Source organism: Dipteris shenzhenensis, chromosome 26 (genome assembly GCF_047967505.1).
Source record: "Dipteris shenzhenensis isolate YYH24624 ecotype China chromosome 26, Dip_SZ_1.0, whole genome shotgun sequence".
In the NCBI taxonomy this organism is placed as follows: Eukaryota; Viridiplantae; Streptophyta; class Polypodiopsida; order Gleicheniales; family Dipteridaceae; genus Dipteris; species Dipteris shenzhenensis.
In genome coordinates, this window is record NC_141621.1 from 32,585,358 (window position 1) to 32,729,536 (window position 144,179).

At 42.4% G+C, this 144,179-nt stretch overlaps 3 protein-coding genes and 1 non-coding gene across 5 annotated transcripts; 3 read left to right on the forward strand and 1 right to left on the reverse strand.

Annotated features, from left to right (window-relative positions):
- The first annotated feature begins 11,512 nt into the window (after positions 1 to 11,512).
- Positions 11,513 to 14,730, forward strand: LOC147884974 (pentatricopeptide repeat-containing protein At3g02330, mitochondrial-like). 2 transcript variants are annotated; one of them, XM_087397640.1, is made up of 3 exons: positions 11,513 to 11,785; positions 11,866 to 11,927; positions 12,457 to 14,730. In XM_087397640.1, exons 1-3 carry the CDS (start codon positions 11,735 to 11,737, stop codon positions 14,711 to 14,713), a joined length of 2,370 nt encoding a protein of 789 aa, XP_087253766.1. In that variant the 5' UTR covers positions 11,513 to 11,734; the 3' UTR covers positions 14,714 to 14,730. The 2 variants fall into 2 exon arrangements, with proteins under 2 accessions (XP_087253766.1, XP_087253767.1); XM_087397641.1 differs by having other exon boundaries at positions 11,770 to 11,785; positions 12,450 to 14,730.
- A 26,612-nt stretch (positions 14,731 to 41,342) lies between these two features.
- LOC147884975 (potassium transporter 26-like) lies at positions 41,343 to 45,431 on the reverse strand. Its single transcript, XM_087397645.1, has 9 exons — positions 45,391 to 45,431; positions 44,799 to 45,001; positions 44,492 to 44,714; positions 44,135 to 44,386; positions 43,829 to 43,879; positions 43,478 to 43,741; positions 43,275 to 43,327; positions 42,709 to 43,078; positions 41,343 to 42,584 (listed from the first exon to the last, which is right to left on the reverse strand). The coding sequence occupies exons 2-9, from the start codon at positions 44,994 to 44,996 to the stop codon at positions 41,659 to 41,661; spliced, it is 2,337 nt and encodes a 778-aa protein (XP_087253771.1). The 5' UTR covers positions 44,997 to 45,001; positions 45,391 to 45,431; the 3' UTR covers positions 41,343 to 41,658.
- A 7,375-nt stretch (positions 45,432 to 52,806) lies between these two features.
- Positions 52,807 to 89,115, forward strand: LOC147884976 (ER lumen protein-retaining receptor-like). The gene is made up of 6 exons (XM_087397392.1): positions 52,807 to 53,128; positions 54,039 to 54,304; positions 88,086 to 88,201; positions 88,351 to 88,424; positions 88,560 to 88,623; positions 88,733 to 89,115. The coding sequence occupies exons 1-6, from the start codon at positions 53,038 to 53,040 to the stop codon at positions 88,767 to 88,769; spliced, it is 648 nt and encodes a 215-aa protein (XP_087253518.1). The 5' UTR covers positions 52,807 to 53,037; the 3' UTR covers positions 88,770 to 89,115.
- Positions 89,116 to 102,649: 13,534 nt separating this feature from the next.
- On the forward strand, positions 102,650 to 102,721 carry TRNAW-CCA (transfer RNA tryptophan (anticodon CCA)). Its single transcript has one exon. It is a non-coding gene; the product is annotated as a tRNA-Trp (tRNA).
- The last annotated feature ends 41,458 nt before the right edge of the window (positions 102,722 to 144,179 follow it).

Sequence of the window (144,179 nt, forward strand, 5' to 3'; positions counted from 1 at the left end):
GGAAGGTGTTTGGGTACCTATAAGGCCCCCACAAGGAGTCAACATTTTCAATTATTTAGCATCGGACCAAGGTTGTTTAACTTTGGGTGGACATTGAGAGGGGTGCTAGAAAGCAATCTCTCTCTCTCTCTCTCTCTCTCTCTCTCTCTCTCTCTCTCTCTCTCTCTCTCTCTCTCTCTCTCTCTCTCTCTCTCTCTCTCTCTCTTTCTCTCTCTCCCTCTCCGTCTCTCCTATACAAAGATCTTGTTGTTTATGTTACATGAAAAAGTTGTATTTTCTTACATGCCATAACAGGTTTAAACTGACATGGAGTGGGGTTCATAGAAAATTGATACTTAGTAAAGATTCTTTTTTGTAGGAAGAGAATTTTCATAGGCATGGACCTAATAACTTATCCACAAACAAGATTATAATGACTACTACAATGAGGGAATGATATTTTAGTGAGCAAAGCCATGCAAATCTCATCACCACATTCACATTCAAGTTATTTTGAATGGAAGCATCACTAAAACCATAGATTCCATGGTGACTTCTCTTCTTTAGCTCAACGCTTTGAACTAATACTCTAAATCTAGGTTTTCTAGTATATACCTACTACCTTGTCCATGTTATTGTATGGCTCCATCCATGAGGATCCAATGAGATGTGTTACCTAGATTACCACCTTGAGGAACAATTCACAAGAATTATTTAATACAGTGTAATTTTTTCCCATGTCAATAGATCATGATTCTTGTCATGCCCTTATCTATTTCTTTAAACAAGTATACCTTTTTTACACAAAAATGTTATAGAGGTCTTACTACATGACATGGTAGACATACTCAAAGTTTCATCTAAGTCATATCAAGATAAAGAAGGAAAGTCATCCCAAACTTTGTAGTTTGAATGATGCACCTTCATAGTAAGAGTTTTGTTTGAGTCACATTGCTACGGAAGAGCCTAAAGATACTTATTCAGTCATGTGTATTTGACTAAGTGAACCTGGTCTCTTCATTACTCCTCTAGTCTATTTGAACGTCTATTTGAACAACAATGGTTGGGTGCTACATCCTCAAATAACTCGAGAGTTCTTGTCATCCAAGATTTGCTTCACCCACTTAGGTAATGACATTTTCCTTTGTGGTTCTATTGTATCATCATTTTTTTCTTCATTTTCTTTATTATTTGTTGGCCTCCCCATCTACCTTAGGGTCCTATAGGTCAATTGCTTGTGATCAAGTCTACTACACAAAGATTCCTTGGTTTTTTGAATTGGGCACATCCTCCAATTGATGAGGCTTCTCTATAAACACCACATCTTAGATCACTATAAGATTCCTTTTTGCAAGACTATATAGGTGATAATCCTTTACTTCTTCACTGTATCCTAGGAATATACTCTTCTGGCTCTTTGTATCCAACTTGGTCTTGATGCATTTGGCACATGCACATAACAATTACTTCCAAACTTTTTGAAATGTGCAACTAAAGGTTTCTTAAGGAGTGAGGTTGTTGAAGGTTTGTCCCCTTCATCACCTTGGTGTGGCTTTGGTTGGGATGTACATTGATTTGTTACATGCTTCAACCCAGAAAGTATTTGGCAAATCCTTTCCTTTCATCATACTCCTTGCCATTTTCCTGATGATATGATTTTTGCATTCTACTACTCCATTCTACTATGGTGTATGGGGAGGGGGCTTTTCCTACTTGATTCCATACCTCTTGTAGTAACTTGCAAATTGATCTCCATATTGATCCATCTCAACATCTTCAACATCTTCAACTTCTTGCTTGATTAATTCTCATCCATTGCATGTGATTCTTTAAACTTCCTAAAGGCCTCTTGTGGAAATGTTTACCAATTCTACTTGGCCATCACACAAGCTTCACATGCATTTGGCAAATCTGTTAGTAGTGGTAGGTCTAACACCATCGCAATTTTTTTGCTTCTCTATTAATGAAATAATGCTTAGATGATAAACCCTTTCATGCCATAGCTTACTTGCTCTCATATTGGCATGATCAATGTAAGCCAAAATTTCATAAATATTGCTGCACCATGTGCCCCTTCCAATGTCTATGCCATTGGCATCCAGGGTTTTTTCATCATTCTTATCAAAGAGAACTTGAGGTTGTGATCTTGTTGATTAGCGACACAAGAGACAGCAAGTATCTCTAGATTTTTGCCACAAATAAGACATTAAATTTCTTAGTAACTCCATTAGATAGGAAATAATAGTGCCTATGCCCTTGGGTAGGCATTTTGCATTGTTTCTTAATACCACTGGGATGTTATTCCCTACAGGTTGTAGGGAGGCGACCAAGCATTAGGAATAGTTATGTGTCAAGAAGCTCCATTGTTGAGATGACCCATGATTAGGCTAACCCTAGGGAATATAATTATTTTTGTAAAGATTTCTTTTATATATGTGAATAGCTCAAACTCAGCTTGAGCATCATTATCATCCTCATTGGCCAGCTCTAGCATACCATTGAACTTCTTATCTGCAGTTTTCTTTCTACTCTTATTTTGAATGTGATAGTTTTTCACAATTGAACCATTTTATCTTTCTCTTTTTGTTATTATTTCAGGAAGAAACGTTATTAGAGTCCTTAATCTTTCCTTTCAGAGAAAGTTAAATCATCTCCCTTCCTAGCCTTTACACGCATCTCCTCCTTAATAATTATGGTGTTGAACTCCTAAAAGGTGAGGTGGAGGTGTCTTAACCTACATATTCAGTACTATGATGAGGCTATCATACTTGGGGGGAAGTATAGATGAATATTGTGCAAGGTCTTCATTGGTAACCATTATACCAATTACAAACATCTAATCTCATAGGTTCTTCACCCTTGTGATGTATTTCTTTGTTAATTCAGACTCTTATAGTTTTGCTAATGCAATTGGATTCTCTAAATTTCGGATCCTTATCTGATTTTGGTCTTGTACTAGTTCTTGAGGGACATCCATTCATGTGCACTTGTAGGACCATGCTGAATCGCGGTCATGACAAAATCATTGATATCGATAACAATCGAACACAATGTATTTGCATCATTTTCCTCCATGCAAAAATCTCAATAGCCATCGGTATGATTATCCTTATTGCATCAACAGGATTTGATTTTGGAATTTACATCACATCTACTCTCATTGCCATATCCCATAGCTCATAAAAACTTAGAATATCATTTATCTTGAACTTTCAAAGCATGTAGTTTGTCCCATCCATAACCAAATGATGGGGGCTACACTCTTGTTGTAGGTAAGCCATCTCTCCAAATTTTCTTGCAAATAGAAAAGAATTGCTAATACTTCTTGTCTAGATCCAATGCTCTAATACCATGTAATAAAACACAACTTTTTTGTGTAACCAGACAAGACCTTTGTAGATGATATAGACAAAGAGGAAGAGAAAGTGTGGAGAATAAAATTGTATGACTACATATTCATACAATAGACGATAGCCACTTCCTCTCGTCATGTGCTTCAATGAAGAAGCTTCAATGGCATGCTAGAAATAATAGAGGATGGAGGTTGTACACCAAGTGAATATAAGGGCAATAGAAGTGAATTTTGATGGGCTATGCAGGCTATCACTATATAGCTCTTGAGAGGTTGGTTTATAATTAGCACCATTGGGTTAGGGATTCCCAACCCCTAACCCCCCTTTGGACCCCTCGGAGTTGTGTTAATGCTTGTATCTCTGACTATTGGGCCATACTTGGCCTCCATCTAGTGTTTAAATTGGGACCTATTGGGGAATTTGTGCTGCTCAATGCCTTCTCCTTACAAATGGAGGCTTACAAAGTAGAGCTAGTCGATATCCGGATAGCTACATGAGGGTAGCATAGAGTTCTAACATGGGCTCGCTCCCCCAATGATGAACTTTAAAATGCACTATAATTCCCCCCACCTAAGTAATGGTGGATATGTTTATCTTTACTCATATTACTAGCCAAATAGATGCATGCATTAGATTCATGTGACATCATTATTAAGAACTTTTGAAAATATGGCCCTTTATCAACTCTATTCATAAAATGGGTGGGAGTTTTACACCTCCATGACCAAATGTGCATACATGTCTCAACATGTTGAACATGTGTATTATTGAATGAAATTTCTAGCAGTGATATGAGTCTCCTTGGTCCATTTCACTCTATTAAAACTTGTTATCATGCATTGCATAAGGTAGCTAGCTTATGATGTATTCAATAACCCTTTAGGTGAAAGCTTATATAAGTATTGTGTTTTCCATAGTAGTTCTTCTACTAGAATATTTGAAATATTACACCAAACATGCGATGAAGTAAAAATACCCCAATGGCTTTATACATGGAACCATTACATGAGTAGTCTTTTCATATAGCATTCTAAAATAGTACTCCAAGAACTTTATGGAGGGCAACATAAAATTCCAAAATGAGAAAATTTTCCCCATTTTTATTTAGTACTCTCACCATAGATAAATAGATCCATTATTAAGTTTTCTGAGAACAATGGTGATTAGCCATAAATGTAAGTTTTGTGAGAACAATGTTGATGAACGATAAATTTACCACTCTCTCCCATCTCGTACTCTTATGAACATGCAATCTCACATGCTAGGCTACTCATTTGTGGGACATGAATATTGTGCATGGGGAAGGGAAACAACTTAACCCACTCTATTGTTTGTGCTTCTTGGGCAATGACTGAGCATGCAGACCAACCATCATGTGAATGTGCTAATCAGAGACTATTCATAGAACCTAGTTCATGTTAGCCTAAATTGAAAGGTACTATAGAATATGAATTTTCCATAAAAAAGGACTGTGGAAAGGATGTTAAAATTAAAAACTACACTTCTCATGATCTACCCAATGATGAATTGGAAATTGTAATTTGATCATCCCTCAACCCTTATTTTGTTGACAAAATAGTGAGAGTTGAACATCATAACTTGCAAATCATACCTTGGATTGACAAGTAAAAGTAAAAAATGCTCAAATTTTCATGCTCTATACAATGGGGAGTTGAAAATTGAAATTTGGTCATCCCTCACCCCCTATTGTTTTGGAGAAATGGGGAGGAGAATCAATACAAAAGATGTTGTAACTTGCAAATAATAGCTTAGATCGACGAGCCATAAAGATAAAAAATGTTCAATTTCTCATCCTCTATCCAATGGTTGATTGAAATTTTAAACTTTACCATTCTTTAATCCCTATTTTTTGGAAAATCTTGGGCGGGGGGGGAGTTTACAAAAGACACCATAACTATTTAGCTCAGATTAACGAGCAATAAAATACAAAATGCTCAATTTCTCATGCTCTATCCAATGACAAATTTAAAAGGGAATTTCGATGATCCTTCAACCCTATTTTTTTGGCAATATACGGGTGAATTAAACAAAAAAAAAGACAATTTTGACTCTCCCTTGCCTGTACGATATCACTTCAAGATGTGGTGGCATGACCTCCTTGAGTAAAAGATACACTACTAGTTGGAATTGGCATTTGTTTGAGAAATATATATGTGGATAGGTTCTTATAAATGGTACCCTAGAGAGCTAAGCTTGAGGATTTTAGCTTGATAAAAATGCAAATAGCCATGCTAGTTCTTTTGTGCAACATGTGTCACTTTGTGGCTCACAATGGCATACATGGACCAGCATCGTATCCTATTGGAGGCCCAAAGCCGCGGTTCCTGATTTGGGACATATGGCACTGCCAAGCTAATCAAGCTGTTTTATAAATATTTTAGAATTCTAGAGCTAGGTTTTACATTAGTGTATTGGATGACAAGCCATGTGCCATGTGCCATGCTTGTTAGCTAGGAATGCTGGAATGGAAATTAGATCTCTCTCTCTCTCTCTCTCTCTCTCTCTCTCTCTCTCTCTCTCTCTCTCTCTCTCTCTCTCTCTCTCTCTCTCTCTCTCTCTCTCCCCTCTTTTTGTATGCATGTGCATGTGTGTGTGTGTGTGTGTGTGTGCATGTGTGCATGCTTACGTGTGTGTGTGTGTGCATGCGTGCACGTGTGCATGCGTGCACATGTGCATGCGTGTGTGTGTGTGTGTGTGTGTTTCAAACATGTAGAATATAGTTCAATTGTACATAAAGATATAAATAAAATGTAGAATATAATTTGAGTGTACATAAAGATATAAATAAAATGATTCTATTATCAATTGTCTAATATATACAGAGGGAGTTAGTATACAAAGGAGTACAACTTAGGGACTCAATATGTGTGGATTTTATAAAAGTATTCAAGGGCCATTCTTTGAGGAGTATTTTGGAGGGTCAACTTGAAGGAGTGCCTCCATGTAAATCCTCTTCCACTTGATTCATTCAACAAGAGATATAACAGAGACTGGCAAATATTTGGTGCTCGTCCAATTTGTATGCATGAGACACTCCCAAGTTATATGGAGAAATGCCCATGCCATTACAAGTAGTACAGTGTAACATACACACACGTAATGGCAAATGCATGGGTAACGCCCATTCCATTTCAAGTAGTAGAGTGTAACATACACACACATGTCATGGCATATGCATGAGACACTCCAAATTTATATGGGAAACGTCCATCCCATTGTAGGTAGTATAGGATAACAAACATACACATGACATGGCAATGCAAAGCCACCACCTTTAGGTACTTGTCTATAATATAGGGATAATGTGGGACTAGCCCTAAACTTGTAATGGGATTGGATTTTAGAGTAAGATGGACACATGTGTAAGTAGTATCATTCTTGTTGCCTTGTTATGACATGTTCTTGCATAATATCACCCTTGTTTTGTAAGTGAATTCCAAAATGGAGAAAGTAATTCTACCTTATACTTCACCTAGTTTTACTGGGGTATCCTCCTTGAAACCATGAAATATTTATTAATCATGTGATGATGTGCATGTGGGAGGTACTATCATCAAAACTCTAGCATCCATCTTTTGTGTATAGATGGCATGCAAGAGAAAACATTGGCATTAATAGAGAGAGTCCAAGAAATCCATATGGGCTGAGTTTAAATCTCATATGGGCTGAGATAGACTATATCATCCCAGTCCCACCTAGGAATCCTACTTTATCAATGCTCATGGATGGTGCATGGTGAAAAACAAGGAAATATACATTCCAAGGCATGAAAATGACATTATATGGCCATGATACTTTGCACAGACCTTGAAATCTCGTAGTTTAAGTCTTGTGCAACATATCATGCTCAGCCATTATCATTTGCATGGCTAGACACACACCAATCCATGTTTTACAATGCTCATGCATGCTGCATGGTGAAAACCTTGGAAATATCCATTCCAAGCCATGCAAATGAAATCAAATGGACATGATACTTTTCACACGATTTTGCAAAGTATAATGGCCTTTGAATACCATTTTCATGGCTAGAAACACAGTGATGCATCTTATTGAAAAACTAGGAAATATCAATTCCAAGCCATGCAGATCACACCAAATAGCCATGATACTTTTCAAAGGCATTAAAATTACCTAATTTAAGGCTTGTAAAAAGTATCATGTCCGTCAAATGCCATTTGCATGGCTAGAAGCACAAACGATGCAAGGTTTCCAATGCTCATGTATGATGCATGGTGAAAAACTAGGAAATATCCATTCCAAGCCATCCAAATGACATCATATGTCCAAGATACTTTGAATAGGCATTACACTCCAATATTTTAAGGCTTATATGAAGTATTGTGCACCCATGCATGATTTTCAAAGCTCATGCATGATGCATGGTGAAAAACTAGGAAATATCCATTCCAAGCCATGAAAACGACTCGGGATGGCCATGATACTTTGCATGGGCCTTGAATTCACCTTTTTTAAGGCTTGTGAAAAGTATCATGCTCATCAATAGACAATCATCATGGATTTAAAACTTAAACAAAGTGGAATCCATAGAGTGATTTAACTTGAGAGGAAACACCATTTCACCACTCTTTATGTTGCTTCATTATTTTTTGTACTTGGGGATTATCTTTGGAAAACCAATCCTAGTGAAAGAGAAAAGCATGCTCTTCAAACAGAATGAATGTGTTTAACTAGCATTACTAATCTAATTTGCAAAATGATAGCATGCCTAGGAGAAAATGAATCTAAATAGACTTAATTTCAATAAAGCAATATTCTTGTTGCAAAGAAAGGATGATAAATATTAAACATTTGCAAAAATGTCCTCATTGCATCATTCTACAAGATGGTGGACAGAGCAATAGGTCTCATGAACAGTTTACTATAAAGTTAAAGAGTACTGAGTTGCTAGTTGTTTCTCTTTTTGATGCAACAACCCATGTGTGTAAATGATGGTATTCCATGTTTTTCTACTACTTCCCTACAAGGGAGAATAGCTCAGTGGAGGCTTGCTGTAATATCTTTTTGGTATAATAATATATGATCAATCTCTTATGCCTAAAAGAAAATCTTGCCGGACAAATAAAGTGTTATGTTCCTCATCATTTGAAATGTATAAATAAGTAAAAATACTATGTGCATTGCATCAGTTTTCACACTGGTGTCACTCATAGAATCATGCAAATGGGTTATAAGTGATATGCACTAAAATTGCTATCATCTTGTTGTACTACTCTACACTTTGTATTTCATCTTTTTCTTAAAATGAGTAACTTCAACAAAATCTATCAAAATGATAATTGTGTTTTTGGGAAATTTAGCACACCACATCCTAAATTGCTTGTTTTACTAGTAAGTTGTGAAATTGTAAAGCATGTATTTTGAGATAGATTGAACTAAGTGATCTATAAGCTTCTCTAGTCAAGTGGTGTTATATGAGAATAGCTATGTCTTCTTATCAGATCTATCATCAACCATTTAAAATCTCCTCCATTTGACAATTACAGGGTTAAATTCATTTGGGCAAACAACTTTCTTCTCCTTCACATTACGCTATGGGAATTTTCCATGAATGCATTCAATGTGGTACCACTCAAAGTCTCCCGTAGACTCATATCTCTAGCTCCCACATAGACCTTACGCTATCAAACTTGCTTGCTCTTGCAACACATGATGAGGACCCAAGTGGCCAATAAATGTGGCAATCACTTGGGAGACATGGGCATCTATCTCCATGTAGTGATGGTCCAAGATGACCACATCTCAACTCATTTAAAGCTTGCTAGGTTAGGTCAAAGTCTGCGTGCATCTTGCAACAACACACATTCCTATCTTTGAGTCTCTTGACATACTAGGGCTTGCAATGCTCAAAGCACTTCTACCTAGTCCTTACATAAGGGTTCTTGTTACGTCAACCATTATGGCGTAAAGTTGAGGCGAGAGACCAAGAGGGCTTGACAGTGCGACGGTGGACATGCAAATTAATGCCTAGGCAAAATAGATATAGCATTAAGAGAGATGCCAAGAGAGGTTTAAAGGGTAAGGTCCTTGGAAATGACACTTGGCATCATAAGGAGTCCACATGGCATGCACTGGGTTCGGGGGAGACTTCAGAGAGAGGCTCCACAAAGGAAAGAAGAAAGGGAGTTAACGAGAGTTCACAAAGGCTCCACAAAGAAAAGAAAAAAGGTAGTTAATGGGGGGAAAAATTAGACAGCTTCAAGGGAGCACTGTGTGAAGTCTGGCTGGGTGGAGAACTAGAGAAGCCCTCAGTGGTGTGACAGTTCTCAACCATAAATTTTAGGCATATCTTTTTTTTCTCTCATCTAACCTAAAATACATGCAAAATATATTCAAGAATCTAACAAGACTGTTGTATCAATGGAAGGGCTAGTTTTTCAGGTGCCAATTCCTAAACTAGTTTGGTGGTTAGAGTCAACATGATGGCTATAAATAGCCTGGTGATTGTCCTAAACCAACTCAAAGTTTGGCCTAAACTAGCATTGTGTTAGAATCCAACACAATCAAGCCCTTTGGTTGCCTAAACTAGCCTAATGATTGGACTAAACTAGCTTGATGGTTGACCTAAGTTAGCTTAATGGGAAGATGGCAACTAGCTTGCTATTTTAACCAGTGGGCTTGTTGCTTGCAAAAGAAATATTCCTCTCTCTGTGTCTCTCTCTCTCTCTCTCTCTCTCTCTCCCCAAGCTCACAATGATACAAATGAAAGGAAACTTGCGTACAATGTTTTGGGGGAAAAAAAAGATATCAACAAACATATTTGAAGGTTTGATTGTGTACAATTCTACATTGTGTCAAGCATGTGTATAATGTGCTCGCCATACTACTTGCATCCCATCCATATTCTACAAATGTTCTTCTTGTTTGGAGAAATTGCGCGTTATCATGTTTAAACGATGTCATCACACTAATGATTTTCTCTTTTAGGCATTCTCTCCTTTTCTAGCATAACGTTTATGCCATAGGCTTCTCACATTGAGCTATATGGATTCCACTCAATGGCCAATTGCTGGAGTCAGATTGGTCCTTCTGATTGATAACTTCTTCGCGTTGTGCACTAAGCCATTTTGTGTGCGTTCTAGAGGAAACAACATAGCTAATGCTGCCCTCTTTGGAGCTGGCTAATCTAAGTTGTGCAACCCTTTCACATTGCTCAAACCATATCTCAAGTTACAAGGTACAGTCCTTTGGGCATGCAACTCTCATGGTCTTGGTAGATCCTCGAGTGCATCATAAAGTTTTTGAAGACACAAGCCTAGTAGTGCTTGATGAGATTCGGCCTTTATATGGGTTTGTATTGAGCCATAATTGTATGGACCAAACTTCTCGATGGGAGAGGGCAGTGACTTAAGCCTAAGATTTTTACTTGTGTGGTGTTAACCTAGTGGTCCTCCCTATTTGAAGATGGCAATAGCCCAAGTTTGTTGCTTGCAATTCTCCCACCACTTTTGAGACCACAAAAATGTAGCTTCTATCTCTGATGCTTGAGTTGTTTTTCATGGGATTTTTCCTCGCACTGCAAATGTTGCAAATATGTTTTCCATTATCGTTTGGATATCATACCATCTATTTCCTCTTCTTTTAACCTCTTCCCTGTACCTTGATAGGTTTCTTTAGCTTTCCTGTCTCCCATCCTTTGTCTACTTGTCTTGCAAGCCATGACAAGTTGCATCATACCATATGATACCTTCTTTTAGGGAAAGAGCCAATACTATAAACTAGCTAGTTTGTGAAAAGAGCGAACATAAAGAGATGATGACTCACTTGAAGAGATGACCAAGGCACCTCTTGTGGCTATGCCAAATCTAAATGGAACTACACACCAAGGGGAGGGAAACGATGCCAAATCGAAGTGCACGTAAATGCCATGAGGCTTAAAATGTCAAAATAAACAAAAGGCCACAAAGGCAGACTAATGGGTTTAATGCTATGGATTATGAAATGTAGAGAGCTTTGACGTTTTATGGACCCCATTGCAAGCTCGATTGAAAGGAAGTGCATGGGAAAGGAAGCAAAGTAAAATATAATATTGGATTTATTCAAAGAGCGTCACACAAGTATTAATTGAATATTTTCTATTCTAGGGTGAATCAATGCTAATGTTTTGAGACCACCATGGAGTGGATGTAAATGTTTTGAGACCACCATGGAGTGGATGTAGTTCAGTAGACATACTTCGGCCACATGCCCAAGACCAAATATGTTCCTAGGTTGGCGGAGCTAAAAAAGAATTGGGTGCATTGAGGAGGAGATGGGCACAGTAGCAACACCACCAATAACACTTCATACTGTTCTTTGGGCTTCCGGAATCCGTCGGTTTCTCAGTTTCAGCCGGGATAGGGAGACATTTGCTGCTACATATGGTGGCAAGATTGCAGGACCTAGCCACTTGCACGGGCGCAAAGTGTAAGGTGAGTAGTTCTTTTTGAAGACGTATCTACATAACCACTGCAAGGATATCCAACGTTGACGTCCCACCTGTCGCTTGCAGATATTGCAGTGCACTCTTAGAGGAACTTTCTCACGAATCGGTTGCCCCATCGGTTCTAAGAGGTAGTTGCAGGTTCCATTGTTTTCTTGAAAGTTGAAATTGGTGTTTTATTAATAGCCCATGGCTATTGAAATTTGTAACTCGTTTTTAGCCTGGGGCTTTGATACCATCTTTGCAATTTGGCAGACTGTTTAGAATAGTGATCTTGGACCTGACAAGTTTGCTGTCATGTTTGCTGTCAGCTTCAGGATGATTTTTTATGTTACTTTCGCTAAGACGCAATACTTCTATATTGGTATTAAAAATTTGTATTCCCCAATAAAAATTAAATTGTAAAACATTCGCCAGGATTTGGAACTTTCATGTTAAAAATTTCAAAGTTTCACCAAGATTGGCATGATTTCTTCAAAATTTGAAAGAAAAAAATTTAAAACCATTCCACATTTTTCCAATATTGTGAAATTTACAAAATTAGCTTGGTAAACTTGCACCAGTATTTCATATTGATACCTTCTATAAAAACATCCATGCTCAACTTAATTTTTGTGAACTGTATTTGTAAAAAGCTTCAGTTTGTATTGAAGCGTGCAGGGTTGCAGGGAGTAATGCTTCTACTCTGTCCTTTGGAAGATTTAAACAGCTATGCAAGGGATGTCTCAGTGCAGCACTTCAGGCTGCACATTCCATGGAGCAACAAGGAACTCTTATCCCTCTTCACGTTTTCTACATACTTCTACAGGAGTGTGTTATCAAGAAAGACCTGGCCACAGGCAGAGAGGTGCACTCCCTTGTCAAGAAAAGTGGATTGGAGTCACATGCTCTACTGGGAAGCGGTTTAATCCGTATGTTTGCTATGTGTGGAGGTTTGTTCGAAGCACATCAAGTACTAAGCATACTTCCCCAACCAAATGTCTTTGCATGGAGTGCAATACTGACAGCGCATGCGAAACTTGGACAAGCTGAATGTGCTTTCAAACTCTACAGTCAAATGCAAGAGTCAGAGGTGAAACCAGATGGATATGTTTTTGTTGCTATCCTAAAAGCATGTGCCAGTGGAAAAGTTCTGACACAGGGTAAGCTGTTCCATGCTCACATGATTGAAAGCGGGCTTGAGCTGGATATTTTTGTTGACAACACCCTTGTTGACATGTATGCGAAATGTGGGAGTCTCAAAGATGCACGCAGGTTGTTTGATAGATTGCCAAGGAGGAGTGTGGTGACATGGACTGCAATGATTGTAGCATATACTCAGCATGAGCATGATCGGGAGGCTCTGATACTATTCCAGCAAATGCTACAGGAGGGCATAGAGCCAGACAAGGTTACATATGCCAGCATCCTGAAAACGTGTTCAAGCATGGCAGCTCTAGACCAGGGGAAAATGGTTTATAGCCACATAGTGAAATGTGGAGTTGAAGCGGATGCCTCTGTTGGGGGTACCCTTATTGACATGTATGGAAAGTGTAGGAGACTTGGCGATGCATGTTGGGTTTTTGACAATATTTCAAATCAAGACTTGGTGACATGGAGTGCGATGATTGCAGCTTATGCCCTGCATGGGCAGGGGCTGCAAGCACTACAAGTCTTTCAACAAATGCAATTTCAGGGGATATCACCAGATGATGTCACTTTTGTTAGTGTCTTAAAAGCGTGTTCTACTATTCCGGGCCTAAGTCAGGGTATGTCAATTCATGATCATGTTGTTCAAAGTGGCTTCAAAACAAATGTTTTTGTTGGCAATGCCCTCATTGATATGTATGCAAAATGCGGGGTGCTTGAGAGTGCATGCAGAGTATTCAGTGAGTTAACACAGCGAGATGTGATAACTTGGAATACAATGATTGCAGGAAATATCCAGCATGGACATTGCTATGAGGCTCTTCAACTTTACAATCAAATGCAACAGGAGGGAGTGGAGCCAACTATTGTCACCTTTGTAAGCACGTTGAAAGCTTGTTCTGACACTGCAGCTTTTGATCAGGGCCTGCTTATCCATGACAGCATCATGCTAGGTGGCTTCGACACGGAGTTGGTTGTTGGCAATGCAGTCATTGATACGTATGTTAAATGTGGCAGTCTGGAGGATGCCTGCAGAGTGTTTGAGAAGCTGGCAATACGAGATGTGGTGACGTGGAGTGCAATGATAAAAGGATATGCTCAACGTAATGACCTCAAGCAGGCCCTGCATTTCTTCAAGAACATGACACATGAAGGCTCAAAGCCTAATGATATAACGTTCACTTGTTTACTCTCTGCATGCAGCTATGTGGGATTAGTAGATGAAGGCTTCCAACTCTTTGAGTTGATGAGGGTAGAGTACAGTATAAAGCCAATGCTTGATCACTATAACTGCATGATTGACCTGCTTGGTCGTGCAGGATGCTTGCAGGAGGCATATTATTTACTTCAGTGTATCCCATTCCAATGCAATGTCCTTGGGTGGATGTGTTTGCTCAGTCATTGCAGGACACATGGCAATATTCAGCTTGGAAGACAATGTTTTGAAGTTGTCATTCCTTTGGATTGCAAAGATGCTTCTGGGTATGTCCTTATGTCAGATATCTATGCTGATGCTGGCATGTGGGCGGTTGTAGGTGAGCTAAAGGATATCAAAGAAGGCAAATTGGCTCAGAAGAAACCAGGGAAGGCTTATATTGAAGTTGGAGCGAACCTACATGATTTTATTGTGGGAGACAGAAGCCATCCAGGAAGTGATATCATATATGCAAAGCTCAAAAGATTGAGTTTGGAAATGCTGGATGGAGGATATGTGCCTTTTGAATTAACACAAGTGTGTACCTTAGATGAGTACAAGGAAAATACTTTTTTGAACAATATAAGTGGTTAGCCATTGCTTTCCAAAAATTAAAAGAGAGTAATAATATTGATCAAAACACCCCACATTACGATTTCAAGAAAGGGGCATGCTCTTGAGAGGGAGGGTTCTGGGTTCTGACAGTTGGAGGGTTATGTAATGCCTGAATTTATTGACGAAATAGATCATCCCATGGATTCACCCAGCAATAATAACACATGATAACTCCTAGCTTTCGACAGGACTAATAGTCTCGCCTCTGCTTGACAGCGGTAAGCATCGGTACTGGGGTTTGAACAGCTTGTCCACAGCCTTTTCGCTTTGCAGTTCATCCCATTGTAACAGCATTACTTTGTGGTGCAATTTTGCGTGGTCATGCAAATGGCACAATTCTAGGTCTTCAATTAACATTCCTCCCAAGTATGGCCATGATTATTGCACCTGCTTCACAACACACCATCCAGAATCCAAATTCCCCACTGTCTGGGCCACCATTTTATCCAATGCAGCCAACACCTCGGTGGCCAGCCACCAACTTCATGTCTTTTCTTTTTTTTAATTTCTTTTTTTCTTTGGACACCAATACAGTGTCCAGCAGGTCTGAGCCATCCATGTCACTTTCAAATGTATCCTTACTTTTCTTCTTTTTATCTTTGTCCAATTCGGGAGCTCTCATCCACTCCAAAAGAGCAGAGCCTATCCATGTCGATAGCCAGTTCACCATCAGGTGGTTCTTGGGGGCATCTTTATGAATTTGTTGGGTCAAAGCCTGGAATCTCCGCCACAGACTGTTGCTTTGCTTAGCAGATTGTGTACAGCTCCTGACGGAGTTGATTAGTCGTCTTGCTTTTTTGGAATCTCTCCATGAAAGCATTCTTCATGATTTCCCACTCTGTAAAACAATCAGTCCCATACTTGACATACCATTACATGGTGCTTCCTTTTACAATGCAAAGGATAAATTAATTTGGTCCACATCCTCTTTCACCCCATTCAAAGCACATACTCATTCCAACTCCATGATGTGGATGCCAGGTCTTCTTGCCTTTGGCCTGTGAAATGAGGCAACAAAGGCACCTTGATGGAGTTTCAGTGATCAGGTGGATTCATTTGAGCGAATTGAAGCAGACAAACAGCTTCTATCAGAGGAGCGGGCACCCCTGGATCTAGTACAAAACCATCTGGACCAAAGACCTGAGTGCTGGCCTGTCGACAAGCCTTGCCATGCCGAAATCTTGTTCCGAGAGAGTTTGTCAAACATTGTCCACAAGCGTCTTCCAAATCCATGGACATACCCTTTCCCTCTCAGCACCTCAACAAAGCTAATCCATTCCAAGAAAACACTTGGCGCAATTGACTCCTTCCTTGCACGGATACACCCAAATTCTGTGTCTAACTAGAAAAGATTATGCCTAAGTTTGCCAATATAGGATATGGAGTAAGTTGAGACAGTCATAACTCAACATACAGAATGCTCCTAAGACTCATTCTGTTTGTTTCAAACAAAAGACTAACGTAGCCAAATACAATGGTTTATCCCACTCATACAAAGTATTCTAAGATAGAAGCCAACACATTTGCTGCATTCAATGCTCTTTCTCTCTCTCCATCACCTTACATCCTTCAAGGGATCCCTCTATTTGCAACAGAATATTCAATGCAACTGACAAATTGCGCCGGTTCAGATTAGGCCGCACCTGTCTGGAACATGCCACTACACATCACCAGCAATTACGAGGGTCCCGGCTCCTGGCCCTCCAAGTTCTGCCTTGGCCCGGAATTTAAAAACAGAGACTACGCGGTTTGAACCCTAGGTGTTGATTGTGCAGTAAGCTCAGGCCCCCTACTCAGCTCCACTTTCCTAACTTCCACCTGTGCTACTTCCTAGTTGTTCTCCACTCATTCCACTCCTTTTCCCTCAGTGGTGACTGCATCACCGGTCAGTTCTCCTTCCTAGAGTAAACAGCCTGTTCTCTTACCTCTCCTTTGCTTCCTGAATCCTCACCCCCTGTGCCACACACAGTACTTCTTTCCCTACAGGACCTGAGCTGTTTCCTCCTCATCTACAGTCTGTTTCCTAGAGAATGCTCATTTTCAGTCTCTCCTACTGAAAAATGTACATGCGGAGGCCTCTATGGCTGACGATGGAGCGGCAATTGTAACGATTTTTCTGTCACAGATCCAGCAGTCTGAATCCCAAGGTGAACTATCATTGAAATAAGCCTCCGTCTGAAGATTTTGAAGTTAGTAAGTACTATGTAGAACCTGGAGCTGAACCTCAGAAACCAAAAGGAAGCATGCCCTGGCCGATGTGCAGTTGACCTAAGAACAGCCTCACAGTGGGAAAGTGCTCTCCATCAAAGCTCTTCACTGACAGCCATCATTGAAGGCCAGATGGCAGCTACGGGAAGATACTGGATCACATTTTTGCTTTTCTAAAAACTCGAAAATTTTGGAGCTGACTGCAGCCCTCTGTTTTGTGCCAGCTCCCTCATCTCCTCTATACCTCCCTCACCAGCTCCTGCTTTCCGGAATCCTGTCCATTCTCACTTTCTCCAGCCCTTTCTCATCGTTTGCAATTTCTTCCAGCTTCCTTCTGCAAAAGTCACGAGTCTGAATGCCCTCTCCAAAACCTCAGACTTCAAAAATCCATTACTCTATTCCTACGTTTAACATTCATTTAACATTGAAATTTCAAACTCGTTTATCCCCTATGCGACAACTGAGACCTCAGGACTTCAAAAATCCATTACTCTATTCCTACGTTTAACATTCATTTAACATTGAAATTACAAACTCGTTTATCCCCTATGCGACAATTGAGACCTCATTGTTTCTCTATGAAACTAAGGGACTAAGGCCTACTGGATCCTGGTAGCCAGCCGACCCAATCAGCCCCTTCAAATCCTTTGCTATATATCAATTCATGTCATGTTGAGCCACGAGATACTAAAGTTTTAATACTCATTGCAGAGTCTTGGACATGTAAGCCCAATCCTTGGACATGTATGCCAGATCCTTGGAGCTTAATATCCTTGGAACTCTTAGGACCACAAGAGTGACGCTATTCAAGTTTGTGCTTTTGCATACGGGCATACTAGTGACCTTGATAGCATGCTCAATTTGCTACAAAGATGCTTTGAACATTGCCTTTGTAGTGCATGTAAATCCTTTAGTAGAAACTTGTCCCTGTGCAATGAGCATAGATTGCTTTTAGGGATTTTATCTTTTATTTGTCCTTTTGACAACTTCAGTAAGAAGATTGGGGAGAGAAATTAATTGATTTACATAAGAGGAAGGGATGTTTTAAGGAGGGCACAAATAAAATGATTTACATAGGGGGGGTTTGGTGGTGTGTAAGTCTTTGGGTTTTGGGCCTGGCTCACCCATGTTTAGCCCAATTTATGTACTCACTATGTGTATGCCTCTTCGTCCCAAGGTCTTGTTTGGGTTTCCCAAAGGTGGGTTGTGTTGCAATGTGTTGCAATGTGTAAGGCGGCTTGCCCCCTCAACCAGTGTCTTTGTGTGTGCGCTTAAATTCTAAATTGTAATAATTGTAATATATCTAGATGAATCCAAGAACATGCCCAAACTCATCCTTTAAAAAAAAACAATACATAGTGCAGTTTCAATCTCACGATAGTCACTCATAAGATTGAAAACCATAAACTCCATCACACATAGTAGGGACTAGCTACTATGACATCCTTGCTGATGTCATCATCCCCGTTGTATTACATGCTAACTATAGGATTAATTCTTAATGAACCCCCACGTAGCTAGCCTCGAGCAATTTCACATGCAACTTGAGAACTAGTATCCAAGCATACTCATTAATTATGGGAAACAACAAACACTAAATGCTCCTACTATATCTACATGAATCCAGGAACATGTCCAATCTCAGCCTTTGAAAACACAACACGTAGTGCAACTTCAATCTCATGACAATTACTCACAAGGTTGAAAAGTATAAACCCAATCACACATAGCAAGGACTAGCTACTCTGACATCCCCACCAACGTCATCAGCGCCCCACGATGGGTGTAGACCATAGTATGAATATATGCTTTAGCATCTATTTATACAAAGATATCCGTATTAAGTTTCTCTCAGCACTCTAGAGATGAAGGGCTGACTCATTTGTGCCAAAGGCTAACATTAAAAGAGAATTCTTATCAAACTTCTATTCATTCAAGATACAACTTCTTGCGAATACTATACAATTTCATTTTAGTCTCTCCCAAATGAGCATTTCTAAGCAAAACATGCTTAGAGCATCTAGCTGATAGGGCAACACACCACTTAAGATGGATAGAATTTATCACAATGCTAGTAAGCCGCAACATTGACAAAAACTTCACAATTGGAATTTGCATGTCCAATATAGTATGAACATCACCAAACTCATCCTCCAAAGACACAACACTGAGGTTTCAACCTCACGACAATCGCTCATAAAGTTGAAAACATTAAACTCAATAACGCATGGACCAGCTACTATGGCATTCTCATCGATGTCATCAATGCCCAACAGTGGATATAGAACATGGTATAAACATATGCTCACACATATACTATCCACACACCCACACATACTTGAGCATCCATTTATAGATCTTTGTATTGAGTTTCTATCAACACACCAGGCGTGAATGGCATACTCAATGGTGACAAAGGCTAGCACTAAAGGAGAAGGCTAATAAAAAAGTAGGCCACATTCTCTTCATTCAAGCTATAACAACTTGTGAAGACTATACAATTTCATTGTAGTCTCTTCAAAATGAGCATTTCTAAGCAAAAAATGCGTAGACAATCTAGCTCATAGGTAATGCACCACTTCTTGCAATATCATCAAGTCACATCATGGAGGAAAACTTCACAACTGAAATTTACAATGTCCACCAATACGCTGGGAATATATTTGTATATGATTCCCAAAACATGTCCCAACTCTCATCCTCTAAAGACACAATACACAATGCAATTTCAATTCATGATAGTCACAAGGTTGAAAACCATAAACTCCATCACGCATAGCGGCGACTAGCTACTATGAATCTACATTGACCCCAACGTTGGGTGTAGGCCATAGTATAAACATATGCTCTCACACATACATATCCACACACTCACACATAGTTGAGCATCCCTTTATACAAAGATCTTCATACGGAGTTCCAGAGGTGAGGGATAGACTTAGTAGTTGTTGGCATTTGAGTTACCCGGCCAACCGAGGTAGGTCGAGCAATCAGGCATGGGTGAACCACGAGCTACTACTGAGAAGTCAAGCAGCGTGACCCCAAGTATCCAGAAGGGCCAACTCAAGCCCTACCGTGAAGCCAATCTCTGGCAGTAACTTTGCAAGTTTCCAGGTCCGATATCGAAAGGAAATTGCCAAACCCGAGTGAGTCTAGAGTCCTAGATTACTTTTCAGTCATGAGTCTAATGTAGAACGGGTTTTTACTCGCCCTCTTATTGGTCTTGTACTTGAGTCTGAGTGGGGCCTTGTTACTCATAGTGAGTGTATTGCCTCAAGCCGAGAAGAGAGTCTTTGTGAGTTGTTTATAGCTATGGTTGTATGTCCCATCCGTAGATTGGTTCCTCCTCCACCTTCGTTGCATGGGCAGGTCTTCTTCATCTTAATTTTGGCTCTAAGGCCTTTCTCTGGACTTGATTGATGCCTTTCAACTCGAAGGCCCTGCTTGGCTTGGCTGACGCCTTTCTCTCAGCCTGGGCACATGAGGAGAAATTCCTCTGATTGTGAGCCCTTCAGGTAGGTTCGAGCTGAGGTGGCAAACTGAAGGCCACCGGAAGGCCAAACCTTGCCTCACCCTTGTAATCGAAGTACACAAGCAAGTAAGGGTCAGCAAGGATCCGACAACCAATGAAATGCTTCCCTCAATCTCACAAAACACTCCCTTAGCATGTGCCCGTAGATCCAGCAAGGTTTGGCAAGGTCCAAAATACTTTAGGCAAGCATGTGCCCGTAAATCTGGCAGGCACCCTAAATTGGAAATGAAATGGAAATAGAACGGAAGGCATACCATGTGTCCTAGCTATCTGGACTTGATTCATGCCTTTCTCTAGACTTGATTCATGCCTTCCAAGTCGAGGGACTTGTTTGTGGCTTGGCTCATGGACCGACACATTTGGATGACTCAAAATCTTGGCTTTCCATGCACAAATGCGCGGATTCTTCATGCCACTCCCTCGAGGACTCTCCCATGTCAAGCTCGTCTCGAGATGGACATCTTGAGCTCAGGTATTAGCACGCTCCTCGTGTTGTTGTAGTAGTTAGTTGGCTCTTAGTCGTGCACATGGCCATGCCTTCTCCATCCTCAAGCTCTCCATTGTTGGGTAGATTCTGCTACTCCCACTCGTCTATCGACCTTTTATCCCTCGTCCAATTCCATTCCAGCTTCCATAGTCAGCTTTGGCAACTCCTTCCACCTTCATGTAGGTGTTCTTCTCTCTTGGCCATGCACCTTTGGCGTCTTTTTGAGAGTTTGTTAGACATTAGTTAAATCTTGAAGTATCCTGTAGGTTTCTCGGGTACACTCCTCTATTTGGACATCTGTAGTTAGACAATTCTTCAAACACCGCAAATCATCTGGAAGTATCTTTTATAGTAACATCATAATCAAAGCAACTACATTAGCTCATCGCCTATCAGCATAAACTATTGCTCTTCATGTATGTGCACTCAATTCTATGGATTGCTATGCTCAATCCACTCAATTTCCCACATGTTCCTTCAGCATGTCAATCCCAATAGGATCGCTAGTTTTTTTTTTTCTCACCCCTCGGTTGACCGGCGAAGCCTATTCTCAGATGTAAATAGTGCTAGTGCTTGGGTGGAAGATGCCTTCTCTTGCACTCTGGGGTTGCTTGGTACGTGCAACCCACTTGGTGCTCGGGTGCATAAGTTAGACGTCGAGAATTATCACAGGCATTTGTATTGCATGGGTGAAATCATATGAAGACTGGTAGATGAGCGCACACAAGAGGAACGTGAGTGTTGATAGTCGAGATATCAAACCCAATCCTTACATGTCAAAGAGGCCTTGGCATATTAAACCTTGCACAATATGAAGATAAGTCTCACAATGGCTAAGTTATTAAAGCTTATCTTTTACTACCAAGAGTTTTTCTTACAAACAGCTTTGAGCCGAGAAGGTGTCATGACACGATTTTTTAGTCTAGGTTGTATTAGGCTAGCATGATCAAATGTATTAATTAGAAGGTCGGCTAGGTAGGTTTAAATGGCTAAATGCCATATTGATAATGTATTGGATATATGTTAATTGATTAATACAAATGGAGCACTCACACATGTAGGTCCTAGGATAGGAATGGGTAGGAATGCATGGGTGCATTAATAAATGGTAGGCATTAAAGTGTCATAGGCTAAGGGTAGAATAGTGGGGTATGCCCAAGGGATGGAGGTTGTGACCTCTCGTATGCATGGAATGTGTGTATGAGGCATTATGCATTCATATGTGGTTTGTGGATTGCATGAGCTTTCTAGAGTGGTCAATAGAAAAAGTACACTCACGTGGGCAGTCCTTCCACCCCATTTGGAGGGCCAATGCTTCTCAATTCATGCATCATTCTTTCACACATGAGCATCCTACCAGTACGTGACAGGTGGTATCAGAGCCAAGATCCTCTGACTGTGAGAGCTTGCCATTTGGAAGTTGCAATAGTCGCTGACATCGGCGTGAAGTAATCGAGGAGAATCGAGAATCATCCATCAAGAAATTACTAGGGGGCTTTCCTTTTTCCCTCTCAAAAGTTGAATTTTTACAACTCTGTCTTTTGTTAATAGGCGGAGACCTTTATTGATTGGGGAAAACAGGGGTAAGGGACTCAAGGAGGGAAGGTGCCGCCCAACAGGCCAATATGTCCTTTATGAGTCCCCTCTTTAATTGGCCATTGACTCTTGTGGGAGCTACCCTGAATTTTTGGAAATCATTGGCATGTCATTGACTGTTGCACTACAATCCATGGCGATCATCACTATTAGAATCAAGGATCAAACTGTACTTGGTGTGATCGTGGATGGTGGCTCCAGAGTTAATATAATCTTAGAGGATGTGGCCAAGCAACTAAAGCTTAAAAATTTTAAACTTTCTCCTTTCCAAGTAGGTATGGCAGATCAATGACTAATTGAGCCCAAAGGTATGCTCCAAGATGTCTTCATCACCATAGCAAGAATACATTACTAGTACGTTTGATTGTAATTTCTTTGGAGATGAATGCCTATCCAATTCTTCTTGGGTAGACTTGGTTGAAAACTGCCAAAGTATTTGCGTGATTGGGGATAAAGTGGGGATATCGAGGTGAAAATCCCCACCTATCCCAAGCAAGGCACTTGAGTAGTTGCCGACCCAAAGACTTGGAGGTCAAAGATCTGTTTCCATAGAATGATGAGTCTCAGCTGATGAAAATTATGCAAATCTTACCTATGGGAGAGATCAACATATTCAAATAGAAAATGAAGCAGAACAATAAATTTTATATGCGAATCACTTCACTGAAGATGTGACTAGTAAACGAGAGCTAGTCGAGCCCAATATTACAATCACTTAGCTTGATACTAAGCACTTGGTTTCCAAACCAGCTCAAGAATTCAATTGGGTACAATTAAGGAGCTGCGCATAGTCTCATGAGTAAGTGCCCATTTATATGGATGAGCAACTTCAAGCAGTCAAAAAATATTCTCTTGCAATATAGAGATATGTTTGCTTAGAGCTACACTAATTTGTAATGAGTCCCCTCAAAAATCTGACAGCATTGCATTCCATTGATACGAGATGCCAAATTAGTTCATCAGAAGAGGCACAGAATGAATCCAACTATGCCAACCAAGTGAAAGCCGAGCTCATCTACACAAGAATTATCTATGCAATTAATTGGTTATTCTCAATCGTGGTGGTGCCCAAGAAAAATAGCAAGCTCTCAGTTTTTGTTGGAATACCAAGCCAAGTAAAATCAAAGCAATCATGGGTATTCAGACCAAGCCAAGTAAAATCTAAGAAATTGAGCAAATGTTTTAGCCAGAGAATTTGACACAGCTTAGATCCTTTGTTGGATTCGGTTTCTATAGAAGATTTGCGAAAGACTTTGCAAAGATTACAACATCTTTGTATCCGATAGATACTAAGTTTCAATGAATTGAGTTGTTTGCAGCATTTCATGAATTCAAAAACAAGAAACCAAGACAACAATTCTCTGACAACCAAGTTAGGATGTGATTTTCATGTCCATGTGGCTGCATCAGGTTGTGCAATTGGCATTATTTTGGCATAGCGAGATGGTACACTGGACTACTTGGTCTATTACGCTAGTCAATTGATGCCACCCAAGTGCAACAATAGCACCATCGCCCGTGAAGCTCTTGGAATGATTTATAGTGTCTAGAAATTTAGACATTGTTTTCTTGGCAACTATTCATTTTCTATGTGGATCACCAAGCTAATCAACAAAACAATGATTCAACAACGTCTCGTGAGATGAATACTATTGCTACATGAGTTCAATATCAAAATCATTCATCAACCAAGCAAGGCATACTATTTGTCATGGTTGCTTGCCTTAGATGAAAGACAAGGAGTAACAACCGAGCTCACTAATGCCCAATTGTTTGTTGTGGATCTCTCTGAAACTGAGTATGATGAATTGCTTCAGTACCTGTGACAAGACACAATTCTTGAGCAAATGCACCAAGACAAGTGCATGCAGTTGGCTTTAAAAAATTGGAAATATGCTTTGATTGGTGGCCAGCTATATCGTCGTGGTACTGCTACATGAAGGAGCAATGGTCCTCACCATGGCACATACTGAATCTGCTGGAGGTCACTTTAGTTGCACCGTTGGGTCCTGCTACATGAATGAGCAACGGTCCTCACTAGGGCACATACTAAGCCTACTAGAGGTCAATTCAATGGCGAGCTAATAGCTTGGAAAGTTCTACACATGCCTATGGTGGAGTACCCTATTCTAGGGTGCACAATTCGTCTTCAGTGGCCCTAACTTGGCATTATATAATAAAATGAGCATACCCTTCTTTGTATGCTTTCGCACAATGTGCCAATCATGCTTTCCCTTTTGTCATCTGTGGATTACTTGATACGACCATGCTACTCAAATGCACAGCTCATCAAAGTGGGCTAGTTGATGCAATCACTCATTAATTGCCTCAGGTTTCTCAAGCTGATGCTCGACAGCTTTTCAGAGACTCATAAACCAAAAGTTCTAAAGGAACCACTGCCTCTAATCCAAATGCCATTTTGAAAGGAGACAAGTCGTGTGATTACCTTATATGCTGTTTGATATGCATCGTTCTTTGGCAAACATCGCAAACTCGGTTGGAATGGGCCATACAAGCTAACCGAGGTCTTCAGCAATGGTACAGTACATCTTGCAGATTTGCAAGGCCACGTTATGCTTGAGCTCTTCAATGAAGGCCGAGTGAAGCCATACTAAGCATCTACTTGCTTAGTTGCAGTGTTCAGTCTAGAAATGCATGAGGAATCACCACATGAAGGTGAAGCCCTTAAGGGAGCCTTCATTGGTCATCATCACACGAAGCTCCCTCTAGGCGAGCTGTCACAAGAAACAATTAATATGATAGCACAGCTTTTAGAACCGCCCGTTGATGCATGGGGACTTAAAGAAAACTTTGAGAGCGAATTTCCTTACACTTTTTGGCTTGACATAGAGGGAAAGGTTTAGTGATGATTTTGTGGGAGAACTTAGAAGGTAAATTCAATTTTTTGTTGTTTTAATTTTTGGAATTTTGTTATTGGTCTAGGTGTGGAAGGCACTTGTAGGTGGTTTCCTATTGGTGCACATGTGGAGGTGATTTAGTGCACAAGGTGCATGGTGAGGCAAATTTTAGTGAAGCATCTTCGTGCGTGTAGTCTGTCAACAATGTGAGTGTTAGGGGAGAATGGGCAAAGCATGGTGGGAGGTATCTTGTTGTATTGGATATGGCTGATTCGTGCTTGTTACGGCAAGTAGCCTAGGGAGAACTTTTGATTTCTTGAGCCCTCGTTGAGCCACGTGTATAATTTTGGGCCCTCAATTTTAGATTGATCTAAAGGCCTAAAACATGCCTTCCAAATTTGACAGAAAAGCATTCAGCTCTCAAAAAAACAATTATCGTTTGCTATAAGGAGTGGCGCACTCCATCACCTGGGTTCTCTGTCGCTTTGCTTTGCTTTTCCTCCATCCTTCACTTGGCCTCAACTTCCATATCCTCTACTTGCTACGCTCCCATCTCCTCTACTTTCTATGCTTTCTACCTTCCACCTCCTACACGGCTACCTCCATAGCCAGGCTCGAATTCTCTAGTCTAACTCCTCTTCTAGTGCACTTCCTCCTACACACTCTGCTCCCTCGAGCAAACAAACAACAGTCATTGCACAAAAACCCTTTGAAAAATGGGGGATTGATTTTGTGGGTCCCACCCATCATTGTGGGTCCCATCCAGTAGCAAAAGGAACACAGGCATGCTACATCATTGTGGCCACTGATTACTTTACCAAGTGGGCTAAAGCTAAATCCATCAGAAAGGCAGATGCCAGAAGCATAGAAAGATTCTTGTACAAGAATGTGATCACCCGATTTGGATGTCCCATTGAAATTGTGTCAGATAGAGGCACACATTTTGTCAATGAGGTCATCCAAGAACTCTTGTCTGGCTTTATGGTGATCCACAGAAAGAGCACACCTTACTACCCCCAAGGGGATGGACAAGCCGAATCCACCAACAAAATTCTATGTATTATCCTCACCAAGGTAGTAGAACCAAAGCATTCTGATTGGGCAAAGAAACTAAATGCAGCCTTATGGGCATATGAAACCACACTCAAGGTCAGTTAGGAAATACACCTTTTGAATCGGTGTAGGGCCTTGAAGCTGTGGTCCCACTGGAATTTGTAATACCTAGTCTACGCATAGCAGTACAAGAACATATGGGAGATCATGCATCATTGAAAGAAAGACTCTACCAATTAGAGAAGCATATAGAGACCAAATTAGTTGCCTACCATGCCATGACAACATAAAAATGAAGAAGGAAGGCATGGTTTGATAGAAACCTCAAAGACAAAGACATCAAGGAAGGTGACCTAGTTCTGCTGTACAAAACCAAAGTCCATAAGGGCAAGCTCAAATTTCTAGGTCAAGGACCTTATAGAGTCAAAAAAATGAATCCCATCAGAGTTGTGCTGCTAGAAACACTAGATGGAGTCCAGTTTACAACAATAATAAACAGGAGCCGACTGAAGTGCTACTACATCAACATGCAAGCCATCCTCGAGCTTACCACTTCAGATGATGCATATTCCCAGGATTGGGTTTTGGATTCGGGTGCTTCATTCCATGTTACTCCCCATAGGGAATGGTTCTCCACTTATAACAGTCGAAAGACAGGTTGTGTGCATCTTGGAAATGACTATGCATGTGACATAGTGGGAGCAGGTGACATAAAGTTTTCTTTTGCAAATGGGTCTGCATTTGTTTTGAAACATGTGAGACATGTGCCTAAGTTGACCAAGAGTCTTATTTTAGTGGGTCAGCTAGATGATGCTAGTTTTCACACCACTTTTGGCTTTCAAAGTTGGAAAATAGAGAAGGGCTCTATGCTTTTGGCCAGGGGTGCCAAGTGTGGGACTTTGTATCCCTTACATGTATCAGGGGTGGTTGAAATTGAAGATTTGGGGGTCCTGAGTCTTCCATAGTTAGGACTAGATTGTTTCACGAGCACTCACTAGCATATGTACGCCTTCGTACATATAGGTAGTTTCAATCGATTTCAACCTAGGGCTCAGAGGTGATGACTAATTCCTAGCTGCCCTATGATTCCCTTAGCAAATTAAGCATATAGGAGGAATGCCCACCTCACTATCATGAATAGCGCACTCACACATTTCGAGAACCACGAATAAATTGCACAAATAAAAGCCCCAAGAGATACTTGTTTTGATCCACACACAAAGCACCCTCATCACAAAAAGAGTAAAATGCATTAACCACTCATAAAAAAAACATGCACTCTTAGCACATGGCACTATATTGGCACTGTCAAACTGGGACCTGATTCATGTGTGTGATTCATGTGTGTAATGCCAGGGTGAAGATAGTCCAATAAGATGGGAAAAAGGCCTACAGCGCCATCGGCAAAGTGATACCATGCCAAACAGCCCAAGCCTCAACTTCAACAGCCCTCCTCTAATCACCAACCTGAAGAAGGACAAGGTCTAGAATCACCAACCCAGAGGTCAGCACCAAAATGAGCATGGCTAGTGGTTCTGGACAGTGCTACTGATGAGAAAATAAATGCAACATGCCAAGAAGAAATGCCACAAAACCAAGGGATACTAGAGGCATGTGAAATTGAGCCAGAGCAATTGACTATGTAGGATGCAAGTGTAGAACACCTTGAGGACCAGACCAACAAAGAGCTAGCAAAAGATGGAATAATACAGCTTTTATGGCCACGAGTCTCAACGTTCGCCATGTCACCCAATGCTTACAACTTCTTACAGTCAAAGGACTAGGAAGTCTTTTTGAGAAGCTAAAATCCTTCTTACCAACACCTGCTATGACGGAATACATTTGTCAATTCATAACATCATATAAAAGCAGAGAGTTAGAGAAAGATAAGTATGGCATAGTAACATATAAAGAAAAGCCCTTAGAGATCTACCTCAATAGATCCACTATGTAGGAGGCTTTCTCATATCCAAAGGCACAAGAAGAATATTCAAAGAAACATTTGGATGCAAGATTCTCTAAAATTCAGGATTTATTCCCACCTAACACAAAGTCACAAAGCGGGGGAATACGCCATGATATGATTCTGGACCCCATATGCAAAGAGGCAACTAAGTTTTTGGCTGACATTTTCAAGCATTCAGGAGTGAGAAAAAACTATATGTTAGTAAAAACTCTTACACTCCTTGGTAGAGCAAAACTACAAGACTGGGCTCAACACATGTCCTTGCTGCTAACCAATTATGTATCCACTACCCATAATGGCAAAAGCTACATTGCCCATCTATTGGCCATGATAATTGGGTTTGCAATAGAGCAAGAGGATGACTCTACACCCCTCTCAACACAAGCTATAGAGGACTTTGAAACATTGATATTATCACCAAAATGGGAATTAGACCCTCCACCTACTTTCAATGTGGATAGCATGGAAGGGAAACAATCCAAATAGACTCCAAAGAATGAGAATGTGAAACTCTGCCAAAGGTTACTGCAACTCAGTTCAATCTTGCTCCCGCAACAAAAGGACTTGAGCATGGAAATCCAAGAGGATACCATTCCACATAATGACTTTGCAAGAGAGCCAAATAGCATGCCTCTCCAGGAATCACAAGTCACCAGTGTTGTGATGACTCCATGACTCTAGAGTCACAACCCCTAAATGTCTCTAGTGGCACCATACAACAGATTGCTGTTTAAGAAATAGATCAACATTCCACATGGGCACATGGGAGTCAACTGTATGTCCAATACAAGCAAGGCCATAGCACATTACAAATCATACAACATCACAGCCAACAGTTACAACAATGGTCTCAATTATTGCTACCATGGCATCAGATGAGCAGGAAAGAGAAATGGAAAGACAGATGCACCCATCATTCCAATCCAAGTTGCAAAGTGCCAAGACTAAAATTATGAAGCTCAAGGAAAGCATGGTAGAACAAATGCAGCAATAGCTCCTTGCACAAAATGCTCTAGCAGAAAGTAGAAAGGATGCCCTACAAGCCATGGTTTCTCTCATGGTTTCTCTCCAAGAAAAACACCGACAGTTATCTAATGCCTTGAACCAAAAGGAAAAGGCCGAGTTATCCCTTTCCCATATGCAAGCCACTTGTGATGATATCAAGAAGGAAATGGTGCAGTTAAATGAAAGATTACTACTTAAAGAGGATCAGCTCCATGCCACATTAGACACAAACAATGAGTTGCAGAACAGCCTCAAAGAGGGTAAACATCAAATTCAAACACTAGAGAAGGAATGCATGGCATCAAAAGAGATACTTGTGCACACCAATGCAAAACTGGATGCTCAAGAACAAGAAATACTCCAACTCCGCGTGCTTAATGATCAATTTCCAGGGCATCCAAAAGCAGCTCAACAATTCAATAGTCTAAACCTTGCATACACCTCCACATTGGGTAAGTATAAAGATAAGTGCATGGAGTGGCAAAATCAAAAAGCAATAATTTCCAAGTTGAAAATTCAACTACTGGGTCAAGCCAATGACAATGAAGAGGGGTTAGCACAAGATCTTTTGTTAGAAGGCATCACTACATTATACCAAGTGCTTGTTGCAGTCCTCCAGCAAGAGGATCACATTGAAGGAAGAATACGCATACTCTGGAAACACTTGCAAATCAAAATGTTACATGTAGTATCTGAACACTTGCAAATCAAAATGTTACATGTCTTGATTGGATCAGAACAGTAAGCACAAAGACTCTCCGAGATCTATGCCAGCATATGGATGAAGACGAGAGAAGGAGGGGGGGAAAGAGAGAGAAGAAAGGGGGGGAAGAGAGAGAGAGAGGGGAGAGGAGGGAAAGAGGAGAGAGAAAGAGAGAGAGGGGGGGTGAAGGAGGTGGGGGGGTGGAGGAGGAAAGAGAGGGGGGGGGGGAGTGGGGGGGGGGGGGGGGGAAATGGGGGTATGGAAAGAGAGGGGGGGGGTAGGAGGTGGGGGGTGGGGGGAAGTGGGGGGGGGGAGGAAAGAGAAGGGGGGGGGGATAGAGGTGGAAAGGGAGGGGGGTTGGAGGTGGAGGTGGAAGTGGAGGTGGAGGTGGAGGGGGGGGGAAGGTGGAGATAGAGATGGGGGGTGAGGGAGATGGAGGGGGGGGGAAAGGGGGGGGAAAAAGGGGGGGTGGTGGTGGAGGTGGAGGGGGGGAGGAGATGGGGGGTGGGTGGAGGGGGGGGGAAGGAAAAAGGAGGGTGGTTGTGGAGGTGGAGGGGGAAAAGGGGAGATGAGAGGTAGAGAGATAGTGGAGTGGAGGGTGATGGAGATGGGGGGTGGAGGAGATGGGGCGTAGAGAGAGGTAGAGAGATGGTGGAGTGGAGGTTGATGGAGATGGGGGGTGGAGGAGAAGGGGGGGTGGAAAAGGAGGGGGGATGGAGGGTGGAGGGGGAAAAGGGGAGATGGAGTGTAGGGAGAGGTAGAGAGATAGTGGAGTGGAGGGTGATAGAGATGGGAGGGTGGAGGAGATGGGGGTAGAGAGAGGTAGAGAGATGGTGGAGTGGAGGTTGATGGAGATGGGGGGTGGAGGAGAAGGGGGGGGTGGAAATGGAGGGGGGATGGAGGGTGGTTGGAGGAATAGGGGAGATGGGGTGTAGAGAGAGGTAGAGAGAGAGTGGAGTGGAGGGTGATGGGAGTATAGAGAGAGGTAGAGAGATGGGGGGTTGGAGGAGGTGGGGGGGAAAGGGGGGATGGGAGGTAGAGAGAGGTAGAGAGATAGTGGAGATGGGGGGTGAAGGTGGAGGGGGAAAAGGGGAGATGGGGTGTAGAGAGAGGTAGAGAGATGGTGGAGGGGAAAAGGATGGTTACCTTGAGTCAGGGAGATGGGCAATGGATGGAAAAAGTGGAGATGGTGGGGAGGAAGATGATGGGAGATGGAGATGGGGATGAAAAGGTGGGTGACTGAAAAAATGGTGGTGGAGGGGGGGTTTGACGGAAAAAGTGGTGGTGGTGGATGGGCCTAGAATATTAAAACCATACGGTATATCTGCAATGACCAATGTGTACTCATTCTTTGAAACTATCTTTGAGAATTCATTGAAATCACCATTGACTACTCAATAAAAATTTGGAGGATGATTCTCTCCCCTATCAAACTCTATTGTATCATCACTAAGAGTGATAGATCATTGTCATGTTCGATGCTCTTTTCTTTAATAGCTCGATCAATGAGTTTCTTGAAACTAGCAGGCATCACGGTACTCTCAGATCCCTTCTTGCTTCATTTTTGAAATTTATTATCCAAATAATAGTTTAATGTCTTTACGCTTCAAAATTTTCAAATTCTAGAACACGATTGTCATGAACATATGCATACCAAATTTGACATACCATGCTTTTGGAAGACATTGAAATATGAGCAAGGCTTTCCATTTCACTACGTACTCTCAGGATATTATTTCTGAACAACTTTCAAATCCGGAATGTTCAATTGCCAGATCATTGATTCTTGCATTCTCATATATATTTTATGCATGCATTAAAACACATGTATAATTTATTCTACTTTTAATTCGAAAACAATTTCTCTTGAAACATTCTTTATACAGAGATTAATGTAAAATCAAGGAAAGCATTATGGTACAAAGGAGAGATGTTTACTTACTCATCAAACTCATTGCCCATTTCTTTGAGAGAGAGATTTCCATATACAACTCTACCAAGCATGGAGTTAATAAGAGTCTCATCCTTTATTCCTTGCATTCCCTTCCATGATGTGGCTCGAATCTCCTCAGGTAAAGCCTTTATCCCTTGGGTGTCTTTCTTGCTTAGCCATGACTTTTTTTGCCCTTTTATTTCAAAATTCTCCCACTTTGTGAAAATTGCATTAATCAAATCCCATACCTCACCACTCCAAAATGCAATCTAAAACATCCCATCCCATGCTCTAAATCTATCACTCAGCCTTGATGGACCTTTAATGGTTGCAGAAATCCCAGTCTCATTCAACAAAGCCCACCAAACTCTGGACTGATCAAATTACAATTCTTTTTAAGTTTAATAATAAACTCATTATGATAAACCGTATTCGTTCAATCCATGACATGGATTTTCAATAGTAATTATCGTTATTGTGATCAAGGCTAGTAATTATCGTTATTGTGATCAAGGCTAACAAGTTTGCCTCCTCAATAGTCAAACTAGCATAGATAGTGCAATTACAAGTCTTATAAAATTGATTGCGAGGAAACTCAACATTAAGTTGCCCTTTTGCTTCTGATGGATGGGAGCCTCCAAGAAAAAAGTAGTAATAATCATTGGCTTTTTTATGATCAAAAGACTACTTGTTGGAGCCTTGTTGGGATGATTGTTTGGATCTACTAGTACAATGAAGTTGACAACTTGTGCACAGGGATTTTCCTTCATCCTATTTTTCATATTATCGATTTAATTAAAAGTACCTCTAATGGGCTAAGGCCAATGTTGCGATCAATAGGAGGGTCTGAAAATGTGATCAATGTTCAAGAAAAATGTATGACAATCCACAAGGTTATTATCTCATTGCACCTTTGTACGAGCTCTTTTTTTATATGTATTTGAAGTACCATCTCTTATTTATGCTCCAGGTAATTGTGGCTCACTACCCTTTTTATTTTTATGATATCGCGTGTCTTTTTGTTCTCTTTTCTTGCCTTTTATCCCTTTCCTAATTTACTCTAATTCCTTGTTTGTGCAAGGAGTCTCCACTACAACATCTTCATCTGACTCATCTGAAGGAATCATACTTGCATGCATCGATTGTTTTTTCTCTAACAATAGAGCACTCAAACCATGTCCCCCTGTTGCACTTAATCCATGAGTGCTTGAAAAAGAAGGGGCTCTCAATCCATGTGAACCAGAAGAAACAAGAGTTATTAATCCATGACTACTACTACCTCTTTTTATCAACTTCATGTATAAAAGGTCCTTTTTCCTTTGACTTGGAAGAGCCCATGCCTTTTATTGGAGATGTTACAGTATCTTACTCATAATCCTCCTCCACATGGTCCTTTGAAGAACTCCTTGAAGTAGATATCTCCATCTCTTCAATTGTCTTCTCCACCACAATTTGATTAGTTAAGTGGTGAATAAAATTCTGAACACACAAAGAATGAAAATGACTAATTGTGCTTCAAGAAACCTACATAAAGAGAATAAATATAAAATTATGTTTGGATAATAGATAACATTTCTTTTATCCTTGACTATTTTTAAATTGTTCTGCTATAGTATGAGGAGTCACCGCTTTGTAAGAAAACTTGTCCTCCAAGATGACACAAACAAGAGGTATCTTATTAATGTCAATCTCCGCTGTATACCTCCAATCTATGGAGGTATACAGCGGAGATTGGAGGTGGAGAGAGTGATGCTGAGGAGGAGCCTCTTATCTATGTGTATTCGTGAAGGACAGGGAGAGGTTTAGACCATAAGCGAGAAAGAGAGATTGAGAGCATGAGGTTATGACAGTGATAGAGGCAAGTCGACTAACCAAACTGTAACTTGCATGGGAGAAATGTATTTAAAGTTTTGTGGGATATAAAAAGCTAACCTTGTAAAAAGGATATGCTTTAAGTTTTAAATTTTATATAATTTTCAAAAAACATAATGCTTTGTAAATGTTTTTACTATTTAGTATATGTAGGTAACCCTTATTGATTATTACAATGTTTTCTCAAGAAAGCAAACACACTTGATTGGAAACCATATTAAAATCATCTTGGAACATGCCATAAACTCCAATTTCTCTATTGAATTGGAAATACAAAACAATGAACCATAAGAAATTGCTACATACCAGGTGACTTCTCAAACTCTTTAGCGCGTTCCGTAAAGAATGAAAATACAGTGTGGGGGCCTCATATTTATAGGAAAAATTTTACTATTTTAGGAAAATTTTCTTTGGTTGAAACCTAATCACACCCTAACTTTTGTGGCATCGCATATAAGGGTCATTGTTCACTTGGGTGTAGCCATTTTGGTGAGGTTCAGGGACTTTTATGTATATAGGTATCTTGCATGACCCATAACTTATGCATTGCTCAACGTAATTTGGAAAAAAATTTCTTCAAGTTGTACACCTTCCAAACTTGAACATGAGAGAAAAAAAATTATGGAATAAGGATTTGCCGTTAAAGCATTACAAGTGCTATGTTGCATGTGAACCTCATGCGAAGCATGCATCCTAAAGATTATAGGATATAGCAATTTATTCAAAAACATCAAAATTGTATTCCATGCATACATGCAACCAAGTAATCATTCAAAAGTACACTACATGAGCTTCTCCTCAACCCAAGGACACACCTAAATGAGAACATTAGGCATGGGTTAACGAGCCTCCAATGTTGTGCTAAAGTGATGCATACCCATTTGAGGGCACGCTCCATAACCTTGTTTTGATTTGTTGAAAATCAAAATGGATTGAAAATTTGGAATCCAAACTAGTGGGACTACTGCATTGTGGTCTTAAAACATTGATGGTTGTTGGTATTGGTATCTAGATTCACCCTAAAATGGAAGAAGTTGAAAAAGTGCAATTTGTGCATGTGCAAAGATCTTTTAATAAATCCAACACTATTTACAATTTTGAATTGTTTCTTTTTCCATGCACTTGCTTGCTATATGGCTCATAAGCATGCCAAAGGTCATTGCATTTCATAATACACAGCATCAAACTCGATAGCGTACCCTCTAGCTTATTTGTGTTTTGAAGCATTTTAGGCCATATTACACTTCTTTGGGATATTTTGGGGCTAGATTTCATAATGGGCTCTTAGTTATGTCTACACTACACTTAAATAGGGAGAACCTTTTTCATTCTTCAGTCTCATGTTAGTTATCTAATCGAAATCTTTCGTCTCGCATTGGTTGACTAATCGAAATCTTTCATATCTCATTAGTTGACTAATCAAAATCTTTCAGTCTCACAATAGTTGTCTAATCAAAACCTTTCGTCTCACATTAGTTGTCAAATCAAAACCTTTTGTCTCACATTATGGACCTTACCGTGTCAAAGGACACTATCTAGTCATATAGTTGAGAAAGCATTGCCCAAGTAAACTCTGGAGAAGATTAACAATTCAATAGATTACACACAGATTACATAGATTACATCTCAAAGACTCCTTTCCTTCATATTGCATCTCAAGGACTCCTTTCCTTCAGGGGGCTGGTTCCACATTGCTTTGAGCAGGGTGCCCTTTTGAGCTCCCTGATTGCAGGCTTGGCCTTTTCTTGCTCCTTTCCAGAATGGGGCTAGTTCCTTCCTTCATGAGCCAAGCCCCTCCCTTCATACTGCTTCCTCTTTCCTTGATTTGAGCTTCCTGGTTATAGGCTCAGCCCTTCTTGCACCTTTCCTGAAGGGGGCTGGTTTCTCCCTTAAAGCCCCTTTTCCTCGCAATCCGGCTCGGTCTTGGCTTTCTTCAATTTAAGTTCCTTGTCTTTTGCATCTTTTGCCCAAATGGCAAATTGAGCTGCAGCATCTACTTTCTCATCGTAGATAGCTGTGGCAGGCAAGCACATTTGATCTGTTCATGACTTGGGAAATGGCAAATGGCATTCTCTACATGGTAATTTTGCATGCGCAAACAACCCAAAGCAAAAAACATGTATAGGGTGGTAGCACGCAGGCCATCATATTATGTAGTCATATATGATGGTAGTATGGCACACCATGCATTTCATACCCTGCTGCATAGTAGGATAGGCATCCGATTTAGCTATTACGACTGTTAATACCACAGTCTTGCTCTGTACATGATGAAGTTTCTTCTTTCAGCTTCCTTCCTCTCTCATCCTAAGCTTACCGATGTTCTCTTTCATCTCCTCCACTCTTTGCTCACTCTGTGCAACAGCTTCATCTGAATCCCTCAACATCTGTTGAAGCTGCTTAAATTATTCAAAAACATCAAGATGGGTCGTTTCCAAGACTTCCACTCTACTTTGGAAATCCCTCAAGACAGCAGACTGCTTTTCATAACTATTGAAAGCCACGGCAAGCTCGTGCACAGCCCTATCATAATCTTGTTGCAAGGTCTTGTAGCTTACTCTTTGGACAACCAACAATGTTTCGAAAAAACAACCCTCACCATGGCTGCTGCAACTTACTCCACCATGGCTGCTCTCTGCATCCTTCCTGGCCTGGAGAGCTGCCTTATTGCCACTTCTCCACCTTGACTACTCTCTGCCCCATCCTTCACGGCCTTGAAGCTCTCTCGCAGTTCCTACATCACCTTTCTGGTTTCTGCATTCTCCCTTTTCAGCTCCTCCATCATATCTGGTCTTTTTCAATGTTCAATGTGTTCTGCATGTTGCAAAGTTGTTTATAAAGACCCTCCTTTTTTTCTCTCTGATCTTCAAGCTCCTTTCGCATCATTGCTAGCTCCTTGTTCGTGATGTCCCATCACTTCTCACTTCTTCAAGCCTATCTCGGAGCTCCTTCATGCGCTTCTTTGCTTCTTCTCTTCTATGCCTTTCCATGTCGACTTTTTTTGCAGCGGCCCCAATTTGCTCTTGTGCCTCCTCTACCTTGGCTTCTACACCTTCCTTGAGAATTTTCTCAAGTTGCACTGCCTTTGCTGCATCGGTGGCTTTCTCTTGTAGAAAATTCACCTTTCTAGACATCTGCTTATTGTATTGCTAAAAAATCCCTTTAAGGATATATGCCATCAGGTGCATTTTGCAACTACAGCGGACTGAGATGACAATTGGGATTTGCCATCCACGCAATTCTTAAGGTTGGTTAACATGCTCTTGGAGATCGCCCTTGAGAAAGATACGTCACTTCATTTCAGTTGCTCTACTGCTGCTTGAACCTGCCAGAACTTCACTCGCATCAGGAAAGAAATGAATGGTCTTCTTCAGCACATCTTGGAGGTCTGTTGGCAAGCTAGAAAGCTTGACTCCACCATCTTTACTAATCTGAGCATTGGGGTATACATTTAAAATATCCTCTCTTCCACTACTTCTCAAAGAAGTGTGCTTGCAAACTGCCTCTAGAAATTCCTCGGGGGGTTCACCCAATAAAATTTTAGTGTAGCACATGCATTCAAAAGGAGGGGTATTTTTGTTCCACTTTTAGAAAAAATTTAACAGGATTACAATTACAGGAGGGTTTTTTTAATTCAATTTTCGAAAAGAATCCATTAGTTCATAAGTAAAAAGGGGTGGTTTTATTGAGGAAGAAATTTTAGCTGAGGGGTTTTTTTAATACCCCTTGAACGCACATGATACCTAGGGTTTTTCAATAGTACACACCCTGAGAGAAATTCCTAGAGCATTTTCAATCACACTTTCAGTGATGATAATCTTCTGACTTTGATAGACTAGTTGCCCCTCCTTCATGTTCACCTCCTGTACCAGCCTGATGAAGTTTTGAGAGCATCCAAATTGGGCTTTTGAAGAGCGAGAGAGGAGCTCCCATATGTCACAATTTCAATATCAGGGGAGGAGAGGCTCTCGCACTGTGCTACAAAGGGGAGGCTCTCACACTGTGCTACAAAGGGGGAGGAAATATTGTGTGAGGATCTTTAGGGATATGTAGGGTCCATTACGAGAGGGGATAGAAGTTGCAGAAAGAGTGCAAGGGAGATAGAAATGGTCGAGAGGGATAGAAGATGAAACAGTGAAGGAAATGGAATAGTGGAGGCTTGAGTTTGCAGTCTGAGTGCAAGGGAGAAAGAAACGGTGGAGAGGGATACAAGACGAAATAGTTAATGGAATGGAATAGCAAACGCTTAAGTTTGTAGCCCAACTACACTGTCAAGGTGAGAACCATGGTCGTTGGCCCGAATTTTGTTTAATTCAAGAAGGAAATACTACCTTGCATGGTAATGAGTGATTAGAGGTGGTGGCATCTAAGATTCCCAACCATGTCTGTGGTGGCACGGCTAAGACCCACCAGGCTGGCAGTTAATTACCAGCCACTGCAGTGGACCACAATTACTCAGCTTCTAGTTACCATGACCGGCCTTGCATGCATAATTACTATGAGTGCAACAAATTACCATCAGGCTTGCATGCTCAGGAGAGTAGTAGACTGCATGGTAATGAGTGATTAGAGGTGATTAGGCTTCATGATTTACTTTTGTGGGAATTATTGCTCGGTGGTGGTGGCTCGCATGATCACTATGTACGAGTGCAGTAAAAATTACCAGTCACTGGGCTCGCATACTCAGTAGAGTACTAGAGTGTATGATAATGAGTGATTAGAGGTGATTAGGCTTCATGATTTACTTTTGTGGGAATTACTACCCGGTGGTGGTGGCTCTCATCAGCCACATCTGTCATGGCTACGATTCCACCAAGCTGGTAGTTAAAATTACCAGCCACCGCTCACCCACCACTAGGCTTAAGCATGCATGATCACTACAAGTGCAGTAAAAATTACCAGTCACCGGCTCGCATGCTCAGTAGAGTACTAGAGTGCATGGTAAGGAGTGATTAGAGGTGATTAGGCTTCATGATTTACTTTTATGGGAATCACCACCATCGTGGCTCTCATCAGCCACGTCTGTCGTGGTTACGATTCCACCAAGCTAGCACTTAAAATTACCAGCCACCGTAGTGGCTTGCTCACCCACCACCGGGCTTAAGTCATCGGGCTCGCAGGCTTAGTAGAGTACTAGAGTGCATGGTAATGAGTGATTAAAACTTCTCAATTTACCTTTGTGGGAATTACTGCTTGGTGGTGTTGGCTCTCATCAGCTACGTCTATCGTGGCTAAGATTCCACTAGGCTGGCAGTTAATTACCAGCCACCGGAGTGGCCTACTCATTTGCTTCATGATTACCAACCCGTTTGGGGTGGCGCCTAAGATGCTTGCAATTAATATGGATGGAACCCTAGGCCCCAGCCTCCACGGTGGCAATATATAAGATCCGTGGCATTTGACATTTTACTACGTTGCTCTCATCCACCCCTGCTATGCTACTTTTCTCCACACGCTCTGCTACTTCGCTCCACACCCCTCCTCCAGTTCTTTTCCGCCCCTGCTCTACTTTGCTCCGTGCTCCCTCCTCCAACTCTCATCACTCATATGCTCCCCTGCTCATCTGCTGCTCACCCACTCATCTTCATCATGACTACTACCACCCCCCCCTCGATGCTCTGTGATCCCAATGTTATCTGCCTTCTCATATAAGGTGATAGCGGATGATGGCACTAGTGGAGACCATTCATTCCCACACTCGATTCCCCCCATATCTGCATGTCACCACCTTAGATGACATGTTCACAGAGGGCCTCTTTATGGATGTGCTGTATGGGTTTTCCCTAGACGTCGACGAAGGCCTCAGTATTTTCAGAGAAGAGTACTCTCGACTTGTTGGGGGGGCTGTAATCTGAGTCCTGGCAATGTTCATGGTCTTTGGCCTCTCCATCATCTCCTCCTTTGGCTCCCTAAAAAACTTTAATGCAACAAGCTAGACTGGAGGAAATACTGAGTTGTACAAATTCCCTCTTGCTAAGACGGGGTTCATAACCACTCAGCAATGGCTAGATGTAATCTTTTGGCCTCTAAGGCTCTCAACGATCTTTTGGCTCACTGGATGTAATGTTTTGGTCTCGAAGGCTCTCAGCAATTGATGAGTTTTTATTACATTTATGTAATCTCTTTTTGTTCAATTTAAGGCTCTCAGTATGCACTGTTGTTAACTTTTATATTTGAATGGTTATGGTCGCTAGCTGTAATCTTTTGGCCTTGAAGACTCTCAACAATTGCCGAGTTTTTATAAATGTAAGATCCTCTGTTCAATTTTTGCTCGGTATAAGTTGTTATACAAATATATAACTCCAAGAACCATTGCAGTGACTGTCATAGATCTCCTTCTGTTTGCCAGCGCGGTGGTCTCTCCAAGACAACCTTGAATTTTGGGTGATGACAGGTCATCAGGCCAGAGACTTTGCGCTGAGGCGATGCTCAGAATGATAGAATTCGTCTCATTATTACTCTAAAACCAGCGCGGTGGTCACTCCAAGCCAACCTATGATTTGCATGGACAAAGCTGCAGCAAAAGGTTGCACGATGACAGGTGGTCAGGCCAGAGACTGTGCTTCGACGGTGTTCAAAATGATAGATTGCGTCTCATTATTACGCCAAGAACCAGCACAGTGGTCTCTCCAAGCCAACCTTCAATTTTAATGATCTACATGGGTGCGGTGCCCAGTGACAGGTGGCAAATCTACGGCAAAAGGTTGCATGATGATAAGTGGTCAGGTGGCTCAGGCCAAAGACTGCGCTACGCGAAGCAGTGCAGAGATGCACGATTAGTGTAGAGATGTCGTGTGTTGAGCTATGCGGTGTTCAAAATAAATAGATTGCGTCTCATTATTACGCTAGTGTGCCATCATGACGTCGGATGCGTCTCCCACTCCTTCACCTCAGAATGATGATAATGCACATACAAGCCCAAAAACTCCTGTCCATGCCTCAGACATTCCCATTGAAGAGAATGAAATAATGAATGTCATTACTTCAATCACCACCTCGGCATGCACGAGAGGTCAACAAGTGATGTCAGGTATGTGGTCCCTATATAATTATATTTAATGATTCTCTTTATATTTAATGATTTTCAAAGCTAGCATTATTTCCGACAATGGACATCTATCCAACCCAAAGGGTTCACGACTGTTTCGGTTATAATAATATGGAAAGCGGAATTCAATCTCGTCTATTGAGACCAATGAATGTGGACCTCCAAAAGTCTAGTTACGCAAGAGGGAGAGCTTGTACATTGTTGGACACTAAACATCTTAAAGAGACCTTCAATACTCTTTGTTATACCAGAATGTGCAATACTATGTACAACTGCAATAGAAGTACAAAGGTTGAGCCAAAAAGTACAAGGTGATACTATATACAATTGGAATCAGATTACCAAGGTTGAGCCAAAAAGTACAAGGTAATACTATGTACAATTTGAATCATAGTAGAAAGGTTGAGCCACAAAGAACTCTCTAAACATTTGAGGTACTTTCCATGGCCATTGTATTTCAATGTAGTACTAATAAAGTACTCTCCATGGGGGTGTTGAGTGGTACTGATTGACAATTAACAGAGCCAAAAAAGAGGACGCTCCTTAGGAAGAAAAAAGCTAGTGCCATCCGATCATGCTCATGATTCATTTGGCAAGGAAGGAAGCTGGACCCATGAACGACCCCTTAACGTAGCCACAATTTGACATCATGCGTTTTGTATTTCAAATTTTGTATGTCATGCCAACCTGTAAGAACTGTGAATGTGCAACGTTTAAAAAGGCCATGCCAGATCTGCAATTATTCGCCAGGAATCGATAAACATAATCTATCACCACTCGTTGGAACCAGCCAGTGTTTTCACCCGTCCTTAAGCCCGTCTTGCCCAGAACAAATACTGCACCTTTCCTCTTGGCAGCCTCCAATTCCCTCACCTCAATATCTGTCTCCTCATTTACTATCTGAAAGCCGTCAATTTGCATGTCTAGTGAATCTCGTGAATGTATAGAAATCGAGACCTTCTCCTCGTCTTCAGTCGGCGCAAAGTCTCCTATAATGTGCAATTTGAGGCTACGAATTACTTGCTCCAGGACGTCATCATTGTTAAAATTCATTAGATCCATGTATCCATACCTGGCAATACACCTGTACACTCCTTTGAACGGCAATCTGTCGACAAGGAAGCGCTCTTCTGGTAGAACATTTCTCACAGGAATGTGTCTAATGGTGACAAACACCAAGACTTGATGCAAGGAGCCAACACTCTTGACATAATGGCTTATGATAGGAGGCAATCCATGTACAAGATCACTGTAAAACAAGCAAACTCCTGGCACCCGTGCAATCCCATAGTCTGAAAGCAAGTGCCCAAGCTGGTTGGAAGAAATTTTGTTGCTCATTTCATACTCATACTTCTTTTGTCTGCCATAATTCCAAGACAGCATGATGACCAAAAACACGGCAGAGAGAGCAAATGGGACCCAACCACCTTGAGGAACCTTATTTAGGACTGATGTCAAATATACACATTCAATGAGGCCGAAAACACAAAAGAAAGCTAGCACCAAGGGCAATGGCCAATTCCAGACAATGAGCATGACCAATGTCACTAAGAACGTGGTGATGAGCATGACCCAAATCACAGCAACACCTGCATCCACAAACACATGAATATGATAAGAGTTCCATTACACAATCCCTTCTTGTTTCGAGCATCTGCGTCACAGTTCCTTGTTAGACCTCACCACTGATGACAAATTGCAAGAATTTCTCACCGAAGGCATTGCCGATTTGTGTTCCAGTTTGAAAACCCACAACCACTGCAACGCAAAGGATCATGAGGCAATAGTTCACTTCAGGTGAGTATATCTGACCTTCCTGGTCCTTGGAAGTGTGAATAATGTTTACCCGAGGAAAGCAACCAAGTGCCATCGACTGCTTGATAATGGAGAAAGTGGCAGATATAAGAGCCTGGCTGGCGACTATAGCTGCCAGAGTTGCTACTACGAACATCGGCCAATATACAACACGTGGTATGGATTTGAAGAAAGCATCGCTAAGATCATTAGGATGCTTGATCAAATAAGCTGCTTCCCCTGCGTAAGTGAGAATGAGGGAAGGGTATACTACAAAGGTGAAGGCAATCTGAGGGGGAACAAAACCAGAAAAAAGTTAGGCCTTTGCAATGCATCGTAAATGTAAGTCCAACATTCAAAGAGAAAATGAGCTTGTTCTGAAAATCAAAGTTCCAAGTCATGCCAAACGAACATGAAAGGTTCCTATTTCAGCGCATAAATGTGTTGCCAAAATATAAGTGTTTTGTTCTGTGGAGATTAAACACCTGGATTGAGCGCTTGTTGAAATGGCCTAGATCAGCAAACATAGCCTCCGCCCCTGGAAAACCCACATAAACGTGAGAATCCATTAAAATCGACAACACTCTTTCGAATTCGATCAACTGACCCACATAATATCAAAGCTCACAGCTCAAGAACAGAAGTCACTTATAAAGTACTTGGCGTTTAAGGTACAATCGAAGAAAACCTGTTATGCAAAGAACCACGGCTCCGAGCATAACCCATCCTCGCTCCTTATGGTGAGCAAAGAACGCAGGTATATAATGAGGAGATAATGCTTTGAAGACACCTGGATAATGAGCTACGATATTGTAAATCCCGATAAGAGCGGTGGATACAAACCACGTCACCACCATAATGGGAGAGAAGAGAAAGCTAACGCGGCTTGTGCCAAACCGCTGAAGCAAGAAAAGGAAAAATAGTATGACGACAGATACAGCAACGACCGCATCTGCAGGATTCCGAAGATCTCCTCAGTCACAAAAACTTGAGTGATTCAAAGAGAGTTAAATATGACACAACAGGTCTCACGTCTTACGTTGACTCATTTGGGGATTCTCAGACTTGATGCCCACAATGGCGGAAAGAACTGCAACAAGTCAAGGTGTGAAGCTGTCAAGCTGTCAAGGCCTCGTGCATCGTATAATAACAAGCTTAATACAGCTATACATGAAGGTGAATTAAGATGAACTAGCTGCAAATTTTGTAAAGCCACAAAGATGGACTGACAAATTAAAGACAACCAAAAGGAGGATCTCATTGATTTGCATGAAAAGAAGCAAGGAGGAATGAATCTCAGCGACATCCTTGTGCAATTAGAGAGCGATACAGTAGCGATGATTACCGGAAATAGCTGGAGTCAACACCCCGTCTCCTATCACCATGCACGTACCGACCATAACCAAGATCATCAACATTTTCTGGGCAAACTTGCTTCTCTCAAGGATTTCCAGAGTCTTCGAGTCAAAAATCCTTTGCTTTTTGGCGCCATAAAAATGCAGCTTCATGTCCGATGGCACCTGAGCAAACGGTTTGCCAGTGTTTTTGTTGATATTAGCATGGCGACTGAGCAACGAATAAACAGCAAACGTGCCACCTGAGACAAGATCGACAGAAATCAAATTAGTTACAAATTCTTAAAACGGAGATCAACAGTTGAAAAGATTGAGCGAAAACGAACGTGCAAGGCTAGGAACACTACCTTCGCCGTGATCATCTGCTTTGAGAACGATGAACACATACTTGATGAGAGCCACTAATGTGAGAGTCCAAAAGATGAGGCTTAAGACCCCCAGAAAGTCGTCAGCAGTCGTCAATGGATCCTGAATCGAGGAGAAAACATAGAGTGGAGATGTACCGAGATCGCCATAAACGACACCCAAAGTTTGATAAGCTAAAAGCAGATTTTCCCATGATCCATATGCCTGTACAATTACATCAATGAGTAGAAGATCAGCCTTCTGTCGCATGAAATCTTTGAAATCGGTATCTAACAAAGTTCTACCCACTTTTGCTTTTGGATGAGCAACCGTGTTATATGCCAGGGAAAGAGAGCGGCACGCTGGTCTTCGACCATTCGGTTCTGCTGCCTGTTCTACCTCTACGTCCATATATGTCGGTCCATTTATAGCTTCATGTTTCAGCCCTTCCTCAGCAGCTCCGTCTCCTTCCAACTCATGGCTTCCATATTGCTCCGTTAGATTCATCTTTCCTGAATCCACATTTGTACCAGCACTTATCAGAATTGGTAAGGAAAACTCGTTTGAGAAACAAACCTGCTTGAATCTAGAGTTTGTAGCTAGTAGTCAAAATTCTATGAAAAACTCGCTTGCGGTGTGATATCAATTCCGTGTCCCAGACTCGTATATGCAGGAAAGTACTAGAACATGCGGGGGGAAGTGTACATGTCGAGAATTCTTGCAATTGCAGGTAGACAGCTTGCTTCTAGAAGGGCCAGTCTGGCGGTCGATTTTTCGAGTGCAAGGAGCAAGGAAGCTACAGACAAATATGCTGGCGGACGGATTTCTGATGCGAAGGAGGAAGAGAAAGAGATGTGTTATTCAAGAGAGTGGATGAGACGAGTGAAAAGCAAGAGCGTACCCGGGAAGGCAGCTTGAGGAAGCGGATAGTCGAATGGCGGCCACCAAAAGAGCTTCGAAGGACGGAAGTGCGGAGTACAAGGAAACTGAAGGCAAACAAGAGAAGGCAAAGGTGAGGGTTGGCAAAAGCGAGGAGGGTGGAAAAGCATGGGAAGAAGAAGAAGGTCCGTGAATCAGTTCTTTTAGGTCAACCCTACTAATAAGTAGCACTGTACCACTGTCGCTCTCACGCACGTGGCACTTCGATTTTCAAACTCCTTTTTTGACTCACCTGCTGATGTGTCCTCCTCTCACCCCCCTCCCTTGCCCTTTTCATTGTTCTCTCTCCCTCCACGTCATCGTCTCCACGTCGCCCGCCTTTACCTGCATATTTAATTAATTAGCCCCCCCCCCCCCCCCCCGCCCCCCAAGACCCTTTTTTTTTTGGCAAGTTTTTTCACTAGATTATACTAACTTCGCCTGCATTACATTTTTAACCCACGTTTTATGTGAGCATTACTCGAGGGAAAATTTGGCAAAAAGAAGATTCGGAATCTTCCAATCTACTAGAGTACATTTTCATAGCTCATTCTTGTTTTCTGCAACAACCATTGACTTAATTATCCATGGCAACAATCTATGGGTTCAAGGTTACATTTACAAACCACCCTTGTGTAAATTATATGAAAACCAAGGCTATGGAGGAGGATTAGGGGGCATGGAAAAAGATTAGGGGGTATTGGGAAGGATAACAGAGTGAATCCCAAGGCTATGGAGGAGGATTAAGGGGCATGGAGAAAGATTAGGGGGTATTGGCAATGAGTCCCGACTCCTGTGGCTTTATAGAATATACACTCTTGCACTTATTGCACTTAGATTCTTTCCCTTCTAAATGCTTGCAATTATTGCTCCTTGGATTCTGTCGCATGAGCCTTGACATTACATAACTTGCAAGATTTACGTACTATTGGAATATAATACAATGATCACTTGTTATAATCTTTTCAGAGCTTCGAGTGCCATGTTCTTGGGGTATTTTTATCTACACTCACACAACTCTCCTATTTCCCCATATTCCATGTTATTCCATATATTCTAAATTTTAAACTTCTAAAATCCATAGAGTACCTAATATTATAGACCTACCACCATCCAGAGAAAACCAGTTGTTAGAACAACAAAGTTCTAAAAGGGTAGATAGGTAATGCCTGCACACCCTGGCTTGTTATCATTTTACCTAGGAGAAAGAGACCTATCAAGATTCATGGCTGGATATTAAATAGTAAAAAGGCAATGGGGGCATCATGAAATGTTTAAGGTAGAAGTACTAGCCTTCCATATAAGAGGCGTTAGTAGGGATAATAATTTAAAAAATCAATTGCCTAGCATTCCATGTAGGAGGCACATAATATCGTTAGAAAGGACAATTTATGAAAAGAGGCAAAAAAGAGGTTATCTTTCCATGCAAAAAGTAAGAGATCCGTCCATACCTACAACTACTTAATCATGTCATAGCCTAATACACATTTTTGGCGGAGGATGTGCTCGCCTTTTATGTGGGAGGAATTAGTAAGGATGATTTGTTGAAAAAACAATATTTAGCCTACCATAGAGGAGGCGTGAAACTAAATTACTTAAAACTTTGCAATTAGGATGTACTAGAAGGGACAATTGTTTTGAAGTAAAACTAGCCATCCATAGAGGAAGCATGAAAAAGTAACATTATTGGGGACATTTAGACTAGTGGAATCTCAGTTTAACATCTTCTTGGTTTTCCGAGGAAGATAGGGTCATGTTCTAGCATTTGTGTAAGCATGATGTAGTATAAATCCATCTTTTCTGGCTTCCTTCATTTTTTCATTGACGAAAGCAATAAAGGCAAGATCCATAGTAACGGACATCCGGGCTGTCTTGCAAGGGGCACAAGTATTAGATTTGTCCTAAAAAGAAGATATACACTTGTTAGTATGTAGGGTAAGTAAGCATTAGAGAATTCTCCATTATCTACAAGGTGCCATCTATACTACTTTAACAAATTTATAACTTGCCAAAACATGCACCTTTATCTATATAGGGACAACTAGCCGATGTAGTAGTGTTAATGAAAAAAAGAAAAAGTGTGTGAAAAAATTAAAGTAATTAATCAAGAGAATAAGTTTGTAAACATAACTGTAGACCTATGAGTCCTATACACGTCTATCTTTAAAAGTTGTATCTAAAAATGTAACCATAGACATCTTCAAACACAAGGAAGTCTTTACATATAAAATACATAACTTATGGGTTAAGACAACACATTAGATTTATTTGCAAACAATGGTATATTAATTGCAAGAATTATTGGGGGGACATACGCAATTAATGACCCTAAGCCAATGTTATTGCATAACCATGTGGGTTAGCAATAGTGACCTAGAGGGGTGTGCGAGGGTAGGTTAGCCGCAAGGGTGGTTCGGATCTCCAAGCGGTTGGGGTCTTCAACGGCCACTTCTCTAAGCGTCAGACGGTTCTGTACGCATGCTATTACTAGCATTCCGAGGTCATTTTGTTTCGGATCTCCAAGCGGTTGGGGTCTTCAACGGCCACTTCTCTAAGCGTCAGACGGTTTTGTACGCATGCTATTACTAGCATTCCGAGGTCATTTTGTACACAGATTTAGTCCAATCTATTGCTCCGGAATACAGTATCTTCAGTGTTCTGTCATTCTCTTGCATATCTATATCCGTTCTCGTGGATGTTATGTGTATCGTTGTCTATTGTTTACCATAGCATCTGTGCACATTTATGATGCTACACATTAGCGATCACGATGCGCATTCTTACCATCATGCAAGGAATTCGTGATCGGGCAATTGAGCCCTCATGTCATCCGCTCCTTGCCGTCATTAAGAAGGCACTTCACATGGAGGTTTGCACGCAGTTGTACTCACTCCGGAGGAGATTCGGGAGAAGATTGATGCGGTGAGGAGGCACATCCGTGGATTTCAAGATGAACTCGATCGGATGCAATTCGACCCCCAGCACCCTGCTTACGATCGAGCAAGTGCAGAAATTCCAGTGAAGAACCTCATCCGGTAGTCGTGGCAACAACGAATTCTACGGTTGTTATCTTCCCAATAGGCATGCATGCGCACACGCTCGAAAGGACCTCCTGATCCCTTGACACCGAGATGACGCGGCTGCAATGGCACAACAGTGATCCTGAGCATGGAGACGGCAGTCCGCAAAAGGCTTTGGAAGGGGTCGATTGGCATCAGAGTCCACCTGCTCAGTCAATTTCACCGCTAAGGCTACGAGTATAGGTCACACGCCAGGTGCTGAGTGCATCTTCATCTCCAACTGTGGTTTCGGCGGCTTCTCGCAATCTCTTCAGTCAAGGAAGGCCATCTAGAGGGGCACCAAACATTGGAGGCGCTATGATGGTTGCGGCAGCTCCTACGCTTGCAGTGGGTAACATCAAGTATGCCAAGTTTTCGAGAAAAAAGTTGGACGACCTCGATGCGCATGTCCAAATGTTTGAAAAGGTGTATGGGATCAACAATCCGGGAGCTGTGGTACCACTCCAACAAAAGGCGGTTTTTGAGTCAACTTTATCCAGTAAGGCAGCGCATTGGTTGGCAGAGTACACAGTGAACCATTTCGTCACATATGATGCAGCCCACGACGCATTCTTGAGGCGGTTTCATCAAGAAAAAATGATTCCACAAACTCTAGAGAGATTGCGTAGCTTGGAGCAAGGCGATCAAGATGTGGAAGGTTATTCATCCAAATTCAATTTACTCTTGCAACGTGTGCATGCGGCTCAAAGCCCTGCTCTGGAGGTACTTAATAACTACTTCATTTCAGGGTTGTCATGGGATCTACGGACGGTGTTGGCCACAGTGGATCGGACACAGACAACGCTCGTGGTAATCATGGCACAAGCAGTGCAAGCGGGGGAATCGCTGCACGAGAGAACATCCAATAACCACAAATCCACCAAGAGCAGAACCAAGAAGAAAATGTCAAAATCAAAGAAGTTGGATGACAGTGGGGAAGATTTGGATGTGACCAGTTTGGAAAGAAGGTCTGAAGGTACCAGTTCGGAGGATCCCAACTCGAAAGCAGAGATGAAGACCCAGAGAGCCTCTAAAGAGGGTAATGGCTTCTGGAGAAGCATCCGTACTTAAAGGCTTGAAGGGTATATGGTGCACTCACTATCGCAACCCTAGTCACACTCCGCAGTCAAGTCTGCTCTTAACGTGAATTGGTGTCCGATTTGCTTGACTAATACACACGACATGGTGGGATGCCACTACAATGGGCACGGCCAGAGGGCGGTTGGTCAGCAGCAAGATGTGATATCCAGAAAGAGGACAATGCAGTAATGTGCCTCATTTCAATGTGCATGCACCTATGCAACAATAATCCTTGGAAGCTTCCTTCAAAGTACAACACATCAAGAAGGCAGAACAAGATGTGTTTGAAGCTATCTATCACACAGGCTATTCGTTGAGCATGGTTGAAAGCCCACATTGGAAAAAATACATGGCCTCTGTGGTGGATAAAGCTGGCACAGGTTTTACAATGTCTAGTTATGATGACGTCCATATAACATCATGCTAGATGCCTACTACAATAGTATGAAAGAGGAGATTGAGCATGTTGTTTATGAATGGCATTGAGAAACTGGCTTGTACCATTGTCACTGATGGATGGAATAACGTTGGCAAGAAGCCCTTGATCATTATCTTGGTTGTGACATTCAAGGAGAGGCCTTCCGTTAATTGATTATACGAGCAATGAAGCTAAGGTTAGAGAATTTATTTTTGAGCATCTAAAAATATGTATTAAATGTTATATATCAATGCTCCACTCTCGTGTAACTACGCAGGAACCAGCTAACTCTACTTGCATCTTTTGTGCAAGAAGAGCTGCAGCAACAAGCATTCCAATCCCAGCAATAGACATTCCAACGAGGCGGAGGCGGTGGTGGTCGCAAACGTGGACATGGAGGCGGGGCTCGTGGTCAAAATCGATCGAAAACCTGTTTGTTTTGCTTCGGCGAAGGCCATTGGCAGAACGAATGCCTAGAGGCTCAGGAATGGGATCAGCAATGCGTGGAGCGGCAAAAGATGTCCAGGAAAATGCCCAGCACTTTGATGGTACACATTGTTGATGATGATCTGCTGGTGTGCCTGAAGATTAGCATAATCACCCATGCTGGTACCAAGCAACTCCCAAGAATGGTGATAAGCTGCTAGATTGGTCAGCTCAGGAACACGTTCGACGCCAAGTCTGCGAGTTGGTGACGAAGGAGCCACCATTGATGTCTCTGCCAGAGTCCACAACGATGCCCAATGAGGCACGTAAGGTGCAGTTTGCAGAACCAATTGTTCAATCAGAGGTGGAGACTCAAGCCAAGTTCAAGTTACACTTACCAAGAAATGGTCCGAAGGCAGTCGAAGCAACTCCATTGTTGGTCACTAACATGGTTGACATGTATGATCACGTTCGATGCGTGCCATTCGATATTAGTGCGGTATTAAACGAACTAAAAAATCTTAGGTGTATGTCCGATGGTACGTTCAATACAAAAAAAAAAGAGGGATATTTTAGAGTTTTAGAGTAAGTTGAAACACAAACATGTCCATGACTTGATTCTTGAAAGTTGAAACACAAACATTCTAGAATCTACACGTTGCATAGGTGCAATTTGCAAAACTTAAAAGGACCGAAGATATATCATGATTCGTGACATAAAGTAGTGAGTACAGAAAGGGGGACCAAGGTCTAATATAGATGGAAAAAGTTTTACAAAAAGCTTTACTACTACAGGCAAGAGCCTAGGGCCTAGGTCCTAGGTCCTAGCCTCTAGGTACTCCCATCACTGTCAAATCCAAGACTATGATCTTTCTGACTAGAGGTTGATGAGGATCCATGAGACCCCTCACCATAGTCACGCTCACTAAGAACATTGCCCTCCTCATCATACTCCGGCTCTCTAGCCATAGGGGTATCCTCGGCAATGGATGTGGTTGATATGCTCTTAGAGCTGCGCCTCACATAGGTTCGGGGAGTCGATGGCATGGATGTCCTGATATGGGCTGTGGATGCTCTGCTACCACGAGTGCGACCAACTAGAGTGGTGACCCTTCTCCCAATGCGAGTGCATGACACTCGTCGATCTATCTCCTCTAACTCCAAGTAGAGGTCCCTAAAAATCTGGTCCTGCTCTGGATCGCGCTCTCTGGTAACACTTTTAAGCTTATCTACCGATAGCTTGCACTCATCCACATTTACCTGAAAATTTGATGTGTGGACTGTAGTTAGAACTTCCTAGTATGGAAAGCAAATATGAGTTTACAATATAGGAAGTTGAAAGTACTTTTGACAACAATCTTGAAAAATGTCATTGGGAATCCCCGTGCATGGTCCGCATTGCCCACCCAACTTACACAAATGGATAAGAAGGTAGGTCACACTACTAGTTTGGGCCTTGGGGCAATACTTGGCAACTCCACTTGCAAACATTGGACTTCTCTTTCACTCTCTCAAAGTAAGCACAATGTAAGGAAAAGGCCTCATGAATAGTTGGTGGCATTGCGGGTAGTGGGAGAGAGAGAGAGAGAGAGAGAGAGAGAGAGAGAGAGAGAGAGAGAGAGAGAGTACAAAAGAGAAAATGCACCCACCATAAATAAGAGAGTACCATTACACATTGGGAAGGCTTAGTGAGTTTGCTTGTTGTAATTAAAGTGGATCAAATTAGATGAGGATTGCATATGTGTGTAAAAGGGCAAGTCCAAAAAAGCGAGAATTAGGACTTACTTTAGGGGTTAAAAACCACTTGAATGAGAGTTCTTAGACTAAGAGCAATGCTTTGACTTTCTCCAAGTTAAAAGCTGGCACAAACTGTGCTGAGAAAAGCACAAGCATGATGCATTGCAAAGGAGGGTCCCTAAGGAAGTTTAGACTCTTGGCACTTGTGCCAGCATAATTTGTGCGAGCTTTTGAGTGTAGGCTTCCTTTTTTTGTGCCCTTGGTACCCAGTCCCCTTTGTATATGCATGCTAATGTGTGATGATAAGTAACAAGTTTATATGACATCCAAATTTCAAAACGCCAAAGTACAAGGAAGTTTTTTTTAAAAAAACCGACCCACCTACTCACCCACCCTTTTTGGTCCTATCGAGGGACAACCTGCCCTGGCCTACATTGCAAGTAGTAGGTTTCAAACGTGGGTCGTACTCCTGGTAGGCAGGCCCCGTACTGAGAAGGATGTTTGATAAAAGGACTCTCTCTTTTTTGGATCTATCGAGGGGTGACTTGCCTTGGGCCTACGAAAAGCAGCACGTTTCGAATGCGAGCCGTCGCTCGGGTAGGCGTACCAGGGGCAGAGGGGAATCCCCTAATAAAGAAGGAAGTTTATACAAAGGGCATATTCTCCTAGGTAAGGCCGACATTCCCCCCCACGTTACTCTTATGTGAGCCCGACTACATCCTTGCAAGGCTTAATTTTCCAAATTGCCGGGTGCCTATATTTCTGTTACAAATTCTTCACATCTTAAAGCTTGATTCCCCCATCTTAAAGCTCAATTGCCCATCTCAGGAAATTGGGTGCATAGATTTCTGTTACAGATTCTTCACATTTTATCTTCGACATTGGACAGAACTCGCAGACCTTTAGCAAGATGAACGCCTTCAGACTTGCTGGGGACATGATGCATTTGCTCAGTGTGGTAGTTTTGCTTTTGAAAATCCACACCATCAAGTCTTGTGCTGGTATGCTTCTTACTTTGCAGTGCCATTCTGCTGTATTTTTTTTAGTGCCCGGCTCAAATCAAATCGTTTGTGTGAACTACAGTTCCTTACGGCCACTTCATTTTAGTTTTTGCATTTCCCGTGATGTGAATGATGTACGCCGAAGTACGACCGAGTTTATAAAGGTCGGCAAGACAGCTTTCTTATAACGAATCCCGAATCTTGTGAAACGATCCTGAGTTTTGAACTTGAAATTGTAAAATTGTACGACTTGGCTCGGAGATCAGTTACTCATGCTGCTGTAGTATATTACGGACCTTGGGATCGTTTTCTTTTTTTAGAAAAGGCTACGATTCGAGAAAAGTAATGTATCACAAAAACCAACGTCGGGGTAGAGAACTTCGGCTTTTGGTATGGTTAAAATCATCAAACCCATAATTCAGAAACAAGCTGAGGAGCTTCAAATGTCATTATTAAAGAGGGCATGTACTGGTTCATCGTCAGTCTTATCCTTATGTCTCTCCTGGGCCCTCTTGTGTTTTTTTCTTGTAATATAATGTTTTTGCATGTCTTTTTGAAAGTCGCCATGCCTTCCCTCTCTTCCTTTTTCTCCACCCTTTTCTCTTTATTCTGTCCTTGATTTGTAAATTGGATGAATGCTCATGACGTATGTCGAAAATGCATTGCAGTTAACTTCAAATGCAGTTTCGGTTTTTGTATTTTCGTTTGAGTTTACATCCTTTGTATCCAAGATGTTCTCCTGTTATGACGTATAACAAAAGCTCCATGCATTATTGGATGACGTGTTAACTTTAGAGTTCATCGTTATGGTCTGAACAGCACAAAATGAATGGACCACGTACAAGACAGAGAATAACCTGTCTTTTAACGTATTCTCAAATGTTTTTGATTTCTATTTTTAATGTGGCAGGCATTTCCCTCAAGACGCAGGAGCTTTATGCTCTTGTTTTTGCATGCCGATATCTTGATATCTTTACCAATTATCTCTCTCTTTACAACACAATTATGAAGATCGTCTTTCTTGCAAGCGCCGTTGCCATTGTGTGGTATATGAGGGCTCACAAAGTTGTCCGGCAAACATATGACAAGGATCAAGACACATTTCGGCATCATCTTTTAGCCTTGGGTTGCCTCGTGCTGGCAATTCTTGTGCATAACAAATTTACACTTCAAGAGGTAGTGAAAAGCATTAATGCGCAGTCATATTTTTCCTTCACAGTACGGTTCGCTGATGGTGGTGTGCTTTTATGCTAAGTCGTAAATAGTACGTTATTTTTATTTGAAATGAGATTTTCTAAACCGCAGTTTACTCACATCTATTTGTGTACCAATGGAAGGATCCTTATATGCATCGCCTCTTTCCTAGTGGTTGAACCCTATGTTATTTTTTGTTTAATAGGCAAGGCATAAAATATTGCCTTTGATCAAACTAGAAGAGAGGTGAAGTGGGTGTGGAAGGATACGGAATCATCCTAACTGAATTGTCTTAGCTTGAAATAGTATTTCTTACATGTCTTGCATGCCATCATCAATTATCTTCTTTGACATTTTAAGGCTGACAATGGGTGTTGTGCCAAGCTTATATTAGGTGCTTGCAAGACACTTACAAATATATGCTATTTTGGTGATTATATCCACCACATCCTAGATAGCACTGTGACTAGTACCTGAAATTCCTTTATATGCTTTTCATTTTCCTTAGGGAATTTCAAATGGAAGAGAACGGTCTATAAGGTGTTCCACCTTATTAAGCTGGCATTGTTGACTCTTATAAAAAACCCTTCTAAGAAGAATTTTATTTTCTGTCAATAATATGTGCCATTTGAGGGAATCGAGAATTAGATGCATGCTTGGATGTATTGCACTGGGGTGTCACTTCAGTCTACTAAAGCAGCATTGAGTGTCATTTGCTTTGGCACACAAGTATGCCATTTCTAAGCAAAAGTCTATTCCTTATGGCATATTGATGCACTATCTGCTTTTAGCTGCACTTATTAGGGTTTTCAGCTGTAATGAAGGTGGGAAAAAGAAGGATTTTAAGGGGGAAATAGATGGGAGAATAGTATGGAACTGTGGGGGACTATATAAGTCAACCCAAAAGGATTGTAAGGGACTTTTTGATGTGACATCTAATCCTATCTACTCTCCCTCCTGCTACCTGCTGCCTACGCTCACACTCTCTCTCTCTCCCTCTCTCTATTCCCTCAGCCTTCTCTCTCTTCCTTTCTCCTTCCCCTTCTCCTCTCTTCTCCTCCCTTTCTTTTGCTATTCTTTCCCCATCTCCAAATCTGCCCCTTCCCCCTTCTCTACATTGGTATCAGAGCCCAAGCTCTTGGCACCTGACCCTCGTTGAGTCTTGCTATCAATCATGGTTTGCCAGCGCTTCAGGCTGAGGAGAACTACTAGCACGTCGTCGGCCAAGCTACGTCAAGGAAATCGTCAAGGAAACAAGCGTGGGCTGCCAGCAAACAAACAGCACGGATGTGCGCCATCAACGAATCCTTGTGCGCCATCAACGAATCCTTGTGCGCCATCAATGACATGCCTGATTACGATGCTGCCCAGCAGCCTGCGTTGCAAGTTTGAGCCTCAACAGTCTGTGTAGTATTCCAGCTCCCCGTCGTCGCTACTCCAGCTCCCCCGTCGTCGCCCCGCCGTTTTTCCTTCCCTTAGCCAGCCACGCCATGCCCGCCACACCCCGCCCCGCCCCGTCGCTGTCACCGTCACCATTTACCCTACCAAAAAAAAACCTTATCCTTTCTTCTTTCCTAAGGTTCAGTAGTCAAGGTTAGTTGGGTCAGGCTAGTTCTAGCTACTTGGGTTTGGTTGGTTAGGTTAGTTTAGGTCTGGTTAGGTCTAGTTAGGTTAGTGATTGGATAAGGTTGGGTTTAGTCAGTTTGGTTTAGTTGAGACTACCCTAGGTGTCTTAGTTGTCCTAAGCTCCACAAAAAAAAAAAAAAAAAAAAAGAGAGCCCCCTTTTAGGGTACTCCTACAGCCCTATTCTTGGCCTTTCTAAGCCACCTTCGTGGCTCATTTTGAGCCCCGTTTCCAGCCTCTTCACCGAGCTTTCTTCGAACCTCTTCAACGACTGCATTTGAGCCTCTTTACTGACACCTCTCGAGCCTCTACATCGAGCCTTCGACACTTGGCACATTTTCCTCGTGTCACTCATGGCACCCAAACGTGCACCCCGGTCGGATGAGTCATCTCAGCACGGTGACGATGTTGCTCAGCAGGAGTAGATGCCGGTCCCAGAGGGTGCATCTCCTTCACAGCCAGTTTCTGCTATGCCTACTGACACACAGTTTCTAGATGCATTGGCCTCGATGCTTCAGGGGGCTTTTCAGCAAATGGGTCAGCAGTTGGGGCAGCAGCTCACCACTGCCATGGCTATGCACGATACAGCTATCACCCAGATGGGTAAGAACCTTGGGCAACAGATCACTACCGCCATCAGTATGCACGATAAGGGTAAGCAGCCCGCACCCCAGCACGGGGATCAGTCGGACAGCCAGGGTGATTTTCCTGGCCCACACAGGGGATTTATGGTTGATGGCCGTCGCACTTATGATGTTGGTTCTATGCATGCACCCCAGCATGGGGATTATGTTGATTTTGGTGATGCCTTGCCTGTGCCGCCGAGCACTTCTCTTATTGATTCCAGGCCTCCATTTGGCTCGCATATTTCATTGGCTGAGCTGTCCATTTTGGGCCGGCCCATTGGCACATTTTTGCCAATGGCGAGCATGCCTGGATTGGGTGTTGGGTTTCAGGGCAGTTGGGAGAGGGGCCAGTCCTCTTCTCAACCTTTTTCTATGCCACCCACCCACCGAGATGTTTATGGCAGGCAGACTCAGCAGGGATTGCATGCTTCGATGACACCTCCTGTTAATACATTCAGTCAGACTCAGCCTGCGTATCAGGGAGGTAATGCTTTCAGTCAGACGCACTTTATGCATCAGGGGAGTGGTTCTCCTAACCAGCATGATGCTGGAAGTGGGCAGCATGCAAACATGGATGATATGCTTTCAGATGCCTTACGTTCATATAGGGCTTTGCCTGAGGATGTTCGTAATGAGATGCCCTTTTCACAGTATGTGAGCTTCAAGCATGAGTATGCTGGTAGTCACTATAGGAATAACGCAGCCAAAGATGTGAAAGATAAAATCTCTGTGCATAAGTTTAAGGGTGACACTCGCACTCCCAATGAGTTGGAGGAGTGGCTCATGAAGCTTGAAGATTATTTCTGCTTCTACCCTAAGAATGATGAGGAGAGGATCATTTTTGCTGGCATGCATTTACAGGATTATGCACATACATGGTGGCGTTACATGCGAGAGTCACCTCAGAAGCCTACCACTTGGAAACAGTTCAAGGAGCTTATGGTCACGACCTTCGTCTTGGCCCTGATCCTTGAACAGTACCTTGCTGAATTCTATGCACTGTCACAAACAGGTACGGTCCAGGAGTACTTGCAGCGTTTTTGGAGACTTTCTTTGTTTGTACAGGATATTTTTGAGAAAGGGAAGTTGCTGCGTTTTATACAAGGCTTAGATCCCTCTCTAGCTGCTGATGTGAGAGCTCACAATCCTCTAACCATTGAGCGAGCAGCCCAGCTTGCTGAGGTGTTTGAGCCAAAATATGCTGGCAAGTACAAGCATGTGTCACATAGCTTCTATGGTACTGCTTATGATGTTGACAGGAAGACAAATTCTGCTGATTGGATTGATAAGAAACCAGCAGCTGCTTCCTTCCCACGATATCCAACGGTTTCTGGAAGTAAGATGCCATATGCAAAGCCATACAGGCCCATGGATGCAAAGACAGGTGTCAAACCCAGCGCTGGTTTTGGCAAATCAGAAGTTAAACAACATTCCAGAGCCATAATGGACAGTAGAAAGAAGGCAAATTTATGCTTTAGGTGTGGAGAGAAATGGACACCTGAGCACCGAGATGTGTGCAAAATGAAGAATGTCAGCTCAGCCAAACTCAGCATGATAATTGAATTATCTGATGATGATGAAGTGGCTGATGTAGCAGACCCCCATGATGTCTCTCATGAGGAATTGACAGGAGTTCATGATGTAGATGAGTCTCCTGACACAGATGCCACAAAGGGGACTGTTTTTCCTTTTGATCCGGGTGGGGCTATTGAGCAAACCACTCATGTGATGCATGAGATTGATATTCAGCCTACATGTAGCAGGAAAGGCCGTAAGCCAACACTCTCTGTGTTGGAGCATCAACCTACAATGCCTTTTCCTGTCAGAGGTGATGCTAATGGTAATGTTCCTGTGGATGATGAACAGATTTATTGGGATGCCCAGTCTACACTGTATACCATCTCACTACATGCCTTGATGGGTGCCAAAAGTGCTGACACAATCAGGTTGAAGGGAATGATTAATGGCAGATCTGTCCATGTATTGGTAGACAGTGGTAGCACTCACAGTTTCATTAATTGTAGAACATTGCAAAGATTGGGATTAGTTGCTACAGAGATAGACCATGGTCTGAAAGTGGAGATCGCGAATGGACAGCACATGATCAGCAGACATTGTTGCCAGGATGCCAGGATCAAGTTTTCTGATCATTATGAGTTTGTAGGTGATCTTTTGGCATTGGATATGGGACCCATAGATGTTGTCCTGGGTTGTGATTGGCTGAAATCCCTGGGGAAAATCAGTATAGATTTGACTGCTTTATCTCTTGAGTTTTGCCACAAAGGTAGAACTGTTACATTGCAGGGCATTGTGAATCAGAAATTGCAGGTCATTTCAGCAAGGCAGCTAGCTAGGGAGCTCAAGAACGAAAGTGCCATTTATGCATTGAATGTCTCTGTACCTTAGGAGGGTGGTATTCCCCATGTGGATAATTGTGAAATGCAGAAATTGCTCTTAGAATTTGGGGATGTGTTTGCTGATATGCCATCTCAGTTGCCCCCAAAAAGAGATGTTGATCATGCCATAGTCCTGGAACATGGTAGTAAACCAATAAACAAGGCCCCGTACCGACTCTCTAAGGTTGAACGGGAAGAAGTGGCAACACAGGTGCGAGATTTGCTTGAGAAAAACTTCATTGCTCATAGCACCTCGCCATTTGCATCTCCAGTACTCCTGGTGAAAAAGAAGGATGGCTCTTTTTGTATGTGAATTGATTACAGAGAATTGAATAAGACCACCATTAAGAACAGGTTTCCTATTCCCAGGATTGATGACCTGTTGGATGAACTCAAGGGTGCTCAGTATTTCACGAAGATTGATTTGAGGTCAGGTTATCATCAGATCAGGATGAAAGAGGGTGATGAGCATAAGACTGCCTTTCGTACAGAAAGAGGATTATATGAGTTCAAGGTGATGCCTTTTGGTTTGACTAATGCACCAGCCACCTTCCAGGCACTCATGAACAAGATCTTACACCACCTTCTTTTTAAATGTGTGATGGTATTTTTCGATGACATTCTCATTTATAGTAAGGATGCACAGGAACACATTGACCATGTCCGACAAGTGCTAGAAATCTTGAGAATGCATCAGCTTTATGCCAAGGCCAGCAAGTGCACATTTATGACAGAGGAGGTTGAATATCTTGGTCATGTTGTAAGCAGGCACGGAATCAGGGTAGACCGAGCTAAGGTGAAATGCATTAAGGAGTGGCCGTAGCCACAAAATACCACGCAGCTCAGAGGTTTCTTGGGTCTTGCTTCTTTTTACAGGAGATTCATTAGGCACTTCGCCAAAAGGGCTGCCCCTCTCACTGATTTGCTGAAAAAGGATGCCTTCCAATGGTCAGAAGCAGCACAACTCAGCTTTGATAACCTCAAGGATGCCCTTAGCAATGCACCTATATTGGTGTGCCCTGATTTCTCACGGTCTTTCATTATTGAGACGGATGCCAGTGGCAAAGGTTTAGGGGCTGTCCTAAAACAAGAGCATGGTGTGATTGCTTTTGAGAGCAGGAAGTTTAATGCCAGAGAAATGAATTATCATGTTTATGATCAAGAGATGCTGGCAATATTGCATGCTTTTGCAAAATGGCACCACTACCTGTACGGTAGCAAGATTAAGGTCAAAACGGATCACAGGACACTCAAGTACTTCTTAACGCAGCCTAATTTATCCATGAAGTAGAAGAGATGGCTGGCTGCAGTTCAGTCCTATGATTTTGACATTGAATATAGAAAGGGGAAAGAGAATGTGGTTGCTGATGCCTTGTCCAGGATGTGGTCATGCAAACTGTCTGCCATTTCCACGCTTCATCAGGAGTGGATACTTGGGATTCAGGAGGAATACATGCAAAATTCTGATGCAGCTCCTATTTTTGTGGAGTTACAGAGTCCGTCCAGCCAAGGACATGTTCGATTTCAGCTCCGCAACGGACTGTTATGGTGCAGGGACAGAATTTATCTTGTGCCAGACTCCAAGTACAGGTTGATGGTATTACAGGAAATGCACTCATCCCCTATGTCAGGGCATACGGGTATCACAAAAACATATGAAAAAGTCAAGGAGAGCTTTATTTGGGATGGTTTGTGGCGAGACGTGGTTAAGTTTGTCAGTGAATGTTTGCCCTGCCAACAAAATAAAGTGGACAGCCGGTTACCCGTAGGCCTTCTGCAACCGCTACCCATTCCTGAAGGCAAATGGACTCACATTGCCATGGACTTCATTACAGGCTTGCCTTCTACAGATAAGGGTTGGGATAGCATATTTGTGGTGGTTGACAGGATGACTAAGCAGGCCCATTTCATACCGACTAAAACTCGGTATTCCGCTTCACAGGTTGCCTGGCAATTCATTGAGTATGTGTTCAAGCACCATGGTTTTCCTCAGGAGATTGTCAGTGACAGGGATGCTAGATTTATGGGTCACTTTTGGCAGGAGTTATTCACTGCAGTTGGTACTTCCCTTGCGCCTAGTACTGCTTATCATCCACAGACGGATGGACAATCAGAGAGGGTGAACAAGTGGTTGGAGGAGTATCTAAGGCATTACTGTCATGACACGCAGAAGTCTTGAGACAAATGGTTAGCATTGGCTGAATTTTGCTACAACAGCACCAAACACCTCTCTATTGGCATGAGTCCATTCGAGGCTATGTATGGATGCAAAGTGGGAATGCCTTCCAGGGTTGCAGACTTGGCTGTGAAAAATCAGCAAGCAAGGAATGATTTGGAGAGTATGAATGCCCTTCTGCAGTTGGCTAAGAGGAATATGCAGGATGCCCAAGCCAAGCAGAAGAAGTATGCGGATGAACAAAGGAGGTACTTATCTTTTGAAGGGTGCAGACGGATGGGTTACCTCACTAGAGATTGCTCCCGTGTGCCTTTCCCCCTCCTCCGCTGAGTAGGTAGAGTCAGCAGGCCCGAGTTCAGCCCCCTCTCAGGTAGTAGGAGTCTCAGATCCCATGGGTTACCCCCTCAGCAGGGGACTAAACACAGGTTAAAAAGAAAAAGAAACAAAGTAAGCAGGCCCGCAAATGCCGCAGGCAAAGGGCCGATCGTAAAGAGCGGGACAGGGTTGACCAAGAGGCATCGAAGGAGAATTAGCAAGAGCCACCTCCTTCGGCGGTAGGGGCCACCGCCCACTTTGCCGATCCTCTAGCTTCGGAGATTCAGCCTCCGCACCCACCCTTGCAGCAGCGAGCCCCAGGAGCTCCAGACGTGGTGATGGCGGAAGCTACAGTCGCTAGTTCGATGAGGATTGCAGAGGAGCCGATCCAGAGCCCTGGCGAGCTAGATCAGCAGGGGGGACCTGATGTCGTTCTTATCCCTCCTCCTCCTCCCCCTCGCCCCCCCTCCCCCTCCTCCTCCTCATCTTCACGTCCCCCTCCCTCTCCAGGGTTCCCCCGCCCCCTCCCCCCCCTCAGTCCCCCCTCCTATAGTCACCCTCACCACTCGCCCCCCTCCCTCTATCCCCCGCGTCCCCACCGCTCCCTGTCTTGCTGTCCCCCTCTCCACTTTAGCAGGAGGTTCTTTCGCTTCGACACCCCTATCAACTAGCAAGGGAACGATGACGTCCCTTCTGCCTCCTGATCGCAGCAGCAGGCCCATTTAGGGAGGGATCCTGAGGGACGAGGCTCGTCTTCCCAGTCAATGGCCCCTAACCTCCAACCTGGGCGTCCTTACCGCAGGACTTCTGGAGGTTAGGACCCTGGAACTATCTGGAGGTTCCGGACTCTTATCCTCTACCATTGGAGGTAACGCTCATGGTCCTTCAGCCCCGAACGGGGGGTTTGATCAGTACAGTGGGATCTCCAACACACCCCGTTTGGAGATATCCGTATGCCTCCACAGGGGTGGAGAAATGGTCCTCGGAGTTGTTCGATGCTATTTTGGGGAATCAGATTACACCCATGATGGATCAGTGGATGGGGCCACATGGACTAGACCTTTGGTACGCCCATGGTGCGGAGGTGAACTTTCAGTTGAGCTTCACGCGCGAGGAGCCGGTGTGTGGTTTGGCGACATGAGTTATCAGATTGCCGTTGGAGGCAAAGGTGGAGTAGGCACACCTCTGGCCCCTCCAGAAGTGTGCGGAGCTGTTCGGGGTGGAAGCCTCCTTCATGATGAAGTGGGCACGGAAGATCGGTATTGAGCTGGTATCCACACTAGTATGGCGATGCACAGATACTGACTACTCGTCCTCTAAACCGCCGGTAAAATCACACAAAGTAGTCTTTGTGGGACTAGTGAATTGGAACGTACACGGGCTCCATGACCGTGTTCGTAGCCAGCTGCAATACTTGATACTCTAGCAGGAGTTGCAGAGGGCAGTGGTAAGATGGGCAGTGGACATCCTTATGATTCAAAAGCACATGTTTTCAGCTTCAGACATCAGACGATGCCATCACCTTCTCCCAGGGAGAGGTCCAGAGGAGTGGTCCTCTGCGGTAGGACGGAGTGGAGGGGGTCTACATCTGAGTCTCACAGACTTTGGCCCTAGACGCCTACGATCAAGGCGAGCTCATTCTAGGACGGGCAGTTTGGATGGGAGTTCAGACGGGAGAGTCCAGGATTGGGATCCTGAACGTGTATGCCCCAGCGTGTAGACAGCATCGCCCGGCCTTTTGGAGGAGACTGTCAGAGTGTCTTCCGGATGTAGACTCCTCGATTGTTGGAGGTGACTTCAACAACCTGGAGTTTGGGGTAGACAAGCAGGGCGGAACCTCTTTTTCTGAGATGCCAACAGCAGAGCGTAGCACCTGGGAGCAGTTCATTTTCATGATCAGTGGCAGAGACCCGTGGAGAGAGCCAGGTTTCAGTAGGACACCTGGCAGCCTTCTCTTCTCCTTTGGACAGAGGAGACACGATGGATTGCTAGAGAGACTAGAACGTCTCTATGTTGGGGACAAGGCACTACACAGAGGCAGATCTACTCGGATTGTGGCAGGTACCACGATGTCAGACCACTCTCCAGTGGTACTTCACTTGGATCAGCCCCCGCCCAGGTCTCCCCCAAAAGGGGGTCCGCATTCTAGAGGACCTCTTGAAGGACAAGGAGATTCAGCAGGTCATGGTAGGGATTTGGGAGCAGTCAGAGACGGCACCGTGTGAGGGTTGGGCTATGTGGGTGGCCGATGCGATTTAGAGGAGCAGTGAGGAGTTGCAGGCTCACGTCCTTCGGCGGAGGAGTATCCTTCAGGAGCGAGAGCGGGCTTTGAGGAGAGACCTTGCCTCCATTGAGAGGCTCAGGGAGCAAGACCCAGTGTCTTAGTGGCTTAGTGACAGATTCGAGAGCGCTTGTCTCGAGCTCCAGGACACGGAGGTGCGGCAGGCTGAGTTCTCCTTATATTCCTCCTGGGCCCGATGGGTGCAGCAGGGGGACAGGACGACGAAGGAGTTCTTTCAGACCACTGGGCCCCGATCGGCAGGCATACAGCTATAACGTCTCCGGGACTCGCAGGGCATCATGCACACTGACCCGCAGGAGATTCTGGACATGACCACAGGTTTCTACAGCTAGCTCTTTCAGACGGAGAGGATGACCCCAGCTGGTCTTGTGGCCCGAGAGCTAGTTGGAGATCATGTTCCGCTAGTAGTCTCGTAGGACTTATGTAGCAGACTTGAGGAGCCTTTCATAGATGAGGAGCTCTGGGAAGTCCTCAAGGCTCTCTCGACCCAGAAGTGCCGGGGTGAGGATGGCTTGACTCCAGCCTTCTTCCAGAACTTATGGGAGATTATCTCCACCCCTTTCTGTCTAGCTTGCCAGGAGATTTTCGACACAGGCCTTCTCCCTCAGTCTTTGAGAAGGGGGTGGATTTGTTTGATCCCGAAAGGGGGAGATAGGTCAAACATCCGACAGTGGAGGCCGATCACTTTGCTTGATACTGCATACAAGATCCTCGCTAAGGTCTTGAGTTTGCGGTTACGGCCCCATCTTACCGACATCATCCATGACACACACTGGGTTTGTCCAGGAGTGTAGCATCCTGGACAACATCTTCACGTTCTGGGAGGCAGTGGATTGGCCCAGAGAGGAGTCACAGCCGTTGGCCATCCTTCTCTTGGACTTTGAGAAGGCCTACGACAGGGTGGAGTGGTCTTTCTTGGAGGGCACTATGAGGAGATTGGGTTTCTCAGATAGATGGGTCAGAGGAGTTTCAGCGCTATATGCAGGGAGCTCTAGCCAGATGCTTATCAGAGTACACATAGGCGAGGCCTTTCCTCTCTCTCTCGCTCAGTCCGCCAGGGCAGCTCACTTGCTCCCTTCCTCTTCTTGTTTGTGGCGGAGGCTTTGGGCTACTATTTGAGATCAGAGGTGGCGGGTCTGATAGGGTTGAAGCTCCCAATCAGACACGAGGAGGAGCTACTTGACTCGGAGTTTGCAGATGACACAGCCTTGTATGTTGAGGGCACCACAACAAGTCTGGAGAGAGTCAGGGGCGCCTTGGCCATTTATTGTGAGGCCTCGGGGGCACGGATCAACTGGACGAAATCTATAGGTTTCTTCACAGGCTTTGAGGAGACACGGGAGATCCGGGACTGACTTTGGCTTCAGATGGATGCTGCGGGACCAGACAACGAGATACCTCGGATGCGAGGTGGGTATTGACATTACAGCAGAGCAGCAGATTGCCCCGGTCCTTGAAAGTGTTCGGCGCAAGCTTCTTTATTGGAGCTCGGCCAAACTCTCCTTAGCAGGTCGTGCCTTAGTGGCAAACCAGCTCCTTCTTGCCACGGCCTGGTATATCGCCTCCCGCTGGTGCTTTTACAGAGGTTGCATTGGGCATCTTCGACGGTTGGTACGGAACTTCCTTTGGGCAGGTTCAGATGGCACGAGGAACACTAGGGCCCGAGTAGCTTGGCAGACAGTGATCATGCCGTAGGCACTGGGAGGCTTGGGTGTCATTGATCCGGAGATGCAGAGGAGGGCCCTTTTGGGCAAGTTGGTGGTTCGTGGCCTCACCCCAGGTGCAGAGCCTTGGAAGCTCCTCTTACAGCGAGGGCTTCTGAGGAACATCCCACGCACTGGGGGACATTGGCAGCCTTCACATCGATGGATCTTTTCAGAGGCCCCCCTTACTAGGAAGGGCTCCCTCCTGATGGGGAGTCTTCATAGGGTATGGCAGAGACTGGTAGGGAGTCTCATCCGTGCTCCGCCTAGATGCAGAGAGGAGTTTGAGTGCCAGCCCCTTATGTGGCACCCAAAGATTAGAGATCAGGAGGGCCGTATGCTAGGACAACGGACTCACATTGGTTGGGGACAGTGGGACAGTGGTTCAGCAGGGTCCATTGGCCGTTGGAGCAGACTACCTATGGAGACAGAGGCGAGGCTTGATGCCCTAGCGCATCTGCGAGGGGCAGGGCAACGGATGGGCGAGATTGACTTAGCCATTTTGGAGTCTTGGTGGGAAGGACTTCACGTTTGGAGAGACAGCAGATGGTGGGGTAGTTTTTTCGTACTAGTGTTCCCTTGAGGATGTTGATGCAGCGCGGCAGCACACACCTCGGCTTCTTCCGTGTAGGACTTGGAGGCCTGCTTCAGCCACTCATTAAGAGACCCGAGATGGATGGGAGTCTTGATGGGATACATTGGCAGATGATGAGAGTGGTGGGCCGTTTGGGGGAGTGGCACATTGACCCTCCCAGTATTTCAGAGCAGGATGTCTCTAGATGGCGCCTTTGGCTGTGGGAGGGTAGACCCCTGAGGGAGGTTTAGTGGGATGTGGGAGAGTGGTTCTGGTCCTCCAGGGGCGGCCCAGCTGAGCAGGTGGATGAGGTGCCCTTCTTTTCCTACACCACACGGATTGGAAAGAGGCTTCAGATGGACTTGTCGAGGTGGACCCCTTCGAGGGAGAGACATTGGGTGACCCAGAGAGTGCCCTGGGATGTGCGCTCCAGGTTCTGGACGCGGTTGTGGTCCAACTTGCAGCCGAGAAAGATCTCTTACTTCTTCTGGCTGGCCGCCCACGGAGGCTTGCCCATCGGACCATGGTTGGAGCAGATGTGAGTGGACGAGCAGTGCCATTGTTGCTCCGTTGGTGCACTGGAGACTATCCCGCATTGCCTTTGGAGTTGTCGTAGCGCAGTGAGGATCTGGATGGGAGCCCTCAGGATCATGACACGTATGTAGAGTCTTCATAGAGACTACACCTGGGGGATGGTGGCTTGGTTGACAGAGGGAGGACACACATTTCAGATTGATGAGATCTCCCCAGTCTACTGGATACAGGGTCAGAGCATCCAGAGGATTGCACTCTAGGAGGCAGTCCCCCTTGACAATCTAGCTCCTCTTCCTCCTAAGGAGGACAGTGTCTGGGAGGTGGTAGCCAGCATCACGGCTTGGAACATTTGGGTGGCTCGTTGCAGTCTTGTGATGCGGCTACCCTAGTTGCCATATGGCAGGATATCATTTACACTCTATGGTCCACCTGGGAGCATGGGACTCCAGGCTCCAGGGCGACTATCGAAGGCGTGCTCGTATCTGCAAGGCTTAGCCTGCAGGTGTTTTCTACATCTTCACTCCGCGAGGGATTCATTGGCTGTATAGTCCCCCCACTTGGCTGTTAGCCCCAGTTCCATAGATCCCCTAGGTAGTGAGCTGGGTTTCTCTGGAATAGGCCGGTTTTTCTTTTAGCCTTTTCTGGTTTTTTTCCATAATCAGCACCTTCGGGGCTGCTGTCTTGTATGAAAATCTTTCAAGCATTAATAGAAGGTTCCTTTCTTTGAAAAAAAAAAAAAACTGTCTCAAGCTCGTCAATGTAGAGGCCAAACATAAAGGACATTCTTGTTTGACCCCAATAGTACTCATGATCTCATCTGTCCACCCTGACCTTGCCCGGACTCTGCTTGAGACTCTCTCGTAAAGTGCCATGACGGCCCAAATGATCTCGTGGTCATACCCTAAATCTTGTAGGCGTCGGATGAGGCGGGCTTTTGGAATTGTATCAAAGGCTTTGCGGAAATCCACAAAGCAATAATATACCCTTTGCTTCCATGCCCTCGCCTCATCGATGATACACCTGAGTGTGAGAATGTGATCCATGGTCCCATGATCACATCGGAGGCCGCCGGTTGCTCTAAGTCCCCGGCACTCTGCGAATCCACTGATCTCAAAATCAAGCACTAATGCATAAATCTTGGACATGACATGTTTGATCATAATGGTCTTGTAGTTCTCCGGGCTCATGGGATCCCCTGCCTTGTGGATGCGTGAGATAGTGTTAACAGTCTAGGTGCGTGGAAACCCCAAACAAATAGCTTCATTAAAGAGCTTTGTTAAGATCAGGGCTAGGAGATTAATCCCATATGCAATGAATTCAGTGCATAGGCCCTCGTGATCTTTCGCCCGGCCATTATGAAGAGGAGGGATGTGTTTGTGTGTTTGCTTGCCCGAGAGAGGAAGAGAGAGAGAGATGGATGCTGTCCAATCCACGGCTACATGGAGGAGTATATGAAGCAGATTCGGGCTTGTTTTGCCTTGTTCTAGGGCCTACCTCGTTCTGCCACTAGCCCTCATGGCGCCTACTTCAGGAGCTTGGAAACACCTTCATTCTTGAATCTGGGATCATTTCAGTGGATTTCTGAGTCACTGTGTCAGTTCCTGCGTTTTTTGCTCGGGTGTTGGAACTCAAGTTTGGAGCAACCATTTGCAGATCTGTCAGTTCCGGTGGACTCAAGAGGTCCTAAAACTTCTATGTTGCTCATCATTCGCATTCCGGTGGAGTTTACAAACAGCTCTGTTTCAAAAAACGTTTTTCAGTCTGTGTGTTGGACCCAGTGATTGAGACCACGGTTTCCAAAACCGTCTGTCCCATTGCGTTCCGGACGTCCAAAAACCCCTACCTATCAGTTCTTGCGTGATTCGGTGGAGGATTTTCAGAGTTATAAATCTCCGTGTATTCGATTTCGTCTCTCTGTTATGCATTTTTCATACTAAGGTTTTGAAACCTTAGCTTTATGCCACATGGCAGTGGATAAGTGTTGACTCCCATTTCTCACTCATCGGTTGGGATTTTGGAGTTCTGGCAGAAGAGAGATATTTGCAGATTTTCTTGCTGAGTCCGATTATGCAATGGCGTCCATGTTTTGAAGCATCTCAGGTTCTATTTTCAGTAGCGCTCATTACCGTGGGACTATGATTTCCTGAGCATACCTTATGCAGATCACTCTGGTTGCAGTTTGAGCAGTGTGCTGTCATTCGTGGTGTGCATTTGGTTGCAGTGGATGATTTGTAGGCCATTGGGATGCATTGCAGTCCTTATTGGATGCGCTGATAGGCCCAAATTGCCTTATGGGATGCTATTTTTTATGGACGCTTTGCACATGGATGCTATTTTATGCTGAGGGACAGCTTTGACACATTGCAAGTGATGCACTGATAGTGCTATGCTCTCTTAGATGAGATATTATTGATGCATATGCCAGTGGACGGTGTTTATGCTTGAGTCATTTGGCACTTATTAGCATTTCCTTTTGGGCCAGATTTGCTCATATGGATGCATAGTATATGCACATGAGTCAGATGCTTTGAGTTTTGAGTTTTTGTGATATTTCAGTCTATTGTGGCATACACATTTGGGTGCACCTGGTATTTGGTGTGATTCTCTCTTGCAGGGACTAGCATTTGGGATTTTGTTTCATTTGCATCATGGCATCCTCTTCCATGCCTGAAAAGGAGTTTTTCAGCATTAAAAAGTTTGATGGGACAAACTTTTCTTTGTGGAAAGAACAAATAAGGGATGTGCTTATTCAAAAGAAGCAGATTAAACCCTTGGCAGGGATTGAAGCTAAGCCTGCAAATATGTCTTAGGATGATTGGAATGAGTTGGATGCATTAGCAAAGTCTACTATTAGACTTCATCTTGCAGAGTCAGTTTATTTCACAGTAGTAAATGAGCAGACTACGGAAGATTTGTGGAAGAAACTGTGTGCCACTTATGAGAAGGAAATTGCCTCTAATAAAGTTTACCTCATGAAGAGGTTGTTTGAGCTGCAGATGAAGGAAGGGGTCTCCATTGCTTCTCACTTGAATGAATTCAATATTATTTTCAGCCAGCTTCAGGCTCAGAAAATGAATTTTGATGCGGAGACTAAGGCAATATTTCTCTTATGTTCATTGCCATCCTCATGGGATACCTTCCGTACAGCTGTCAGTAACTCTGCACCTAGTGGAGTACTGAAAATTGATGATGTTGTGGGTAGCTTGTTGGCCGAGGAGATTAGACGGAAGTCTATGGATGGCAACAAGCAGGAGGCAGCCTTAAATGTGCAAAGGGGCAGATCACAGTTCAGGGGGAAGTCCCAAGAAAGAGGAAAGTCTCGTAGCAAATCCAGGGCACGGAACATTGAGTGTTACCACTGTGGCAAGAAGGGCCATATGAAAAAGGATTGCTACAAGCTGAAAAGAGAGCAAAAGGATAAGAAAAAGAATGCAAATTGGGGTGCAAATCAAAAGGAAGAGAGTCCAAGGGAGGACAAAGGAAAAGTGAAGATCGAGGAGATCAATGCAGTCACACATGATAGTGACAATGATGTTCTCTTTATGTCTAGTTTATCTGCAGAGTTGCTTACCACTTCAGATGATGCATATTCCCAAGATTGGATTTTGGATTCTGGTGCTTCATTCCATGTTACTCCCCATAGGGAATGGTTCTCCACTTATGACAGTGGAAAGACAGGTTGTGTGCATCTTGGAAATGACTATGCATGTGACATAGTGGGAGCAGGTGACAAAGTTTTCTTTTGCAAATGGGTTTGCATTTGTTTTGAAACATGTGAGACATGTGCCTAAGCTGACCAAGAGTCTTATTTCAGTGGGTTAGCTAGATGATGCTGGTTTTCACACCACTTTTGGCTTTCAGAGTTGGAAAATTCAGAAGGGCTCTATGCTTTTGGCCAGGGGTGCCAAGTGTGGGATTTTGTATCCCTTACATGTATCAGGGGTATTTGATCATGTTGTTGCAATAATCGAGCAGCCAAGCACTTCTTTGTGGCATTGCAGGTTGGGGCACATGAGCCAGAATGGAATGAAACTCTTATGCCGTTTGGGTTATGTACCGCATTTGAGTTTCTCTGATTTTGAATTTTGTGAGCATTGTCTCTATGGGAAGCAGACTAAATCAGTCCATAAAAGAAGGGGAAAGAAAGAGTTTGAAATGCTTGATTTGGTGCATTCAGAGGTATGTGGTCCCATGCTTATACGGTCATTAGGCGGGGCTGAATACTATGTGACATTCATTGATGATGCAACTAGGAAAGTGTGGGCTTATGCTATAGCTCGGAAGAGTGATGTGTTCCAGGTATTTCAGAAATGGCTGGCCTTGGTTGAGAATCAGTCAGGTAGAACGCTTAAATGCCTACGAACTGACAATGGTGGAGAGTATCTCTCTCACGACTTTCAGCATTTCTGTGATACATGTGGGATTAAGAGGGAGCTCACATCCCCTCGTACTCCAGAGCAAAATCCAGTTGCAGAAAAGATGAACCGTACCATTCAAGAAAGGTTGCAATGCATGCTTTCCAATGCAAGTCTTTCTGGTGGTTTTTGGGCTGAGGCAATGAAGACTGCAGTGCATGTGATCAATAGATCACCTAGTAAGAGTTTGGATGGCGGTATTCCTGAAGAGGCATGGAGTGGCAAGAAGCCCTCTTACTCTCATTTGCGTATATTTGGGTGTGAGGCATATGCACATGTGCCAAAAGAGCTTCGAAAGAAGCTAGATCCTAAGTCTAGGAAATGCATCTTTCTGGGTTATGGTGAAAGTGGAGAGATGGGCTATCGTCTCTGGGATCCAGAAGCAAAGAAGATCATACGCAGCCATGATGTGGTCTTCAATGAGAAGAAGATGCATAAGGCACCCATGAGGGATGTGGAAATGAGGAGAATCACTTTCCAGGATGTGAATCCACCTGCCTATGTTGATAGACAGCAAGCTGTCCATGCACCAAATGTGCAAGAAATGGTACCACCAAGTACTCCCACAGGTATACAATCAAGGGTAGATGATGGATCATCTATTGGTGGAAATGATGAGCCAAATGTGGTTGATATGCAAGTGGGACAGCAAGCTGAAATGCCCTTGAGAAGATCATCTAGAGTGTCTAGACCGCCTGATAGGTTTGTTCCAGGGGTAGACTATGTGATGCTTACTGATTGCGGGGAGCCTTCTTGCTATAGAGAGGCTATGATGCGTGAGGATCAACGCAAGTGGGAGTATGCTATGCAATCAGAGATGAGTTCACTTATGAAGAATAAGACTTGGGAGTTGGTTTCTTTGCCACATGGAAAGAAAGCATTGCCATGTAAATGGGTCTACAAAATGAAGGTCACAGGTGATGATGTGCCTAGGTACAAGGCCCGTTTGGTTGCTAAAGGGTTCAAGCAAGAGAAGGGTGTGGACTTTGATGAGATATTTTCTCCGGTTGTGAAGATGACCACACTTAGATGCATGCTTGGACTAGTGGCATCAGAGGATATGGAGCTTATGCAGATGGATGTCAAGACAGCTTTCTTGCATGGGGATTTGCATGAGGAAATTTACATGGTGCAGGAAGGCTTTGAAGAAAAGGGCAAAGAGCATTTAGTTTGCAAGCTAAAGAAGAGTCTCTATGGTCTTAAGCAAGCGCCTAGAGAATGGTATCAGAAGTTTGATGCTTTCATTCGGTCCCAGGATTTTAGGAGGAGTGAAATTGATCACTGCCTCTACACTAAAAGGGCTAAAGATAGTAGCCTGATAATCCTGGCACTATATGTGGATGATATGCTATTGGCTAGCAAGAATACTTATGAGCTAGATGCATTAAAGGCCAAGTTGCATGAGGCCTTTGATATGAAGGATTTGGGATTTGTAGGTCATATTCTTGGTATGCGCATCACGTGTGATTGGAGTAGGAAACTCCTTTGGCTTTCACAAAAAGGGTATGTTACAAAAGTATTGCAACGTTTCAATATGGAGGAGGGGAAGGCAGTGAGTACTCCATTGCCTCCATATGTGAAACTGAGTCATACAGATAGTCCCAAATCAGATGAGGAAAAGGCCATGATGGCCAAGGTTCCTTATGCATCAGCAGTTGGGAGTCTTATGTATGCTATGATAGCTACTAGACCAGACATTGCATTTGCAGTGGGAGGAGTTAGCCGGTATATGGCTAATCCAGGAAAGAGGCATTGGGAGGCAGTTAAGTGCATCATGAGGTACATGAAGGGTACCAAGGAGATGTGCATCTGCTTTGGTAAAGGAGACATGCGTGTACTTGGGTACACAGATTCAGACTATGCAGGGCATGTGGATAGTAGGAGATCCACTTCTGGTTATGTGTTCACCTTTGCAGGTGGTGCAGTGTCGTGGATGTCTCGTGCACAGAAGTGCGTGGCTTTGTCTACCACAGAGGCTGAGTATGTTGCAGCCACAGAGGGTTGCAAGGAGGCTATATGGCTTGATCGGCTAGTGGGAGATTTGGGGATTCATACAGGTGTACCGACATTGCATAGTGATTCCATGAGTGCTATTCAGCTAGCACGGAATCCGGTCTTTCATGCAAAGACCAAACACATTGAGGTCAGGTACCATTTCATCAGGGAGGTACTTGAGAACAAGCGCATAGAGCTTGTCAAGGTTCATACAGATGATAACCCTGCAGATATGCTGACGAAGAGTCTACCTAGTCAGCGGTTTGAGTATTGTCGTGTATTGATGGGCATTGGATAATATGCTCACTAGTTATTCTCCCTTAAAGGCACATTGTCCTTTAAGTGGGAGGTTGTGGGGGTTAAAGGTCACTGTGCCTTAACCTCGGTTATGTACAATACTCAAACACATATATAAATGAATGAAAAAAGAAGATTAGGGTGGTTCTGCACCCACCAAAACTTGTGTGGCTCTCTGTCTCTGTTTCTCTCTCTCCCTCTTCCGTTCTTGCTTCCGTTGAGAGCACTCTCAGGATTTACGAGGATTCAATTTCTCTCAGCTATTTCAGCCAGCTTAGTGAGGTCCTTAAGTGTGGTTTGATTAAACATTTCAACCTTGAATCTTACTTTTGGGCTTAAGGCTGCTAAATACTTCTTTCTTCTATCTTCCTCACTCTTCTCGGGTAACTCTAGAGAGAGTTTCCAAAACTTGGCTGTAAAATGTGCATTACTCTCATTATCGAATTGCCTAAACCTTTCCCAACGAAAGGTTAGGTTCTCTTCATGCCTCGGTGGCATGAAAGTGGCTTTTAGTTGCTCCACAAACTTAGTCCATTCATGAATAGGCTCTTTTCTTGTTTGTGACAAAGACCACCACATTAGAGCATCTTTTGCAGATGCAATGTGGCAAGAGCAAGATTCTCTTGCTTGGTCTTGTTTTGATGGGCAAAGTATAGCTCAAAATGGCGAATCCAATTGAGGATTTTGTCAGCCTCCCTTGCCCCATCATATTTGGGCGACTCAATCCTCTCTCAGGGTTGGAATTTGGATCTCTTAGAGGGGGTACTCAACTCTTCATCTCCAAGTTTAGAGCCCTCTTAGTCCCTAATCTTGTCATAATGGACTGTTCAATCATATTGCTAAGCTGAAAAATCAGCTTATCAACAGGCGTCTCCTTCCTTCCTCTTGCACTTGGATTATAATCCATGTGTGCTGGATTTCGAGTTGAAGGCGCCCATCACCTTATTCTTGGATGGTCTCATTTCTTCTTTCATTACGAACGGAGAATTCCCTATCAAGAGGTTCTTGAAGGAGAGACTGCTGTAAAACTGTTTGTAGGTTATCATACTTTGTGTGTAACTCTCACCTAATCCATCCTCTTTCGGCTATCAAATCGGCCACCCACACTATAGATGGCGCAACTCACGATCACTTGGATCGAGCCAAAGATCCTTTTGAACGAGCATAGGTTCATTCAATCACAATCAGCTGCCCTCTACAAAAGTAAGACGAGCAAGAATATGTCCATGAACTGATCCGTCTAACCTTCTTATGGATGGCTAACTGTAGTTCTTCTTCACTTACTTTACTTCTCGTCCATGCAAAGTTCTAGTTTCTGATTGTCTTTTTTCCCATCATCAATGGGAACCATTCCTTTGATTCCTTTTTCCATGGTCCTCTCCTTTTATTTGTGGACATGCAAAGTACTCCTTGTAGTCTTTTTGAGGAAAGCTTGAGTCCTTCTTTTAGTGCATAAGTGACCACTCCCTTCACTACCTCTTCAGTACGAGTTCCTTTGAGAGCGCATAGTGTGAGGGAAAGGGGGAGTGGAACGGTAGGAGACAGTGGACACTAGGGAGTGTGGGTGTGTAAGAATGTATTGAGCCACACCACAAACTCAAAGGTTTTATTAGGATTAGGTACTCACCCTATGACTGTCTTAGGACAGTCATAGCAGTCGTAACATTTAAAGGGTGGCAATGTGCCTTTACCCCAACAACCTTTCACCTAAAGGCCAATGTGCCTAAAGGGGAGAAAAGAATAAAAATTACAGCAATATACAGTTACTGTATACAATACCATAAAATAAGAATGGTCTCATCCTAATCCCATGATGCGGCGACAATGTGCAAACCGCTCTGTAGGCAAGCTCTTAGTGAGCAAATCTGCAGGATTATCATCAGTGTGCACCTTCACAAGCTCAAGCGGCTTGTCCTCCACCCTGATAAAATGATATTTCACATCTATGTGCTTGGTCTTCTGATGAAAGACCGGATTCTTTGCCAACATGATAGCACTCTGACTATCACAATGCAAAACTGGTATATCTCCTGTAATGCCCAAATCTCCCACCAGCCGAGTAAGCCATATTGCTTCCTTGCAAGCCTCAGTGGCTGCAATATATTCAGCTTCTGTGGTTGACAGTGCAATGCATTTCTGCAAACGAGACACCCGTGATATAGCACCTCCTGCAAATGTGAAAACATAACCGGTAGTAGACTTCCGGTTATCTGCATTTCCTGCATAGTCTGAATCTGTAAAACCATGCACCATGCCTACCATAGCATATGCACAAGTCTTTGGTACCCTTGAGATACCTCAAGACACCTTTCACTGCTTCCCAGTGCCGCTTGCCTGAATTTGCCATATACCTGCTGATGACTCCCACCGCAAAAGCAATATCCGGACGAGTGGCAACCATCGCATGCCGCATACATCAAAGAACCAACTGCAGATGCATACGGAACCTTGGCCATCTCAGCCTTATCATCATCTGATCTGGGGCTGTCCTTACTGCTGAGTTTTAAATGTGGAGGCAACGGGGTACTAATAGACTTCCCCCCCTCCATTTTAAACCTCTGCAGTACCTTGCCAATGTACTCTTCCTGTGACAGAAACAAAAGTCCCTTATACCTGTCACGAGTAATCCGCATACCTAGTATGTGATTTGCATCACCCAAGTCTTTCATGTCAAAAGACTTATGTAGTTGCTTCTTCAAAGCAATAATCTCCTGCTGAGATTTGCTGGCAATCAGCATGTCATCCACATATAGAATGAGTAGCATCAAACTGCCATTCTTTGCCCGTTTGGTGTACAAGCAGTGATCGGTCTCACACCTATGATACCCTTGGGACTGCATGAAGGCATCAAACTTCTTGTACCATTCTCTTGGCGCCTGCTTGAGTCCATACAAGCTCCTCTTGAGCTTACACACAAGCTGCTCTTTCCCTTTAACAGCATATCCCTCTGGCTGACTCATGTAGATCTCATCATGGAGATCTCCGTGAAGAAAAGCAGTCTTCACATCCATCTGACATAAATCCATGTCCTCATGAGCAACAAGAGCTAACATGGCTCTCAAAGTAGTCATCTTGACTACAGGGGAAAAGATCTCATCAAAGTCAATGCCCTTCTCCTGCTTAAATCCCTTGGCAACCAATTTGGCCTTATACCTTGGTAAAGCATTTGAATCCACTTTGACTTTGTAAACCCACTTGCATGGCAAAACCTTTCTGCCTGCAGGTAGCTGCACCAAGTCCCATGTATCATTATGAAGTAAGGAGTCCATTTCTGACTGCATGGCTTTCTCCCACTTCCTTTTCTCTGTTCTTCCCATAGCTTCCCTGAAGCTGGAAGGCTCACCACAATCTGTCAGCATGATAAAATCAGCCACATTATTGGCTCCTGGAACAAACCTGTCAGGAGGCCGTTGTACACGGTTGCTCCTCCTAACAAAATGCTCCGTATTAGGCTGCTGTCTAGCCTGTTCGTCATGCATGACGGGTGGCTGTACCACCATATTTGGCTGTCCTACAGCTGTCTAGCCTGTTCGTCATGCATGACGGGTGGCTGTACCACCATATTTGGCTGTCCTACAGCGCCATTTGCTGGCATATCCAGTGGTGCATCATTGGCAAAATTGTCTGGCTGATTTTCAGCCTGTATACCCTCTTGAACAGGGTTATTTACAGCAGCCTGCTGCTGCATATCAATGGGCATTCTTTGCTGTCCGACATCATCATATACAACCCTCCTGTATTCCATAGGTTGCACGGGTTCACTGTGTACACAATCCTCTTTAAAGATGACGTCATTGCTGCGTATAATCTTCCGTTTGACGGGATCCCATAACCTGTACCCCATTTCACCTTCAAAGCCGTATCCCATAAAGATGCATCTGAAAGACTTTGGTTCCAATTTGGTGCGCAGTTCTTTGCGTACATGAGCAAAGCACTCGCAGCCAAACACACGTAAGTGCTTATATGAAGGTGGCTTGCCAGACCACACCTCCTCTGGCACTTTCAACTCCAAAGCCTTGTTCGGCGACCTGTTAATTAGGTGAACTGCTGTTTGCACGGCTTCTGCCCAAAAGCCATGGGGCAATGCAACATAAGACAACATACATCGAACTTTCTCCTGGATAGTCCGATTCATTCGCTCACTCACACCATTTTGAGGTGGATTATGAGGGGCTGTGAGTTCCTGCTTAATGCCCTTAGCCTCACATAACTGTACAAAGGCATGTGACACATACTCACCCCCATTATATGATCTGAGGCATTTCAGCCTGCAACCTGTCCGATTCTCAACCTGAGCGACAAACTTCTTAAAAGCATCTAAGGCATCGCTTTTATGCTTTAAGAAATAGACCCACACTTTGCGTGTGGCATCATCAATAAAAGTAATAAAATACTTTGCACCACCTAGTGATAGCTGTGGCATCTCACACAAATCAGTGTGCACTAGATCAAGCGGTGCTCTATTCTGGGGAGTTCTCCTCTTATGAGGAGTCATAGAATGCTTTCCAAAAATGCAATGATCACAACTAGGCAAATCTGAAAATGAAAGAGACGGCAGATAACCCAAACGTGACAGTTCTTGCATTCCTTTAACGGACATGTGTCCCAACCGGCTATGCCACAATGAAACCTTCGGCAGCTCGGTTATGGCAACAACATGATTACCTACACTGGAAACATAAAGAGGGTACAAGGTATCACTCTTATAACCCTCAGCCACTACAACCTGGCCATCAGTAATCACCCATTTGGAATCCCCAAATGTGGTGTGGTAACCACTGTCATCCAACAAGCCAGTGGTAATCAGATTTTTCTTGATTTGCGGCACATGGCGAATACCATCAAGCATAAATATGCGTCCGTCAGGGAATACTATCTGTATACTGCCAATCCCTGCAATCTGACATGCATAGTTGTTCCCAAGATGAACAACTCCATGAGTACCTGTATAGGAAGTAAACCACTCCCTATGAGGTGTAACATGAAAAGAAGCACCTGAATCCAAGAGCCAGGTGTGCATGTCATGGCCATCAACAACCAAGGTATGTGCAATCACAGCAGAAGAGCATAAAACATCATGTCTATCTCCATCACTGTCCTTTGCTGCAACATTGACTGCATCCAAGTCATCTGCCTTGGCCTTGCCTTTGCCTTTGCTTCCACTGCCTACATCCTTTGTCTCAGCCTTCTTGGCTTTCTGATCCCGTATAAACTTGAAGCACTTAGACTTCACGTGTCCGTTCTTGCCACAGTAAAAGCATTCAATATCCTTTTTGCCACGGGACTGACTGCGGGATTTGGACTTGCCAGCAGATCTCCCCTTCTGCTGAGTCCTACCTCTTTCCTGCACCTGCAAAGCATTGGAAGACTTGCTGCCCATATCGTTCTTCCTGCTCATCTCCTCCATAAGGAGAGAGCTCTCCACATCAGCATGCATAAGAGTGACATTTGAATTTGACAGGGTGGTCTTGAAAGTGTCCCAACTCTCAGGGAGTGTACACAACAAGAAAGTAGCCTTGAACTCCTCATCAAGGTTCAATCCCTGTGCGATAAGCTGTGTAAAGATGGCATTGAACTCACTCAAGTGTGAGGTCATAGCTGTACCTTCCTTCATGCGAAGGTCGGCAAGCTTCTTCAACCAATAAACCTTACTGGCTGAACTCTTTTGGGCATACAACTCTTCTAGCCTCTGCCATAGGCCATAAGAGGTCTTTTCTGCCTGAACATTGAAAACCAATGAATCAGTGAGAGTGAGCATGATTGACGCCCTTGCGGACAAATCAAGCTCCTCCCACTCCTCATCTACCATTCCGGATGGCTGGACACCCTTCAACCTTATGGGCTTAGAAATCTTCTTTAGCAGAAGTACATTCAAACACTGCTCTGCCCATAATGCATAATTGTGTGCCCCTTCCAATTTCTTTATGTTCAGCATTGAGGATTCACTTCCCCCTGATGCCATATCAGACAAGGAAACTACCTGACTCCCTGTAAGTCAAAAAAAAAAAAAGACTAAATAAAATTCTGATTTTTCAGAAAACCTGCTCTATCAAGAGCCAGGAGCACTCACAATAGTGCTGTTTTTTTTTACTGTCAAAAAAAAAAAAAACCTGCAGCAAAACAGAAAATTTTCCCTCCAGTCACTGTACCTTCTGACACTTTGTACCGTGCTCAAATAGGCATAAAACAGTAACTACAGAATGCTGCAGCTGTTCCACAAGTGCTTTACAAGTGCATCATCATCTGATGAAACACAAAACACTGATGTCCTGATCACTTCTCCCACCTCAGATGAGGTATTGCACTGATTAAACATGCATCAACCACCTGGCATACACTATACTGACCACTGAAAAATGCTCCAAACACCTCAGCCTGTCACAAACCTGCAACAAAGCACTGGACAAATCCCAACAAATCACCCTTATGTCAAGGGGATAAAAGGCATCTGAAGTCTCTACACAGTGACCAAAGTGCTTTCAAGCACAATCTGGGCAAAAGCCCCTTGATCAATACCTGTACCAAGTGATAAACACCCTCAACAATGAGGTAGCATACAAAATTCAGCGCTCTCCTGGCACTTTCACCTGACAATGTAATGCATAAACTGCCTGTGTGCACAGTAACAACACAGATCCCAACGTACATACACCGAAAAGAAAATCTTTTGAGCACTGTCAACGATGGACAGTTAGGGACTGAGTAAACTCAATGCGCCCTGGCCAAGCGTGGCTCAACTGAGATTTTCTAAGTGCCGTACACAAATTGTGACCTGCAAAGAAATGTCACTGATACACTGCGGAAAACGAGACCAATGTGGGCACCCTGGCTCCACACTGTCCCAAAGCATACACTGCATACACTTCCAGGTAAAAGCCCTTTGTAATAGTCACCCGAAAATTGAGATTTTCACTCAGTGTAAGCATAAAAGCCCTCTGCAAATCAAGGCATTTGACCTTCCCGAAAAATAACTATGCAACCACCACACACTATGGCACTAGTCACCTCAAGCACGAGGGACACGAGTGTACTTGCTGTACCTCAAACACAGTTTTAAAACTGAAAAAATTTCGGGAATGCATCAAGAAAAAAAAACTCGTTGTACTTGTGTACCTGCGTGTACTTGCAAGTACCACGCAAAAGAGCAGAGTGCTCTCACTTTTTCCTTCTTCCCCAAACAAAGTCTGTTTGTGCCTGTGCAGCTGTACCTTCTGTACCTGCGAGGGCACGGATCCAAAAAAAAAAAAAAGTCGAAATTCTCAAAAAAAAAAATACACTCGAACCTTGGCTGAGGGTACAGCCGGTACGGTTGTACCTGTACGTGCACGCATCTCGAGGACACTGCTGAACAGGAGATCTGTGCGTGGCCGGTTTGTGCACGGTTGTTCATAGCCCGCTGATGGAGGTCGGCTGCCTGTGTGCAGCCGGCTGCTGCTGGTCACACGACCCGGCAGCTAACAGCTGCACGGCCGGCTGCCTGTCGCGGTTGGTCGCGACCGCGACCAGCTGCCTGTGCAGCCCGGCTGCGCGCGGCCGATGCTGCGCGCTGCGCGCGCTGGCTGCGCTCGCCTTGGAGCTGGCGATAGGCGAGCTGAAGAGCTCGCTGCTGCCCTTGAAGAACCGCATGCTGCCTGCTGACAGAGGGCACGAGGCCCGAGGGGAGAGGGAGGGGTAGACCGGAGTGAGAGAGGGAGGAGGTAGGCTCTGATACCACTTGTGAGGGAAAGGGGGAGTGGAACGGTAGGAGACAGTCGACACTAGGGAGTGTGGGTGTGTAAGAATGTATTGAGCCACACCACAAACTCAAAGGTTTTATTAGGATTAGATATTCACCCTATGACTGTCTTAGGACAGTCATAGCAGTCGTAACATTTAAAGGGTGGCAATGTGCCTTTACCCCAACACATAGCCTTCAATCAATTCATCATCTATTCCATGTGCCAAGGCAAGATCCAAGGTCGACATCCAAGTTCTAATGGCTATCCAATCATCTCATTGTCGACACAGTCTTTATCATCATTTCATGCAATCAAGGTTCTTCATACAAGCAGTCATTTACATATTAACATATATTTAATACAAAACATTGTCTCAAAAATTTAAAGAGGTTCTTCATACAAGCAGTCATTTACATATTAGACATATATTTAATACAAAACATTGTCTAAAAAATTTAAAGAGTCCACTGTTGTGCTATCCACTATCATTTCCTATCCTATCCATGGTAGCTATATGAGTGTCTTTCAGTGCTATTTCCACCTATGCACGAGTGCTCCTATACGTGATGTACATGGCATTTTCCTACTTGTACAAAAAGATGTCAGTCGCACAAAAAAAGCCCATCAACGTGTGGTTCCTCTAGCACTTTGGACGTCCACTTTTGCATGCCCAATCCCGTTAAAATGTGGGATTTTTGCAGTCTCCTAGAATTTGCACACAAATAAAACACCACCAAGCACATTGCACCTATTAAAGGTTAGTCAATGCATTCATTCTAATACTCTAGATCAATCCGAGTCCCTCGTGGGGGTCGCACCATACAACTAAGCAGACACGATAAACAAGAGAGACTTTTCTAGTTGACAAAAGTCCTCGCTTTGACCGAAGTCAATACCTTAGACCAAAGTCAAAATAAAGTATTCTCTCTTTATTTTTGGGGATAAATATGGCTTTGTGATAGCCCATCCAGTTGGCAGCAGAGGGAGACAAGCGATGCTGGTATGCACGGACTCACAGATGGTTTGTGAGACTAGGGCTCCACATCGATAGGGTACCTCCTTTTTAGTACAGTTTAGATGCCCCTCCGGTACTCTTACCCACCATCCCGATCGGGCCACACACCAACCAGGTCATTCGAGAGGATCTCCTATAGCTACACACCTTTAGGACCTGGTTGGAGCCGAGGGAGCTTCCAGTGAAGCTGAGTTTCTACAGAGATTATTGTCTTCGTATTTCGGAGGAGGGATTCATCACACCACAGGGGTACACTGAGCTTCATATGCCTCACTCACTACGGATCTCCATCGGACAGTTTCGGATATCATTACACCGCCTCCGCATAGAGAGCGGCAGAGCAGAGGGGATTCCTAGGGAGCATCGCTTATGCATATTGTGCGATTGTCAGGAGGTCGAGTCGGAGGAGCATTTTATTTTCAGGTGCCTAGTGTACTACGAGATCTGCGGTCGCTACCAATGTCTCTTTAGAGACAGCTCTAGGCTCCTTTCCAGATTCCTCCCCTACCGAGATCAAAGATGCCTCGCGGCCTTCATTCACGAGGAGGTCCGACACAGAGAGCACTTACTCAGGCGACGGGGCTTGGCGACATCATCAGACACCTCTCGGAGCAGGATCACATAGTTCTTCCCATCGAGTGACATTGATCGTCCAGTCTCTAGCCGCAGACATGACAGAGACCTCGACTTGACGATCGCAGCACGATACACGAGACATCGAGGGGACACACAGATCACTCTGGGAGACCTCCCGTCATTGTTTGGACCCGGGATACGTCCCACGAGAGTCACAGTGGCTCTGGTCTTGCGTCGAGCCTCATCCAGGAGACCGAGACGCACAGCACCCCTCGACGAGCGCTAGCAGCCCATCATCGGCTATGCACTGGCCAGGGCGACATGACATACAGAGGATTCCGCTCCGCTCCAGTGCTTCTCTTTTCATTGTTACATCCAGATGTATTTGATTATGTATGATCAGACTTGGGATTCAGCGTGGGTGATGATGCTCGTTTCAGTAGCTCCACCCTTACTGTGATTTGTATCAAGTTTTCTTTCAGTCTCATAGACGCATCGGTCTTCCGAAGACTCTAGTAAAATTTCTTTCTTTCTTTCTCTCTCTCTCTCTCTCTCTCTCTCTCTCTCTTTTCTAGTTAGCATTCCATGCTTCTGTACTTAGTAGTTATGACGTGCATAATTAGTGAGAGTATTCTAGTCATCTTGCTTGTTACAATACTTGATGAAGGTACATTCTCGTGAGCTTCTTCCTCATCTTGTCTAGGATATGAACATGGAATTCAGAATTGAAAATACCGAAAGGCTCAAGAGAAGCGGTTGACGTACCAGGGAGTCCCCTTGAATCCTTTGCTTCCTAGCCATGATCCGGAGGGTCCCTACTAGATCCTCTGTGCGGGAGCTTCACAGGCAGTATGAAATCATCTCAAGGTCCCTATTCGCACAACGATGGCACCTTCCATTTTTTATCTTGGCTACTTCTTCATGATGCCAATGACTCCCGTGCAGGTGGCCATCACAGTATCAACAATATCTTGGAGAAGTTAGAGCGCCTATTTTATAGGCCAAGGATGCGGAAGGAGGTTTATAGCCATGTTCAGAGTTGTCAGATTTGCTAGAATGTAAAGGTCTTCCACAAGGCGGTGGCATGTTTACTCAAGGCTTTGCCAATTCCCAAAGGTCCCTTCTAGGACATAGCCATGGACCATTTCATGGGACCACTTCCAGCATGTGCAGATATGCATAATACGCAATGCTCAACTATTGTCGATCATTTTAATAAGTTTTGCATGCTTGTACTGTGGAAAGAAACGGCAAATGTAGAAGAGTGAGCATGTTTGTTGATCCGATACTGGTACCAGTATCCCAGTGGTGGTTTATCTCGGACCTTTACAACAAACAGAGACACTAAGTTTACCTCTCATTTTTGGCGAGCCTTGTTTGATAATTTCGGCACCAAGTTAAAGTTGTCTAGTGCATTTCACCCGCAAACAGATGGACAAACATAGATCTATAACCAGCTGGTGTTTGACGTTTGGAAAGCGTATTATCATGATACTCAGTTGCATTCTGCAAGCGCTCCTTATGATTTCTTTGTCCCTTGAAGCCAACAAGACTACAGAGACGATGGCGGAGATCACTGAGTAAGTGAAGAACAGAGTAGCCAAGGTAGAGGAAGCATACACGCACTAGGAGAATAAGTCTCGTAGAGATGTCACGTTCAAAGAAGGAGAATGGATCTACTTACTCCAGCTGATTGGCGATTGCCAAAGTCATTGAGACATAGCAGATTCTTCTCCACAAGTGGAAGCGTTGGTTAAGAAGACACATTCGGGAGTCTTACATGAAGATCCGAGATCGTGGAATCCTTAAGGTGGGTTGGTTAGATAGAAGTTTCTTCCATGAGTTTCCCAAGATTTTGGTGGATTACTTGGAGGCATCTACTGCCAAGTTAAGGAGGAGGGAATGTCACATGCAAATTTCACCTTGTGAAGTTTTCGTCCAAGTTGCGGCCCGCTGGTATTGTGATAATTCTTTCTATCTTAAATGGTGTGTTGCCCTATCAACTAGATTTAGATGCTCGTTTGGGAGAGTCAAAAATCAAATCGTTTAGACTTCACAAGCAGTTGTAGCTTGAATGAAGAGATTTGGACTACTTTTTGATTAGCCTTCTCCCTTAGTGCTAGCCTTCGTCATGGCTGAGTTTGCCCTTCACCTCCGGAGTGCCGACAGAAACTTAGTACGAACACTTTGTATAAATGGATGCTCAAGTATGTGTGGGTGTGTGGATTTGTATGTGTGAGAGCATATTTTTATACTATGGTCTACACCCACTGTTGGGCACTGATGACATCAGTGGGGATGTCATAGTAGCTAGTCCCTGCTATGTGTGACGAAGTTTATGCCTTTCAATCTTATGAGTGACTATCGTGAGATTGAAACTGCACTATGTTGTGTTTTTGGAGTATGAGTTTGGGAATGTTCCTGGATTCATCTAGGTATATACTTTTGCCATATTAGCGGACATGCAAATTTCACCGTGTGAAGTTTTCGTCCAGGTTGCGGCTTGCTGGTATTGCGATAATTGTTTCTATCTTAAATGGTGCGTTGCCCTATCAGCTAGATTTAGATGCTCGTTTCTCCATGGTTGAGTTTGCCCCCTTCACCTCCTGAGTGCTGACAGAAACTCAGTACGAAGACTTTGATGCTCAAGTATGTGTGGGTGTGTGGATTTGTATGTGTGAGAGCATATTTTTATACTATGGTCTACACCCACTATTGGGCGTTTATGACGTCAGTGGGGATGTCATAGTAGCTAGTCCTTGCTATGCGTGATGGAGTTTATGGTTTTCAATCTTATGAGTGACTATCGTGAGATTGAAACTGCACTATGTTGTGTTTTTGGAGGATGAGTTTGGGAATGTTCCTGGATTCATCTAGGTATATAGCACCTCCATGCAGCACAGCAGAGGTTTGGACAGCAGCAAGGTTGAGGTTTGCTTTCAGCTGTTCCATTTCAATTTAGAGTTTTTTTTTTTCAAAGAAATTTCAATTTAGAGTTCAGCACACTCTCTCTCAGTTTTCCCTCAGTCCATCTCTCAATGCTCAGCTCTATCTCTCAGTTCTCTCAGTCCATTCACATCTCAGTTTAGCTTTCTAATTCATGCAGTAACCCAACATGCCTGTAGCAGCACTACCCTCATCACTAGCCTTGCGGAGTGATCTACATCGACGGCGTGGACAGCATTGATGATTTGGTCATTGGTTGGAGCTGCTTCTCACGTCTGCAGGTCTGTCCTAGTGTTCACAGCGCCTCTTCAAAGTTGCATACTTTACTCTCGCGAAGAGTGTTTCTCAGTTATAATTCAGTTCCCCAAGATGAAAGCCGATTGGAGGGGCCACTCAGTGGGTACAGGGACCCAATGGGTTGTCGACTTGCGTATCTCTCTACCCTCTCTGTGGTGCATATTAAAGACGCCTCGCTAAAGGTTTAGAGAATGTCTTGCTGTGATTACACGATCATTAACCATTGCTTGTTACACATGCAGCCACATCGAGTTGTAGGGGCGTCATGCGTGAGGGTATGAGAAAAAGGGCACCTCTGTAATCCTCTCTGAGTGCCTTGCTGTAGAACACTAGGACCACTCCCTTAGATCCCACTCTACCTCTTTCTCCCACAGCCAAAGCCACGATGGAGACAGGTCTTACCCTAAAGCGATTGGTATCGGGTCAATGGTCCAGCCCTTACCAAGATGTCCCACTATCTGATCCACTACCACTCTAGCAAATCCATGGCCTCATCCAACTTTGGGTCTCCTCCATCTCTGGATAAGAAAAGCCCATAGCCCCACCTTGTAGTGTATGGGGAGGGAAGCCCCAAGGACTAGATGCAAGAAAAGGATCCATAGAGGGACCCTTGCCCTAGAGAATTTTCCATACCAACTTGGGGAGATGAGGCTCTATGCAGGCCAACCTTCCAAGGCTCTGAGATAATGGTGTTTAACCTTCAGCATCCTCGTACCTGTCCCTCTCAGGCTAGAGAGAGCTCTCGCACATGCCTTTGTCTCCCAAGGAAGTTGACTCCATGCTCCAAAGGAACTAAAGGGACCACTGTCCCACTGTGCCCACCCAATGTGTGTCTGTTGCCCCAGCATACAAGCGTCTTGATCATAGACCTTCGGATGCTAGAGAAGGGGCTGGCGCTCAAATTCCTGACGAGAACGGGGGGCTGGCTGGAATAAGTCCACCGGACAACCTCTGCCAAACCCTATGTAAACTCATCAACAACTGTAATTCAGGTTATATTCGATTGATTGTTGAGGTCCAATCCCACCTAGGTTAACCGAACGATGACGCTGCAGACAGCATGCCTCCACTTGAGGAGCGTTGTGGAGAAGAGGGTGATGTGATTTTGGTGAAGACAACGTCATGAGGAAGGAGCAACACGCAGAGATGAAGTAGGTACAGGTGGCTCCAACAAGGTCGAAATCTACTTGAACTAGCGGTGCAAGTGCCCAACAGCCCGCGAAGCATAATGTGAGAGAATCGGCGAGGATGTAAGCCATTCAGGGAGGGGTGCATTGCCAAAATTTATGGAGAATATAGCTCTGAAACCATGTTGAACATGGTGTGATGAGATTGCCAATAGAGAGATAAGAGGTGTTTTGTGGACAGACAGGCAGAGATGAGGCTAATACTAGTTGATTCAGGTTGATAGTGACACCACAAGTACATGAGATTGGAGAGTGACCACACAATTGAGACTTTGGGTCTCGCAACTGGTCCCTTGGGATCATCCATGCCTCCGCCATGGTTGAAACCGTCCGGATAAGTGGAATCACACTGTCCGTTCCCTTTATCCCGATGATAACTAGTACTTGTGTCATCTTGTCATCATTTTCTTTATCATAGTCGAGGATCTTCTTCTTGTGACTAATGGAAGTAAAGGCTGGAGGCTTCTCCTCGCCAATCACCACCTTCTGTAATGTCCTTGCTCTATGAGCTGAGTCCTTACCTTGAACTTTACAATTGGTAAAGCTTGCTTGCTTTGTAAAGTTCAGGCTGCAATTGATGATGCCATACCTGCCAAAAGAGATATCCTACACCTCTCATGGAGCTGCAGGATAGTAGGTTAGACCTGATTGCATACTTAAACCAACCTCTACAATAAGCAGTCGAGATTTTTGGATTTTGAATGGGCAATGCATTGACTTGGGGATATTGTTAAGGACTTGGGTTCTATACGATGCTTAGTATTTCCTTCTTTGTATAGAGCCTTTTGAGTCCTCATACTATCTGTAGATGCAAGTATTTTCGAATTTGAATCGAAAGAAACATACTCAAGGTTGGTATTGTCTTTGAGACACATAAAGTCAATTTTCTTGTAGCAATATGCTGTCTGCTTTTTGTCTGTAGGCTAGCATTTATTGTTTTTAGATTTACACAGTTCAGTCATACCTTTCAGTACATTGATAATTTGTGACTCTTTGCGTGCCTGTTTGTTTCATGATGGTTAAAGATGAAACTTATGGTCTTAGTCGGCTTCGTTGTTATTGGACAGGTTTTGTGGACATTTTCTTTGTATCTGGAGGCAGTTGCAATCCTTCCTCAACTTGTCTTACTGCAAAGAACTCGGAATATTGATAATCTTACAGGAAATTATGTATTTTTCCTTGGGTAAGCTTCGGAAATATTTCTTCCATGGGATGTCTCTTGAGAGCTTCAGGGAACTGATGGGGTATACCTGTGTATTCTGTGAGTAGCTCGGATACTTTCAGTTGAAAAACTGTATTTCTACCTTTAATACCATTTGAATAATTTCGCAGGACATACCGTGGTCTGTATTTGCTGAACTGGATATATCGATATATGACAGAGTCTCATTACCGTCGATGGCTAAGTAATAATTTTCTAATTGCTAGATTTGGTGTTTAGCGTAGGAGAATGGGGTTAAAATCTTGCTTTTGGTTTAATATTTTAAGCAAACACTTTTAATTCTGTAAAAGCTAACGATTCCATTTTTCTTGGGTGACAGCTTGGATATCTGGCTTTGTGCAAACAGCACTCTATGCTGATTTCTTTTACTATTATATTAAAAGGTAAAACATAGCGTGGTGCAGTGTGTGTAATTGGTATTGACTTTGATGGCTCAAGTTTTGGTGCTTGTTACTTTTAATCCATCACTTGCCTTTTGAATGTGTCTTGTAGCTGGAGAAACAATGAGAGGCTGCATCTCCCAGCGTAGTCTCAATTGGTGGTTGTAGGAGTTTACTTGCAGTCAGATTCAGTTTTGTACCAAGCATTCTTGGCAGAGAACAATGGTCTTAAAGCCTGTGATGAGGCATTCTGCAATAGCTATTCACATTATATTACACAGAAATTGTTGAGCTTAACAGACCACAACAGAGGAAAGGGTATTAAGGCTTGCAATTTTACTATTGGTAAAAGGAGGCCTTGTTCAATCATGTTTATCAAACGAATTGGTAAAGCTTGACATTTTACTGATGTGTAGAGGAGAGCTACAGATACGTCTCAAATGCATGCTACATACACAAGGTTTCCCGCGTCTCCACTTGTGGTGGGGTTAAATACCTGGTGCTTCTTGTTTGTTGTGCTCGACCAAGTAAAGCTAGGCTCCTACCTTCAGCTCCGGTTGTAAGGACAATGTCTGTGTTTGAAGTGGTGCTTTATTTGCTGATTGCAAAAAAGGGAACGTTTGAAGGGTGTTATGGTTTTAAAAAAGAGAGAAAAGAGTGCGTCCGCAAATGGGCGCATAATATAAGGCTTGGTTTGTCCCTTCCACCTGCCTTGAATTTCCGGTTCCCATGCTAAGTATTCCCTTTACCTGCGGAACTATGAAGTTACTATTGAATATCAACCATGCATGGCCGGCGCCTCGTACTCAACACATTGCATGGCAAAACCTTCGTACTACACATATCACCTATCCTTGTCTTATTAGCCTTTCTTGCCAATGCTGCCCCATTTTTCCCTCACCATACAAGCAAAGCCTTATCCCATATCTTCCAACCATCTAGCTCATGTTCATAGAAGATTTTCACGAAGTACTTTTGAGGCCTACGAGAGGAAAGACCAAGGGTAGGCTTGTGAGGCCTCCTGAAGATACTCTCTCTCTGTCTCTCTCTGTCTCTCTCTCTCTCTCTCATTTCCTTGTACCCTCGTACCACTCTTGCACAGTATTCAACCCTCCCTTTGCAACTGACAACTTTTCAATCCTTGCATATTCTCGGAACCCATTCTAAATCGGCTCTCTACTCTTTGAAATCCACCTTGTGATAACCCCTTTGCACATAGTTGCAAGGATTTACTGCATTTTCTTATCGTTTATTATTCACACTAACTCTATACTCAAGCCTACATATAGCCTCTATCATACTTAATTTTGCATAGCTCCTCTATCATAGCACTTCTTGACCCTTTTAAACTAGTATTGATGATGGAATTGTTTCCCATCACTCCCAAACACACTCTACACAAGTACACTAAGGTGCGACATATCGTTGTTAAGTCACATAGACATGCCTTTGTTAAAATGGTAGTGAGTTGAGTGTGAACTTACGACATCTAAAAGCAACAAAATTGTTCCTACTCTATTGCCATGGTGTATGGAGTACACAGAAACCTCTCAATTTTGAGAAACCATGATTATTAGAGGTGACTTGAATCCAAAAACGAAAGTGCATGTCTAGAACTTTATTAACAAGTGAGTACAAGTACTCGTGAGCATTGTCTTCAATTGGTTATGTCAAAGGGAAAAAATTGTCAAGATGAATGAATGAATAATTTGCAACACTTGTGATGAAAGCTCGTGTACAGGAAAGTTCGAATGATTTGCAAACTCCGAGAGAGAGAGAGAGAGAGAGAGAGAGAGAGAGAGAACCAAAATAGTAGCGAGCCACGTGGCGAAAAATGGTGTGGGACACTTTTTTAAGAAAAGAGAAATGATAGCTCTGCCTGGAAGGCAGTGCTAACAAAGCCAATGTACCAACATAGACTGTTTTATGTTAGATGGCTTATTCCTCAAGTGATTTTTTGGAAGAAATATTTCCTCCATAACTTTGAGGGTAAGGAATACGAATAAGACATTGTGTAAGTATGAGTGAATTCATGGTACACATTCTACTAGCCAATCTAGCTTCACTAATTGACTCTTGACATCATCCGTAAATAAGGCTTTGAGGTTTATAAGAGAGTTATGTTGAAAGTTTCCATGGGTATGAAAATTGAATCTTGTGTCCGATGTCCCATCCTTGTATCAAGCCTCTATGTATAGGTAATACGTCGGTTTGTGTGGTTAGGAACTTCATTTTAAATATCTTTATATTGAGGGTTGGGGGAGGGTGAGGGGGGGTGGGTGGGTGGGTTGTGTAGTTAGAGCAAGATAAGTGTACATTCATATGAAATGTGTTTTGAATTGAGAATCCATGTTTGTTTGTACAAAGCCATATTTACTAAAGGGAGTTAAAAAAATTAAGTTTCAAGAAGGACAAGGGTGAACTAACTATGTAAAATAAAGGTGTTTATATTGACCGTTTGGACATGAGTGTGATCTAGAATATTTTAAATGGTGAAGGCTTTTTTTTTTGCTAAAATTATAAGACATAAATGCAATTGATTATCTAGTGCATGCAAGATTGCATTAAATGCTAATTGAAATTCTATAGAGCAAGATTGCATTTCATATCATTGAGAAAATCTGAGACGAGTATATTTCTTTGATATGGAAAGTAGTGTCTTTTATCCCCATGCATTTGTGTTAAATCCTACGCTTATAATTGTGTTTGGTGATATAGACTATGGATTAGTATTCTCATACTTTTCAGAATTCTTATATTTTATGTGCCCAGAAAGAATTGTGATGCTTGTATATGAGTAAAGAGAGTGTGTTGGATGACTAACCTACATTTTGCATTAGATTCTAAATGTGACGCTTCATTTTTTGTGTATAAATTTCTTTTTAGATTTATTAGTAGTTATTTGTGAAATTTATTTTCATGTCAAATTTGAATTTTGAAATTACTAATAAGTGATTTGAGATTTAACAAATCTAAAAAAAATAATATATGCATGGGAGTTGTATTGAGCTTTTGCAAGTTTAAAGGAGGGTCCAGCTTTGCAGATTGTAAAGGAGAACTTGGAAAGGAGTGATTGATTTAAAAAGAGCTAAAGTTATTGCTAGAATGGTCTAGGAATGGAGAAAATTGGTTGTGAAGGGCAAGAAAGCAGGTTAAAGTGAAAAAGCTAGCTAAAAATGGGAAAAAACAGGTCGCATCTTTCGTGGATAAAAACAATAGTCACTATTTTGACCATAACTTTTGATTCCAAACTCGGATTGAGGAGCTCTTTTTTTGTTGCAAAGCTGAGAGTGCGATCTATAACTTTACAGAAGAGGTCGTGATCTAATTCGACGATCTATTAAGTCGAAAACGCAGAATACGCAGAGGCAGTAAGGCAACATATTTCAAAAGCTTCGAGATTGAGAGTGAGAGTGCGAGTGAGAGTGAGATTCTTCTTCCATCTATGATTGTATCATCTTGAGTGAGAGTGAGATTCATTGCAACACCTTGGTATGAGTGAGAGTGAGAAATCAGATGCAAGTGAGTGAGAATGAGAATAGCTCGGGGGTAGTCTCCATCTATGATTGTATCACCTTGAGTGAGAGTGAGATTCATTGCAACACCTTGGTATGAGTGACAGTGAGAAATCAGATGTAAGTGAGAGTGAGAATGAGAATAGCTCGGGGGTGGTCGTGCAGTTCGAGCTTCGTACATGGAGTATTGTGACTCCAGGAATGATTGTAAACGATTTTGATTCAACAGAAAGTCTCCTTCTATTGTATTTCAGTTTTCTCCTTCTCTCTATAGAATCAATCTTGATTCCAAGGTTCGAAGCGTCTCACTAAAGGTATCACATAGAGATTTGATTGAGATAGGCTTTTGTAATGACACACTTTTAAGAGAATCATCCTCTTTTGGTATGATTTGTCATGGTATGAAATGCCATAAAGACATGATAATTTCATTTTCATGGATGTAACTGCAAAGATAAGTAGTATTGTTACGTGCTTCTTTGACCATGGATTCCCAATAGCTAGCCCTACGGTGAGTGGAGATCCTAGAGGGTGGCTAGCAATGTAGATGGCATCCATGAAATGTAGAGGATGTGGTTGTCTTTTGGGCTAGGTTCAGTTCGGAACTTGTTACCTCTATGTGCTTAGGTATGAGATTGAGGAGAGTTTGCTTGGGGACTTATCTGGTTGGGTAACAAGTTCAAAATGGAGGTTGTTAGCTTGGCATCTCGGGTTGCATTTGAGGTTTGAATCCAAGGTTAAGGGTCACCTCAAGTTCAATAAGCAAACATGAAGCATTAACTCATTTGAATCAAGAAAGCTATCATAGGCAATTGTGGAAGACCCCCAATAATACAAAGTGGGTGTGAAGCTTCTTATGAAAGAGATGCATACGAAATTTAGTGTAATGCTTATTATTCATGGTAAAAAAGAAGGTATGAGAACGTTTGATGGAGAGTCAATTAGTTTAGGCACAACTCTTTCCTATGGAGGTGTAAAAGGGCAAGGGGTAGATGGACTGAATGTGCAGATCAGTGGTTGGGTGACAATGGTGAGGCAAGAAGTTTAGTAGGGATGATTGCATATCTACCAAAATGGAGATCTTGAGTAGAAGATGCTCATTCATGAGAGAATGCATGTTACCATCGTAGGAAATGTTGTACATGAGAAGACATGCTGAAGTTCTAAGATCTAGGTGTTGATGACAGTATCTTAAATCCCATGATCATCTTCACAACAAGTGTGGGAGTCGTCTAGATCTTTTTCTTTACTCAGTCATCCTAATGTTGATTAGGCTAGTTCTGGCTCTCATATGTGTTATACTAGTGGCAATTGCTAATCAATCTCTTGTTTCTTGGGCAAGCAAGAAACAAAATTGTATTACAGTTTCTAGTACTGAAGTAGAGTATGTGGTAGCTTCATTGGCAGCACGAGAACTAACTTGGCTGTGACTATTGATTTCTGATATTTGTAATGATCCATCTTCAAGAACTCCTCTTTGATGTGACAAGCAAAGGACAATTATCATTGCTAAGGACTATGCCTAGTACAATAAGACAAAACATATTGCCATTCACTATCACTATGTATGACTTGAAGTTTCAAAAGGACCCATCATGACCGAGTATTGCCTGACCAATCACATGATTGTGGACATCCTTACTAAGAAACTTGGAGAAGATCAAATCTCCTTTGGGGAATGCACTTGTAACTTGGTATACTGCAATTTAGCACAAGCACTGGACATTATATGTCGCACACATCTTTTGATGTAAACACTCATTGTAGATTTTGCAATATTGCCATGGCTTCATATAGAGCTCAGTTTTTCCCCTTATAACTCCCAAAGAGTTTTAGGGGCCTTGGTTTGAGTCAAGGGGTGTTAGAGCTATATGGCTTGCCCCTACTAGACTAAGGCCTCAACTATATATCTATGTAGTAATGCAATACTTAGTCCTTTGGGAGCATACTATCCCTCTTTCGCTTCTGTTCATCATCAATTTATGGCTCAGGTCAATCAAGACTTGATTACTACCATTGGGGAGGAGCGTGCAATTTAGGAAGATGAGACTTAGTGTACACCCTTCAAATCATCACAGCCTCCAAAAGAAGTAGAGACTCAGGAAGTATCACAAGAGTCTACACAAGGGAAGGCCACACCAAGGAAGGTCACACTACGGAAGGCCACACCAATAGTCTACAACTGGAAGGCCACATGAGGAAAAGCCACACCACGAAAGGCCACACTAGGGCTCTCAAATGGAAAAATAAAAGAGGCAATGAAATATCCACAACCTCTACAAGAAGTATCAGAGTAGTTTACTCCACATTCTACATAGAAAGAAGCATGAAAGGAGTGACTACCAAATTATAAATAGAAAAATTTACTATTGTGGAGGATGTTGCCAATGGCCTTAACCCAAATCCAAAATTTATTGTAACAAAAACACATTCCATGTGGACACAATTATCTGAAAAAATATGAAGAGGGGAGAGGAGAAGAGTGGAGATGAGGAGAGAGGGCACACCACAAATGACTAACTCTACACTAGATTTAGTTGAAAATGTAGAATATATACAAACCCTTTTAGGGTTAGGATTAGGGCATCTAACCCTTTCCTTTATAGCACTCTATATGTGTTAGTGCTATACCTTCCTCTAGTGCTTTTGGGAGATGCTTTGTGCTCCAGAGGGTATCTGTGTTGAGCTGGGACGTGGCACAGCCCCGTTGCTAAAGGCATGCCTTAGCATAGGAGGTGCTTGTGCACATCCCTAGATGTGGATGATAGACTGATGCGCTCATACGTTATTCCTTTACTTAGCACTAGCAGACATGGTAGGGAGGACATCACAGCACAAGGTGATGATGAGGTGGACACCAATGCTGGTCTTAACCCTTTTGATGACTAGCGAGCACCTTCTATCACATTGGAAGGTGTAACATTTATTCATGGACATTGTTTTTTGGTGCTGCTTTGAGGCTTCATTTCATATTGGAACTTCCATTTTGTGTTCTCCTAAAATGTGATTATGAGTGTGGGAAACATAGAACATGCATGACTATTTATTCTTTTAAATGTACCATTTGTTAGTCTAATTTTATATTTGAGTGTGGATTTTTTTAAAATGTTGTCTTGGCAAATTTTGTTGCCAGTTTATGCAGAGGTGAGCGCAAGGGCTATGGTTAATGATCCACGTTGCAAGGAGACTCAGCCAAAGCGCCAACTGAGGAGAAACATCTTTAGAGATGATGAGTGTGACTCTGAGTGAATATTGACCAGGGATCACATTTGCGATTGGTGTAGGAAAATGTTTTATTGATGAACATGGATTCCTTTTGTGGGCCAATTTGTTGCTTGCTTTTTCCCTCTATGAGGACAATGCAATGATCTATTTGATTTAGTTCGAGCATGTTTTCATCATGCGATAATCTTAAAGTCATGTGTTGTGTATAAGATGATGCGTTTCTTTGCTTCTAGTGTCATTAGTTTTTTTCATTGGCCATCATGAGTGTGATTGTTTTTTTCAAATAAATTGTCTCGCAAAAATATGGGTAAGGCATTGCCTTTACATTTTGCTGAAATAAAATCAATCATGGCGTGGGAGCTTCAAGTCATATGGCTAATGAGAAAAACATGTTTGAATATCCATAAAGCCTAAATATTAAGCATATTAAATGATGCTCTTCATGTAAATGACTACTTATTTTAGAGGGATTTGCTCGGAATTTGCTTCACTTGGAAAACTTCGCTCGGAGTTTAGGAATCCTCAGTGCAAAGATGCCCTTGTGAGGCATAAGTTATTGTTTAGTTTGTGGTTACATTTTGTTAAGTTACATAATGGGCTGACAATATGTCTTCAATTGTAGCAAGAAGCTTGACAAAAATACTTCAAGGCATGGAAGTTCAGGATGACTGATTTGCTTATGGGAAAGGGATTTTAGGGGCTCATCAGTGAAAATGAGCAAGAACCAATTCTTCCTTATGTTTCCACTCCTCATAAATTGATAGTTTCAGCTAATGGCACAAGAAAGGCAAGAAATTCATGTGGCTATCTGTTAGTGTTTTAACTCCATGATTGGTCATATACAATCTGATGCATAGATGCCTAAGGAGGCACGAGATACATTTGTGAAACTACACAGCACCAATACCAAAGCACAAAAGATGCATCTCAAGTAGGAGTTGCATAACATGCAAGGATTAAAGCTGAACATAAGAAACTATTCCATGAAGGTGAAAGGCCTTGCAACTGCCCTTGGCTTTATTGGAGCACTAATTGATGATGAGGACTATTAAGGGCAAAGATCTTCCCTTAATAGGCAATAGAAAGGGTTTTGGTTGAGAGAGGACTCAAGAAATACAAAACAATCAATCCATTAAAAATGAGAAATGGGAATACAATAATATAGGTGGGCATCCTCCAATGTCTAGGTCAATATTCACTTCCACCTCCATAAATGCCAATATTCTCTCCTATGAGCCATGCCAAGATGCCACTCCATGTGCCCATTTCCATGCTATTTCAAGGCCTATCCCCGTGATTGAATGCTTACGAATTCAATCCACACTTGGGGACAACTACCAATGTCGAGGTCAGGCCTACAACACTTTGGCACTCAATGGTGAAATGATTGAATCCACACATGGTTGTGAGATATAAGTGCAAGAGAGTTAGTTGCCATGATATCTCAACAATCCCATGCTAGAGTGGAGGTTCCATGATGGAATCAAATAGGAACTCCCCTACCTTTCTCCTTCTAAGGCTAGCTTTAAGGATCTCTTCAACAAGGTTGCTATGATACCCCTGTGGCATTGATGGCACTGCACTTGTTTGAAAAAGGAAAAAATCCTTGAGATTTTTTTGCAGCTAATGTGTGATCTCCACAACATTTGCATAAGGCTACAAAAGTGGACAAGATATGATTGGGAAAGCTCTACAAACCCTTTGCAATAAGAACTCCTCTCCCTTTACTGGGATCAACCCGTATGTGACCTTTTGCTTTATAGCCAATCAAAGTCTCCCTTTCCTCAACCAACAAGAATAAGAGCTTGAGAGCTTTGTGAATGGGAAAGAACAAAGTAATGAAAACCAAGTCTTCATCACATAAGGGATGATGCATAAAACCTTGTGATTTACAAAGTGTTAAGGGCAAAGAGCTACCCTTAACAGGAGATAGAAAAGGAACACATCGGGAGAGAACTCCTAGGGAGTTATAAAAAAGAATACTCTGAATCCCACAATTTGGCATAATCCAAAAGGGATAATGCTTAAAAATCATGTGGTTTGCAAAGTGTTAAGGGTAGAGAGCTACCCTTAATAGGTGATGGAAAAGGCACACACCAGGAGAGAGCTCCTATGGGATTATACACAAGAATACTCTCAATCCCAAGATTTGGCATAATCGTTCCATCCATACAAAATGAGAAATGGGCATACAATGATATAGGTAGGGATTCTCTAGTGTCTACCTCAGTGTTCACTTCCACCTCCATAGATGCCAATATTCTCTCCTATGTGCCATGAAAAAATACCACTCTATGTGCTTATGTCCATGACTGTAGCTCTATATTGAAGATGATAGTTTTCTAAGAAGGTCCTATGGGATCCTAGAAAGGGGACTTGGACAGTTGTCTTCCCTTGCACAGTACATGAACAAGATGTCGTATGCCAAGATTCTGATATACCACAGGCAATTAAGTAACAACGGAGAGGCAGCTGTCTACTTTTTTAAATGTTTGTCAAAGTTTCTTGGTGGGTACTAGGTAAATTGACGGAATGACAAAGCTATATCAGTTGAGAAATTATCTACTTTGGACATTTTTGGATATGGCACTGGCAAATAGTGCTTAAGGGCAGGGTACTTTTTGACATACACTGCTTACGCTTTAGCACTTAGAATCAAAGATCCTAGCCAATTAGCTCAGGGCATTCACCTTATAATATTTTAGTGTACCACATGCATTCAAAAGGAGGGGTATTTTAATTTAACTTTTTAGAAAATTTTAACAGGTATTAGGCCAAACTATGCTTGGAGAAGGATGTGGTAACTCAAAGCAAGGGGAGCCAAAGAGGATGTTGTTCATGGCAGAGGAACTAGCAACAAGTAAATAGTAGCATTGATTGCTATTGTTGTGGCAAACCAGGGCATATTGTCAAGACCTTCTACAAAAAACAAAATGACATAAAGAATGGGAAGTTGCATCAAGGCAACTATAGTCTATGCGTCATCAAGCAAGAAGAATGTTGGAAAAAATGAACAAATCTTTGTGATGAAGCACATGATCAAATCCATGACAAGAGATGGAAATAATTTCAAAAAATATAGTATGTTGACTCAAATACTTCGAACATCGTGACTAATCATGGGGTGAGGGGTTTAAAGATGTCAAAAATCTAGACAGGTTAGGTATGTCAAAATCAGTGATGCCAACTGCACACCGTATTGTGCAAGTGGGTAAACTGCTATATAAGAGAGTAGAACGAAGTACTTAGAAGATGTACTTCATGATCCAAATATCACAACAACCTAGTTTCTATTAGTCAAATGGTGGATCAAGGTTTACACATGAGGTTTAATCCTCAAGATTGTTTTGAAGAAGACAAGAAAGATTGGAACCACTTGGTTGCAAAAGGGAACAAGAATAGCATGATATTCACATTGGACGTGGAATTCATAAATTGAATGCTACAATGTTTATGCATGTTATAGGTGTCATTACAAATATGGCGCAAGCACATATATAGGTGTTGTTACAAATATAGAATATGGCTCAAGCACATTGGGCATGTGAACATACAATGGTTAAGTCAATGTAGAGAACTCAAACATTGTTGCAAGCTTGCCAAAGTTCAAGAACGTTGATGAAATGCCAAAAGTTTGTGAGGTGAATAAGAATTCTCAGCAGGAAGCTAGATATTTCTCATTTGAAGGTGTTTCCAGGTTGTGTTACATGTGTTCATGTCCTAGATGAGAATGGGACAAACTTGGGTCCAAAGGATAAGGTGCATCTTCATTGGGTATTCTCTAAGGGTACAAATGTTACAACCCTTCCAATTGGAAATTGTTAGATGAGTAGAGATGTGGTTTTTAATCGAATGAGTGTGCCAGTCAAAGTATCAGAAGCTAGAGATGTTAGAAATGGTGACATTACCCATTTAAAGCCATAGTCATAGATTTTGAGCGACCCTAGAGAGTCCTCCAGCAATGGATGCAATGCATGTACTAGGACATTAAGATCAAATGGATTTTCACATGACAGTCCCGATGGTGGTACACAACTATATTGAAGGAAAGGAACAAGTGCCACAATGCTCCAATGTTTGATCTTTCTATAGGTCACTCTCATGTGGATGGAGATGCCAATGGTTCAAAACAAATCCTTGATGAGTATAATGATGGGTATATCACTCATCATTATGCGTACATGGTTAAAGCAAGATAAGAACCTAATCTTGCATGTTTTGTGGATGCAGCAACGGGAAAAGAATTTGGGATGTAGCCATGGATGAAGAGATGGCACGCCTAGATGCAAAGAGCATGCACCTAGAAAATTCAATGCTACTAGCAAATGAGATCACTACCCTCTGCTAATCACAAAACATGTGCTCGAAGTTGTAGCTGGCAAGGAAGCTTATAGTTACATTGATGGGTTTCCTATCTGTAATCAAGTTCTTATACACCCCCACAACCACAACATAAAATGATATTCACCCATGGAGTGGGGAGTGTATGCATATAGGATGATGCCCTTTGGATTAACAAATGCCCAAGTAACTTTTAAAATTTTGACGAGCACCACTTTTAAAGAATACTTGAGAGACTTCCTAGATGCCTTTTTATATAATCTTTGTGTAAACACCAGCTGGAGTGAGCATTTGAAGTGCTTAAGAAAGGTGCTTGAGAATGGCAACATGTATCTCATATCTCTCAACCTGTTGAAATGCCAATTTTGGTTGAAGCATGGAGTAGTTCTTGGACATGTTGTGTCCAAGCTTACAAACTTAGAGAAATTTAGGGTCATAGTCGAACCACCCCCATGTAGCAATGCTAAAGGTGGCCAGGAGATCATGGGAGACACAAAGTATTAAAGGATATTTATATTTGATTATGCTAAAATGGCATGACTTCCATATCCCTTATTAATAACCTTTGTGTGGATAGAGCAATTCCATCACTCCTATTCTAATGACCCCCAAGTGGGATGTGATCTTCCATGTTCACATAGATGCCTCAAATTTTGCAATGGGGTGTGTGTTGGTGCATCTAGGTGAGCATAATTTGGATTACCCAATCATGTTCACAAGCCACCATCTAAATGAGGTAGAGATCAACTAGCTTCCTCCCTCCAATGCCAAACACATACAAATATGCAATGTCCACAAGGAAAGTGATGCTTGGGTAGACTACAATTTGCAATATCCACAAGGAAAGTGAGGGATTAGGTAGATTACAAAATTGATACGATTGGGGACCTAGACCCACCCTACTTGTCCTCGCCTAGCATGTACAACAAACACAAGCCCCCGCTCAAGTCACTCAAGGCAGTTACAGCCTAGGGCTAGAGACATGGGAAGATCAGAGATAGAGCCTAGAGGCTCCAAAAGGATTGCATCCATGAATAGTGCAACCTACTGCAATGGCGCCATGACTACAGGAGCTTCATTGACCAATGCTGCTACTTCTTCCCACTATGAGACATATGACATGGGAGGACTAGAAATCTTTGAGCCCACAATCGAAATGCCATCCCCAACCCCCAAGTTCATAATCAAAGAGCTGTCCGATGAAGAAGCAAAAGCGATAGAGGTAGCAAAGCTCAAGGAAGCAAAAAGATAAAGAGGCAACCAAAGAGTTTCTCAAGATGAAAGAAAAGGGGAAGGAAGCAAAGGTGGAGAAGGAAAAAGAGGAAGAAGTAGCTAAAGAGTTGTCAAGATGAAAGAAAAGGGGAAGGTAGTAATGACACAACCCCCTATGACGCCTACAGATACTTCATAGATTTAGGACATGCTCGTGGTCTTTAACTAGGACATTGATCAAAGCACCTATGACAAACTAAGGGCCTGTTTTTGCGTAGCTGAGATGTGTGTATCCAGGTGTGGGGGCAAACTTTCATTTGCGAAGTTCACACAAACATTCCTGAATGCAGGCATTGGCTTGTAGTGCATGTGGGTGTGAGATTGGATCCAGGCAATTTCGTAAGGCTAGTTTAGCCACCTCGGTGGCAGTGCATGTGGACGGTGAGATTGGTTTGAGGCATTTTTGTAAGGCTAGTTTAGCCACCTCGGTGTTGAGTCTACCCAACCAATGGCCTACCTCCTTTGTCTGCATCCGTGTCCTTTGGCAACCCTTCGTACAACAAGTTTGCCACGACTAGTCCTTCCTATGCATGTGGCCTAAATGGCCAAGCCACCATCCTGCTACTCACACCATCTCAAATGGCCACCAGATCGGCCTGCGTGGAATAGGTCCCTACACCAACAACATGCCTAAGCTCACTGAATTATTTGTTACTAAACTCCAGTCGAATTCGTAACATGGACTTCCGACCTTATATATTGTTCGTCCACTATGCGCCACGACAGAGCCGGAGGAAATAGATTACGACATAGTAGGAGCTAAAGCAATACGACATAGTACCAGCTAAAGAATCCCCTAAGACCAAGGCAATGATTCCATACTCTCTAGCTGTGCAATATCCTGGCGAAGGCCTACGCTATTTTTCGAAGTTCTGTGCTCCCTCCTTAATCAATTGACCAAGTCTTCCATCTGCCCGACAACTCTACAGTTGTTTGAAGCTGTGATGTACACTCAAGCACTTAAGCTCGTACGTGAAAGAAAGCATGAATAACAAGGAGAATTATCGGCACCTCAAACACTAAACTGGAAACACGCGAAAACTTTTAACAGTCTTCCCAAGACTTTTTCCGATCTCTGGACGCTTCTTTGGGCCAAAAATTAAAGCAGTTACACCGGCAATAACGACAAGCTCTGGAACACCGAGACCAAACAGTGCCTATACAGCCAAGCGGCCAGGCTGTTTTGACCGTTCGAGTTTCGACCTCCTTCCGGCAAGAAGGACAATTCCATCTCTGGGAAATGGGATAGAGCCCGAGAAATAGATTGAAGCCGATCGCAACAAAAGAGCGTTCCTCCTAGTGGTGATCTAAGTCAGCCCCCTAGGATTGTTTTAGTTTATGCTATACAATGTTTACTCCTTTTCTCCGCCGACCTAGCGTCCCAATTCGCATACCGTCCATGGTGCACGGCTTGCTTTCCGTCTGAGATTCAGTCCATTGTCCCTTGAAGACCGCATCCTCTGGATCGTACTGTAGGGAGAGGAGACGCCACGCCTGCAAGAAAAGAAAATCGGACGTGGGATCTCCAGAGGTGCTATGGTCTGGAGCTTGAATCAATGAATCGCTGTCAATGGAAAGACTTGCGAGCATCTATTCGAAACATGCAAGGTACAATTTTTCGTACAATCGTGGCAGTAACATTATATAATTTACTTTACTGTAAGTTGAGAGTAAAGGGATCCGTGGCGCAATGGTAGCGCGTCTGACTCCAGATCAGAAGGTTGCGTGTTCGATTCACGTCGGGTTCAAAGCTCGATAGTTCCCCCTTTTTACCCGAATGCATCATTGACCTATGTTTGTCCATGAGTTAATTGATTTTGTGCATAGCTTTATCTTTTAAGTCTACCTCTAAGGGGGACCTACGTTTGTCCATGAGTTAATTGATTTTGTGCATAGCCTTAAGGGAGAAAGAAATGAAAAAAAGAGAGTGATTGTCTCTCTGCCAAAGATTAGAGGTCCATCAATGCATCAAATTTCCACATGAATTACAATATGTTCATCTGAAACCTATGATCCCACAAATACAAAGCTGAAAACTTGAACTTTCGATCTTATGAAGTAACATGCTCCTTATGGGCAACCACAACTGCACATGAGGTAAGTAGAAGATCCTCTACTGCGGGAGCCAATCTTTGCAAGAACGGGGCTGCTATGAATTCCAATTTGAAACTGAATTTGTGATGCAACGAACTAAAACTATCGCTATATCAGTGGGTAAAAAACTAAAGATGGGCAACTTATTTCATGTTTCTGATGTGGGCAGCAAGCCAGAAGTCTAGCAATGATGTTGAAATACTTGAGCCACAAGATATACAACCATCAAGCTCCCAAACGGTGGCCAACCTCTTATAGAAGCCAACAACAAGCTGAATAGGAGCTACACTCAATGCTTCCTAGGAATCTCCAGAAACATAATAGTTGAAGTAGCAAGGCAACCCGATGTTGAACCTACCATTTTGGACACTAGAATTAGCTTCCATGACTCAGCATATCGTTCATGTGGCTAAGAGGGATGCTTTGAGCAAGCTATGCTAGGAAAGATGGAATGTGAACACGAAATAAAAATGAGATACAATAGTAAATGATCGACAATGGGGTTGCTAGAAACTGAGGCAATCAGGCTTGAAAAGAAGGACGTCTCCTTGTGGTAGAGATGGAGACTACATCAACCAAGCGATGCTTTGTAGAGGGCAACCAACTGATGGATGATAGTCCCTATCCAAATGGAAAGAAGAAAAATGAATTTTGCTACCCAAAGCTTTTTAGATCATCAATAGCAACCGAAACGCGGCCACCCAACAACATGAAATTTTTTTATCGTTTGTTCTTTGACGTATCTTCCTTCTTTGAAGTATGACAATGGAACAATTCCTTGAAGTACCAATCATGAAGTTGCGCATGCTATTGGTGACAAGCATGCCCATTGCTTACCAGAGATCACGATGGTTTGAACGTTCATGACGATCTCTAGATTGTTGATGCCAACCTCCATGCGGGCCTCGAAGAGTCAAGTAGTGTTGATGATCATTTGATTGAGAGAAGAAACTAGATTAAGGTCTGACACAATCAAGTGAGCCACTTGAGAGCCTGTTGAAGATGCCATCTTCTATAAATTTGTTTACGTGAGATAGAGATCGCTGCGGAATAACAACGCAACTATCAAGTGGATAGCAAATGGACCTCAAAAATGCGTGCATCCAGGCCAAGTTGATTCTAGGCCAGAGCTATCACTGTAGAAATTCTCCATTAGAGCTACATTCCTATCCATTCATGGAACTCGGGAGGCATAGATGTCGCTAAGTAGTTTGACCATGAAGCAGCTCGACCAACATCGAACTCGCCATTATTCTTCCTTCCAAGAAATTATGCATCATAGTCCTCACTGGAAGATGTGATGGCGACAAAGAGAATTACAATCTCTCTTAAAGAGGTGGCTGTCTGTTCTTCTAGGTCCATTGGCTACATTGGATTTGTTGGTGCACAGGTAGCGGCACTTTGTGAGGGGGCTGAGCACATAGAGAGGTGGCAGATAGTCTGGTTGAGAGAAAGGTGCAAGAAATACATCACTAGTGAGGGGAGGTTGAGGGATAAAGAAGAAAGAGAGAGAGGTTGAGGAGCATAACTAGAATGGCAAGATGGGAAGAATGAGGGCCCCCAAGGCAAGGGAAGTTATGAGAAGTGGCCGAGAGGAAAGAGCTGAGGCCGAGTGAATGAAGGGGAGAGAGAGAGAGAGAGAGAGAGAGAGAGAGAGAGAGAGAGAGAGAGAGAGAGAGAGAGAGAGAGAGTAATAAAGCGAGAGGGGAAGCAATGAGAGAAGAGAGAGAGGAAATTTTATCTCAAGGGGAAAGTACTTACCTCATAAAAAACAAATGTAGAACAAGGTTTCCTTTTCAAATAAGGGGGGGGGAGGGGGAAGTAATGAGCTAAAGGACTCCATGAGGAAAAGGAAGCCATGCACATGAGGAGACTCTTGATCCCAGCAGCCACACCAAAACTATAGTGGGACTTCAGAAGCACCCCATGCCAACAAGCTAAACCTAGCTTCAAGCTCCACAACCATAGGAATGCATGAAAAGGAGGTAAAGAGTGGCTATATGCGTAAAGGAGAAATGGGAAGGAGAGGGAAGAGGTGGAAGGGAGATGGTATATACATCAATAGAGCATGACAAGTGAAGGAGAAAGAGGAGGAAGAATGATATGGACATCAAAGGAGAAGGAGCAATGGAAATTAGGTAATATACAAGACCATGGTGGCTATACAGGAATGAGCGTGTCACATCAAGGAATAGCCCCCTTATTTTATAGCCAAAAGAGGAGTCTCTCCTAATAAATGCAACCCCCCACATGCATGGTGTGAGAGGAGGTTTCTTCCATGTGAGCTTGGTGGGTACGCACTCTCAATTGTGTGCGACAAGCCTTTTCCACTCAATTCAACCCCCATATCCTATAGTGTATCAAACTCTCATGGCTTCTTCCTATATTATAATATACACAAACATCTAGGACGACAAATGGAGGGTTGGGACAAGGAATCTTGCCACCTCATCCTACTTTCCCCATTATTTAACTTATATTCTTGGACTATCTATAACCCCCCCACATGGAGGGAATAATCTATCCTACATGGAGGGAATAATCTAAGATCCTATCCATCTCCACCTATTCTATATTACTTTTCCCATGGTCCTTGGGCCATGTCTCACTAAATGCAGGCATGGGGCCACCTAGGTGGAGGGGTAGCACGTGGAGAAACCATGCCACCTCAACATTTTATAATATATCTACCATGGATTATGTACAACACACCTATGGGTCCTCTTATGTGGAAGGGTGGCACATGGTCATGCCCTACCACCTCAACCCTGGGCCCTATGCACACCATATCTTATGCTTCTAATGCCACACACGTTCACTCTTACCTTTATTTAAACCATTCACATTGGATTTTTTATTTCAATGAGAGATAGAATTTTAGAATGAGAGGAATGACGAATGAAAAGAGAGGAAGGGTGGAATGAGAGAAAAGATGGAAATAAGAGTAGGAAGAAAGGAGAGAAAGAAGACTGAGAATGAAAAAGAGAGCAAAAGAGAAGACGGAGGAAAAGAGAAAGAAAAGCAAGGAGGAGCAAAGTGAAACAAGGGTGGCACCATGGGATCAAGCGGAAGGTATTGAGCATGACCTTCATAAAACATCTTTCTCATATGTTTGGAGTGTCGTGCAATCAAACTAGGGACACAAATAGGGCAAGCATGGTACCCTTGTGTTTTAAGTCCTAGATATATGCATGCACAAATAGTTAATTAGACACACATAGATCACGCCACAATAAAGCATAGAGGTATCAATACACACACATACATTGAAACATACATGCTCACTCCACATATCCAAGATAGGCATGCATGGTCCACATCGAAATTCCTCTAAAGAAAATGTATGCGGCCCACCTTGGGGCTCTAGAAATATTAGACACGTATGCCCTTGCATAGGTTCTGCAACTACACAATCAAGGGCACCATGTACAAGTCCATATTTTTTGCCTTGTACTTCTCGGCACAAGTAGGGAAAGCATGAGGTGTCCCTTCTTTATTGTTAGCCATGGCGGGATATTATAGTTCACCAAGACGATGCCATGTTGACCAAAATGTTGAGCATAACCTAAAAGGGTTCACGCTATCCATTGTTGCGAGCCCGAGATCTAAATTATATGGCTCCCTTGCAAAGTCCAGTCATGTTGCCTATGTGCTTCCAAGTAGCACAATCTGCAAGGATCCTCAAAGTGTCATTGGTGGAGCGCCAGTGTGTAGCATGCCACTTCATCAGTTTCACAATGGACTTGCATCTGAACATGTGCTATATTCTAGGGATGATGGGAAAATGTCTCAAAACCATCACTGGGATCGTCTCCCCCAACAAGTACTATCTATAGTGCTGTGCTCCATACTACAAATAATTAACCAAATTGCTATACTCATGAGACGAAACAAAATACAATCATTAGGGCAAGCATGGATGGTTTCAAAATCCATCCCAACCACCTCAACATATTCTGCGCTTCGTCTCTGGAATTGGGCATGGTATTTGGGGTAGGGAACATCTTCTACAACAACCTATTGCAATTTTCAAAAGTCCAAGAAACCTGAAGAATGAGATACCAATTTAAATAATTAGGAATGAGATACTAAGAACAAGGATCCAAACATTATTTGCACTAAACTCATCAAGGTTGAGACACTTGTGTCTGACTAGCCATACTTTAGTTGCAAATTCAAGATCGAGAGGAAAGCTTGTAGTTTTTTCATGCTTGCACCATCATACAAGCGTGTTGATGCCAAATGTTGCATCACGGTCCCATGCTGAGACATCTTGCCCCCATCTCCCATGGTGCCTCCAAAAATAGAATCCATCATGTCTGTCGCCATACACTTGTCCTCCTCTAGAGGATCATCTTGAAGATCATCTTGCTCAAACTATGGTGGTGGTGCATGTCCTCCCTCGCTGCTCTCCTCATCTTACATAAGGATGCATGGTTAGTGTGTGCAATACACATGCAATATAAATATCCATGAATCACTCAAATGTCCTTGGGTTACCGATTATGCACTAGCATGATGACCAATATCCTCTTCTGGTGGTTCCTTTCCATACATCGACAAGTGGCACATGACAATACGGCATTGATGACAAACCCATTTCTTGCAATGCGTGCAATGACAAGGCAATCTCTCATGAAGCCACTCTAATAGCCCCCCGTTCGATGAGCTACCACTACTCATCCTCTCCACCTGAACCCATCCAAAACCATCCCCACCTAGCCAAGTCTAACACCCAAATCCCCCAGAAACCCCAAACACCTTAAACCCTAAACCCCCTTAAACCTCGAACACACCCTAAACCCTCCCAAACCCCTTAAAACCATCCAAATTTCCTAAACCCCCCAACCCTAAAACCCCTTAAATCCCCAACACCCCCCAACCACCTAAATTCCCTCCAACCCCCTTAACCCCTTGTAAACCCCTTAAACACTTACAAATTCCCTAAACCCCCCCAAACCCCTGAATCCCCTTAACCTCGGATACCCGAGGGGTTAAATCCCCTTGAAATCCCTTCAAACACCCTCAAACCCCCCAAAATCTCCCAAGCCCGCCAAGCCCCCCGCAAAAACCCTAACCCCCAAACCCACAATCCCCTGTTTCTTCAGTACCATGGTCAGTATGGGTGTTAGTATATATCGATGCCCATACCACCTCTAGTAGTGATGTCTTTGCTATATCTACCAATGCCCATACCAATAGCATCGGGGAGACAAAAAGCCACACTCTCCCTCCCGCAATGCCATTCACATTTTTTTTCTTGGAATCTCCTTCCTCACTTTATCTCGCGATCACCCGCAACCTTGCGTCCTCCCTCCTCCCTCCTCTGTCCCCCTCCCAACTCTCCATCCTCTCCTACATTCTCCCTCTCCACCTACAAGACTTGTTGCAGCTCCCTCTCTAACTCAAGGTAAGAATTTCTCTCATCTACTTCTATTTCAAGTTTTTTTGGCTTCTTTTGCTTTCTCTCTCCCTCTCCTCTAGTTTCCTTGCCTTTTTCAAAAGTTTGTCTCAAGGAAAAAACAATACATGAAAAAAAATCATGAAAGAGAGGAGTATGAAAGCTCTACCTCTTTTTTTTGTTTGGCTTTATTTGTAGGATTTTATCCGTTGCTTTGGTATGTTGCTTCTCCAAACTCCTCCTTTCACTAACTAGTTTTCTTACAATGGTATGTTTCCTCTCTTTTATAAGGCAAAAAACACAAAACACGAAACATGTTATAGAGGACGATGTTGGGAAGTAGGTCATCAGATACATGAGGAGGTTGATGAGCACCCACTTCCCCAAGGATATATTCAAATTTTGGAATAAACAGGACAATAGAGCCAAGGAGGCCATCATAGAGGCCCTCAAGGAAAAATTTCCCAACCCTAGAAAGTATGAGTTTGAAAAAAAAATCGATGCTTACATGCATGGTAGAGCTCCTAATGTCTCATAGATATGACTTAAGGAGGGCTGTTAAGTTAGGAAAGCCCAAGCTAGGGTGGGGAGACCCAAAAGATTCAAAGAAGGCAAAGAAGGAATACAAGGACAATCCAGATGCGTTTGCTACTCAGCAGAGGGCGACGAGAATACACCTCAACACTGTAGGTCTTTCACACCTTAGGAGTGGTGGCAGACTAGCTAATGAGGCATGGCTTGTAAGTATATATTCATCTTCTATCGAATATCTAATATGTTTAGTCATTCAAATGTTTTGTCATTCATATCTAACTCCTTGAATTTGGATCTACAGGAATCTGTGATTGGAAGGCCTCCAACCGATGAGGAGTACAGAAGGGTGTTCATGATTAGAGTCCACGCTTGGTTTCAAGAGATGGCAGACCAAGGAAACGACATCAATTAGCGCAATATCGTGGAGTGTCATGTGAGTATACCTTAATCCTCATGGTTGTCATTTGAGTATCACCGTTGTCTTACAATCAACACTCTTAGTTTATTTAACTTGCTTAATTCTTAGGGAGGCACGTTCAACCCATCCCGAGATCCCAACTTACAGATTGGATCTAAAGAAGCAGCGGACAAGATCGCAGAAGAGGAGGGTGAGGGATCAAGCGCACGTAGAGAGGCCTAGGGTGAGGAGGGTAAGGAGGATGAGGAGGGCGAGGAGGATGAGGAGGGTAAGGAGGAGCAATAGTAGCATTGGACATTTGGTCGTTTTGAATTTTAGCACTTTTGCCCTTTTGTAGTGCATTATTTTGGAAGATTTGCCATTCTGGAAGTTGACATTTTTGTCATTTTGTAGTGCATTACTTTGGCAAATTTGCCATTCTCAACTTCAGCACTACTTTTGCCACTTTGTATTTAATCATGATTCTAATGAAAAAAAAATTGTTAAAATTTTGGTATATACCAACATTGTAGTGTCGGTATATACCAACACTGACATTGATGCACATACAAACACTGACTACTCTTAACTTATTGATGCCCACAGTGACACCCACACCAACGATCTCTTTGCTACGTACACACTGACGGACATTCTGACACTTTTCACTTGTTAAAAAAAAATTCTTCATATTTGCCATCAATATTGGTGTCGAAAAGAGGCCTTTGTCTTGTAGTGATGCATTACACTAGGGGAGCATTTACAAAGGACAATAAGCTTACTGGCTTGAAGTCCCATGAACACTATTGCAGATGAATTGAGAACATTGCATGGCTTCTCGAATATAGATTCCATTCAAAATCCTAAGTTTTTTTGCCTCCTTTTAAAAGTATTTTATTTTCCAATAGGTCCATCTTAAAAAACAATCGATTTTACAAAAGGGCACAAATTTATGCAATGCAACTGTTTAAGATGAACTAGGTACATATACTTAGGCTTTCATACTTGACTACACATGAATAGGACATGAATATCATCTTCAAAACACATGCTGGATTATGAAGTTTTTTAAAGGTTGCAAGAAATATTTTACATCCACAAAGTCACCCTAAGATTTCATCATCACTCATGGTATAGAAATTTAATTCAAACCAAATGGACATGAAAGATATTATTATTTATATCATAACCAAGAAACCAAATGAAGTAATAAGAAATATGTACCAAATGGGAAATCCATATGATAAATAGAGTTCACAAAATCATTTAAATATCTTAAAATGTGTCCATATGCTAAAAGTTATATGAAAAATCAAATGTCTAACTAAACATCCACACAATCTATGCTTGTCTTATCAACAATGGTAGCAATCTCTCCTTCTTGTACAATAGTTGAACGTATTCCAGTTTCCTCAGTAGCTTCATGCTCTATCTCAACAAATTCACCAGCCTCATCATGAAGATGAGATTGAGGCTCTAATGTTGATGCTTGCACCTGATCATAATTACTACAATTTTTATGTGGTTGAGATGAAAAAGCAGGCTTGGAAGATCATAGGTGACTCTCTAAGAGAGCCTTGGAAGACCATAGGTAACTTTTATGTGGCTGAGATTAAAAAACATACTTGGAAGAATGTAGGTGACTCTGTAAGAGAGGCGACTAAGGAGAAACCGTGCAAAAAAGAGAGGCGATTAGGGAAAAACTTGCAAAAAAACTAATTTTAAATGTGGTTTTGCAGGTTGATTTTTGCCCAAAAAGTACCCTAAACCCTAAAAAAATTCACAAAATTTGCCATAATTTGATGATATCATGAGCATGTCATAAAGTTAACCCTAAATTAGATGACAGCATCTCATTGTAGCAAATGTTATGATGAAAATCGATGATATCATCAAATTTTGGAATGATTATGATAGAACTCGATAACAACATCAAGTCTGGTCATAAGTTATGACCAAATGGATGATATCATTGAATTTTGTTACGAGTTATGACAAATGTTGATGATATCATCGAATTTTATCATGAATTATGACAAAAATCGATGATATCATTGAATTTTGTCATAAAACAAATATAGAAATACTAAAACGGGCATAACTTTTGAACCAGGACTCCCTTTTGGGAGCTTTCTGGCTCAAAATTTAGAGCATGAGTAGCTCTACAATTATGCCCTAGAATGTTTTTCAAATATAAAGATGAATGCACTCCAAAATTTGGTGCGATGTTGAACGGTCATTATCTAATACAAAATTCCTTATAGAAGGAAATTCCATCTACCCTACAAGCACCAAGCAATAATCCTAGCATAACTATAGCCCTAATTGCCCATGCTCAAATAATATTATGGCTCATTGATATATAATTTCAACTTATGACATAACTTGATGACATCATCAACTTCTGATAATGAGTAATGAGTTCACTCGATGATATTATCAAGACATATCATAAGTTCTCATAAGGATGAAATACATCCAGGAATTACAAAATACGTGCTTGATGAGGAGAGAAAAATATGTGGAGAATACGATGGGTAGCTTCTTCTTTTATTTGATATGATATAATTGCAATCATATTAAGTTTCTTCCTTGTGTGTTAAATTGGTTTAATGGAGAATGTGCTCAATTTTATGTACTCGTGCAAATCCAATCAAGTCAAGAATTCCATTTTTCCAGTGTTGTTTCTTCTGGGACTTATGATAGGAAGCCGTTTTTTCTAAAATGAGTACAAAATGGCAATTTTAAACGGTATAAAAAAGAATATTTCATTTAGTTCTCATTTCTATGAAATAGTTCTCACTTCATATACAATAGTGTTCATGATTGTTTTAAGGCTTATAAGTATTCTACATGTTAGCTTGAATGCTTAGTAGAACTAAGATTGTGATACTTTCGTATAACTTATATGATTGAGATACATCGTTATAACTCCTTTGTTGCATGGGTAGTTTATCCTCCCAATTACAGTGGGAGGATGATTATTAAAACATGTTAGAAAAAATATCTACAAGATTAGTGGAATTGTAAGGTATGCTTACTATCATATCACCTTCATTATATTTCATACAATTTTAAATGATCGGTTGAAAATATGGAATTTATGGGTGCATGTGGAATAGGTGGATCTCACAAAAAGAGATATTTGTATCGAGCATCGAGAGGGACAAGGTGGACTCCATTGAAGTTGTGTGCTTACTTGAGAATCACTTTCCCTCAAGCATTATGATGACTCAAGTGTACTTGCTTGTACACATAGTTGATGAGGTTTCCATTGTAGTAGCTATTCATAGTCGTTAGATGTTTTTCCTTAAAGGGATTATGAAAACATTGAAAGGATTTGTAAGGCAAAGAGCTAGACCTAAAGCAGGCATGGCAAAGGGATGTCTTGTGCAAGATTCATTAGTATACATCACAGAGTTTCTTGTATCCATGGATTCCAATATGCCACATGCTTGGAACATCAAGGATCATGATCATGTCATTGTGGAGGTTCCCCAAGGTAAAGGGGTTGAAAGAAATATGAGCTAAGAGCAAAGAGAGAAACTCAATAAGTTTTGTGTCCTCAATATGCCTGACATGTAAAGATGGGTGGAGAGATTTTAAGAGGCCACAGCAAAAAGAATAAATGAGAGGATGAGATTTAGAGTCATGCATATGCGAAGAGTGTAATACCCATCAGACCTTGCTCTTCTACCTAGACATAGATCACATGATTGGCTATAAGAAGCTCTTCATGAAGACGAAGATGATGGAGATGACATCACTGATCGAGAGTGAGAGCTTGTAGTTGGATGTATGCCACATCTAAGCTACTTACTTTTCTACTTAATTTGGGTACTTATGGTCACAATTGCTATAGAATGCACCCTCATTGTTTTAATCATGTTCTTTTGTAGTACAAAAAGTAGAGTGCATTATAGTCACATGGATGACATTTGTGTGTGGAGTGCATCGATTCAAGGAGAGTCACCTATGATTGTCAATGGTAGGGTCATGGCTAACTTTGTACAACATAGTCAAGAAAGTGCTTTTGATACTAATCTTCTCTCATCGCAGTTAGATTATTTTGGAACCATATGTGTCATCTATGAAGTTGATTTTATAGGGTTGAGTATTTTCATCCTTGATGTCAAAATGGTTTACAACTATCTACAATGGTCCCAATGCTACAATCAAGGGAGATAGCAATGGTTTCTTTGCCATTGACTCCACCAAACTCTAGAACGATGAAAGTGATACTTTTGTTCTTCTAGAGCATTGTGAAAAGGTGCAAACTAATGAAATGAAGGTGACAATAATGACACTGTAATGGAGGAAGGTCGAGATCACGACTTTAGGGAAGAAGAGGGAGAACTAGAGGGTGAATTAGAGGATCAAGTCTTAGGTAGAGATACAATAGGGGATGATAATATAGGTGATCAATTGTATGTAAACGTTGAGACAAACTTATTTGGCATACAAGAATTGAATCAATATGTAGCCATCGATGTAAATGCTACTGATTGATTGTTTTGATATTGACAAGTCTTCTTATGTTTAGCCCTCTCATTTTTATAGTGACATTTTGTACATTTGTATGTTAATTTCACCATTAATATATGAGTATTTTGATCTCAATTTTGGTGTACATACCCTTATATTTTTTATCTTTCAAATGACCAAACTTGTGGTCAAAAATTATTTTGGGTCCCTTGGAAACCATTTTGTAAAAATGTCAATACGAAAAATTTAACTCGATATGAAAAACGAACGGTGAAAACATCAGTGGAAGCATTGTCACTCGTCGATATGTATGTCGATATAGGAATTGTTATATACGAATGCCTATACCGAGTACATATTGACACTCATATCGACTATAATTTCATCATCCACACCGACACCTTCCCAACCCGCCAACCATACTGACTATTTCCATTCTTGTGCCCGCTAAGTGTCGATAGATAGTGTCAAAAAGAAACCCGTGTCTTGTAGTGCTTTTTCTCTATAATACATAATGGTCCATTCCTGATTACTAATTGTTTATTACTACATGGTCCAAGTAGTTGTATAGTTGTTCATTTAATATTATTGATTGTTGGGTAGGGCACTTCGACGAATCACATTATGCTTTGAAGTTTATAGAGGTTGAAAAACATATGTTTATCCATCTTTTGACATAAGTTCATTTCATTTGCAACTTTATTGTATTTAGAAGCACATGCAAGTTTGTGTTAAGTACTTGGATCATTTTCAGGATTTCTATGAAGTGTATAAAAGTCTATAGAAGAATTTATGAGAACTACAATATAATATAGAGTGCATGCAAGTTTGAATAGGATTCAATAATTATTTGAGTATGAATCACATTATTCTATTGAGCAGCAAGTTTGCATAGGTTGTCAAATGAAATATCTTAAGTTACCACATTTGTATAAATGCTCAATAATGTTTTAAAGTTTAATGATGAGTATGTATCGCTCTTTATCTGTGTGGAACCCTTGAGAAGATCTACATTGTTTAGCCATACTGATCGCAAAGATATGTTTGATCTTTATTGATATTTTACCTTCAATTAGGAAAGGCATCTATGATATGTTTCATCTTTGGTATCTTTGGAACATTGGATTGCCTCAACAACACTCAAGAATCTAGGCTAAATAGTGGTATTGATTATTGGATAAATAATATGCCATGACATATGTGGGAGAGGAGAGCACTTAGGAAGGGATAAGGAGACACCAAAAGTGGTGGAGCAAAAGATACTCCAGCTTATTCCTCTATCATATATATATGAGTATACATGGGCACTGTACAAGTGGGTGGGCACACTGCCCTTTACCCCAACAACCTCCCACTTAAAGGCAGTGTGCCTTTAAGGGAGTATAGTACACATATAATACAATCAGCCATAGGCTGAAAAACAAGATGACCAGACTGTCATCCTATGCCCATTGGCACTTTACAATGTGCAAAGTGCATAGAGGATAAGCTGCTAGCAGACATCAGGTTTGCAGGATAGAAAATGACAAGCTGTAGATGCCTGTCAACCAAGATCTCATGCCAGATCTCACTGGGAGAGTGAACTCTCACCACCACGTGTTCTTGTGCTAAGTCCATAGCACCCGAACAGTCACTGTGCAAAGAAAATGTCTCTGTACCACCTGTGACCATAAGCACATGACCTATAATAGACCTCTATTGGTCTACCCAACCTGCATCACTTGCATGCTGCTCCTGGAAGCATAAGGACCTGATGTCCACAATCACTTCCCTACTGCCAAAATTCGCCATAATCATGCTACCAACTCCCACTGCAACGGAAGCAGGAACCGGAAGTGTAGCCCCAATGGCAAACATGTGAGAACCAAGTCTCAACATAGTCATGGATGCATGAAGTACTATGGCTGCCATATCAACCATAACTTGCTGCTCAACTGATCTGTGATCGTCAAACCTATTGTGTTTCAAGTATGGAGCCAATACAGGCAATGGAGTACTCAGTAACTTCCCCCTCTCCATACTGAAACAACCAAGTATCTGACAAACATCATCAAGACCATGCAGCTCCCACTGCAAAGCATCCCTGTCCATAAGGAACCATATGGCAAGTAACCTCAGAAGGATAGCAACCTCTGAATACTGAGACTATAACCTGTCTCATTGCGCATCACATCCTGAGCTCTCATAACGATATCAAAACTATGAAGCCAAGCTCGAGGGGATTGCTTCTGGCCATGGAGGCACTTACGAAGCAAACATATCAATGATTCCTGCCCATGCGCAATATGACCCGAGTCAATAACTGCAGAAACCACATCTGTCTTGGCATAACCAACCAATGGATCATACCAGGCATCATTAGCCAAGGTATCCTCCTCACCATGCATAGCCTCATCCTCATCTGCAAGAGGCATTTCACATCCTGGGAGTAAACTGTAACTATCCATAGAAGATGCATCAACAATCTCCATAGGAGTATAAACCTATGGAATACTCGAGACATCTGGCCGTCTCTGACCAAAATCAGGAAGTAATCGTGGCTGTCCCAACTTTATAACCTGCTCACCATGGGAAAAACCTCCCACTCCAAGGGATATGGGCTGTCCCTGCATAGAATTCGGAGGTATCAGTGCACTTACACCCTCCTGGAACACCACTCTCCTGCTATCCACAGACTTGGGCTATCTAAACATAGCATCCTCTTTGAAATAGACATTATGGCTACGTATCAACTCTCTAGTTGAAGATCTCTAGTTGAAGAATCCCATAACCTGTAGTCCCTACTGGACTCACTGTATCCAAGGAAGATACACCTCCTCAATTGGGAACCATGAGCATAAGCCTCATAGCCAAACACATGTAAATGCTCATAACATGGTGCCCTGCCTGTCAAGAAGTCAAATGGCACTTTACCATTCAGAGATCTCCTAGGTGACCTGTTAAGCATGTATGCAGCTGTCTTACATGCCTCAGCCCAATAGCATTCGGTAAGACCTACATACCGTAGCATGCTACCAATCCTATCTATTAGAATCCGATTTATGCCTTCTGCCAAGGCATCGTGAGCAGAAAGATGAGGAGTGGTCAACACCCTCTTGATACCAAGTGTATCACATAGATGCTGAAATTTAGAAGAGGTAAACTCTGCATCACCATCAGTCATCAAGCTCAATAGCTTCTTTCCTGACTGATTTTCAGCATTACCCAAGAAGCACTGAAATGTATCATATACATCATGCTTCCGCCGAATCGGATATACCCATATGTACTTTGTAGCAGCATCAATAAATGTCACAAAGTAAGAGGCACCACCCAGTGAAATGGTAGGCATAGGCCCACAAATTGCACTATGAACCAACTGCAATGGCTCAACATACCTCTCACTGACTGTCTTCCTCACAAAAGAGGATCCTGACTGCTGATCATTATCACAATCATGACATAAAATTTGAGAGACATCCATAATAGGAATGTATCTCAATGTTGTAAGGGCTTCCATACCTGCAGTAGACATATGTCCAAGTCTGGCATACCATAAACTAACTGATGGCTGCTTACTAATCATAAGCATCTTATCCTGGACAACTGATACATGCAATGCATAAAAGAATCCAACCCGTGATCCCCTAGCCATAACCAGATTACCTTTAGCAATCTTCCATGCATGATCACCCAAAGAGACATGATAACCTGCCTCAACCAACTGTCCAGTACTGATCTTGCTTGTAGCAAGTCCTGGTATATGTCTAACTCTCTGTAGAACAAGAATAGATCCACTAGGCATAACAAGGTGGATATCCCCATAACCATAGACATCCATAGAATGATCAATGCCCATCAAACCACTCTCCATAATGCATTCTTGATATGCACTGAACCATGACCTATGAGGGGTCATATGACATGAAGCACATGGATCTAACATCCAATCACTGAGAATGGGTACATCAGTGGCCAAGAAGGAGGTGTCAGACATAGACAAAAGAATGCCTTCATCACTGCTACTGTCAATGGAAACCCTGGCATCCACGCCTTGAAGCTCAACATGGTTCTTCTCCTTCTTCCTGTCATTCTTAACCTTGCTCTTCTTCTTGCATTTTCTTAGCCATTTCCAGCAGTACTTTTTCATGTGGCCATACTTTCCACAATAGAAACATCTAACACAAGTCCGAGAGCTAGACTTGCTCTTGGAATTCCCCCTTGAACATGACCTGTTTCTACTAATTGATCGACCTTTGGAGTGCATATCAAGGCTGTATTTTAGCACATCAAGGCATTTCAACCCATCATGCTATAACATAACACTATCATGGTCATACATCCGGCATATATGAGTATAGAACTCATATGCATGGCAGTCTACACCCTGTACACCATCCTGTACCTGCAAGTAGACTGACTTCGAGAGTGATGACTGAATGATAGAGCATGCTTGCTTGCTCATCCATGTCATCCCAATCACTCTATTTAATGCTATTAGGCTTGACACCTTTGCATTGAATGGGCTTATGTTGCCTCTTTTGCACTAACACATCATAAATCTGCTCTTTCCAATACTGAAAGTTTGATCCATCCAACCTCTCAATATCAAAGAGGGCACTACTAGCCGTAGATGCCATATCTGTGGCACAATGGCTCACAACCAAAGAGAAGTATAGTGCAATAGGCAACCCAAATGACCAAAAATATAGTGTTGTCCAGACCAATCAGGTCTCCAAATAAACTGGCTGATCCAATGCTTAAAAGCACTCAGCCATAAAGAGACATAAACAAGAATATATGCAGCCCAGTAACCTGCCAATGCCTGGCAATCCAAGTAAGAAATGCACTGAACCAAATGAGCAATGCCTACTCAACCAATGGCAATAGGAGCCCAGCTCAACTATCCATAAACATCACTGCGGCATCCACCAATGCAAATCCATAATGCATCGAAATGGCATTTATTGCATCACCAATGCATCACCTCAAGTGTGCAATCCTTTGGCAACAAAATCAAGCATTCACCACTTGCCAAATGTGCCAAAGTGACTTGCCAAAATGCCAATAATGCCCTTGTATTGAAGTGAGATCCCAATCACTTTTTGTAATTTACTGTTGTGTAAGAGAAATCACATCCACTTTGGGCAAGATAACACACTGTCCTTGTTTTTGAACAATGATATCTTTTCACCAAAAGATCGGATGCCAAAGCTATAAACAGCAAAGTTGTAGCTTCTAGAAAGATCTACAACTTATCAGTTGACCTCAAGAGCCAAATCCTTGTGGATTCTCAGATATTCTCACCTGAAAAATAGCTTCCTGCACATTGGTCACAAATAGACAGTAGACTGCAACTTTTTGTGGTTTTGCAGAGGCTGTAACTCCTGCAGCTTATGCCGGATCAACTTTGCTTTCATAATCAAAGTTGTAGTATGTTCTGTGAACTACAACTTTCCAGTTTGGCACAAAGTGCAATTCCACACCAGGAAAGAGATATTCAGTCCTGAAAATGACTATTTTGTCATAAAAACAGCAGCAGCAGCAATTGTAATGTCCTGACCAATGGCAACCACAATGCCATAAAATCAGCCCCGAATACGGTAACAAATCAGCCCCAAAATGCTGACAAACCAGCCCTGAAACAGCTCCAAACAATGCTAATCTGACAGGATCTCAACACATCACCATACCACCGTATGTATCCAACATAGGCAAATAACCATGCATCCAACGAACTGTCAATGCATCTCAACCAGGCATGTACCACTATCAAAGCATGTGTCAGTGCCACTGCCAAAGTGATGTACTTGCAAGAAAGATATGCAACCCACTGACTAGAAAGAGAGAGCTGAGCTCTATGACGAGGGAATGAAAGAGGCCTGGGAGATGATTGTATGGTATGAATGTAGGGTGCTCGAAAAGAAGAGTGTCGATGAAGACCACTTGCTAGCCAAAACCACTCAATTCCATAGTATAACCAGTGCCAAAATCATCTGAAAACAAATGCGTTAGCCTTGCAATCCACTACACTGCATGATCAATGCATACAGCATCCAAACCGGCCCAAAACGACATCAAATTGCATCCAAAAAATGCATCAAACGGGGGCTCGAAATGCAAAACTTTTTCACTCTAAAAATCAGCAAAAAATTGCTCAAAACAATGCCCGAATGCCCTTCCTCTTCGCCGAATGTAACAAGTACAACAGCCCCAACTATTACTGTAAATTCAACAGCCAAATCTTCACCACTTTCGTACAACGCATTGCTCGAGCTAACGGATCGAGACTCGATTTCCAAGCAATGAACTAAATTCTCCAGCCTCCTTCGTTGAGCTTGTTCTGGTCAATTGCAAAAGCTCCTCCTTTGAGAGAGCTAGGTTGGTCAAAACGAAAGAAAACAACCCGCGCAGGTCACATTTCGAGACAAGTGGAATGAGCCCATCTCATGTATCTTTCTCTGTGGATCTTTCTGTAGCTCATGCTACCTCAGCCACCACTGTCATTCAAGCTTTTCTCAGGTAGACGGGTGTGATACTCAGATTGTAGCAAAGGTGGCAGGCACCATCACCCATGAACGATTGCAACAGCGCCATAGCTGTGCAGAAGTCCGCCATAGCCAGACCAAGAGCTTCCTACAACTCCATAAATTGAATAGCAGAGCTCCAATCCTGCATACCGCTTCTAGTTGGAGCTTCTATTACTCAAACAAATGCCTGCTGATCCCTCCAAGAACCATTCCTATTCCACAAAGAGAAAACCTTCGCGAACCACTCGTGCTCTGATACCAGTTGTGGGAGAGGAGAGCACTCAGGAAGGGATAAGGAGACACCAAAAGTGGTGGAGCAAAAGCTACTCTAGCTTATTCCTCTATCATATATATATGAGTATACATGGGCACTGTACAAGTGGGTGGGCACGCTGCCCTTTACCCCAACACCTTTACCCCAACAGACATATTGTAAGCATATATAGAATTGCATGGGTGTTTGCATAAGCGCTTGGATGGATTATGGTGTATATCCAAGTTTTCAATTTTCAAGGACACATCCTTTTTATTATCTTACATGAATTCCTTTGGGTCGTCACCAAGCATGAGCCCATATATTTTCTTTGTTATACTATTATGTGCTTATATTATTTATATCATTTTGAAGGCTAGAGTTAGTTCAATGATGAGTAAATTCATGTTTATTTATCATAATCAATTGTGTTTAAGAATGCATGCATATTTTCATGAGTACATAAATGATTCATATTATGCTACTTGTCGGACTATTAATTATTTGTTGGATAGTGGTCCACATCTTTTTATTGGTTACTATAGGATTACTTATACATGTTTCAAGTGCCTTTTACTAACTACTACAAGACTACTTCTTGGTTACTTGCTAGTCAGTGGTCTCTGCCTTTTACTATGAAGATATGATTATCATTAACGGAGAAATGGGGTTTAAAAAGGGCCACCAATTAGTGTTTCCTAATTTTAAGGGACTAGAGAGGGATTTTAGGTATACCAATGAGAGTTATCCTTTGTGTGGGGCAATGATATGTGGAGGTGGAGGGATGGCAGGCATGCACAAAGCACCTTTTGGCTATTCCTCTTACATTACGGACCACCCAAACCATCCTCCCCCCCTTAACCCATGCTTGATCCTCGTCCCATGTGCACCCACCCCAAATCAGCCTTAAATCTCATTTAAGGCTTTGTCGGCCCTTGTGGGCAAATTTCTCTTCTCTTGGGTTTGTTGTAGGTTTGCCCCCTCTTTCTCTGCTCCTCTACTCTGGTCCAACTTTCCTCTCCCTCCATTATGGGTCCCTTTTGGAAGATTTTCTTTTGTCCTCTAGCCTATTGTAGGCCTACCCCCTCTTCTCTTCTCCTCTCCCTCCATTATGGGTCCCTTTTGGAAGATTTTCTTTTATCCTCTAGCCTATTGCAGGCCTACCCCCTCTTTCTCTTCTCCTCTGCTCTAGTCCAACTGTTCTCTGCCTCCACTTTTTGAAATTTGGGTTGCAACACCTCCTATAGCTGGCCTTCTCTCTCTTGCTATTCCCCCTCTTTCTTTGCCTCCTCCTACTCTATCCCCTTATGCTCTACCTCTACCTTCTCTTTCCTCTCTTGATTTTCCCTCTCTTTCTCTATGCCCTCTTGCTTTGCCCTCTCCTACCAGCACTCTTTCCCCTTCAGTAGTTGCTTTCCCCCCTCTTACTGTTAGATATGCTCAATGCCCCACACTCCTAGTAACCACTAGTGGTCCAAGGTGCTCAAGTTGTAAGGCCCCCATATGAGGAGAAGCCATGTGTGAGCCTGGGACACTGGATGGATCTTGACTTGCATGTCGGATGAGGTCTATCAATGAGACCATTGATGGTAGAAAGGTGATTGTGTGAGAGCCCCTTATTCTTACTGGGGCCTAGGGGCTAGCTGGCCCGCAGCTGGGGGGTCTTAGGGTGGCCACAGGCCCCCCTGGTGGGGGTCCAGGGGCGAGAGCCCCTGAGGCGATAGTATAGGGAATATTCATTGAATATTCCATGGATGACTAGTCGGTTCCACCGACTAGGTTGATTGGTTGGCTTCACTGACTAGGTTGACTGATCGGTTCCACTGACTACATTGATCTGACTACCACCCTCATAGCTATAAAGTAGCAACCTCCCCAGTCCATTGTATTAAATCAAATCTTCCAGTAGAGATCTTCCAGCTAGTAGCTCTTCACCTGATATCTGTCTAGATCACCATATAGCTCCACTGTGGGAGCACATGGGTGGGCAGAGCCATTATCTATACTACATTAGTATTGAAGGAAAATTTTGTTCGTGTTCAGTTTACTATGTACTCTCTATTCTTTGTTTAGTTTCTATTCCGTTGTGCCATGTAATTTAACATGGTATCAGAGCCCAGGCAGCTCTAAGGATCGAAGAATAGAAGAAAGGTGAGGGCTTCAACAGCATATGGAGTGATGGCAACAGGAAGCGGCTTGAGCAGCAGCTCTGCTGCACCAACAATCCAAGCATTGAGGATTCACCCACCAGCCTTCACTGAGAAGGCAAGCTAGATGGTACGAACTACACTTTGTGGAAGTTTAAAAGTACTGCTATTCTGGATTCATATGAGCTTTTGGAGAGATACTGGGGACTGACCTACAACCACAAGGAACCACTAACCCAGCAAATCCGAGGAGTATGATACCTCCTAATGCTAACCTTCTACGAGCTTGGAAACACAGGAACGTAGATGCTTTATGTGCCCTGGTTACAAGTACTACTGATAGTGTTTTGACCTTGATTCAGCATACATCTAAGTCAACTGTGGCCTGGAACATATTTAGGAGTCATTGTCGCACCTCAGCACAATTGCCTCATCCTCTTGCACTCCCATGTGCCATCAGATCCTCCTTAGTCACAAGCAGCAAAACATGCTGCCTTGTACTCAGCCTCAGTAGACAATGCCACTGTTGGTTATTTCTTACTAATCCAAGAGAAGATACCTGAACCTAAAGAGAAACAATATCCAGAGACAGATTTCATGGAATCAACATCTCCAGCCCAATCTGAGTCACAATGGTCAGCCAAGGAAGTGGACGTACCATAAGTGATGCCATAATCAAGAGTGCCCTTCACATACCTGAGCACCCGCAATCCTCCATTCCAATGATTCTCCTGGGGCTTATTGGGGAGAACCTGCTCAAAACGCTAACAAAAAAACTAATGTCCAGTTTGGTGTTGCATAGATAGATGAGACTGCCAACCAACTTCCTGTACCTCCCGATGTTTGCTGGTGGTGAGGCATCCTCCATAGATAGCCTTGCATTTACCTCCATAGGTGTAGCTATCTCCTTGCACTCGGACATACCAAATGCCTTCAAGATCTCCCTTGCATATTTTTGCTGAGAGATGAAGATCTTGCTTGACTTCAATCCCCAAACAGTAGTGCATCAAGCCTAAGTTTGTCATGTCAAACTCAGTGCTCAATGCCTTTCTAGTCTACTGGATCATGTCTTCATAGTCACCTGTAATAAGGAGATCATCCACATATAAAAGAATAATAGCAGGTTTCCCACCTTTCCTATACACATACAAGTTAGCATCTGAGGCACATCCTTTGAAGTTTAATTTCTGAAAGAATTTGTCTATCCATTGGTATCATGCTCTTGGGGCCTGTTTCAGCCTGTACACCACTTTCTTTAGCTTACATACCTTGTTCTTAGAATGGGGGGCCTCAAACCCTGGTGGTTGAGCCACGTACACCTCCTGCTTGAGGTCACCATTCAAGAATGCTGATTTAACATCCATTTGATAAACTGGCCACTTTTTATGAGTAGCCACCAATAGTACTGTGCAAATAGTGGTCATTTTGGCAGTCGGAGTGAAAGATTCCTGAAAATCAAACCCTTCAACCTGTGAAAATCCTTGTGCAACCAATCTGGCTTTGTACTTTTCCAAAGTCCCATCAGCCTTGTTTTTTACCTTCCAAAACCACTTGGTGCCATTAACCTTTTTGTTAGGTGGTCAATCTATTAGCTCCTAGGTTTCATTCTTCATGATGCTGTCATATTCTACTTGCATAGCATTTTTCCAATCTCAATTTGCAAGTGCTTCCTCCAAACTCGCAGGCTCCTTTACTTCTGCAATAATCTCAACCATCAAGGCCATATTGACTATGTGAGCAGAAGCCCTCCTTTGCTTCTCAATTCTCTGAGGCTGCCTTGGTCCATCTACATGCTACTCAACAGACATAGGCATCTGGTTATCATGGTCGTAGAGCTGCCTTACCCATCACGGCAATGGCTTTTTCGGTGGTGTAACAACAGGTTGGTGAATCATCTAAAAATATTACAGCAAATTTCCCTAAATATGGCCTTAAGACACTATTCATAAGTGTCATGAAAGTTTCTAGAGCATTTGTTGATCCAACTGGCATTACTTTAAATTGATAATGCTCATACCTAGTACGAAATGATATCTTAGGGACATTCTCTTCCCTAATTCGTACTTGGTGATATCCTGACCTTAAATCAATTTTATTAAAATATTTTTCCCCTTGCAATTGATGAAAGAGCTCATAAATGCGAGACATAGGATATCTTTTTTCTATTTATTGAAAGTTTTATGAATTTTGTGCATATTGTGAGTGACAATGTTATTTACATGAAATATTTATGTCTCCTTTCATGGATTTATAAATTTCTCACATCAAGGAAAAATATTAAAAATGATTAAATTAACAAATAACTTAGGTATAGCTAGAATTTCTAAAATAGGATTATTTCAAATTCTTGCATGTTGGTGCAAAAGTATAGATTGAAAAAACAAAAATTTATGTGAATATGATAGTGCCACAAAGTGAACTTTTGATTTGGGAAGAATATTTTCAGAAAGTAAAATTTTGATTTGGGAAGGATATTTTCACAAAGTAAACTTTTCATTTAGGAAGGATTTTTGGGCTTCATCCAAAAACAACATAAAAAGTCCAAAATTAATGAAATAGGTATTTATGGCATCTCTATGATATGAAAGGAGCGAGGCATACCATCACTAGAATATGCTATATACAAAATGCTCTCAATAGGGTTAGAGATCCCTTAATATTTTATGAAGCGCTTAGTGCATTAAAGCACATAATTTTTAGATACCACATGGCAACCACACTACCATATCCAACTAATCTCCTCAAGCAATACCACCAGTAATTACTTAGAACAAAATAACTCACGCAACCTTAGTATTATAATGACCCAATAACATTATCACCAAACAAGATTAACTCTGTTCAGTGCTCCAATAAAATTAGACACACCCAACTACGCGTTAACACCTTAGTATTTCAGTGCTCCAATAAAATTACACGAGTATTCACCCAACACTGTCAAACTTGCTAAAAGTGATTGCAATTTCGTAAAGGTGGATACCAGTGCTATTTCGCTTGAGAACGAGGGAGGTATGCGACACTTAGAGAGTACAAACTTTAAGGCGTTGTTACACGGATTTCCAAGTCTTCAAAAAATTTGAAGGATACGGTCGTCGGTCAAGCGGGCAGTCGGCCCTTATCGTAACGTTTGTAGGCACTTGAACTACCTCTATAAAATGGGCATCCACGACACAGTAATGGCTATTTTGTGAGCAGCCAACCTATGGCTACCCGTGGGGTTTTTGCAGCTTGCTTAGTGCTTTCGACCATCATGTTGTCCCTTGCAAGAGATATTCCTGTCCATGCAGGTTTTCTAGCTGTTTTATTATTACATCTGACTCTGACTGAGACTCTCCAAACTATTCCTTTGTCGTTTCGAGCATGTGATGTAGTTTTCCACCAAACGCTTCTGCCACGTTTTTTTCTGGTTGGTTGTTCCTTCGTTTTGCAGTTCAAAAAACGTTTAATGAGCTTCACTTTCTCACTGCAGGTGTTGAAGCGGTGGATTCAGTTCAAGATCAGGTCTGCTGGCGCGACACAATATCATCGTAGAACTGGCATATGCGATTGCTTTTTACAGTAGGTTAGAAAAGTGATTGAGTCAGTTATAACATAGTATTGCCTGGCATGCAGTTACACACAGACATTGCCTTCGGCAGCATTGAAACCGCTGCTGTCGGCCAGCAACAGACGTTGGGCAAAGCGGGTGCCCAAGAAAACGAGCCTACATCCGCTGAAGGTTTGAACTTGACTTTGACTTGAATTTTAGTAGGCTCTAAAGTTCAGACGTATTCTTTTAGCGTCGACGGCCTTTATCGAAAACTTAAAGCAGGCTGAATGTGTGCATTTGATTTCGACTTTTGGGTAATGCTAGTTCCTCGTATTGGCGCAGTCATACTGGACGAGCAGGCGGACGTTCAAATAGATTATATCTGTGCCATATGCTGTTTCGTAGACGGAGTCATATATCGGGGCACTGATACTATCCCTAAGGAAGTTATTCCAAAACTTCTTCGCAAGCATCTTGACTCGGATTACAAGTGCGAGTATGATCCATGCTGCAATAGCCCTAGCCCATGACCACCACCACGGTTGTGATAGTTTTTTATTACTCCCTGCTAATCATCATCAGTGTTCAGTCATCTGCTTCGGAAATAAAAGACCGTGGAGCGATTTCGTCACATGACTCACATCTGGTCGAAACTCGACCCGATTGTTCAAGGGTGAGCACTCCGTGCTCCTTCCATTTTTGCATGGGTTTTTGGTTTTCGCAATCAAGGCCTCTCCTTTGCCTTGTTTAGCGTATTTGTGTTTCACGTGGGCAGCTATTTGGCTTCTCAGTCCAGACTCCAGACGTGACACGATCGTCGTCCTAACTTCGGATTATGCGTGAAAAAATGTGCTCCACATTTTGTATCATATCTAGATTCTAGCCTCTATTAGAGGTTGGCCAGCGATCAAGTCAATTTACTAGCTAGAGAACTGAATCTCCTCATTTTAGCATATAACCACACGTTCGTTTTTGGAAAATTGAATTTAGTAAATAGCAATTCGAATTTGGCACATAGCACACTTTACATTGGATACATAGTACTTTGCATTCGAGCATAACCACACTTTTGTATGGGGAAGAACGCTTTCTCTTTAAAAATTATAATACCAAGGGACATTCCCTTCCTTCGCTTTATTTCAATTATATCATCACCAAGTAATTTGAATTTGTACATAGTAATCTGAAATTTGGACACAACACTTTGCATGTGCCTTATAGTACTTTGCATTCATCACATAACCGTACATTTGTATGGGGGGAGAGCTAGCACACTTTTGTTCAAAAAATTACTAGTGGGAAGCTCGTGGCAAACCACGGAGTAAAGTTATTGCAATCTTATTCGACCCTGCTGGTTTTTTCCTCGACTTCCTTGATGCAAAAGGAGATCGATCACATTCTGCTACGAATCATAAATTCACACATGCATGCAGAAATAATTTTTTAAGCAAGAGGTTATCTCAAAGAATTGATGAAACGCACCTAGTCCTCTCTCTCTCTCTCTCTCTCTTATCAAGTCGTCTCCTACTTAGAATCCATTTTCTCTATTATGGAACCGTCTCGTATCTTTTGAATCCCATGTGCAGCACATCGTCCCCTCCCTCCACCACAAGGCTTTCCTCCTCCGCCATCACTTCTACAGCCTATCATTACGCATCAAACACAATCAACTGCCCATTCAAGCAATGATCCAATGATCATAAACCAATCTCCCAAATCGTTAAAATCCAACGAACCATAGTAATCCAATCGTCCTCCCCCAAAGCTCTCCTTATGAGAGAAAAATATAAGGCCAAAAAACGTGTCCTTCATTAGGTTCATATCAATTTGTATTTAGCAAATGACACTTTACACATAGTATACAACCATTTAAATTTAGAACATAGCAGTTTGCATATGTTGTATTCAACACACTACTAACATAAAATTTTAAGACCAAGCGATTTGCTCTTCCTTATGCTCTTAGCACTTTGCATTAACCACATATCAATTTTTATTTGGCACATAGTACTTACTACAATTATAAGAATATGGGCTTGAAATGGAATGTTAAAAACGAGAGCACTTGTTGTTGTATTCAATAAAAAGCACTTTAAATTCATCTTGTGGGAGATCAATGTAGCTCTATTTACAGATACATCCCCGACATCTTGCATCGATGTCGTGTGGATTGGAACGACAAGCGTCACCTGTCAGGAATAGGAAAGGGACGTCCTGTGGAGCGCAAGCAAGCAAGAGTAGAGAATATATATCCCATGTCTCTAAGTCCTCGCCATGCACATAGTGACCTTGTTCACTTGGCAACGTCTCCCATACCTCTCCGTCAGCAAGGTATTACTACTTAGAGTTACAAGCTCACCTTGAAGCTCAAGCCAAAGAGGCTAAGGACTTTTGAGCACACATATACATGCTAAACACTGAGCTTGCATGCTACAGAGATGATTTTGGGGACTTCGATGCCATTGAGGATATAATTTTTACATCCCTTTAACATATATCACATGTTTTTTAATTTACATAATTGACTTTAGCACATAGAAATTTGAGTTTGGCATCTAACAGTTTGCATTCAGTACATAGCACTTTACATTTTGCATATAATATAATTTTGCATTTAGCACATAACTACATATTTGTGTCGAGGGAGAGTTGGCACACATCCTCTCTAAAAGCTATAAGACCAAGCAATGTGCCCTTTGTTCGGTTCGTTTCAAGTTGCAAACAAATTTGTATTTTGGTCATAGCAATTTGAAATTTAGCACATAGCATTTTGCATTTGGCTGATAGTACTTTGCATTTAGCGCATATGTGGGAGGGGAGTAGGAATACTTCCTTCCCAATAATTATAAGACCAAAGAAGATTCCCTTCCATAGTTCATATGCATTTGCAATTAGCACATAGAAATTTTAATTTTGCACATAGCAATTTGAATTTGGCATAGAGCAATTTGCATCTGGCTTATAGTACTTTGCATTTTAGCACATAAACACACGTTTGTGTAGGAAGAGAGCAGCAATTGAATTTGATACATAGTAATTATGTAAGATTGGATTCAGCAGAAAACAATTTTGCATATAGTATCTAGCAATTTGAAGTTAACACAACGCTTTCAAATTGCATTCAGCACAAAGCAGTTATTTCACACATATTTAACACATGCCCATTTGTTTTTAGAAAATTGAATTTCACAAATAGCAATTTGAATTTTGCTAATAGCACTTTGATGCACATAGCATTTCACATTCTACACACAGTACTTTGCATTTAATACATAACCACACATTTAGTATGGGAGGAGATTTGGTATGCTTCCTTTCCAAACATTATAAGACCAAGGAACGTGGCCTTCCTTGGGTTCACTTCAATTTGCATTCAACATAAGCAATTTAAATATTCCAAAAACAAGGGTGTATATTTATATTACATTAGAAAGAACATAAATTACATCAGTATAGCTCTTCTCAGGAAAAGCAAATTAGGAAGAAGCACATAGAGACTTGGTCATATGGTAGGGGCCCAAAATCCATCCTTGCAGTAGAGACATGAGGTGGAAAAGCGAGCATCACCCTACAATTAGTCCACATTGTCCTTTTCCTCTTCCTCATAAGCTAACAAGTTGAGTCTACAAACCAGCTTGAGAATAATTGTACCCAGGATAGCAAGGGGAGACAGAGGCACTGGCTTACTCTGTGTAAATTACAAAAATTTTAGAAGCTAGAGAGAAGCTGCAAGCATGCAACGTCATGGACATTTGCAAACTCTTTAGGAAGTGGCACTACAAGGTATAGGCCAATTTTTGACACAAATAACCACCTTTTTTACATTAAAAATTTTTAATTAAAGGGTAAAAATATTGTTAACTATGTCGGGATTAGTGTCGAAAAATGTGTATCGATATATACCAACTTTGGTAGTGTTCGTAAAGGTTAGTATATACTGACTCTCTAAGCCAATAATAGTTAGTACATACCGACCTTAAATAGAACACAAAAAGCAAATTATGGGGCAAAACACGGCTTGCTATAGCCCCATTTTTCCCCACTAATGTTTTATTTTTCGCATTACAAAAGAATGTTTACAAGCAAATATGTGAGATAAAACTCTCAAACCTTGTTTGTTACAAAATTTCCCTTTCAAAAAGGGTGATACAAAATGCTCAAACGAGCCCACAAACAAAATCATATACATGCCGAAGTATATACAAACTACTACTACTACTGCTCATCCGACTCATCATTTTCGTCATCATTGTCCTTGCCCTTCTTGTATACAGGTGTGTCTGTGATCCTTGGCCCTTGTGACCACCACCTGATCTCTAGCCTTTGTGACCTCTATTTGACTCCTGTCCCTCATCGACATTTATGCCAAATTCCCTCAGAACTACCTCCTTGTCATCACTCCTTGCCTTCGTTGTGTTGAGAGTTCACGCTCAACATCATGTGATCATGTGTGCATAGCACCATCACGTGATCATATGTGCATAGCACTAACCTTATAGAGTGCTATAATGGAAAGGGTTAGATCCCCTAACCCTAACCCTAAAAGGGTTTGTATATATTCTATTTTTTCAACTAATTCTAGTGTACAGTTAGTCATTTGTGGTGTGCTCTCTAGCTGTGCCCTCTCTCCTCATCTCCACTCTTCTCCTCTCCCCTCTTCATATTTTGTCATGGTATCAGAGCTCCCTTGTCTTCCGTTGAGACATTGCGATTCTTGAGAGTGTGAGAGAGATTGTGAGATTGAGAGTTCTCTTGAGTGATTGTGAGATCCTTCCCTTCACTTCCGTTGAGAGAAATTTCCGTCATTGAGAGGAAATTTCCGTCCATTATTCTTTCTTTGAGTTCATTCTTGAGAGATTTTAGTTCCTTCTCTTGAGTGTTTCTTATTCCGTGAGAGAGAGAGACCTCTGAGTGTTCATTGAAAGCTTAAAGAGCTATTACTGTGTGAAAGAGATAGGGTGAGAAAGAAAGGTTTTAGTCTCATTCTCAGAGAAAGAGATAGAGAGGTGTCTCAAGAGAGTTTGAGAGTGTTTTCTTTTTCAAGAGAAGCCCAGCAACAACCAAGGCTCCATCGACAAGATATTGTGGGCTACAACGAACGCAGGCTACTGCACCGACAGACCTCCTTCTACGCGGCTGCGACCACGGCTGCACACTCCAGCAACGACGCGTCTCCTAGTTGGTACCCGCGAGCGGACCTCCATAGTCTTCTACGACTTCCAAGCCTCTTCACCGGCTCCTACGCTACCTGCGCTCCAGACCACTTCACAAAGCGGCTCTCGTTGCACCAGCGACTCCTAAGCTCCATCAACGACGAGCGCCCACGAGCAAGCATCTCCAAGCCTCACGCCTCGAATGGCTCCGCAGCTAGCCTCACGCCTCGAACACGCAGCTAGCCACACATCTCGTACAGCGAAGCTCTAGCGCTTAGCGCTCTCGTACAATGGGGGTCCAGCGCAAGAGTTCGCAAGAGTTCCGTGTCCATCCCTCCTTCAAGTGAGCATCTGGGGAACCCTGGCGGCGAGGTGACCTTGAACTTCCCTGACGAACGGTCTTTGCCCGTCTCATCTGCAGAATACTCCAAACCTCGTGCCAGAAGCTTGGCGCAACCTTCCCGTAGAAGGCTACACATGGCTTGCGAGGGGCTCGGAGGACCTGGCCACGAGCCTTCTCCGCCAAGGTGCTAGAAACTGCGAGCCTTCCCAACAAACGCCACCTTCAACCACTGCCTCCAATGAAGCCTCACGACTCCATCGACGGAATCTTCAAAGATTTCGGAGTATCTTAAAAGATTCCGGCAGGCAACCACATCCATCTGACACGTGGCAGATAAGCTCCAACCTGGGTCAGGGTAAGCTAATCCCAGTTAGATTGATCATAGGTCAGAGAGCTTGGTTTACATTGTGACACGTGGCAGACCTTATCTGCCACGTCATCACTGCCACGTCAGCACTGCCACGTCATCACTGCCACGTCAGCTGCCACATCACCCCTACCACGTCATCACTGCCACGTCAGCTGCCACGTCATCACTGCCATGTCAGCTGCCACGTCATCAGTGCCACGTCACCCTGTTGACATCATCTATGCCACCTCAGCAGTCCAGTCAGCACTGACCCCTGCAGGCACAGTCCCTTGCCAGGCACACTGTGCACACACTGCATGTGCACACTCCTGCCACCTCAGCACAGAGCTTCACTGGCACACCTCTTGCTAAGCACAGTGCCACATCATCACTGCATGTGACTCACAGTGACACATCATCATTGAGCACCATTTGCACTCCTTTTGCCCCTCCACCTAGATCAAGTCATATCTCTTGATCCAGGAAGAATTTGAGGGTGCTCCAAAAAGGAAAGTCGCTCGATTTTTCGTGCTCTACGTGCTCGTTACATCACATGCACATTTCGGCGCAAGTTACACTCACATTTGAGCCTCGCCGACAAAACCACTTTCTTCACGCACATTTGCCTCTACATCGACGCATCTCACCCAGCACTTAAAAAGAACAAAGGAAAAGGAATTATTTGCTGCTCTTTCATCGATCGACGGTTGGTTTAGATCTAGATCAGAGTAGACTAGATCGCCATAGAGGGGACGCTTTGAATTCCCCAAGTTGCCAATCTAAGCCATGCCCGAAATTCCCGACTAGTACCTACTCGGAGTCAGTCCATACGCTCACATCCGATTTCACATCATTACATTACCTGAAATCTTACGTTCATCAGTTCAGTGAGCAGACTTCAGAGTTCAGAGGCATTGCAGATTGATTCAGTGGGCAGATAGCACTTGATTTCACACACACATGCCACCATTGTAAAGCCTATTTGGCTATCTCACGGCATCGTGCACATCATTTTTTCAGCCTTGTAAAGCCTCTTGGCTATTCCCGGCATCATTGCCACAAGCCTTGTAACACAGGTCAGATCTTATTTACTGCAGTTCTATCTTCACCGACGGTACAGAGATTTCACTTGGCATCTTCAGTGTATTTGCAGTTGATTCATACAGAGTTTTTTCAGGACACTTTTTGAGTACATTGTTTGCACCATGTCGACTAGCAACCTCAATCTGGAGGCATCTGCTAAGTTAGACAACTCCAATTACGGTACATGGAAATACCGAATGGAGACCATTCTTGTGCTTCAGGACAAATGGGAGTATGTCGATGGATCCATACCTAGACCATTGGTAGATCCAGCCACCAGTAGCTCTACTCCATCTGTTGTCACAGCACCAGCAACGGGATCTACATCGGGATCTACATCTACACAAACAGTTTTCGCACCAGTAGCAGATCCTGCCATTGCCCGAGCTCAAGCAGAATGGGATAAGAAAGACAAGTATGCCTATCACTTGATCAAGCAGAATGTGCAAGATGTCATGCTAGGACAGCTCAACATAGTCAAGACATCAAAAGAAGCATGGGATATGTTCGCAGCTCTCTACGAGTCCAAGAACACATCCAGGATTCTCACCTTGAGAAACCAGATCAACCAGAGTTTCCGCAATAGCAATGAAACCGGTCATGCTTATGTACTCCGCATCAAAGACTACAACAATCAACTTGCAGCAGCAGGAGAGACTATGAATCCCGCAGAAATGGTTCAAGTAATCCTGAATGGACTAGGAGAAGGATATGAGAATCTGATTCAGAGTATTGCCATCCAACGGCAAATTCCAACACTTGAAGAACTTCAGTCAGTTCTACTTGGTGAAGAACTCAGGACTCAGGCCATTCAAGCACGTAAAGGTCATTCTAATGATCAGGCATTCACCGCTTCAGACAGAAGCAGAGGCAAAGGCAGAAACAGAGGTAGATCATATCAGAAAAGTGGTCATCATCATCAACAAAATCAAAATCAGAATCAGCATCAGCATCAGCAGCATCCTCAACAACATCAAAATCAGCAAAGAGGAAATCATTCCAACCGAGGAAGATTCCAAGGACGAGGGAATGCATCCATCAATGTGTCAAACATTCAATGCAACTATTGTCACAAGTTTGGACACTATGAAAGAGATTGCCGCAAGAAGCAGTATGACCAAGGCGGTCAATCTAGCAGTAATCGAGGGAATTCCCGAGGAAGAGGAAATCATCGTGGTGGACATTCTAGTCACAGTCATTTTGCAAATGAACATGGCAATATGTTTCTTGCAAGTGAGGAATTGCATCAGACTGATACAATGCACCTAGACACTGATTTCAATCCCAAAGAGGATTTCAGCTATCAAGTCGACCAAGTGGAACAGGATCCTTGGTACATAGACAGCGGTGCATCATCTCATATGACAAATCATCAGGAATGGTTCACAGAAATGAAGCCATTAGAAGGTCAAAAGAATGTCATCTATGCAGCAGACAATACACCGAATCCGGTTCAAGGGACAGGTGTTATCCCTATGAACAATTTCACTGGTACAAAAGGATTAGTCAAAGATGTGCTCTATGTTCCGAAGCTCAGCAAGAACCTTTTGTCAGTAGGTCAAATGACGGAACACAACTACAAAGTCATCTTCGATGGTGATGAATGCACTATCAGAGACTTAATCGGCTTCCTACCGAACCGATACAAGGTATGACTCCTTATGAAGCATTCACTGGACACAAGCCACGCATTGGGCATCTCCGCATATTTGGTTGCATAGCATATGCCCACATACATGATGATCATCGCAGAAAATTGGATGCGAAGTCACGCAAATGCATCATGGTTGGCTACAGTGAAGAAAGTAAAGCATACAAATTGTATGATCCCATCAACCGCAAAGTCATTATCTCCAGAGATGTAATCTTCGATGAGGAATCAGAATGGAAAACCTCACCTACACAGGAGATAGAAGCATCGACTTCACAGTCATCTACAGAACAGGTTGATGAAGAAGAGCAAGAATTGCCAGCAACACCCCAATCAGCGTCACAGCAGCTCAGACGGTCTACTAGGGAAAGCAGACCACCAGCCAGATTGACATATGCTCAGAAAGGCAAAGCAATTCAGGTGGAAACCACCAACTATGCTCTTATGACTACCATCATGGCTACAGAAGAGCCAGTGTACTTCGAAGATGCAGTAGATAAGCCAGAATGGCAAACTGCTATGAATGAAGAAATGGATGCTTTGTATAAAAATAACACTTGGGAATTATGCGACCTTCCACCAGGAAAGAAGGCCATAGCCAACAAATGGGTATACAAAGTGAAGTACAATCTAGATGGCAGTATTCAAAGATACAAAGCCAGATTAGTTGCAAAAGGATTTGCACAACAATATGGCCAAGATTATGATGAGACTTATGCTCCAGTAGCAAAGATGGATTCCATACGGTTCTTGATATCACTAGCCACACTCAGTAAATGGAATGTGTATCAGCTCGATGTCAAGAATGCATTTCTCAATGGTTATCTAGACGAGGAAGTCTACATGCAACAACCAGCCGGTTATGTTGAACCAGGACAGGAGAACAAGGTTTGCCATCTCAAGAAAAGTCTCTATGGCTTAAAGCAAGCACCCAGAAGTTGGTACAGCAGAATTGACAAGTATTTTGCTGGTCTGGGATACATGAAGTCCAATGCAGATCATACTCTCTACTACAAAGTTCAAGGGGAAGATATTACTATTGCACTTTTGTACGTAGATGATCTGATTGTGACAGGAAGCAAGGATAGCTTCATCAGAAAGCTAAAACAAGACTTATCTGCAGAGTTCGACATGAAAGATCTTGGACTTATGCACTATTGTCTTGGAATTGAGTTCTGGAGAGATTCAGATAGCACATTCATGAGTCAGCTCAAATATGTTGACAGTCTCCTGAAGAAGTTTCATATGGCAGATTGCAAGATTGCAGCCACTCCCATGGAACAGAGTTTGAAACTTACTAAAGATTCAGAAAAGCCTACAGTCAATGACAGATACTACAGGCAACTCATTGGATCTCTTATATATCTGACAATCACACGGCCAGATATTTGTTATGCAGTAAGCTCACTAGCACAGTTTATGGCAAATCCAAAACAGTCTCACTGGAATGCAGCCAAAAGAGTCTTGAGATACATCAGAGGTACAAGACAATTTGGGATAGAATACAGAGGAAGTCATCCACGGTTGCATGGATACTGTGACAGTGACTATGCTGGAGATCATGAGACCAGGAGATCGACACAGGGATATGCATTTTTCCTTGGTCAAGGTGCTATATCATGGTTGTCAAACAAACAGCCAACTGTTTCTTTGTCTTCGACTGAAGCAGAATATAGAGCACTCACTACAGGTGCATGTGAGGCTATATGGCTCAGAAGACTATTGTCAGAAATAGATTACTTTGATGAGTCAAAGCCAACAACAATATACTGTGATAATCAATCGGCTCAAGCATTGGCCAAAAATCCAGTATATCACTTCAGAACAAAGCACATTGATGTCAGAGAGCACTTCATCAGAGAAAGAGTGTTACTTGGGACATCACACTGCAGCATTGTGATAGCAAAGAAAATGTTGCAGACATCTTTACCAAACCACTCGGTAAAGAGCTATTCCAGAAACACCGACTAGCTCTTGGTTTGATGCAGAGGAAGGACATTCCCATTAAAGGGGTGTGATGGAATGTAATGCTCAGTCCTTCTTCGATTCCCCAGAATCATCATCTTGAGGGAAGGCCTACTTCATGATGTTGATCTTGAGGGAAGGTGTTGAGAGTTCACGCTCAACATCATGTGATCATGTGTGCATAGCACCATCACGTGATCATATGTGCATAGCACTAACCTTATAGAGTGCTATAAAGGAAAGGGTTAGATCCCCTAACCCTAACCCTAAAAGGGTTTGTATATATTCTATTTTTTCAACTAATTCTAGTGTACAGTTAGTCATTTGTGGTGTGCTCTCTAGCTGTGCCCTCTCTCCTCATCTCCACTCTTCTCCTCTCCCCTCTTCATATTTTGTCACGTTGATGGGACATTCGATATTCCACCCTAAGAGAAACCGTTTTAATTTGAAATTAGATTGAAACTTAAAAAATAAAACAATTTAGAAAGCTAGATTACAAGTTGGAGTAGACTTATATGCCACCAGTAGCCACTGCAACCCAATCGAGTGCTACTCTCTGTGCCTCCATCACAGAGAACCACACCCTCCCTCCAATGTGGAATGCGTGCTTGTGCTGTTTGTCTGTGGGACGACAACCAATCACAGATTGTTGTGGACCCAAATTATGAGAGTTATAAATTGCATGCAATATGTAATAAAACAAATATAACAATAAATTAAATGAGAAGTAGACTTACCACCCATGCCTCGAACCTGGCTTGTCCACCACTGTCAAGTTGGGAAGCACCTATGGTGTCCAATCGCCTCCTCAAAGCCTTATTCTGATTGTCAAACTATGTGGGCATGTCCCTCAGCTCCTTCTTCAAAATCTTCCAGTCACCTTTATTCCTCTAGTTGGGTTTAGGCTTCTTGGCCACGATGGCATCTCGCAGCTCTGACCTGTGCTACTTCAGGACACCATACATGCACTCTCGCATGTAGTGCTCATCGAACTCGTAATTGGGGGTGGTAGGGAATTTACTTCTCAATTCCTGCAAGACAGTGTTCTTCTTGTCGTTATCTTGGAGCTGCCAGTCAAGGAGTATGTCACTCTTGAAATGGTGGCTCATCAACTGCCTCATGGTGGTAATTGTTGAGAGAGAAAAAGAAAAGATGCTAGACACAAAAAATAGACTCCCAAAGACTGATTCATATTGATCACAAGTTACACATATTTAGTTGAGACCTAGTTCAAGTTAGAGTGAGATATATAGCTCTAACACCCCCACTCAAACAAAGGTCTCTAGCTACGGATGAAAAAACCCTTTGGGAGCACAAGGGAAAAATCGGAGCTCGTATATACAAGTATAAAAGTTGATCATAGAGTTAAATTGATGCATTTGTACAATTATTTACAGGTATGTAATGCTGATCATAAATTGCCAGCAATGTAGATGTGCATCTATAGATAAATGTTAAAAGTCACCATAGGAGTGTTAATCTTAGAGAGAAGTTGCAAGAACTCCAAGTTCTGATTGTAGCACTGTGAAGCATGCCTCATTAAGTCCTTTAGTGAGAATATCCGCAAGCGCGTGAGAACGGGGACAATGTTCAATCATTATCATCTCTTTCTTCACTTCATTTATGACATAATGATAATGAACAATGATATGCTTGGATTTGTTATGCTAAACATAGTATTTAGCCAAAACAATTATGGCACTTTGATTATCACATCTGAGAGGAGTAATGGATGAGGAGGATGTCCAATATCTATAAGCAATTGGTGTAGCCAAACCAATTCTCGAGTTGCTAGAGGTTGCTACATACTCAAACTCTATGGTAGAAACGACAACACAATGTTGCTTCTTACTTGCCCAAGAGACCAAGCAACCATTGCTAAAGAAGCAATTACCACTTGTAGACCACATAAAGAAGTGAGAGCTTGCCCAGTCTACATCTGTACTCCCAAAAGTTCAAGAGACATCATAGAAGATGATTTTGTATGACGTCGATAAACTAATCCAAAGTCAGAAGTGCCTTTCAAATACTTTAGAAAAGTTTTGCAACAGACCAATGTTGCATTGAGGGAGCACCTACATATTGACCTAGAAAATTAGCAGTAAAATGAATATTTGGCCGAGTGTTAAACCCAACAAATTGTAGGTAGCCAACAAGATTGCTCGGGGGGTGTACTAATAAGAAACCCTATGTATCACGTGCGTTCAAAGGGTATTAAAAAAATCCCTCAACTAAAATTTCTCCCACAATAAAAACAACCCTCTTTACTTATGAACTAATTGAAAATTTTCCAAAATTGAATTAAAAATACCCTGTTATTATTGAATAAAATACCCCTCCTTTTGAATGCACGTGGTATAATAAAAGTATTTTAGGTGAACCCCCTGAGCAAGATTGGCATAGGGTTGATGTGAAACCACAACATCATGAGTCGATCGAGTATTTTTGATAGAGCTCACAAGACAAGGAGGAGTGGTCGCAGAGTGAGCATTCATCAAGACAAACTTTTGAACTACATCTTGAATGAATTTTGTTTGTTGAAGTAGCAAAATTCCCTTGTGATGATATCATTGAACTTTAATACCAAGACATGAATGAATGTCACCAAGATCAACCATATCAAATGCTGAGGATAAAATTTTCTTGACATGCTGTAGGAAATTGAGATTGTTGGAAACAAGTATGGTGTTATCCACATAAAGAGTAAGGATGACAAAAACAGCACCATCACATTTGACATATAAGTTGGGGTCTAAGAAACAAGAGTTGAAACCTTGAGATGTGAGAAACTGAGCAATTTTCATGTACCAAGAATGGGAAGCTTGTTTTATATCATAATGAGCACAATGAAAGCGACAAACAAGATGGTCCTGACCAGGAAGTATGAACCCTTTTGGTTGCTCCATATAAATATCCTCTTTAAGATCTCCATCAAGAAAAGTAGTTTTCACATCCATTTGATGAATCTCCAAATCAAATTGAGTAGCAAAAGCCAAGAGTACCCAAATGGTTGTACTACAAACAATGGGTGAAAATGTATCATGATTATCAACTTCTGCAATTTGTGTGTATCCTTTTGCAAGTAGACAAGCTTTAAACTTGTCAAAAGAACCATCGGCTTTGCTTTTAATTTTATAAGCCCACTTACATTTGATAGGAGTATGACCAAGAGGTAGTTCAGTAAGATCCCATGTACCTTTAGAGATTTAAGAATCATTTTCAGCTTCCATGACCTCTTGCCATTGACTCTTTTGCACAGAAGAGATAGGTTTTGTATAAGTAGTAGGGTCTTCATGAGAAACCATTGCATGATCAATGATGTCAAAGTCATCAACACAATCATGAGGAGAACCATGTTCAAAATCAATAGGCACATCAACATAAATATCAACACTATCATCAGTAGCCTATGTGTGTGCATGATGCAAATCAAGATTGTCAACACATTGCTCTATAGGTGGAGTAGCAGTGATGCCATCAGATGAAGGAGTAGTAATGACATCAGAAGTAGAATCATTATCAAATAGAAAAGGAAAGGCAATGCGGACTTAGTATCTTTGCATCCTCGGTAGACCATGTCCCTCCCATTAACTACTCATTGAATATGGCATCATGACTAATTATCACCTTCTTAGAAGAGGGATCATTTATCACCTTTAGAATTAGGAGAATATCCAATGAATATGACCAACCTAGGAAGATCTAGATTTTTTCGTGTCTCTTTTGGTACATAAATATAAGCAATGTAGCCAAAAGTTTAAAAATGTGATACAAAAGGAGTCTGCCCTGTCCAAGCTCTGATTGGTATCTTAACAGAAGGTGCAGTTGTAGGAAGATGATTTTGCACAAAGATGGCTGTCAGAACTACTTCTGCCTAGAAGCTCCAAGATAATCTAGAATGAAGGAGCATACATCACATAGCATCAAGAGAAGTGCGATTCTTACGCTCTGTAGCACCATTGTGTTGAGGAGAGTATGGAATAGTATATTCATGAGGAATACCACACTCAATGGAATAATCATAAAAAAGTTTAGAAATATATTCACCACCATTGTCACTACGAAGGGTCTTGATACAAAAACTAGTATGAAGTTCCGCAACAATTTTATATTGCTTGAATACTTATAAGGCCTCTAACTTATGTTGCAAGAGAAATACAGTTGTATATCTTGAAAATTTGTCAATGAAAGTGATGAAATACTTGTAGAAAGACTTAGATGGAAAGAGGCTTACCCATGTACCGATGAGAGTGTCTACCCATGAGAACATTGTATAAGAGTTGCCGTTGGGGGGATTATGCTAAACTATCATAACCAAGTTATGTGAGAACTGATGTGTGCCAAGGATCAAGCCTGTAAAATGAAGATGACAACTAAGTGTCAGGCATAGCCAAAAGGCTGTACAAGGCTGATGTATGTGTGCAAGAACCAATGCCAAAAATAGTCAACAAATGTGACTATACATGGATGGCATGTGTGCATGCAAGAAGAATGCAACAATCGTGAACCTGAGGAGGAGAACTCTGCCAAGTGTCACGCTGGTGTGGTGAACTACCAAATGCCAAGAGAACTAAACTGGTGTGAGATGTGTGGAAGTGAATACCGATGATAGGTCTGATGGGACTGACGCCGGTGGGAACTAATCGGGTAATGTGGCATTGGTTGACTTGGCTTGGTGGAGTTGGATCTCCTCTATGGTGGTGCTAGTCTACAGCTAGACTACATGTCCAATCGTAAAATGCAGCAAATGAATTTTATCAATTTGAATATGGAATTCTTCATGTGGATATATTCAGGTTGCTTTTGAATGGGCTAGAGTCAATGTTGTGTGTCTTGTGAGATTGGAGCTAACTCCCCTCATAGGCATTGCTTTGAAATAAAGCTTAAATCATGTGCTAGAGCGATACAATTTACCATTAGCATCCACATGTGACACACGGCTTTTTTCTCTAAATAAGAAATCATGCATGCTCCTTTCTCATTGCTTGGACTTGATAGGTAGTTTCTATTTTTTCTCCTAATCCCCACTCAATGCCTAGCCAAGGGATTGGTTCCTAGGCCCTACACCCACAAGGTGATGGGGCTAGATGAGACCACTCTTGAGGTCAAGTCTTTGTATGATGATGATATAGGAGATCAACTGGGTATAGAGTTGAAGATAGACTTGTTTGGCACACCAGGACTTGGCTCAAGATGAAGCCATTGATATAAATGCTCTCAATTCATTTTTCTCATCTCAAACTTAGACATGAATATATGAGATTTTTTATCTCAAACTTGATGTACATGCTCTTGTATTTTATTCTTTCAAAGGATCAAACATGTATGAAAATAAAAAAATTTTGTCATGGGAAAACACCCTCTGTTAAAGGTTGATATAGGAAAGCTCCATAGAGTGAGTATATATCGACCATTAACACTTCTAGCATTAGAGTCAGTATATACTGACCATTAACACCTCTATCATTAGTTGGTATACACCAACCTTATTAATCCCGCCATACGTATGGACGATTAGCGCACGATGGATACATAAAGTCGATGGTTAATTGTCAGAACAAGGCCCGTGTGTAGTAGGGGTATGGATTGCTTCTTGAGTACTCATTTGGACATGACACATACTTATATGGATTTCATGATGAACACATTCAGATTACTTATTAAGTACTCGTTTGGACATGACACATACTTATATGGCTTTCACGATGAACACATATGGATTACTTATTGAGTACTCATTTCGACATGGTACCTATCGATTACTTATTGCGTACTTGTTTAGACATGACAAGATTCAAGTTCTTTAAGGTGATAATATTTATGAACACATAGGGATTACTTCTTGAGTACTCGTTTGGACATGGCACATATGGATTACTTATTAAGTACTCATTTTGACATGGCACCTATGGATTACTTATTGCGTACTTGTTTAGACATGACAAGATTCAAGGTCTTTAAGGTGATAATATTTATGAACACATAGGGACTACTTCTTGAGTACTCGTTTGGACATGGCACATATGGATTACTTAGTAAGTACTCGTTTAGACATGCCACATATGGATTACTTATTGAGATTGTTGCTTCTCTTTTCTCCTAGTGTTCCCAGATGCCAATTTTTTTAGTTACTTCCGAATGTTCTTTTTAATCTTGGATGCTCATCTTCCCGATTGTTTGGTACTTCCAAATGCAAAGGGGGTTGTTATTTCATTCCCACTATGATTATGTAAGCTCTTTCTAATCCACAATAGCTTGCCTCTTGTCATACGTGTGTGGCTTATTCTTATTGTATTTTGGATTGTTTGGTACTTTTGGCTGCCCAGTTGTTTGCTACTCTTGGATGCCCACTTTCTCGGTTACTTCCCAATTGTCTTTGTAATCTCGGATACTCATCTTCCTGATTCTTCAGTGTTTTTGGGAGACTTGTATCCGACGACCCATACTTTGCTTGCAAATTCAAGATTGAGACACAAGCCCATTGTTTTGACATCTGAGCACCCTCGTTCAATTGTGTTGATTGCAACTCTCGCATGTTGTCCTCAGACTCAGACATCATGTGTACATGTGATGTAGTGCCTCTAAAAATAGAATCCACTGATGTCCACCATACCATCATCATCTGGCACATTTGGGAGACTATCCTCTTGCTCAAAGTGTGAATATATATGCACACCCTCACCACCCTTCTCATCCTGTCTCAAGGTTTTGTGTAAATATAAGATCATGTCTCAAGGTTTTGTTTAAAGTACCCATGCAATATTGATCATGTACTCAAATAGCATTGACTTATCGATGATCCATCACCACGTGCACCACCAACAGTGAGTACGCATGTGGGATTCTCCCCATACATCCGAAAGTGGTGCATGACAATATGGTGTTGATGCCGTACTTCTCACTTGCAACGAGTGCAATGACAATACAACCTCTCCGTAAGCCACTGGAGCCGCACTCCTGAGCATTGGTGCATCTGACGAACTTCCACTCATCCCTTCCATCTACATGATACCTCCAAAATCACAACACAAAATGCAAGGAAATCCATTCAAGATCCAAAAAATAGCCACCCATGAGATTTTATGCCTATTGCTATATTTTGTGCCCTGTTCCATTGGTATATAAAACGCTTATGGGATATACAGAGTTGGTATATACTGATGAAGCTGCATCGGTATATATGGATGCTAGGAGCTAAAACCCAAAATCCACGCGTCGCTACCCCTCACAACTCTATTGCTGGAAAAACAAAAAACTCTCCTCCTTCATTATATTCAGTGACCTCACTTTCCTAAAACCTCTCCCCCATACTC

Excerpts from the sequence above, each read along its gene's own strand:
- LOC147884974 (XM_087397640.1), top strand. The coding sequence starts at position 11,735 with ATGGTGGCAAGATTGCAGGACCTAGCCACTTGCACGGGCGCAAAGTGT. Across the intron at positions 11,786-11,865 it reads GCACGGGCGCAAAGTGTAAG|ATATTGCAGTGCACTCTTAG; the intron begins GTGAGTAGTTCT and ends TGTCGCTTGCAG. Across the intron at positions 11,928-12,456 it reads TGCCCCATCGGTTCTAAGAG|GGTTGCAGGGAGTAATGCTT; the intron begins GTAGTTGCAGGT and ends TGAAGCGTGCAG.
- LOC147884975 (XM_087397645.1), bottom strand. The coding sequence starts at position 44,996 with ATGAATCTAACGGAGCAATATGGAAGCCATGAGTTGGAAGGAGACGGA. Across the intron at positions 44,715-44,798 it reads TTGCTCATCCAAAAGCAAAA|GCATATGGATCATGGGAAAA; the intron begins GTGGGTAGAACT and ends GTAATTGTACAG. Across the intron at positions 44,387-44,491 it reads AGCAGATGATCACGGCGAAG|GTGGCACGTTTGCTGTTTAT; the intron begins GTAGTGTTCCTA and ends ATCTTGTCTCAG.
- LOC147884976 (XM_087397392.1), top strand. The coding sequence starts at position 53,038 with ATGAACGCCTTCAGACTTGCTGGGGACATGATGCATTTGCTCAGTGTG. Across the intron at positions 53,129-54,038 it reads CACCATCAAGTCTTGTGCTG|GCATTTCCCTCAAGACGCAG; the intron begins GTATGCTTCTTA and ends TTAATGTGGCAG. Across the intron at positions 54,305-88,085 it reads ACAAATTTACACTTCAAGAG|GTTTTGTGGACATTTTCTTT; the intron begins GTAGTGAAAAGC and ends GTTATTGGACAG.